This window comes from Cervus elaphus, chromosome X, assembly GCF_910594005.1.
Source record: "Cervus elaphus chromosome X, mCerEla1.1, whole genome shotgun sequence".
Classification (NCBI taxonomy): Eukaryota; Metazoa; Chordata; class Mammalia; order Artiodactyla; family Cervidae; genus Cervus; species Cervus elaphus.
Window position 1 is genome coordinate 130,203,233 of NC_057848.1, and position 144,179 is coordinate 130,347,411.

Genomic DNA, 144,179 nt, shown 5'->3' on the forward strand with positions numbered 1-144,179 from the left:
CAGTGGGGCACGTTGGGTGTTGAGGGGCGTGCGGGGGTGGAAGGATGGGGGATGTTCTGTGTGCAGTGGACCCTGTCCATCACCTTTTAAAGTCATACCACCTAGGTATCATGTAATCTCAAAAGAAGAGAAAAATCTCCAAGATCTTTTGAACAGGTTAAGATTCTGTGACTCTATGATTCTCAGTTGTAGCCGAGTCACATCTTGGAGTAGCAAATAGATTAAGTAAATTCTCAGATGCTTTCCAATTCCTGGATGATTCTACCCTGCTGTTGTCCTTCATGCATTCAGATGACTCTGCCTTTCATTCTTGAACACTCTACACTTGAACATTTTCTCTCTCCTGAGTATGGAAGATGGTGGGCTGACACCACCAGGAGTTAATGATTTCCTGGTGTACTGTTTTCTTAGGCTGCAGTCACAAAGTACCACAAACTGGATGGCTGAAATAACATAAGTTTATTGTGTGACATTACTGGAGGCCAAAAGTCCAAAATCAAGGTGCTGGCAGGCCCTCTATGGGAGGACCCTTTCTTGCCTCTTACAGCTTCTGGTGGTGGTTTAGTTGCTCAGCTGTGCCCAGCTCTTGTGACCCCAAGGACTGTAGCCCACCAGGCTCCTCTGTCTGTGGGATTTCCCAGGCAAGAATACTGGGGTGGGTTGCCATTTCATTCTCTAGGGGATCTTCCAGACCCAGCGATTGAATCTGTGTCTCCTGCATTGGCAGGCAGATTCTTTACCACTAAACCATCTGGGAAGCCCCTCCAGCTTCTGGTAGTCCCAGGCATCCTTTGTTTGTGGCAGCATGACTCTATCTCTACCTCCATCTTCACATGGTTGACTTCCCACTGTGATCATGTCTTTTCTTCTCCTCCTGCAAAAACACCAGCCATATTGGATTAAGGACCCACCCTACTCCAGTATGACTTCATCTTAACTTACATCTTAATTACATCTGTAAAACCCTATTTCCAAATAAGGTCACATTCACAGGCACTGTGGGTTAGGACTTCAACATATTTTGGGTGGACACAACTCCACGCACAACATCTGGTGACCAACAATGTTTTTCCATGTCTAGAAATAAGGTTTTGGTTGGCAGCCATGAAGCAAGCCAAAACAAAATGGTCCATGGGGGAGGAAACCATGATCTGACTAGTCTGACATGCTTGTCAGTTTGTGCTAACCGGTCCTACATGTATTCACCTTATCACACCGGCTGTACACTTTCTTTCTTTCCCCTTCCTTTCTTCCCTCCTGCCTCCCTCTTTCCTTCTGTCCCCCATTCCTCCTTCCTTTCTTTCTTTTATCATGGAATGAAATAGTTAAATATTTGGTGCTGGGAGATTTATGGAAAGATCTGAATCAGAAAAAAAGGTACTTTCCTGTGAGTAAGGTAAATATTGAGGTACTCATCAGTTTATCACATACCCTAAAACCATAAGAGAGAGCTTACCAAGTGTTTTGTAATGGAAGGATCCGTTGCAAGTATTCAGGTTTATATTTATCTTTGCATTATACACACACACATCCATATTCACACACACACACACATTTTTAAGTAACTTAGCTGACAGCACCAACATTTCATTCAGAGCATTCTGTGGGTGGTATTGTCTCCAGCACCACTGTCTTGTGAGATAACTGGTCACATATTTCCCTAGCACAAGGAGACCAATTAAAGTAATTGGCATTCTGCAAATTTGAACCAATGATTTGCTCACTAATCCCAATCAGCCAAGGTGAAGAAATTTAGTTCATGCTTCTCGTAGAGCCAGAAAAGGAAACTCTAGCAAAAAGAGCTGCCCCATCGTCTTCTCTTCCCCTCTTAATCACCTCCAGGTCTGCAATTCTCAGTTATCAAAAACCAACACACTAGGTTCAGGCTCCTAATAAATTATAACACAGCTCAAAGAGTAAGAGAACAAAAATCATTAAAATAATTATCAGGAGACACTTTCTCAAGAGCTTAATGTGTTATAAAACTCTTTATACTGGGGTAAGTCAGAATAGGGGCTTCCCAGGTGGCTCTAGTGGTTAAGAACCCTCCTGCCAATGCAGGAGACAGAAGAGACGCAAGTTGGATCCCTGGGTTGGGAAGATCCCCTGGAGAAGCAAACGGCAACCCACTCCAGTATTCACCTGAAAAATCCCATGGACAGAGGAGCCTGGGGTCGCAAAAAGTTGGACACAACTGAGCAACTTAGCACACACGCATGAGGATCAGAATGGGAGATGCCAACAGGATTAAGCTGTTAAATTTTTAGTTTTAACCTCACTGCTTTGCATTTGGACTGGTCATTGGAACTCCCTCTCCTTGACTCTACGTGGGAGGTACAGATCTGTTCTTATCAATGTCACAAAAATACTTTTGAAAACAAGTGGAGGGTGGCACAGGAATCTCTAGATGCACTTTCTTATTTAAAGATCTTATTTAAAGAAAAATTCTCAGTAGCTCTGGAACTAAAAGGGAAGCGTAATGGTGTTCGGTTAGTGGAGCAAGAGATTTGTAGCCGTGAGAGAAAATACAGATAAAGTTATTTAGAGTGTGCTTTTTATACATCTCTTAGCATAACTCAGGCTTAGAAAAGATCTCAATTGTGATTTTGTTGGTTTAGTTTAGACCTGAACAAAACGGATTTGCTGGTTTTGTTTCTTCTTTTTATTCAAATAGGACACACCCTCCTGGTTTTGAGAAATCTGATCGTTATCTCTGAGTTAGAACCAGGCCTGATGAAGTTCTTTTTCCAATTTTGGATGTTTGATCATGCTGGATTCCTACCAAAAGCCTCAAGGGAGACTTAACTTGAAGGACAAAGATGATTGTCAAGTGAGCTATGAAGTAGGGTCTGATTCTTTGGTAGACATTCAATGAAAATGGTTTAGGCAAAGGTAGATTCAATTAGGCAGACAAAAACGCTTTGGGGAATAAGCAAGGCAAAGTAAACACACAGCAACTCATTAAAGAAACAGCCAATGAGCAATTCATAACCAATATCTGATATATAATTTAAGACCCAAAGGTCACTTAATATCAACTCTATTGCAACACAAAAGCACAGAAAAATCTGGCTGGCAGTTGTTCTTCAGCTTGTCTTAGCTGCTTTTATTTCATGCAAGTGTTTCTCCAGAGGCACAAAAAAATGTAAGAGTAAAATCGGATTTATCGGAGGCATTTGTTTGGATTAATTACATAATAAAAGCATTTTCATATTGCTAATTTACTAAGCAATGTCACTGGAATGCTGAATTGCTTTACTTTTATTATGATGATCAAAAGAGATAAATGCAGGCCTGGCCACAAAACCAAAGCAGAGAGAAGAGAGGCAGCAGTCATTCTTCGCATAATTACTGGTATTTGTCATCCTTGTCTTGAAAAGGGGATCATCAGTTTTTCTAAAGACTGTTTTCTTTGCTTCAGAGCCTCTTCTTCAGCATGCTGTTTATCATCCATGTTGTCCTTATTTACCCAGCAACAAATACACAACGAATATGTTTTTCATTAGGCAATTTAATGAATTTAATTTTGCTTCAAAATGTTAATTTGAAAGTGTGCATTTCGTTCTTACAAGCATAAAACTGAAAAAATTCTTGGTTCTCAAGTGTTAGATTAAATTACTAAAAGTAGAATTGAAAACCAGGGTTAATCGGTATGAAATTTAGTGTTGTGAGCCTGAGGTTGATTTTTTATCAATTATAATTAATTTTCCTATCCCCTTAAGAAAACAAAGGCTCAAGAATCAAGGCTTCTATAGCTTTATTTACATTTAGGGAGAAATTTTTGAAGAAAACAAGTGTAAGAGGAAACAGAAAGGAAGTTTGCCTCAAGGAGAAAAACCCTAAAGAAAAAGCTGCTATCCATCACTAGAAAATGAATGAGAATTGTATTATTTCTTGGCTTTTAAAGAATCTGTCTTTTGCCAAATCTAACAATGTTGCCAACTTGGAAGAAAAAGGATCCATTTTTTTCCTACATAACCACATTTAATAATTTCCATGAAATTGACATTTTAAAACTATGGCAAAAAGCCAAATCAAAACTTTTGGGTTCTTAATCCCTAAATTCTGAACTCGTTTTCTTAAGGAATACCTATGATACACTTTAAAACGAATCCAATTAATATAATTACAGGAGGTTAAATAACACATACACGCTGGATCTGTCTCTGTCAAACATAGCTGTTCTGTTATTTATATTTGGTTATTTTTAAAAATTAGAGATGTGGCCATATATATAAAGTAACTTTAATAAAAAATAGAGTGAATCTGTTGTCTTCTGCATCATTAAATGTGAAAAAAGCCCCTACAACCAATTAGCTCGGAAATCTCATATTCATGCTTCTGAATATTGCTGCGGTGGTAACGAGGAAAGCAGTACATCCAGGTATTTAATGTGTAACCGAAACTAGGTACAGGCATCAACCTGTACCCCGCGGCAGTTGACATGCTAATTTCCTCGCCTTCCCTCTCGCGCGCGCACTCCACCTCGCTTCCCCAACCCTCTTCCCCCACAAGATAAGAGGCACCCTCTGGGCCGTGGAAGGTGCCTCGCGGCGAGTGAAGAGCCACCGGAAGAGCTAGGGCAGAGCTCGCGGAGCCCACGCCCTTGGCCGCAGGGTGAGTGCGGGCGGCCGCCGCGGGCCGGGGGAGAGGGGAGCCGGGTAGGAGCGCGGGATTGGGGATCTGCCGCACGAGGCGCGGGCCCCGCAGCCCTCCCGGGGTGTGTGGGGGGATGGGCGGGCCGGGGGCGGAGCGCTGCGCTTCGCGGGGCGGCGGGAAAGGGGCGGAGAGGACAGCTCTGACTCCGGCGGGCAGAGGGACGGTGGCAGAACCTGCGGGCTAGTTGGGAGGCTCACCCTCTGCGAGGAAGGGAAGCGGAGACCGCCGCTGCCGAGGAGCGAGGAGACGCCTGGAGGCCGAGGGTCAGGCCGCCGCTACCTCCTCCAGCAGCGGACACTGCAGAGATCGCGCAGCCGGCTGGCGCACCGGCCACCAACGGCGACCCTTCGCGCAGGTGGGCACCCCAGAGCGCTGCGCTCTGTCCCCTCCTGGGCCACCGTGGGCCCGATGCCCTCCCTTCCGGGCCACTGAGCTCGGGGACGAAGGCTGGGCAGGTCCGGGGACAGGAGGAAGGTGCTCGGCCCCTTGGTGTGCACGCTTGTGCGCGCGCGCTGTGCTAGATGGGGAAGAGGTGCGGAAAAGCTGCCTCTCTCGGGGCTCACTGTCCCTATCCCTACCCCCCACCCCGGACGAGCTGATCCCCCGATCGGCTTTGGAGGACTGCGACCCCCTTCCCCCGCCCACAGTCTCGGTGGTGCGTGCAATTCGCTCTCCTCTTCCCAATGCACACCCAGCATCCATCAGGACGCCCCTTGGAGAGAAGAGTGGTGGCAGGACCAGGTGGGGCGTGAGCGGGGAAGGCGAGAGTTGCTTGAGTATTGTCTGTCGGGGCGAGTGCCTGAGCCCGCGCGCTCCCTCCCGCTTTAGGGGCCAGGGGTGGAGGTGGAGGTGGTGGAGGAGGCAGCAGGGAGGAGGGAGTGGGTTTGACGAACTTCTCTCGGAAGGCTGACTGTGTGCATGCACTTGGCGCCTCGTGCACGTTTGGGTGAGGGTTTAATGGAGACACGTGGGAGCAACATTGGTTGCTGGCGGGCCCTCCAAAGAGCCTCTTGGGGTAGCCCAGCGCGCTTTTGGGGTTGGGAAGGATGAGTTGGTGTTAGTGTAAATGTCAGTCTTAGGGAGGAGGAGGAGAGCGGCTTCAGGAGACTTGATTTTCGTAGATTTGCTGCCATTCCTTAAACCAAGCCAGGCTTTCCAGGCGTTAAAGTAAATTACCAGTAAGTGGGGACCGATCCCTGATGAGGCTGAAAAAAGGCCCCCGGGTTTGCTGGGGAGCGAGCTCGGCGGGCCTGCTGCCTGGGTGGCTTCTGGTGCTGTCTCGCCTGGGGTGGGAGTGGGGGGTAGGGAATGGTGCTTGTCCCTTTAGCTTAATGTGCTGGAGCTGGAACACTTCTTCCGGATATACTTTAGGACCAAGAGGAGGCAAAAATTCTCAACTCTGGAATCCCAACCTCTGTCTCTCTGTCCTCTCTTTCCCTTTCTCTCTCCCTCTTCTTCTCCATTGCCCTCTCTCAGGCACACACACCACACACCACCACACCACACCACACCCTGGGGTAGTCTGCTTGTCTGTGTGTCTCTGTCACAAACATCCACACCATACATACACCCTGGTTGGGTCTTTTATTCTAGATTAACTCCAGCATCTGTGTGTGTGTGTGTCACACACACACACCCACACACACACCCCTCTCATCTCATGGCTGCTTTGACTCACTGATACACAGTTGCTCATAGATTTTTATTCATTGCTTGTTCTGCTCATAGATTTCTATTCTTTTTTTTTTTTTTTTTTTAAGAAAAAAGACCTGCCTATATTAAAATCTGGAGTGTCAGAAAGGCCTTTCAGCACTCATTCACATTCAAATCAAGAATAGGGCCTTATGATGAAAACACCCCACATAGCTGTTTTAGATTGGGCACAGCTCTAGTTTGTGTTAGAATTAATATTATTATTTCAAATAGACATTTTACAACTCTGTGACAGAGCAATCTTTTCCTGGATCTCTCCCTTTTTTCTTTGTGGTAATTTACAGAATTCTTAATTACCTAGTTAACAAAAGTTGTCTTCTAATATTAAAAGACCGGTCTTGAAACAGTTGCAAGGTTGCCATGAGAATAGATTCTGGGACTCCTATCTCTTTAATGAACTGATCAGAGTGGTGTTAATCTGAGACTTATGTATGGGCAAATTTCTAAATAATTTATCAAACTATTGAGGGTGAGGGACTCCTTACAAATTTTACACACAGAAAAGAAAGAACACTTATTTTTTAGAGCAGATATTTTGCCACTTTCCCTCCAATTGTCTCTGTTAGATGCCTAGAAAATATGCATGGTGAATGAATAATACATGGCTTATTTCTCTTTTTCGTCTACAGGTGGCAGTGTAGAAGCCAAGACGGGAGCTTCCAGAAGTACTTTCAGAAAAATAAGAGTGAACCTCAGTACGCAAACACAGGGATCTGAAAAACCACAGGTATGTAGAACAATTAATCCATCTATCTGGCTTTATAATTATTGCATTCCACTATCCTGACATTTATATCGACTTTTATGAAGTGAAATGTATTTTGAGGTCTTCTCAAAGGAGAAAGCAAGTGTATTCTATTGCAGACCATGTATTTAAATAAAAATACTGCACATCATTATACTGTGTTACTTTTTACTGCTCTAAAAAAGAGGCATTGTTTCCATTGTGACCATGTGGCTTTGCATTCAACCAGTTGTCGCTTGATGTTTGCTTTTAAAAGCACTTTTCCTGAAGCTGTATGAAACTGCCAATTGTTCTGAAAAATTTATTTTGGGACACGGTTACCAAAGCCACCCTGTTGAACCAACATAATAATACCCACTTTTTTTTTTTTTTTTAATAATACCCACTTTTTATAAAAATCTGTGTCTCACTTGACATCTCACTTATCAGAATACATACAGGCTGCTGCTTTTTTTTTTCTTGGCCACTTGGGGCAGCATGTGGGATCTTCGTTCCCTACCAGGGATCAAATGAATACCTCCAGGGAACTCTCTGTGCTGCTACTTTAAAAAAAAATTTAGCCACATGCTCAGCAGTGACAGTGCAGAATCCTAACCACTGAACTGCCAGGGAATTCCCTAGGCTGCTTCTTGTAAACCAGCCCTTGTCGTTTTTCTCCTACCTTGCTGGCTTTTCCAAGCCCAACATATAAGAAGTACCTTCATAATTCACCTACTTGACTCAACTAATGACAACTTTAATATGGGAACAAAGACAGTCAAGTTCTCAGGTTCAGAAAGTTTATCATTGTGACCCAATTCAAAAGAGTTTGCCTCTGGTCATCATTAAAATATAAGATTTTGCATATTAAGGCCCTTTTTCAACTGAGTAAGTTATGAATGGTAGAGGAAGTGGGGGTGGGGGGAGTTCACCTTGGTGGCTTTTTGTTTTCTTTCCTTAAATTTGTGGGCCATAGCTAATGATGCTTTCACAGGGAAGCTATATTTATGATCATGTTGGTTGTATAAGGAGCTGGCATCAAAATGGCTGTTAAAGGGGATGAAGCTTTGTCTTTCCCCGGGGGATGTATGCATTCATCCAATGCCAGAATGTGGAGATATCTTGTGATTTTTTTACTTTCTGCCTTTACAGTTGAAGAGGGATTTGTTTAACCCCTGCCCATGAGGGTGTAAGACAAAGTCAGATGCTGTTCTTGAAGAGAATAATATCAAATTGGACATTTGCCAGTAGAAAGCAAATTGGGACTTCTGACTTGAAAAGTATAAATTGAAAACTGAAAGATTGTTTGCTGGAAAGATCCCAAGGGTGTGGAGTGGCTTGACGACAGCTCTCAGACACTTAGGAACACATAAATTTGCACTGTGTGGGACTTAGATTCATTATCTGACTCTGTAAACTGGGAAGTAACTAATCATTGCTCAGTTTGGCTAAGAAGAATGGGGTCTAATCTTCTAAGTCACAAAGGAAAGGAGCAAAGATGAGATTTTACTCCTTTCTGGAATTATGGCATTCTCAATATAGAGACATCAGGTGCTTTAAAGATGTGCCCAGAAAGAGCACTGCTTTGAAAATACTGTATTTTATTTTTGAGGTATAACATGGGGCTTCCCAGGTGGCGTTAGTGGTAAAGAATCCACCTGCCAATGCAGGAGACACAAGGGATGTGGGTTTGATCTTGGGGTCAGGAAGATTCCCTGGAGTAGGGAAGATTCCCTGAAGTAGGAAATGGCAGCGTACTCCGGTATTCTTGCCTGGAAGATTCTATGGACAGAGGAGCCTGGCAGGCTATAGTCCATGGGGCCCCAAAGAGTCACACAACTGAGCGACTGAATACATACATACAATAAAGTGTGTACAATGCATTAATCTGAAGTGTATTGCTCTATGAACTTTTATATGTGTATATGCTCATGGGACTACCACCCAGGTCAAGAATACAACTTTTCCAGTACCCCAAAAGATTTCCTCTTCTCTCCCCTTCTGGTCAGTTGTTATCCTATTTCTAATCTGAAGATAACTACATTATGATTTTGTTTCCACACTGTAGTATTTTTTAAACTCCATCCATTCCTTCTGTTGGTTGTTAAGCTCCATGTAAATAGAGTCATATAGAAGGGACTTGTGTGTCTGTCTGCTTTCACATAACATAATGTCTTTGTGGGGGCTTCCCCATTAGCTCAGTGGTAAAGAATCCACCTGCAACGCAGGAGATTCAGGAGATGCAGATTTGACCCCTGGGTTGGGAAGATCCCCTGGAGGAGGGCATGGCAACCCACTCCAGTATTCTTGCCTGGAGAATCCCATGGACAGAGGAGCCTGGCGGGCTACAGTCCAGAGGGTCGAAAAGACTCGGACATGACTGAGCGACTGAGCACACATGCACAGTGTCTTTGTGATTTATCCATGTTGCTGTGTTAGTAGTTCATTCTAATCGGCTGAGTAGTAATTTCTGTTGTATGGATATACCACAGTTTGTTTATCCATTCTCCTGTTGGGTCTTTGGATTGTTTCTACTGTATGACTAATATGAATAAAGCAGCTGTGAATATTCTGGCTTATGATTTTTGGTGCACATGCTCACTCATTATTTTTGAGCATAAATGGAGGAGTGGAACTGTTAAGGTCACAGGGTAGGCTTGTATTTAGTTTCAGTGAAAGTAAAAGTCACTCAGTCACGTCCGACGCTTTGCGACCCCATCGACTATACAGTCCATATAATTCTCCAGGCCAGAATACAATGAGTGGGTTGCCATTCCCTTCTCCAGGGGATCTCCCCAACCCAGGTATTGAACCCAGGTCTCCTGCATTGCAAGCGGATTCTTTACCAGCTGAGCCACAAGGGAAGCCAAAGAACACTGGAGTGGGTAGCCTATCCCTTCTCCAGCGGATCTTCCTGACCCAGAAATCAAACTGGGGTCTTCTATATTGCAGGCAGATTCTTTACCAACTGAGCTATCAGGGAACCCCATCCATTAACTTCAGTAGATATTGCCAAATGGTTTTCCAAGATGACTTTACCAATTTACACTTGACCAGGAGTTCCAGTTGCTCCACATTTTCACCAACACTTGGTTTTGTTGGTCTTTTTTAGTTTAGCTGTTTTTGTAGGAGAGTAGCGATATGTCCTTGTGGGTTTTAAAATTTTTTTTTAATTTAAAAAATTTTGGCCAAATGTACATAACATTTACCATTGTAACCACTTAAAAATTTTGGTGGTATTAAGTACATTTACTTTGTGGTTTAAGCATCACCACTATTCATCTCCAGAACTCTTTTCATCTTTGTGAAACTGAAGCTATATCCATTGAACAATAACTCCCCATTTTCTCTTCCTCTAGTACCTGGCAAACACCATTCTACTTTCTATCTCTATAAATTTGACTACTTTAAGTACCTCATATGGGTTGAAGTCTGGAATATTTGTTCTTTTGTAACCGACTTATTTCACTTAGCATAATGTCCTTAAGATTCATTCATGTTGTAGAATGTGTTGGCATTTCCTTTCTTTTTATAGCTAAGTAATGTTCCACTGTATGAATGTCCACCACATTTTATTTATCCATTTGTCTGTTGGTGGGCACTCGGGTTGCTGCTGCCTTTTGGCTATTGTGAATAATGCTGCTAAGAATATGGAAATATAAATATTTCTTTGAGATCCTGCTTTTATTTTTTGGGGTGCATACCTACAAGTGGAATTGCTGCATTGTATGGTGATTCTGCTTTAATTTTTTGAGGAACCACCACATTGTTTTCCATAGACATTGCACCATTTTACATTCCCAACAGTGTACAAAGGTTTCAGTTTTTCCACACCCTAGCCAGCTCTTGTTATTTATTTATTTATTTTTGATAGTAGCCATCCTAATGGGTGTGAGGTGGTCCTTATGGTCTTAATTTATGTTTCCTGATAAGTAATGTTGTTAAATGCCATTTCACATGCTTATGGGCATTTGGATATCTTTTTGTGAAATTCCTATTAAAATTTTTTTCCCAGTTTTGAATTGGGTTCTTTGTATTTTTCTTATTTTTTTGTCATTTCTTTTTATTCTGCACATGGATCCTTTGTTAGATATATGTATTACATTTTCTCCCAGTCTGGGTTGCCTTTTCATTGTCTTCACAGTATTTTTTGATGATTTTTAATGAATCTAATTACCATTTTTTTTTATTCTTGGGTATTGCTTTTTGCATTCTATTTATGAAGTTTTTCCTACTTTGGGGATATTTTTAAAAGCTTTCCTTCTAGTTACTGAAAATATATGAAGGCAATCTGTTTGGAAGATGCAATAAATTAACCAGAAGCAGATTTCAAAAAAGTATCCTAAGAATGAAAGTTGATGATGTTCTTTGCTGCAGCAGGTGCCACCAAGGGCTTGAAAAAAAGTTTTTTTCAATCAAATATATGGACACTGATGCTCTTCCTCAAGCTGCTCCTGTTGCTGTCTCCCCCTACCGCCACTGACTGTGACTTCGGGGCCCCTCTAAAGTGGGAAGAACCCTAGGGAAAACTCCCAGGGATGGCTTGGCCAGAGGAAAGAATGTGACAAAAGGGCTGGTTTTCTATTTTTCCTTAATTTGTAACCCGTACTTTCAGAATGATCCTTCCCCTCCCCTCTTCCATCCCCAAGGAAGGTTGCTGCTCTTTGGCGATACTTCTTTCCTTTGCCTCTGAAATATTTATGTCCCTCAGGATCATGCCATCCCTCTGCTCCTCTCTGTCTCCATCTTTTCCCCGAAGGCCCCACATTCACTTTCCAGTCTTGAGCCGGCCATCTGTCCCTGCTCTGTGTTCTAAAGAGACCCCAGGTCTTTATCTCCTATTTCCACTACCCATCCCTCAGCATAAGGTCCAGATCTGTATTGTTCTCTGCCTCCTGGACATCTCTTACTGGGTATCCCATAGGTGCCTTTCTAAAAACCCTGTTTTGTTCCTCTCCAGTCCGCTCTTCTGCTCTTGATGCCTTAACTGATACATTTGCTATTAATCTAGGCTCCCAAATTAGAAATCTTGGCACTGTCTCTGATCCTCCCACACAACTTATATATCACCCTCAAAGCCCACCTATAGTTGATTGTCAAGGCTGTTAGGTCCTGCTCCCGTCTCTGAAACTCCTTTCAAAGACTTTCTCTTCCTTAATATTTACTACCTTGTGATTCAGGTCCCCTTGAGGATGGTAATAATAGTCTCCAAATTCATCTCCCTGATTCTTAACTCTTGCCTCTAATCCCCTACTTCTCATCAGCTTTTGTTTCCTAAAACAGATTTAATCACGTCATTTCCCACTTTAAAAATGATGTGTAGCTCTCCACGCCTGCAAGAGGGATTCCAATCCTGTAGCTTGATTTACAGTATGACACTCTTCATTATTTGCCTTCAACCTGCTTTTCATGCTCTGTCATCTGCCACTTCCTCCCCACACTCCATCTGTCTTACACTGTTTTCCATTCCTAGAACATTCCTTGAGCTCCTTCTGTGCTTTTGCTAGTGCTGTTTCTTCTGCTTCTGATGTCTGTTCCTGTCCACTGGTGATTTACTGGTCTTTCCTTAAAAACCAGCTCAAATGTGACCTCTTTGACTGAACCTTCTTATCCTCTAAGTAGACTTTGTTGTTCATACTTTTTTTTACTGTTGTTAGAGGAATGACTTCCTAATTGCAGACACTATCACATACTAATCTTCATACCCTTAAATCACCACTTCAAATATAGAAGACATTTAACAAATGTTCATTGAATGAATAATTCATGACAAAGCATTCCTTACTATATCAGTTAGCTTTGGCTCCTCAACAAACCACCACAGTATTGGTTTGGTTAGTGGTTTAAAACAACCAGCATTTAGTGAGCCCTTGATTCTGTGGGTTGGCAATTTGGGCCAGATTCAGCTGGGTGGTTCTTTGGATCTGGGCAGATTTTTCACTGAGCGGGTTACGGTCTCGCTCTTCCAGGATGTCCTCAGCTCCTCTCCACAAGGTTTCTAATCTTTAACCAGGCCAGCATGGGCTTGTTAACACTGTGGGTGGCAGGGTTCTAAGAGAGGGGGCAGAGGCATGCAAGACCTCTTGAGGATTAGGCTTGCAACTGGCACAAAGTGACTTCCTCTGAATTCTATTATCCAAAACAAATCACAAAGCCAGCCCTGACTCAGTAGGTGGGGAAAGAGAGTCCTTCTCTTGAAGGGAGGAGCTGCAGTCATGTTGTAAGGAGCCCAGAGAGAAGAGAATAATTGCAGACATTTTTACACTTACCTAGCAACAGGAATGGGCTTCCCCAGTGGCTCAGGGGTAAAGAATCTGCCTGCAATGCAGGAGACACAAGAAACTCAGGTTTGGTACCTGGGTCGGGAAGATCCCCTGGAGGAGGAAATGGCAGCCCACTCCAGTATTATTGCCTGGAGAATCTCCATGGACAGAGGAGCTTGGCAGGTTACAGTCCATAGGGTCACAAAGAATCAGACACTACTGAAGTGACTTAGCATGCATGCACGCAGGAGCAGGAATGTGAGTAGAGCAGGCTTGGTCCAGAGAGCTGATTCCATTTAGGTCCGCATCAGGGAGAACAGTTTTGACCCTGAAAGATTGAATCTGTTTGAATCTAAGATGAGCCTACCAATAGATTACCAGGGTTCCTAGCATCCTCCTTTGGGCCTCCCCTCAAGTTCTCTCTCTTTATCCTTTTATCCAAAGTATATAAAACATCCCTGGTTTCCTCTTGGCATTTATGAGATATTGATACCATTGATGCTGTGGAATGGGGAAGCTGCTCTTCAGTCCTGGAAAACGAGTTATGTCTCTCCTCCTCCTTCCTTCTGAAAGCTGTTATAGATACGCCTGGGTATTGGGGAAGCTTCTCATCATGGAGGACCGTTGAGTATCTCACATTGATTTGTTTCTAGCATCTGATTTAAGAGGCGTTTTTGGAAGAGGAGGATATCAGGCAGTGAAAAGAGATATAATTGATTGGGGCTGTTCATCTGTGTTCTCCCTCACTATGTGTGAACATTGAAGCTATCCTTCTACTGGGAAACAATAGTGGTAGTTTATCCAATGTTAATGTTTATGTGCTTTTCCAGCTATTACAAACTACTCAGAGTGGAAACATGAATTCAATGTTTCTGATTTGCTACCTATTAAAGAATCTTTTCTTAAAAGGCTAGAATGCATTAGGAGGAAGTATCATTCTAATATACAGGTAGGAGCTTAGTTCAAATATACATGAAGAGTGTGTTAGTAAGTATGCTTAGTAAAATGTACAAAAAGTGACCCCAATTTTCCAAAGATGGTAACCATGGTTAGGTTTAAGTTTTTCCACAGCTTGGTTTTAGTACACATCTATATGTTTTAAGAGAGCTGTTTGAAGTATTTAAAGAAAACATATACATTATGCCTCATTCAAACTTTTAGCCAAAAAGCCTGAAAGAATAGGAGGCCATTAAATGGCTTTAAGACCCTTCTGGCCCCTTTCTTGTCTCTCATGTGTTTTCCTCCTGCCTTATGCCACTCTTGGATTGGCCATTGGCACAATTAGAGGCATGAAAAAGCCACAACTCTTGAGTAATCCCCTGTCAAAATGACAGATGTGCTAATATTTATGGGTGAAAATAGAATTTGCACTTATGTTTAAAAATGTCTTCTAGAAGTTTTTTCTTATGGCATGCTTTTCCTTTTATTTTTCAGAGAACAAAAGTTTTACATCTTTGAGTTCACATCTCACTTATCTATAGATCAGTTTCTTACTGAATCTCTGTATTGCCTTTGCTACTTATTTAAAATGACAACATCAATTCAGGTGGCCACAATTAAGTATTTTTAGAAGACAATGACAATTTCAAGTTAGAAAAATCAATATTTTTATTTGTTAATTTATCAAATCAAGGAATTTTAACAGCTTGCAATAGGGTACTAGTTGAGATAGCATTTCCACGTTACTCATGTTTTTGTTTTCTAAAAGAGCTATTTTGATATTACAGTCAATAGTCTAAAATATTTTATATATTATATCCCCAATATGTTGCATAGTGTGTGTTTTCCTTCCTAAGGTATATCTGTTGTTGTTTATTTTTATTTATTTATTTTTTTTCTGTTGTTGTTTAGTTGCAAAGTTGTATCTAATTCTTTTGCAACCCCGTTAAATGTAGCCAGCCAGACTCCTCTGACCATGGAATTCCCCAGGCATGAGTACTGGAGTGGGTTGCCATTTCCTACTCCAGCAGATCTTCCTGACCAAGGGATCGAATCCACATCTCCTGCATTAGCAGGTGGATTCTTTACCACTGAGCCACCAGGGAATCCCATAGTCTCTATGTACTATATTATGTAGAGAGAGAAATACTGTTGTTCTGGTTCCCAGTAGGTTTCTAAATAGCTCTGGGGCTGGGCATATCATCCTCATTGTTCTGGGCTTCAGTTTTGTCATCTCTTAACATAAGGGTTGAACTATATATTTTAAAAGTCCCATCTTATTCTGACATCCCATCAGTCTTAATACTATGGTTGTGTTTTCCCCCCTGATTTTAGTAAGCTTTACCAAAAACTCTTATTGGGATTAAGTTTTCTATTGTATAAAATGTAGAATTACATTATTACAAGGTTAAAGAAATGAGATCAGTGGCTAGGTAGAAACCAGGAGTCAAGGATCCATCATTGTAGTATATTCAAATTGATGTCATTGTGCAGTTTTTCTGTGTTTGGTCAAGAGCAGAATGACTACAATCCTACTAAAGAACAGAAACTTTATTGTTGAGTAGGGTGCGTATCCCCAAACTATCCTCTTTATCATAATCACTTCAAGAATGGTACTAAATTTGAGGGCAGCTACATGACTTGCCAGGTTTTTGTACCAAGCATTTGACATTCACAAATCCAGGTGTGGTTTTCCTTATATTCATCCTGCTTCGGTTTGCTGACTTTCTTGAATTTGAGGGTTGATGTCTTTCATCAGTATTGGAAAATCCTCAGCCATTGTCTCTTTAAATATTGCTTCTATCTTCACTTCTCTCTGGCTGTCCAGTTACATACATGGTCAGGATACCGTGTTTCTTACCTTCTTCTTTTCTTTTTTTTTCTTTCTTCTTTTCTATTTGAGTTTTAATGTGAGTTTTCCATTAAACTTTACCTTTAAGTTTACTAATCCTATCTTCTGCTTTGTCTGTGAAGTGAAAGTTGCTCAGTTGTGTCCACCTCTTTGTGACTCCATGGACTATACAAACCATGGAATTCTCTAGGCCAGAATACTGGAGTGGGTAGCTGTTCCCTTCTCCAGGGGATCTTCCCAACCCAGGGATTGAACCCAGGTCTCCCACACTGCAGGCAGAGTTTTTACCAGCTGAGCCACCAGGGAAACCCAAGAATACTGAAGTGGGTAGCCTATCCCTTCTCCAGTGGATCTTCCTGAACCAGAAATCAAACCAGGGTCTTCTGCATTGTAGGTGGGTTCTTTACCATCTGAGCTACCAGGGAAGCCTTTTACGTAAGCATTTAAAAATATAAAGTGACGCTATGAAGCAGTGTGACAGGTTTCCTGCTTTGTCTAGTGTGGTATTAAACCCATCCACTGAGACACTGCATTTTCTTAATTTCAGATTCTTAATTTCAGATACTTAATTTTTCTAGGATGTTCATTTGATTTTTTATATGGATTCTAGTTCTCTTTTGAAATTCTCCATCTTTTCATCCATTTCCTTTTTCCCTTATTTTTTAACCAATTAATCAGTTTAATGGTATTACTTACTGAATCCAATAATGCAAATCATCTGTGAGCCTACATCTATTTGTCTTTTTTCTATTGAATATTGGTTGCATTTACATGCAGCTTTTCTCATGTCTAATAATTTTCTTTTTTTTTTTTCATTTTGCCCCTGTTTATTGCTACCAACCCATCTTCTTCCCTGAGAAGGCAATGGCAACCCACTCCAGTACTCTTGCCTGGAGAATCCCAGTGACGGGGGAGCCTGGTGGGTTGCTGTCTATGGGGTCGCACAGAGTCAGACACAACTGAAGTGACTTAGCAGCAGCAGCATCTTCCTCCACCCTGCTCATGCATACGTGCTGTCGGCTGACCCCAGGAACTGCAGCCCGCCAGGCTCTTCTCTCCATGGAATTTTCCAGGCAAGAATACTGGAGTGGGTTGACATTTCCTCCTTCATCATGTCTAATAATTTTTTATTTTGTACCCAGACATAGTGTGTGAAAGAGTCTTGCTAGTTCTAGATTACATCTTCTAGAAAGGATTTCCTTCTTGTCTTCTGTTAGAGGAGCTGATCACCTTCAGATATTGAGCTAGATTAAGGCCAGGTTGCAGTTTTAGGAAGACTCAATGTAGTTATGGTTGTCCACTCTCCTCAGGCCTGGCTTTCCTGGGCTTTTGATTGAAACCTTAGAGTATTTATGTCTTCTTAACCCAGAAAAAATGAGGGAGATTAAATTTTCACCCTTTGGCAGTCTTGGACTTACTCGTCTCCTATCTTCGTAGTTTCAAATTCTTGCAACTGTCTTGAGGAGAAACCTGGTTATGTATTTGAGGCTGAACATCCACTTTAGTAAAAACTTCATCTCCGAAACACTATGAAACACTGGAGAGTTCACTCTGAAAAGAACCTTCAGCCTGCTGTCCCAGCCTCCCTCTTACAGCTCCAGAACTGAACACACAGGCGTATTTTCCATCTTTCATATTAGCCTTTGCATGTTCATTACAAGCTTTGCTGATTTCTTTTCCGCAGTAGAAATCCTTTCTCTTGGTCTCATCAGTATGAACCCAAAGGTCCCAGGTGCCCTGAGGGAAGTGATCAGCGATTATCTGCTCACCTCAGAACGGCTCCCTTCATTTGATGTTCTTGTACTTGAGTCCTTTATAGTCTAATGAAAGCCTCAGACTTTTTTTTTACTGCATAAAACATAAAATGGGATCTGAAACTTCATAATCATATTTACATCCTCATCTATTCTTCGAGTGGAGTCTTCTGTTTAAACATTGCTAGGCTGCTTCAGTCATGTCCGACTCTTTGTGATTCCATGGACTGTCACCTGCCAGGCTCTTCTGTCCATGGGATTCTCCAGGCAAGAATACTGGAGTGGGTTGCCATGCCCTGCTCCAAAGGATCTTTCTGGCCCAGGAATCCAACCTGTGTCTCTTTCATCTCCTGCATTGGCAAGCAGGTTCTTTACCACTAGCGCCACGTGGTGTTTAAACAGTAAACATTTTTCAACTTTGTGATAAAAGTAATTTTGGTTAGAAGCACTTCAGTTCAGTTCAGTTCAGTCACGCAGTCATGTCCAACTCTTTGCGACCCCATAGACTGCAGCACACCAGGCCTCCCTGTCCATTATCAGTTCCCAGAGCTTGCTCAAACTCATGTCCATTGAGTCGGAGATGCCATCCAACCATCTCATCCTCTGTCGTCCCCTTCTCCTCCCACCTTCAATCTTTCCCAGCATCGGGGTCTTTTCCAGTGAGTCAGTTCTTTGCATCAGGTGGCCAAAGTATTTGAGTTTCAGCTTCAACATCAGTCCTTCCAATGAATATTCAGGACTGATTTCCTTTAGGATGGACTGGTTGGATCTCCTTGCTGTCCAAGGGACTCTCAAGAGTCTTCTCCAACACCACAGTTCAAAATCATCAATTCTTTGGTGCTCAGCTTTCTATTATATAGTCCAACTCTTGAATGCATACATGACTACTGGAAAAACCATAGCTTTGACTAGATGGACCTTTGTTGGCAAAGTAATGTCTCTGCTTTTTAATAAGCTGTCTAGGTTGGTCATAACTTTTCTTCCAAAGAGCAAGCGTCTTTTAATTTCATAGCTTCAGTCAATATCTGCAGTGAGTTTGGAGTCCAAAGAAATAAAGTCTGTCACTGTTTCCACTGTTTTTCCACCTATTTTCCATGAAGTGATGGGACTGGATACCATGATCTAAGTTTTCTGAATGTTGAATTTTAAGCCAACTTTTTCACTCTCCTCTTTCACTTTCATCAAGAGGCTCTTTAGTTCTTCACTTTCTGCCATAAGGGTGGTGTCATCTGCATATCTGAGGTTATTGATATTTCTCCCAGCAACCTTGATTCCAGCTTGTGCTTCCTCCAGTCCAGCATTTCTCATGATGTACTCTGCATATACGTTAAATAAGCAGGGTGACAATAGACAGCCTTGATGTACTCCTTTTCCTATTTGGAACCAGTCTGTTGTCCCATGTCCAGTTCTAACTGTTGCTTCTTGACCTGCATACAGATTTCTCAGGAGGCAGGTCAGGTGGTCTCAGATTCCCATCTCTTGAAGTATCTTCCACAGTTTGTTGTGATCCACACAGTCAAAGGCTTTGGCATAGTCAATAATGCAGAAGTAAATGTTTTTCTGGAACTCGCTTGCTTTTTCAATGATCTGAGGGATGCTGGCAATTTGATCTCTGGTTCCTCTGCCTTTTCTAAAACCAGCTTAAACATCTGGAAGTTCAGGGTTCATGTACTGTTGAAGCCTGGCTTGGAGGATTTGGGGCATTACTTTGCTAGAATGTGAAATGAGTGCAATTGTGTGGTAGTTTGAGCCTTCTTTGGTATTGCCTTTCTTTGGGATTGGAATGAAAAGTGACCTTTTCCAATCCTGAGGACACTGCCAAGTTTTCCGAATTTGCTGGCATATTGAGTGCAGCATTTTCACAGCATCATCTTTTAGGATTTGAAGTAGCTCAACTGGAATTCCATCACCTCCAATAGCTTTGTTCGTAGTGATGCTTCCTAAGGCCCACTTGACTTCACATTCCAGGATGTCTGGCTCTAGGTCAGTGATCACACCATTGTGATTATTTGGGTCATGAAGATCTTTTTTGTATAGTTCTGTGTATTCTTGCCACCTCTTCTTAATATCTTCTGTTTCTGTTAGGTCCCTACCATTTCTGTCCTTTATTGTGCTCATATTTGCATGAAATGGTCCCTTGATATCTCTAATTTTCTTGAAGCACCTGCTGACTCATTATTTCCCAAGGAGGAGAATGGGAATAGTTTGACAGTATGGTCTTGTTCAAAATATTTTCATTGCATTTTTTCAGTTTTTCCATTGTAAATTGTCTAGAAAACATTTTGTAGGTAGAGGATGGGAATGAAGGCAGTTTCAGTTGGTTTAAAACTCTCAGATGGATTCCTTAGTAGATCCATTTTACTTCTATTTTGTACTAAAAGAAGACATAATTGTCATTACCACTCCTCCCATTTGTGAAAAGAATTTGCTCCAAAGAATTCTAATACCATTAATAGGCAGCATCCATATGGTTCGCAGATGGAAAAAGGAGAGAAGGAGCCCCTCAGATTCTTTAAATTGGAATCATTTCATTGTTAAGAAGCAGTTCGGTTGTTAATTTTTCTCCGAAGCTGTGTAGACCTGGCCAGTGTTGAGAGCCCTGGGGCTGGTGGGAGCCCTGAGTTCTGTGTCAGTTCTGCTTCCCAAAAGTCATGTGTCCCAGGGGAGTCCTGTTTTCTCATCTCGAGAATGAGGACATTCAAATAGTTGAATCCTAGTCCTCTCCTTCTCTGTCCTTTGGATTCCAGTCATTCATCACTTGAAAATTAAGATTGTACTTGCATTTCAATAAAGTGTACTGCCAGAATCAATTGAAAGAATCAATCTATGCAAATTTCTTTTGACTCATGAATTTTCTGTGTTTGTGACACCAAATGCTGTGCAATACTCTATGTGCAATACATCACTATGAAAAAAATCTGAGTCCTGAGTACCTGGATTCAAGTCCCAGTTTTGTCATTTGTCTTCTTTGAGGCCTTGGACACATCATCGACTTCTGTAAGCCTCAGTTTCCTCAACTGGAAAATGGATAGAAGAGCAGCCTTACCTGTTTCAGAGCTATTGTGAAGATGGACTAAAATGTTTCATGTGTGAAGGCTCTTCATGAACAGTAAAGTGCTGTAAAAACATTAATTACCATTAGGACTGTAATGACACAGACCTTGTCAGCAGTAACCATCTGTTTGTTGTGGCTGTCACTATCAAAAATGAGATGTGAAAACAGCCCAAGGGTATTTAAATTACCTACACCTTGACTTTGGTTCCCATTTCCCTTCTGGGGGGGAAACGTGGTGTAGGTAAGCTGACGCTGTTCAAGGTATAAGCTCTTTCTTTGAAGCCATTAAAGTGTAGAGCTGGATGGGTTGGTGTGATTATTTTAGCAAATCTCCCTCTTTTAAAGATGCAGTTTAGGAAGTTTGACTTGCTTAAGGTAACAGAGCTCCTTCAAGGTAAAACCACAGCTAAGACCCGGTAAGTGTTCTCTGTCTAAACCCTGATCTGTGCAATTACTTCTACAGTTTTGGTCAAGGACCAAAATAAAACAGATTGCTTTTGGTTTCAAACCTTGGGATTTTCCATTTCCCTTCTCCTTTGCCTCCTGACATCTTTCTTTCACTTCTCTCCTACTTCACAGCCCCCACTCCCATTCTGATGGTGGTACCTCTCCCCACCTCAGAGAAGAGGGTTTTTCCTCCAGTTATCACCCAAAGCTGCCCCCACCATGTGATTTTGATTCTGATCCCATTTGCCTTCTCTGGGATTTATTCTGTTACCCTTATCTGTGTCTTATATTGTCTTTCTTTCCCTTTCTGTTGGTTCAATGATGGTATCCAAGCTCATTGTACTTTTTTTTTTCTTTACTTCACCATACACACTACTTCTTTTCAATACTTGGCTACTGGAAAAAGAAATTGGTAAGCAGTCACTGCTCTCTCACTATTCATTTATTCCTTTTCTTTTTCTTCATTTTCTTTATTGTGGTGAAGCACACAGAACATACAACTGGCTATCCTAACCATTTTTACATACACAGCTCCGTTGTATTAAATACATTCATAATGTTATGCAACCACCATCCATCTCCAGATGCTTTTTCATTTTTCAAAACTGGAACACTGTCCCCACTAAACAATAACTCCCCGTGGCCCCCAAGCCCTTGGCAAGCACCCACCCTGTTACTTTCTACGTGATTTTTCTGTGTATTTCTTATGCAGTAATGTACAAGCTCAGTGACTAGTGCTTCCTGGTTGCCCAGAAAAGCTACCTTGCTGCCTCTCTTCCTTCTGTCTCCTTCCTGTGCCTCTTGCCCATCTGTTTATTTTTTCTCACTCTCTGCCTTCTCTTGCCCCCTGCTCTGCCCTCTCCCCTCCCATTTGTTGCCATCTTCTGGCCTCTCTTCGGGACAGCTTGCCACCCAGCTTCTGGACACTTTATCTCCTTGTTTGGCTTCTTTAATTCCTTCTTCTCAGGATCTAGGCTGACTTCCTTCCCCACTTCTATTTTTTAATTTTTTTAAAAAAATTTATATTGGAGTATAGTTGTTTTGGGCTTCCCAAGTGGCTCAGTGGTAAAGAATCTGCGTGCAATGTGAGAGACTTGGGTTTGATTCCTGGGTTGGGAAGATCCCCTGGAGAAGGGAATGGCTACCCACTCCAGTATTCTTGCTTGGAGAATTCCGTGGACAGAGGAGCCTGGCAGGCTGCAGTCCATGGGATCCCAAAGAGTCAGATATAACTGAGCACAGCACAGCAGCAGCATAGTTTATTTATTTATTTATTTATTATTTTTTTTAGCATAGTTTATTTATAATGTTGTATTAATTTCTGATGTACAGCAAAATGATTCAGTTTATACATACACATGTATCTATTCTATTTCAAATTCTTTTCCCATTTTGGTTTGTTACATAATATTGAGTAGAGTTCCCTGTGCTATATAGTAGATCCTTGTTGATTTTCTACTTTATATATAGTAGTGTGTACATGTCAATCCCAGACTCCCAATCTATCTCCCTCATCTTTCCCATTTGGTAACTATAAGTTTGTTTTCCATGTCTGTGAGTCTGTTTCTGTTTTCTAAATAAGTTCATTTGTATCATTTTTTTTAGATTCCACATGTAAGTGATATCATAGGATATTTGTCTTTGTTTGTCTTCACTTAGTATAATAATTTCTTTTTTTTTCTCATTTATTTTTATTAGTTGGAGGCTAATTACTTTACAATATTGTAGTGGGTTTTGTCATACATTGACATGAATCAGCCATGGATTTACATGTATTCCCCATCCCGATCCCCCCTCCCACCTCCCTCTCTACCCGATCCCTCTGGATCTTCCCAGTACACCAGGCCCGAGCACTTGTCTCATGCATCCAACCTGGGTTGGTGATCTGTTTCACTATAGATAATATACATGTTTCTATGCTGTTCTCTCGAAACATCCCACCCTCGCCTTCTCCCACAGAGTACAAAAGTCTGTTCTGTACATCTGTGTCTCTTTTTCTGTTTTGCATATAGGGTTATCATTACCATCTTTCTAAATCCCATATATATGTGTTAGTATGCTGTAATGTTCTTTATCTTTCTGGCTTACTTCACTCTGTATAATGGGCTCCAGTTTCATCCATCTCATTAGAACTGATTCAAATGAATTCTTTTTAATGGCTGAGTAATATTCCATGGTGTATATGTACCACAGCTTCCTTATCCATTCATCTGCTGATGGGCATCTAGGTTGCTTCCATGTCCTGGCTATTATAAACAGTGCTGCGATGAACATTGGGGTGCACGTGTCTCTTTCAGATCTGGTTTCCTCGGTGTGTATGCCCAGCAGTGGGATTGCTGGGTCATATGGCAGGTCTATTTCCAGTTTTTTAAGGAATCTCCACACTGTTCTCCATGGCGGCTGTACTAGTTTGCATTCCCACCAACAGTGTAAGAGGGTTCCCTTTTCTCCACACCCTCTCCAGCATTTATTGCTTGTAGACTTTTGGATAGCAGCCATCCTGACTGGCGTGTAATGGTACCTCATTGTGGTTTTGATTTGCATTTCTCTGATAATGAGTGATGTTGAGCAACTTTTCATATGTTAGCCACAGCAGGATCCTCTATGACCCACCTCCCAGAATATTGGAAATAAAAGCAAAAATAAACCAGTAGGACCTAATGAAACTTAAAAGCTTTTGCACAACAAAGGAAACTATAAGCGAGGTGAAAAGACAGCCCTCAGATTGGGAGAAAATAATAGCAAATGAAGCAACAGACAAAGGATTAATCTCAAAAATATACAAGCAACTCCTGCAGCTCAATTCCAGAAAAATAAATGACCCAATCAAAAAATGGGCCAAAGAACTAAACAGACATTTCTCCAAAGTATAGTAATTTCTGACGTTCTTCTGCAGTGGAATTCAGCAACAACACAGTCCCCTACCCACTCTTCCTCCACCTAGACTCACCAGCCAGCAGGGACTGTTTCCTCACACCTTTGACCACACCATGCTGAGCCTTCATGCCTTCAGCCCCTTGCTTCTCTTTTCTTCCATAAACATTTAGCCAAAATGCCTTCCTCAGTGAATTCTTCACCAGCAACCTCAGCTGCACCTCCACAGAACTTTGGGAGTCCTTATAGCAGCTCCAGTTTCAGTGTTGGTGGGATCCATCTTGTCCCCCTGCCCACTTCGAGTCAGTGAGTGCTTCCTGGACTGGAGTTGTGGGTGATTCTTTATCAGACTTGGCCCTTAGCGCTGAATCAGTGAAGGAGAGCGTTCATTCACTTCTACAGATAAGTGCTTTTCTGATTGAAGAGGCTGAATGTTGATCACCCATGGGGAACGTTAAAGTATGAAATCAGGAGAGAGGTTCACATTGTACTTTATTGTGGTCATCTATGACATTAGCTAGTTTTTTGAGCATTGAGTTATTTTACATGAAGTACCACAGTATGCCGGGTAGACTGATGGCCCTCCAAAGATGTCCATACCCTAAACCCTGGAACCTGTGACCATGTTAAATGGCAAAGGGGAATTAAGGTTACAGATGGAATTTAAGATTGCTCACCTGACTTCAAAATAGGTTATCCTAGATTATTTGGCTGAACCTAGAGTAATCAAAAGCATCTTTAAAAGTGGTATGTACCATAAAATGTCCTTATAGCTGAGTTCATGGACTACTGAAAGTCTCAAACTGCCTTGAATATTATCTTTGGTTAATGCTTCACTGAAAAATTCCTTTCTATAACAGATATAATTCTATCAGTTTTCTGTGATATTAGCTGTAGTGAATGCTTTTATTGAATGCTTATATGAGTCAGGTGCTTTATATCTATTACCATATTGAATGTGCTAAATAACCCAAGAAGTAGATATTATTAAGTCCTTTTATGGATGAGGAAACTGCAGAGTGATTAACTTAAACAAGGTCACACTGCTAGTAACCAGTGACCCTGAGGTGTAATTGCACATATAAAGAATTCTGAGGATTCTGAGGTGTCACATTTTCCCTTTTGCAAGGCATGCTCATGGTTTATACTAATGTTATATTTTTTAAAAGTCTTGCCTTACAATTTGAAAGTTGAAGATTAATTTGGACTTTGTCAAAGCAATATGACACCACTGTAGCCAATATAGAAAATAGAGGACAAAAACTAACCTGTAGTCCAAAAAATCTTTTAAAAACTCTTTAATTTTATATTGGAGCACAGTTGATTAACAATGTTATGTTAGTTTTAGGTGTACAGCAAAGTGACTCAGTTATACATACACATGTATCTCTTCTTTTTCAAATTCCTTTCTGAAAAAATTCTTGATTATATTTTGGTATATTTCCTTTCAGTCCTTTTGTTCCTGTGCATATGTATGTTGCAGTTTGCCACAGCTATCATCATGGTCATCTTAGACCTTGCTTATTTTACATTGTGTATTTTTCATATCACATGTCATTATCTTTAATAGACAATAGGTGGTTGCCAATTTTGATTAAAAATGATGCTTTAAGAACAGTTACCATCTAAGACACGCTGTTCTCTTGGCAGAGAGCAGGAACATAATCCAAATCACACAACACAGTTAAAACCTGCTTGGAGGTGGCTGGTGTCATATATGCTCACATTTCTGTTGGGCAAAGTATGTCACGGAGCCAAACTCAAAGTCAACGAAGTGGCACATATACTTCTCCCCATGACGACCCACAGGATGAACAATCCTATCATAGAGAGGGAGAAGTCATAGGGAATAATGGTCCTACTTACCACCAGGAAGGGATGAGATGATTAGAAGTAGAACATAAAAATAGAAATAAATAAAAGTAAGAGAGACAGGTTGGTGGATTTTGAACCCAGACTGTGACCTTGAGCAGAGGCTTTGTCTTCAGGTGCCTCTAATGTGAAATGGAAGGGTTAAAAAAAATGATGTATTGAAAGCATGTTGCACTTTGCCTGACACGTAATAGGCGGACAGTCAGGGTTAGTTTCCTTCAAAGATGTCATTTTGCCAGGGTACTGAATGTGCTGTTTTAGGGCCCCTGTTTCGATGGCACTCAACTTTTTTGGGTTTTAACTCTAAATATATAATGTTGTGGATTTTTTAGTCATTAAAGAAAAGTGAAAGTCGCTCAGTTGTGTCCAATTCTTTGCGACCCCATGGACTATACAGTCCATGGAATTCTCCAGGCTAGAATACTGGAGTGGGTAGCCGTTCCCTTCTCCGGGGGATCTTCCCAACCCAGGTATCGAACCCCGGTCTCCCACATTGCAGACGGATTCTTTCCCAACTGAGCTATCAGGGAAGATTGGCCTAATTTGTGGATTATTTTCCTTCAATCCCTTTGAAAAGTGCATAATCACTGGGGAGCTAATTTTAAATTCCTGGCCTCCAGGAATTCCCAAGGGGCTTCCCAGGTGGCCCTAGTGGTAAAGAATCCGCCTGCCAATGCAAGAAACATAAGAGATGTGGAAAGAAATGCCAACCCACTCTGGTATTCTTGCCTGGAGAATCCCATGGACAGAGGAACCTGGTGGGCTACAGCTCACAGGGTTGCAAAGAGTCGGACACGACCTAGCATGCAAACACGCAGGAATTCCCAAGTGGCAGGAATCACCATTTCTCAGGGGATTATGTATTCTTAGTTGCTTAAAGGGTGGTTCATGGGCCCTGAGCATCCCCATCATGTGCGGGCTTGTTAGAAATGCAGCATCTTGGGTTCCCATCTCAGACCTATTGAGTCAGATTCTGCATTTCAACAACATCCTTAGGGGATTCGTATGTATATTAAAATCTGAATAGCACTCTTATACCTGGTCCTTAGAAATGCTGTTTTAAAACAAACATTTTCTTTTTGAATTATTCTTTGCCTTTCAATTTGACCCTAAAGAATAAATCAATAACGATTAGGTTGAAAGAATTGGTGTATACAATATTTAAAATAGGCATAGTTAGAACAGTAATTCTTTAGAATTATTTTTTCTTTTTCAACTTCTATGGGAAAAAAAACATTATTTTATCTATAATGTTTAATCTTGATTACAAGCGTTTTGAGCCAGAACAGTTTGTTTGGCTTATTTGAATTTTAGAAGTCTTGGTTTTATGGACTCAAACTCAAACAATATTAAAAGTAATCTAACATGTAACATTTTGAGTCTTTGGGACAAAGTGATAATCATTTGTGCTGCTTGTTCCTGTTCTTTGATAGTAATCTTGTTCTTGAATTTCCTTATGTGTAGATTCTGTGTCTGAGGACATAAGTCACTGGAGGGAGAGTGTGGACACTGAATGAAGTAAAGTTTAAAAATTCTTTACAAACTCAGATGCACAACCAGTTTAATGTGTTTGCCTGGTTTTAGGGCAAATCTGCACCTGTGTTTATTGATAAAGTTTTATTGGAACACAGTCCATTTTTTAACTTAATTGTCTATGTCTGATTTCATGATACAATGGCAGCAGAATGACAGAGACCACTGTGTGGCCTGTCAGCTTCAACTGTTTACTGTCTGGCCATTTATGGAAGAAATTTGTCAACCTCTGGTAGCAGTAGTGAAAGATAGCCTTTGGCATGTGTGTGAAATTCTTGAGAAAGGTGTCTGAAGAATCTTGATTTAAAAAAATAAAAAAGGAGTCAGTCTAACATTTAATAAGGTTTCATTTTTCTTCTTCCAAATTATATTAGGGCCCTGAACTTTGCCACTTTTTGGACCTCTTTTTTAAGTCTTTTGACTGATCCTTTTCAAAGTACTCAAGATGACCCTATGATCAGATACTGACTGTACTACACCAATTCAGTAGTTAATCAATGAATGGTGTGTATTTTTATATATTTCTTGGGTGCATGCTACTTCCTTCCTGCAGCTCAATTAACATTTTCCCCTCCAAACCTACCAGTCCTAGCCTCTTCTTTACCTGGGGTGCCGCCTTGTGGTGGGCTGTGGACCCCTCAGTGATGAACTCCTGCCTGGCTTAGTCATCGAGGGAAGTGAATCAGCCATGGGGTGACTCATTGCAAACCCCACTCAGAATCAGAAGCCCCATCATATACCTTAGAGATCATGAATCATTAGACTGGGACTACATTCTGGTGGCTACAGTTTAGAAAAAAATCCCCTGTTATGATTCTTAACCCTTTTCCTCCTGCTGTAAATGGGCTTAGAGTAAATGTTCAAAAAAAATAAATTAGTCATGAGTCTTTTTTGAGGATTTAACCTTGATTTACATTTTAGTTAATTTAGTATCCTTTACATTTTGATCTTTACCGTTATATGTATAGATATATTTTAAAAATGTACATATATACACTTATGTGTATATCCATGTATTTGTTTGTGCATTCAAGTATATAACTAATTCTCATTTCTAGTAAGCCTTGTTACTGAGTTTGAGAGGAGAAGAGACTACAGTTATACACTTAACAAGCTCTTTCTGTTTCTGGACCCCTGCCTATCTGTGATGAATTGTCCTCAGGTAGGTGTTAATCCATCACTTATTCAGTAATCAACAAACAGAACCTTTATGCAAAGAATCACATCCATTGTCTTACTTTCCACTTATTTCTGGGTAAAATATGGTGACAAAGCACATCAGTCCACCAGTAATTCCTTGATTCAATAGTAACTGCTAAAGTCTTACCTAAAGACCAGAATATCCTCAAAATCCCAGATAAAGATTATACCACTTATTTACGACTATGTCAGAAGAGAAAAATGCATATAGACTAAATAATCAGTTGCTTAGCTGCACATGTTGGACATCATGTCATTAGTTTCAAGATACAGTAATAACGAGCAAAATTATCAACCAGATTATTCTGCTGTAACTTTGACTGTCCATCTGGATGAAGATAAAGAGAAAAATGGTATTCATGAGAATGGACAGATCTGGGATAGATTGAGCATAAACAGCTCTTTAGAGACGTTTGAAACTATAGTTTTCAGCTAAATGTCCACATAGTTTAAAGATGTATTCATTCCTGGAGGTTGCCAAGCATCCAAGTGCCATGAGTAGCTTGCAACAGCAGTTTGTGTGGTTGCTATGTTCATAATCCTAGAATAAGCAACTGGGAAATACTATCAGAGTGGGTAAGTATTACTGTAGTTACAACTTATTTTCTATAGGAGAAATTTGGAAAATAAAGTCACGATCCCTGGAACTTGGGTAGAAATGTATTTTGCACAAAATGGAGAATAGATAAGAAGAAAAGTCATGCTTCTGATCCCACTTTTCATTAAAAATGCTTTTCTTTATGAAATGGAATAACTTAAAATGTCACATTGCGAGTGACTTTCTAATGCCCTGTTTGGTTTAGATAAAATCAAGAGAAGGTGCAAAGCCCTGAGAGAAATGTCGTTCCATTTTCCATTTTTTTTTTTTTAGCATCAGTTGAGTTCAGTTACTCAGTGTGTCCAACACTTTGTGACCCCATGAATCACAGCATGCCAGGCTTCCCTGTCCATTACCAACTCCCAGAGCTTACTCAAACTCATGTCCATCTAGTCAGTGATGCCATGCAATCATCTTATCTTCTGTCGTCCCCTTCTCATCCCACCATCAATCTTTCCCAGCATCAGGGTCTTTTCCAATGAGTCACTTCTTCGAATTAGGTGGCCAAAAGTATTGGAGCTTCAGCTACAGCATCAGTTCTTCCAATGAATATTCAGGACTGATTTCCTTTAGAATTGACCGGTTTGAACTCCTTGCAGTCCAGGGGACTCTCAAGAGTCTTCTCCAACACCACAGTTGAAAAGCATCAATTTTTCAGTGCTCAGCTTTCTTCACAGTCCAACTCTCCCATCCATATGTGACCACTGGAAAAACCATAGCCTTGACTATATGAACCTTTGTTGGCAAAGTAATGTCTCTGCTTTTTAATATGCTATCTAGGTTGGTCATAACTTTCCTTCCAAGGAGTAAGTGTCTTTTATTTCATGGCTGCAATCACCACCTGCAGTGATTTTGGAGCCCAAAAAAATAAAGTCTGACACTGCTTCCACTGTCTCCCCATCTATTTGCCATGAAGTGATGAGACCGGATTACATGATCTTAGTTTTCTGAATGTTAAGCTTTAAGCCAACTTTTTCACTCTCCTCTTTCACTTTCATCAAGAGGCTCTTTAGTTCTTCTTCACTTTCTGCCATCAGGGTGGTGTCATCTGCATATCTGAGGTTACTGATCTTTCTCCCGGAAATCTTGATTCCAGCTTGTGCTTCTTCCGGCCCAGCATTTCTCATGATGTACTCTGCATAGAAGTTAAATAAGCAGTGTGACAATATACAGCCTTGACGTACTCCTTTTCCTATTTGGAACCAGTCTGTTGTTCCATGTCCAGTTCTAACTGTTGCTTACTGACCTGCATACAGGTTTCTCAAGAGGCAGGTCAGGTGGTCTGGTATTCCCATCTCTTTCAGAAATTTCCACAGTTTATTGTGATCCATATAGTCAAAGGCTTTGGCATAGTCAATAAAGCAGAAATAGATGTTTTTCTGGAACTCTCTTGCATTTTGAGTGATCCAGCGGAAGTTGGCAATTTGATCTCTGGTTCCTCTGCCTTTTCTAAAACCAGCTTGAACATCTGGAAGTTCACAGTGTACACATTGCTGAAGCCTAGCTTGGAGAATTTACCTTTTTAAATTCTTTTAAATCGAATAACTCTCTTGACCATGAAATTCTTTTTTTTTTTCCTTGACCCATGAAGTTCTTTAAATATAGTCTGGATCTCCTGAGTTTCCTTTTGCTTGGATAGGATAGAAAAATGCCCACATAATTATTAAAGCCACTTTTTTGATAACAAAGTGCTGACAGCTTCTGTGTCATCTATTCAACTACTGTCCTGGTCTCATCCTTAGTTTCACATTAGATTCATCTGGAGAAGATTGTACAAAATATAGGAGCCTGTGCTTCACCTCAAATTTCTGATTCAGTTGATTTGAGATGGTTCATGGGTGTGTGCATGTGTGTTAAACTGCCTGTGAGATTGTAATATGCAGCCAGGCTGGAAAATTACTGTTCTAGGTCCTCAACAAATCCTTGACAGTTAACCAGATCTATTAACTGATGATGATCTGTAAAATGATGTAAACAACTGTAAGTTTAGGAAGATGCAGCAAATTATGGTGGTCTCAAAGTTCCCTCCAGCTCTGAGTTTCTGGGATTCAAATCCAGGTACTGCAGGGGATGTCTGATTAATGACTGTATTGGCCAACTTGTTCGAAACACTTAGCAAGGAAACACCTCTGTGAGGAAGTAGGCTTGATCTGACGGGGTGGGATAGGTGACTTAGAGGCAGCTTCACTCAGCAGAATGATGGTCCCACTCTTTTGCATTAAAGGGTTTCCATAAAACAATCCCATGAGATTGATTTTATTCTATTTGGACAACTCGGGACACTGAGGCTTAAAGAGAGGATACCTAATTAGGAGGTGGCAGAGCCAGCTTTTGCAAGCAGATCTGTTTGTCTCTTAGCTACATTCTTTTTCCACCTTCTTACACTGTTTCTCAAACATTGAAGGGATTTTCAGTGGCCTTAGTTGCTGTGCTATGAGTGTTCAGGAACAAGGTTACCTGTGAGGACAAAAGAGCTCAGGAGCTGCTCATGCTGTCACAGTAATGCCATGTGTGTTTGAACACGTTTGGACTAATGTGGATGAATGATCATCATTGATGGGTGACATACATATCCTTAATGTTTTCAGGCTGTGAAGGCTCTATTATTTTTATATAAATGTTATATTGCAGTCATTTAACATGTACATGAAAAGGGGGTTCTTGGAATTCTTTTCAGAAAAAGAACTATTAGAGTAACCTACTAAAGTCTTTATTTATTGAATGTGTTAAATGTAATTTATTGAGAGTCCTGTTAAACTTGTCATCTACTAATAATTTCAAGTGAAGCAGTTCCTTGTGGTCAATTTTTATTAACTGAATCACTGGTAATGCCTTTGCTCAGAAGTTTACATGTCAGTTTAAGAATTAAACTTAGTAATACAAATGGGAAGGTACACACCTTTTAGTTATAGCAACAACAATTACAAAAGCAATTTCCATTTAGTGACTTACTATTATGTGACAAGACACTGTAGATATAGTCTCTCTAATCCTGATGAGTTAAGTGGAATTCTCATTTTGCAGTAGGGAATATTTTGTTTGTTAGTCACTCAGTCATATTCGACTCTTTGTGAGACCATGGACTGTAGCTTGCCAGGCACTTCTGTCCATGGAATTCTCCAGGCTAGAATACTGGAGTGGGTTGCCATTCCCTTCTTCAGGGAATCTTCCCAACCCAGGGATCAAATCCAGGTCTCCTGCGTTGCAGGCAGACCTGGTTAAAAACCTTTCCGACTCTAAAACTAGCTATCTTACAAGGGAGACTGTTTTTCTGCTAGTACTCTGTTTTTTTAAGAAAATAAAAAATAATGACATTTCACTAAATTTCTTCAGTGATTGTTCCAAATTGGTCACCCTTATGTCATAAAGTTTCTCTTACCATATGGATTTCACTTCCACCCTCCCCACCCCTCTGTTTTGTAGCTGCTTCTTTGAGGATTTTTAAAAACCATTTATGCATGTATGCACACATATGAAATTAAATATACACACAGAAATGTGGTTTTAACAGTATGTAGCTGAAAGGAGACAGAGGAGGAAATGGCAACCCACTCCAGTATTCTTGCCTGGAGAATCCCATGGACAGAGGAGCCTGGTGGGCTGCCATCTATGGGGTCGCACAGAGTCGGACACAACTGAAGCGACTTAGCAGCAGCTGAAAGAAATAGTGTAAATGAGCACCCATTTAACCACTGCCAAGGCCAAGAATGAAATGGTTCCAGGACCTCAGAAACCCTCTCCCCTTCCTTTTCTCCCAGAAGTATCCTGACTTGATGCAAACCACTTCCTTATTTTGTTCTTCAATTTTCCTACCTAAATTTGTATCCCTAAAGTATGTAATTTTGCTGATTTTGGAGCTTCATGTAAATGTACATACTCTGGTGCCTGGCTTTATTTCAACATATTAGTAATGTCATTTTCTCCATAGTAATCTTACACATATAATTCCCATGTGCTTGTTATATTTTGGTGGTATCAAAATGGCATGTTTTCAAAATTTTAATTTCTAACAATTGCTGATATATAAAAAATTTATTTTTGAACTTTGATGTTATATTCAGCAATTTTGCTAAAAGCCCATCAAAATTTTAATAATAGTGATTCCTTTTCTATGAATACAATCTTTTTATCTGTAAATAATACCATTTTTTCTTTCTTTGAAATCTTTCAGTCTTTTTCTTGCCTTATTTCCATAGCCAAGACCTCTAGTCTTCCCAGGTAGCTTCCACTGGGGCTTCCTTGGTAGCTCATCTGGTAAAGAATCTGCCAGCAATGTGGGAGACCTGGGTTTGATCCCTGGGTTTGGAAGATACCCTGGAGAAGGGAAAGGCTACCCACTCGAGTAGTCTGGCCTGGAGAATAGTTCATGGGGTTGTAGAGTCACACGACTGAGTGACTCTCACTTTCACTTTCTAAGATCTCTAGTGCAGTGTTGAGAAGAAGAGATGATCATGGACATCCTGTCTCATTCCATTTTCTAAAAGGAAGTGCTTTTGATGTTTGCCATTAAATATTATGTTTATTATAGGCTTTTGTTATGTATCTTTTTTAGAATAGGAATTTTACTTCTAAGTTCATTTTAAAAATCATCAATCAAAAAAAATAAAAATCATCAATAGATGTCAGTTTTTCTTGTCTATTGAGATGAAAATATGATTTTTCTCCTTTAATATATTAATGTGGTTAATTATATTGACTTACTTAAATTTTTTTAAAAAAATTTGGTGGGGATTCCAGATTTACTTTGATCAAGATACATTATTCTTTTAAAATGATATGGTTTTGGTGTGCTAATGTTTTCTTTTAAGATTTTTGCATCTTGAGATCGTGAATGAGATTTGGTTTATAGTTTTTAGTTATAATTCTAGTTGTCTTTTTGTATTTGGCTTGGTCTAAACTCCAAGCTTTGGAAAATGTCCTTTGCTCTTGTTCTATGGCAAGATTTGTATAATTTTTCCTTAAAACTTTGTATTAAGTCTTATTGGTTTCTTAATTTTGGTAGAACTTGCTGGTTAAGCCATCCAGGCATGCAGTTTATTTTTTATTGTGGGAAGGTTTTTAATTACTGATTTAACTAAATCAGTGCAACTACCAGTTGCACTGGTAGGATTTATATTTCTTGTGATCATTTGCGTGCTAAGTCACTGCAGTCGTGTCCTACTCTTTGTGATCCCTGTGAGCCTGTGATCCCAGGCTCCTCTATCCATGGGATTCTCCAGGGAAGAATACTGGAGTGGGTTGCCATGATCTTCCTGACCTTTGGGCTGAACCTTCATCTCTTTTGTCTCCTGCATTGGCAGGCAGGTTCTTTATCACTAGTGCCACCTGGGAAGCCCATGTGACTATTTAGATAGTTATATTTTTTGAGAATTTTTCCCACTTGTCCAAAATTTTAAACTTTTTGAAATAAAGTTGATTGAAATTAAAAAATTATCTTTAATGTCTGCATTTATGTCTTTCTGTTTTATTCATCAGTCTTTGTCAAAGGTTAGACATGTTTATTAATCTGCTCAAACGACCAACTTATGTCTTTGTCATCACTATTTTATGCTTTTTTTCTACTTCATTTCTGCTCTTATTAATATTTCCTTCCTTGTGCTTTCTTTAGGTTTATTTTGCCCTTAATGTCTTGTGATACATACTTAGCTTTGTAATTTTCAGGTATTATTTTCTAATGTATATATTTCTCTTTTTTTCATTTATTTTTATTAGTTGGAGGCTAATTACTTTACAGTATTATAGTGGTTTTTGCCATACATTGACATGAATCAGCCATGGATTTACATGTGTTCCCCATCCCGATCCCCCCTCTCGCCTCCCTCTCCATCCCATCCCTCTGGGTCTTCCCAGTGCACCAGCCCAGAGCACTTGTCTCATGCATCTAACCTGGGCTGGTGATCTGTTTCACCCTTGATAGTATATTGTTTCAATGCTATTCTCTCAGAACATCCCATCCTCGCCTTCTCCCACAGAGTCCCAATGTCTGTTCTGTACATCTGTGTCTCTTTTTCTGTTTTGCATATAGGGTTATCATTACCATCCTTTTAAATTCCATATATATGCGTTAGTATACTGTATTGGTGTTTATCTTTCTGGCTTACTTCACTCTGTATAATGGGCTCCAGTTTCATCCATCTCATTAGAACTGATTCAAATGAATTCTTTTTAATGGCTGAGTAATATTCCATTGTGTATATTTCTTATTCTAAGTAGCTTTGGTTCCATCCCACAAGTTTAATATTTAGTAAATTTGTCATTCAGTTTAAAATATTTTCTAAGTTTTATTGTTTTTTTCTCTGACCCGTGGATTACTTAGATATGTTATTTAATTTTTTTAACACATTGGGGTGTTAGTTCTGTTGGACAAAACATCATTTCTATTTCATTTAGTGAAGTTCTGCTAGTGATAGCTTTTTTTCAGTTTTTGTTAGTTTGAAAGTGTCTTTCTCACTTTCCATCTTGATAGACATTTTCACTGGTTATAGATTTCTAGGTTGGAACTTTTCTATTCATATTGTTTCTTTCAGCATTTTGAAGTGCAGGTATTCCACAGACTTCAGATTTTTGTCATTCGGGAATAGGAGTGGGGAAGGTTGTCAGTTCAGTTCAGCTCAGTCGCTCAGTCATGTCTGACTCTGTGCGACCCCATGAACCACAGCACGCCAGGCCTTCCTGTCCATCACCAACTCCCAGAGTCCACCCAAACCCATGTCCATCAAGTCAGTGATGCCATCCAAACATCTCATCCTCTGTCGTCCCCTTCTCCTCCTGCTCTCAATCTTTCCCAGCATCAGGGTGTTTTCCACTGAGTCAGCTCTTCACATCAGGTGGCCAAAGTATTGGAGTTTCAGCTTCAACATCAGTTCTTTCAAAGAACACCCAGGACTGATCTCCTTTAGGATGGACTGGTTGGATCTCCTTGCAGTCCAAGGGACTCTCAAGAGTCTTCTCCAACATCACAGTTCAAAAGCATCAATTCTTCGGCACTCAGCTTTCTTCACAGTCCAACTCTCACATCCATACATGACCACAGAAAAAACCATAGCCTTGACTAGATGGACCTTTGTTGGCAAAGTAATGTCTCTGCTTTTTAATATGCTGTCTAGGTTGGTCATAACTTTCCTTCCAAGGAGTATGCGTCTTTTAATTTCATGGCTGCAATCACCATCTGCAGTGATTTTTTGGAGCCCAGAAAAATAAAGTCAGCCACTGTTTCCACTGTTTCCCCATCTATTTGCCATGAAGTGATGGGACCGGATTACATGATCTTAGTTTTCTGAATGTTAAGCTTTAAGCCAACTTTTTCACTCTCCTCTGTCACTTTCATCAAGAGGCTCTTTAGTTCTTCTGCACTTTCTGCCATAAGGGTGGTGTCATCTGCATATCTGAGGTTACTGATATTTCTCCCAGCAATCTTGATTCCAGCTTGTGCTTCTTCCGGCCCAGCATTTCTCATGATGTACTCTGCATATACGTTAAATAAGCAGAGTGAGAATATGCAGCCTTGACATACTCCTTTTCCTATTTGGAACCAGTCTGTTGTTCCATGTCCAGTTCTAACTGTTGCTTCCTGACCTACATACAGATTTCTCAAGAGGCAGGCCAGGTTGTCTGGGATTCCCATCTGTTTCAGAATTTTCCACAGTTTATTGTGATCCACACAGTCAAAGGCTTTGGCATAGTCAATAAAGCAGAAATAGGTGTTTTTCTGGAACTCTCTTGCTTTTTTGATGATCCAGCGGAAGTTGGCAATTTGATCTCTGGTTCCTCTGCCTTTTCTAAAACCAGCTTGAACATCTGGAAGTTCATGGTTCACATATTGCTGAAGCCTGGCTTGGAGAATTTTAAGCATCACTTTACTAGCGTGTGAGATGAGTGCAATTGTGTGGTAGTTTGAGCATTCTTTGGCATTGCCTTTCTTTGGGATTGGAATGAAAACTGACCTTTTCCAGTCCTGTGGCCACTGCTGAGTTTCCCAAATTTGCTGGCATATTGAATGCAGCACTTTCACAACATCATCTTTCAGGATTTGAAATAGCTCAACTGGAATTCTGTCACCTCCACTAGCTTTGTTCATAGTGATGCTTCCTAAGGCCCACTTGACTTCACATTGCAGGATGTCTGGCTCTCGGTGTGTGATCACACCATCGTGATTATCTGGGTCATGAAATTCTTTTTTGTACAGTTCTTCTGTGTTTGATTGCCACCTCTTCTTAATATCTTCTGCTTCTGTTAGGTCCCTATCATTTCTGTCCTTTATTGAGCCCATGTTTGCATGAACTGTTCCCTTGGTATCTCTAATTTTCTTGAAGAGATCTCTAGTCTTTCCCATTCTATTATTGTTTTCCTCTATTTCTTTGCGTTGATCGCTGAGGAAGGCTTTCTTATCTCTCCTTGCTATTCTTTGGAACTCTGCATTCAAATGGGTATATCTTTTTTTTCTCCTTTGCTTTTCACTTCCCTTCTTTTCACAGCTATTTGTAAGGCCTCCTCAGACAGCCATTTTGCTTTTTTGCATTTCTTTTTCTTGGGTATGGTCTTGATTCCTGTCTCCTGTACAATGTCACGAACCTCCATCCATAGTTCATCAAGCACTCTGTCTATCAAATCTAGTCCCTTAAATCTATTTCTCACTTCCACTGTATAGTCATAAGGCATTTGATTTAGATCATATTTGAATGGTCTAGTGGTTTTCTCTACTTTCTTCATTTTCAGTCTGAATTTCACAATAAGGAGTTCATGATCTGAGCCACAGTTAGCTCCTGGTCTTGTTTTTGCTGACTGTATAGAGCTTCTCCATCTTTGGCTGCAAAGAATATAATCAATCTGATTTTGGTGTTGACCATCTGGTGATGTCCATGTGTAGAGTCTTCTCTTGTGTTGTTGGAAGAGGGTGTTTGCATATTCCATTAAAACTTTTTTTTTCCATTTATTTTTATTAGTTGGAGGCTAATTACTTTACAATATTATAGTGGTTTTTGTCTTTAAAACTTTTAATTAGCCTCAGACAGAGGGTAGTTGTCATGAGGACTGATAGACATAGTAAAAGTCAAATTCATGTGTGATGGAGAAGTTGGTTTAAAGTTACAAAGCACTGTTCCACATGGAAGAATATGAGAAGGGGCAGATAGTACCATGGAGTTTGCCATGAAAGAATCCAGCTCTTCTGTTTGGGGGCACACGAGAAGGCCTCTTGTACAGCCATTATTTTAATTCCCTATGCTTCACGTAGTCCCTGCCATGGGGGACATTTTCCTTTTCTCTTTTTTCCTTTTTGTCTTATTTATCTCCCTATGTCCTTCTCTTTAAAATACTTGTACCGTCATCATGTACATGTATAGAAAAGTCATCAGTTTTCATGTATAGAAAGGACTCTTTATCAGTAGCTCCAGTGACTAGATTTGGGGAAGATGGATGATGAGGGATAATGGACGAACAGGGCCAGGCCTTGCATACTTCATAGTTGAAGTCTCTGTCCAATAGTGTGAATTGGGAGACTTTGGGTAGTTTGCTGATTTCAGCTTGGAGTAACCGGTTATTGCTTGAACCATGACCTTTTACACTACTCAGTCTCCCCTCTCCTTTATTCCTCTGACCCTTACCAAAATGTGCTTGGGTATGTACCTCCTTTAGCCTTTCTTAGACCAGTGTATCCCACTGAGGGCTCACTCGGAATTAAGCCTCACAAGTTTGCTTCTCTCTGGTTTTTTATCTCCATTACCTCTGGTGCAATGCTCCATGTTGTTGACAGTGGCACCTGGTACAAATGAATTGAGATGGGGCAGAAGTAACAGAAAAACACGGCATGCCTAAATGGGTTTCTGAAACTAGCTGTTACTTCTTAATAGATTGCAGTTTGTGGTGGAGCATGAAAATCACATCAAAACTATGCAGATTATTTCCTAGCTTGTTACTGATTTCACATACCTGAATAAGCCTCTGGTGAAATTCAAAGGAGACTGTTCTTCTGAACCACAGATCCCAAAAGCCAAGGAATCACGAGCTATTGGGAAATTCATTTATATAGTACCTGTTTTTTCACTGCATTCCTCTTTCAGGGAAGTAATCTTGGACAGTTTAATCCATTCCCTTATGTAATCGTTCTTACCGTGGAAAGTTGAAAACACAAACTTTAGAAAATGTGTAGTTTCCCTTGAGTTTAGCCTTCTCTGAAAGGAAGGCTGGGTGAATAAGGGTTTGCCCTACCTTTTTGCTCTGTCAACTTAAGAGTTCTTGTTCTTAGAAATGTCTCAGAGTAACTTTTATATTTCAGAGGAATGGATGATGGGTCTATGTTTAGAGTAATAGGAGAATAATAAGATAGATTTGTTAGAGGGAGGGCCACTGTGGGAACTGTTCATGTGGTCACGGTTGCTCATGACACTTGTACACTCTGTCTACATATGAATTATTCATTTTGCTGCCTTTGTTATAATAGCCACAGTGTTTGGTCTCTAAGACTGTCTTGTGATATATACTTCTTTTGCTAAAATGCTACATATCAGCAGCCTCATTTGATTTAAAAGCCAATTCAGCATACCACGCATACCACTCGAGAAGAATGTCAGGATCCTTCCTGCTCTGAAAATGTCATGCATGCTTAAAATGACAAAGTTTGTCACAAACAGTGGTTGCAAGTGCTTTTTATTCATTCTTGAATCTTTAAAGCCCTTTAATTTGAAGGTTTTATCTTCAATCAGAAAAAAAAATCACTCAAATATTTGTTTAGGCTTTTAATATCAGAATGTTGAATTGGAGATTTAGAGTATATCCAAAACATAGAGTGGAGGCAGTATGTATTTTTTAAATACTGTGGTTAAGAAAAAAAAAACCTAACAGGAAATTTACCGCTTTAACGACTTTCCTGATTAGAGTTAAGACCTACAGCTTTTATTTACAAAGATAAATTTAAGGAAAAATAATTTTGAGAAAATCCAGAATAAAAAGAAATAAGAATGGCTGTAGGAATTTTTGAAGTTAAATTAAGAAAGGATCAATTACCCTAAGAAAAATTTGACTTTCTCTTTTGCCTCTTTATTTCTGTTTGAACATTGTTCATTCTAATCCACTTTAACCATTTTTAAATGTACAGTGTACAGCAGTGTTAACTACATGCACATTGTTGTGCAACAGATCTTTAGAACTTTTTCATCCTGCAAAACTGAAAGTCTGTACTCATTAAAGAGCCCCCATCCCCAGCCCCTGGCAGCCACTATTTCACTTTCTGTTTCTACGAGTTTGACTGCTTAGATGCCTTGTATAAATGGAATTATGCAATAGTTGTCTTATTGTGAGTGGCTCATCTCACTTAGCATTATGTCCTCAAGGTTCAACCGTGTTGCAGCATATGATGGGGATTTCTTCTTTCTAAAGGCTGAATAATAGCCCATTGCATGTATATACCACATTTTCTTTGTCTGTGTTTCTGTGGAAGTACTGTGTCTTTGTAAAATGTTCTTATGAAAGCTTTGCTTGGGACTTACAGCAACCCAACCACAGAGGACGTAGAAAAATCAAATACGAGTCACACATGGTAAGAAATAGAATTTTCGTTTGTAATATTTAATGTGCGACTTTCATTTCCCCGCACTGACTAAGGCGTGTGTTCAAGTGCTTGCTGGAGAGTGTGATAAACAGTGGCATTTTTCTCCTCAAGTTGTCTGTGTTTCACTCGAATGTCTAGAGGGAAGAGATAAGGCAAAAGGGGCAGGGCAGGAAGGGAGCTGATGGAGCCAGGAAAGGATGGATGACCTATGAGATCATTAGGGCTGGGAATGGGCTTTCTCATTGGACTGTGTGGGCCTTTCTCACAGATGAGCTTCTGTGGGGATTCCAGCCCCTCACTCAGTGTTGAAGCAGCTGTAGCTCAAGCAAAACCACAGAAGCAGTGCACTCCATGGCCTGGATTTAGTCTAATAAGTGTTGCCAGAGAACTAGGGGACAGAGTATGACACAAAAGAACACAGGATTTGGGAGACAATCCTGTGGTGCTGTTTTCACTCTTTCTTGCCTTTGGTTCTTCCTGGGAGCAACGTGATGAAGCAGATTGGGAGGCCAGGTTTGGATGGTGGCTGGGGAGTCCCTGTCCTCACGGCTGCTATAGTGTCATTAGCTTTCCTGTCTTTGGCAAGTACAAGCTGTGAGAAGGAGCCTTTTCCCCTCCCTGACCCTTTTATTATGCTTGGATAAGGGTGAGGAGCGAGCCACAGAGGGTGCGCCTTCTTTGATTTCCTCCTAGGAAAGCCAGGCAGGGTGCTGCCAGGCGGGTGAGGGGAGAAGAAAAGCTGAGGGAAATGCCCAGCATCTTACGGAGAAACCTGAGTGTCTGGGGGAACGCTTGTGTGCTTGGACTCTGGCTTCCCAGAGACCCCCAGACCCTCTGGCTCTTCAGCAATGGAGTCAGGATGTGGGGAAAGGAGGGGACCTAAGCCCAGGTGCGTGGTTGGTTCTGCAGCAGTGCCAGCCGGTTCTGTCTTGCCTCCCACGACAGCCTGCCCACGAGGAGGTGCACACCCCAGCCCTGCCAAGTGGCAGGGCAGTCAGCTGATTCTTAGGCCTGAGTCAGGTGAGGGCCCTGACAGACCTGGCCCCTGCGGCCAGGGCTCTGCTTTATGAGGCAGATGGAAGCCAAGGACTTTCTGCTTTGTGACTGCCAATTTGGAAGCAAGAATAAATAATTTTAAAAGATCTTTACCGAGTCATTTGTGTGTTGTGTGTGGTGGTGGTGGGGTGTGTGTGTGTGTGGCTTCAAAACATAAGTTTACGTTGTTAATTTTGTCCCCTAACCCTTTTGATGAATATCCCCAAGTCTGCAGCAAAGTTGAAAGGATTTTACGGTGAACATATAACACTAGATGACCTGTATCTTATGAGACTTGCTTTATCAAATAGCTAACCATCTATCATCCATTAACCCGTCTTGTTTTATGATGCATTAAAAGAAACACTTGCCTGTAAATGCTCCTGCATTGTAAATTCAGTGTTTCTTTCTCAGTGGTCTTTTTTTTTCCTTTGAATTTGCATATGATGAAATGTACACATCTAAGTGTAAAGTGCTATACTTCCCATCATTTTGTCAGCATACTTTTTTCCCCTTTTTTACAAAATCAAACTTCTGGCTAATTACAGAATTGTCATAAATTAAGAAGTAAGGTTTTGAAAGTAGCTGGGAACAATAGCATATGACGAGCATATTAGAAAGATTATGTTCATTGTAACACGAAATTTGTTCTTTTGCTAAACACCCTGGCCCTTCTCTTGGTTCTCTTCCTCTCCATTCCCTTCTCCATATACACAGGAGAGAGAAAAAAGTAAAGCAATTGATTAGTGGAGTTTTTTTTTTTTTTAGGCTCCCCCAGAGTGAAGGACTAGCTAAAAAGTGACCTCTACTTCCAGCTTTTGCCATTTGCGTTTTGGCAACCACTTTCTTCTTCTACTTTTCCTTTTGTTATGAAATTCAAGGAGAAACAGTCTATCTAGTCCCTATATTTCATAACAAAAACCCTTCCTCAATTCAGTGTAGCTATTCTAGAAAGTCCAAATAGACAATTCATAATGTTGTGCTTCCACGTGGAATTAAAGGAACCTGCCTGCCAGTGCAGGAAACATAATGAGATGTGGGCTCAGTCCCTGGGTCAGGAAGATCCTCTAGAGGAGGGCATGGCAACCCACTCCAGTATTCTTACCTGGAGGATCCCATGAACAGAGGAGCCTGGCAGGCTGCAGTCCATAGGGTTGCAAAGAGTCAGACATGACTGAAGTGACTTGGCATGCATGCATGCATGAAGTAACAGATTACTTGAATACTATGAAGGGCACATTTGTCATGCTTATTAGGAAAATGGGGAGATGCAAATGTTGATTTCTATTTATTACTGGTTCACTGGGGAATCCTTGCACTGTTTGTTTTAATTGTCTGTATACAATGGCCATGTCAAGCTGCTTGAATGATGGAAGAGAAAACCCAAACTCAGGTAGGACAAGAATTTGATCTGGGTCTGTGTGATGTCTTGTCTTTAGAAAGGGGAAAATGGAAAAGATTGGCTTTGTAAATATTTGGTGTGTATGTTCAAATGCCTGGTGCTGTAGGTTAAAGAGAGACCCCAAAGGATAGATTCTCTAGAATAAGCATACTGTTCGCTTAGGAAGAGAGGAGGTAGGTATGTGATAAGTAGGATCAGGATAATAAGTTTATAGCATAAGTTCAAAGAGCAGGCAATGCCTGGCAGCTCTGGTGGTTGGGGAAGGTTTCTGTGGGGAGCATCTGCTTTGAGGTGATTGGATGTGGATGGAGAGAGGAAGGGAAGAGGGCTTTCAAGGTCTCTCAGTTGGCTCACAGCAGAGATGCTTATTCACTTCAATGCAGTATGAATCAATGAAAGATTTGGGGAGGTCTTAACAGATAAAGTTGAAAAGATAAGTTGGAATAAATATGTCAGGTTTTAATTGACAGGTTATTTTGTTTATTTATTTTTAATCTTACTGAAGTATAGTTGATTTACTATGTTTTATTTCTTCTGTACAGCAATGACTCAGTTATATATATATGTATATATATATTATTTTTCATTATGATTTGTCATAGAATATTGAATATAATTCCCTGTGCTATGCATTATGACCTTGTTGTTTATCCATTCTAGATATAAGTTTGCCCAAACTCCCATTCCTTCCCTCCTCTACCCAGAACCCTTGGCAACCACACGTCTGTTCTCTATGGCTGTGAATCTGTTTCTTTCTTTCTTTGTTTTTGTAGCTATGTTAATTTGTGTTGTATTTTAGATTCCACATATGAGTGATATCACATGGTATTTGTCTTCTCTTTCTGATTTTGCTTAGTATGATAATCTCAGCAAATGGCATTATTGCATTCTTTTTGGTGGCTGAGTAATATTCCATTACTATTTTAAAATCACATCTTATTTATCAACTCATCTTTGACAAATAATTTTAAAAGGCCAATACAACCCTTAGTTCCCTGAATTATTTTCCATTCTCCACCTGTGGTTAACAGAAATCACACTAGACCAGGGTCTTTTTATCAAAAGAAAGAATAGTATCCATTCACCGATTTATTGTTTGAATAAATAATTTGTGTGAGCTAATTTTTAAAAAGTTTATGAGAAGTGATGATTAACCAATATATGCGAAATAAAATTTTAATCCTAAGGTTTAAACGGAAGTGTCACCTTTTCATGAGAAAAAATGTGACTATGTACTCCTTTTATTAATGGGGACATGGTCACTGTTTAAACCAAAAACAATGTAAAAAAATGCCCAACAGCATTTCTTGTGTATAGTTACTCATCTTTTAAATGTTGCAAAATGCTGAAGGGATCAGAGAACCAGAAAGGGCGGGGGAAGTTGGTGGTTTAAAAAATATAGTGACTAACTGACTTGTGCTGACTAACGCCAGTGAACTCATAATGAGTAACAATAGTGAATTTAGAAGGGATATAAATACAAGGAGAACTATTTTAAGATTCCTATAATACAAAAGGCAGCTGAATTGGTCACAAGTAAGGGTTCCCTCTGGGAAATTTAGAAGTAGTTCAGTTCACCCCTACAAAGTCTTGTTTCTCCTCTTCTTAGGGGAGTTAGATGGAGTTCTTTCAAATATGGCTCCTTTTCCACTGGCTTCCTGGGGGTGGTTCTTGGTAGATGAGCTTGCTTGTGGTTTTGCATCGAAAAAAATGCCGTAAGTGTCCAGTGGTAAGCAAAAACAAAAAGGTCAGTGGTGGTGTCTGCAAACTGGAAACATAAAAGGTTTATTTGAGTTTATTTTCTTAGTTTTTGTTTCCAATCATGGGATAAAAGTATAAGGACTGACAAACCATCCTTTTCATAAACATAGATGCTATCTTTTTTAAAAATGAAAGATTATAGGTTATAGATAGAGCAAAAATATAACTGATCAGAATGTGCAAAGACAGAAAGTCTGTTGTGGAATTTCCAATTATTTGAGTGTTAATCAGAAAATGTTTTGTTTTTGTTCTTGTTGAAAATATTTTTAAATGTTAATTTATTTTCCTTGAAACTCATTTTCCCAACAGTATTTGACCTGAGACCATATAACAAATTTGCTGTCTTTTTCTCTCATAACATCTGCCTTATTTTTGTTGACACTGATTATTGAGTGGCTTCCCCAGTGGATCAGTGGCAAAGAATCTGCCTGCAATACAGGAGCTGCAGGAGACACAGGTTTGATCCGTGGTTGGGAAGATCCTCTGAAGGAGGGCAGGGCAACCCACTGCAGTATTCTTGCCTGCAGAATCCCATGGACAGAGGAGCCTGGCGCACTACACTCCATAGGGTTGCAAAGAGTCAGACACCATTGAAGCGACTTGTCCCATGAGTGGTCTCTTGCCTCATTAGACTTAAATTCCCTAAAGATAAGGGACACCACATGGGTTATCACTGTAATACCAGCACCCATCTAATCCAGTGTCTAATGTATAGCAGGTACTTATTTGATCAAAGAAATAAGAAGATCATGAATCATACTTTAAAGGTGGATTTCTCTAACAGTGTCTTGGAAATTAATTTTTTCTGGAAGAAGATAACAGACTCATCTACACCTAGGGCATGATGGGATTTCAGTTTTTAGCTAAAATCTTTAAATGAACTTATTTTCCCATTGTCTTTTCTGTTAAGCTTTGTTTTCTCTCATAATTCGGGATTTCCAGGGACATGGGTCACTTTTAATATATTCTACATATATACGGAAGGCAATCATTAGTTCTGTTCATTTGGGTGAGGCCTTGGATAAATAAATAATGTCCCCCATTTAGTATGATAAGTAAGAGAAAATTGTCTCAAGTGCATGAATTTGAATGGCATGGATAGGAAAGAGAAAGCTTCAGGTTTCCTTGGTGAGAATATTATCTGAGGGTCTTTGAACGGTTAATTAAATGGAATATTTATTTAAATAAATGAGTGTCTGTAGGCAAATTGACGAGCAGTTTTGCTTTTTCTAAAGAAGTCTAGTGTTTTAGAAATAATGAATTGAAAGTTTTAGTAGAAAATATATTATGAAGTCCCCTCAGTGTAATTTCAACATGAAAGGGTATACTGCTGCATTTAACATTGAAGATAATTTCAGTATTTTGTCTTAAATTTAGGAGACCCATTTTTCAGACTTGGAGATGCTGAGAGCAGACTCACATAATACCATTCCTTCAAAACTGGTGATAAATTTCAGTTAGGTTTAGCGCACCAGAAAAGCTATACTGTAGAGTTTTGTGTTATATTTAGGGAAGATTTCATCTAAAATGTTTGCATTCACAATTGCAGCAAATTATGTTTAAAAGGGAATAGCTTTTAAGGTGCAATTTGATTATTGAAATGTATCCTTTATAGATTTTGCTGGTTTACAAGAATGAGAAATGAAGGGAGAGAAAGGATTTATATGGACAATGGATTCAAGAATTGCCTCAGGCATTTGCATGGCCCCTTAATCTCAATTGAGGGTGTCTTCTGTCTTTTATGTCTTCTAGTTTTGGCTAGGGACAGGCATTTTAAATATTGTCCCTCAGGTAGAATCACAGTTTCCAATTCATTCTGAAGTACTATAAATGCATATTCTATAAAATTCAGAGATTAACTATTTTCCAATCTCATCTAGGTTTAGAGCTTTGAAAATCGATTAGTAAATAGCATGATTCAGTTTTCATTTTGACACATAAGCACCCCTCCATGAGTTTAATTCTTTTTTAAAAAATTCACATTAGTGATGTTTGAAATAGCTTTCCTAAAATGAAACTTCAGAAGGGAATGGAACTTGGTGTCTTGGGATTTTTTGAGCTTCTCAGCAGAGAGCAATGGAAAGCCCAAGAACATAGATGGCAGGAGTGCTTCACAAGGAGACTATTGAATGGGCCTGGAAATGCTGCAGATAAATGCAATTGGAGAGCAGAAGCCAAACCATGCTGGAGCCGGTAGACTCTTAGCAATTTGGTTTTAACTTAAAAGGAAACCTAGGTTTTTAAACTTTGACATTAAAAAAAGGAATCTAGACCACCCTTTCCATTGAGCAGCCTCAGAGTCAGGAAAACAAAGTAGAATGCATTTGTTCACTCCTTCAAAGTTGTTCTCTGGATCTGACGCACTTTTCAAGTCTGCAGGAGGATGCGAAGTCTTCAATGTTAGTCACCACTAAAGAGAATGGGTGGCCTCAGACTATTTAGATGATGTGGCCCAAAGTAAGAGCTTGAGTATTATGTTGAATGACTGAATTCATAAACCTTATCTTAAAATTCTGGTATGACAACAAAGCTTGTATCCTGGAAGAAGACATTTCAAGAAAGGAAAGCAAACATTGCTTTATGCAAGAAGTCAAATCATAGTATCTGCTATACAAAGAGATGGTGCCCATTATAGCTATAAAAGAAGCTCAAGAAACATTTATATTGGGTGATGGATGATAGATACGTGAAGAGAGATATCTCTGATCATGGAAGAAAATAGGGTGGAATCAATTCACTAGTGGAAGCAAATCATATGTATTTTACTAAACACTATTTAGAAGATGTAGGTTCTTCTTTTATTTCCAATTATATAACTTAAAAAAAGCATTGAAGTATAGTTGATTTACACTGTTGTGTTAGTTTCAGGTATGCCGCAGAGTGATTCAGATAGACATACATGCACACACACACACACACACACACATATTCAAGTTATTTTCCATTATAGGGTATTACAAGTTCTTGAATATTATTCCCTACATTATATGGTAAATCCTTGTTGCTGAGGTTCTTAATAAAACATTTATCAATGGTTTTTCTGTCTCAAAGAGTGTTTTTTAAAACTTTTTATTTAGAACTAATATTACATTTGCAGAATACTGGCAAAAACAGTACAGAGAGGTCCCATAGCCCCATCACCCAGCTTCCTCAATCTTCCACGAACTGTTATCAAGACCAGGAAATGGGCATTGGTACAAAACTTGTAACTAAACTCCAGGCTTCTCTTCACATTTCAACCGGTTTTTCCATGTACGTCCTCCTTCTGTTCCAGGATCTCATCCAGGATCCCACAGTGCTTTTTAGTCATCTTGTCTCCTTTATAGTCTCCAATCTGAGACAGTTCCTCAGTTCAAAGAATATTTATGAAAAATATTTCTCTAGGGTTGCAGAAAGTGAAGAAGAACTAAAGAGCCTCTTGATGAAAGTGAAAGAGGAGAGTGAAAAAGTTGGCTTAAAGCTCAACATTCAGAAAACTAAGATGATGGTATCCAGTCCCATCACTTCATGGCAATTAGATGGGGAAACAGTGGCTGACTTTATTTTTCTGGGCTCCAAAATCACTGTAGATGGTGACTGCAGCCATGAAAGTAAAAGATGCATACTCCTTGGAAGGAAAGTTATGACCAACCTAGACAGCATATTGAAAAACAGAGACATTACTCTGCTAACAAAGGTCCATCTAGTCAAGGCTATGGTTTTTCCAGTAGTCATGTATGGATGTGAGAGTTGGACTATAAAGAAAGCTGAGTGCTGAAGAATTGATGCTTTTGAACTGTGGTGTTGGAGAAGACTCTTGAGAGTCCTTTGGACAGCAACGAGATCCAACCAGTCCATCCTAAAGGAAATCAGTCTTGAATATTCATTGAAAGGACTGAAGCTGAAACTCCAATACCTGATACGAAGAGCTGACTCATTTGAAAAGACCCTGACGCTGGCAATGATTGAAGATGGGGAGGAGAAGGGGACGACAGAGGATGAGATGGTTGGATGGCATCACCAACTCAATGGACATGAGTTTGAGTGAGCTCTGGGAGTTGATGATGGACAGGGAGGCTTGGTGTGCTACAGTCCATGAGGTCGCTAAGAGTTGGACACAACTGAGCGACTGAACTGAACTAAACTGAAACAGTAGCTCAGCTGGTAAAGAATCTGCCTGTAATGAGGGAGACCTGGGTTCAGTCCCTGGGTTGGGAAGATCCCCTGGAAAAGGGAATGGCACCCCACTCCTGTATTCTGGCCTGGAGAATTCCATGGACTGTATATAGTCCATGGGGTCACAAAGAGTGGACACAACTGCGTGACTTTCACCTTCACTTTCAAAAAATTACAAGGTAGTTCTAAAAGAATTTTCATCTAGAAGTATTTATCCTGATTATACATTTCATCCCCCCTCCAGTCTTTTAAAATATATTTTTTATATATATTTGCAAAATGCTTTACAAGTTTTACTTGTTCTGAAAATTAGTGAGAAGCAGGGAGTAATTTTTGACAATTTTCTCGTTTTATTTAAAAGGAAATCGAGCCATAGGGGAGTTTGTATTGTATTTGAAAGCTGAGAATAACAAATTGAGGAGACACAGTTCGGACCTTATTTCATTTGTTTATGGCTTGTTAGCCAGAATACTGCCTTTTGCACTGTCTGAGCATCCTCTTGAATGTGGTGACTGGCATGAATTCAGGTTGACCTCAAAGCAACAAAAAGACCCAGAATTTCCATAGAAGCTATATCAGTTTCCTTTACTGTTTCATATTCACCTTTCCCAAATCAACTCCCAGTTTGGTGTTGTATAAAATGAAACTGCCTTCTAAACAAAGGGGAAATGATGCGTTGGGGGGGCCTCCTTTGGCCAACAGAATCACCTTACTCAGAAAACTCATCATTGAGTTAACACGGGAATAAGGGAAGAATGGATGTGCTATGGTTCCAAGATGCAAAAAGGTCTTTGGAACCGAGGTCCACCCCTAAAGTAGCCAAGCTGCAGAGGCTTGTGGGGCTTTGGGAAGCCGGGATGTCTGCTTTCCCAGAATGCTTCACTTGACAGAGAGATGCAAATGTATTGCTTTTCCATGAACTGTGTAAGTGAATGCTCCATATATTTTTTTGCTTTGTACATGTTAATTTCTGCCTTTATCTGTGTGCTTTGGTAAAGTTATTTGAGAGTTCAATGAAACACAAAATAGAATTGCCAGCCTTTAAAGCAAACCAGGGAAGTAGATAAATCAGTCTTTCAAGTTCCTCACCCAGTATTATGAACCCTCTGCCTTTTTCTCCTTTGATTTCCTAGACCCCAGGCAATCCAGCTGGGCCACTGAGGAGGGGAGCAGGGAGTGGAGAGGCCCTTTAAATTTCCTTTCATCTGGTGTCCTCTTTGCTGACAGAAATAAATTAGCATGTCATATATTAATATACTAGTGACTGTTAGCTACATTATTCCTTTCTGGTAAAATCAGTGCAGTTCAGTTCAGTCACTCAGTCTTGTCCGACTCTTTGCGATCCCATGAACTGCAGCATGCCAGGCCTCCCTGTCCATCACCAACTCCCGGAGTTTACTCAAACTCATGTCCATTGACAATGTCGGTGATGCCGTCCAACCATCTCATCCTCTGTCGTCCCCTACTCCTCCTGCCTGCAATCTTTCCCAGAATGAGGGTTTTTTCCAGTGAGTCAGTTCTTCACATCAGGTGGCCAAAGTAGTGGAGTTTCAGCTTCAGCATCAGTCCTTCAGTGAATATTTAGAACTGACTTCCTTTAGAATGGACTGGTTGGATCTCCTTGCAGTCCACAGGACTCTCAAGAGTCTTCTCCAATACCACAGTTCAAAAGCATCAATTCTTCAGCGCTCAGCTTTCTTTATAGTCCAACTCTCACATCCATACATGACTACTGGAAAAACCGTGTCTTTGACTAGATGGACCTTTGCTGGCAAAGGAATGTCTCTGTTTTTTAATATGCTGTCTAAAACCTAACCAAAGCCTCAGGGACATAAACACTGAAGGCCAAGGACTTACCAGTACAGGCTTGTGAACATTTTAGTAAGTGAGGATTTTGCCCCTGTTCAGTTGCTACCCCGTGCTGGTTAGCCCTGTCAATGTCGTAGTCACATGAAAAGCATGCAAAGTAAATCTTAGAAAAACTACTAATTATAAATATGTTCTCCTGGAACACAGGAAGCAAGCATTTTTAAGCCTGTGAATGAAAGGAGACTTTCCAAATGAATCCATTTATACAGTGGAGTAAACCATATTATGCCTTGTGAATTAAGAACTATGTGAACATATTCTGAAAAATATGAGAGAAATAAAGAATTTATTTGCCCAGCTATCTCTGTCAAGAAGGTTTTATTTCTATATGTTCATTTGAGACTGGACCCTTAACAAATAGTTTTTACATTAAAAATAATTTTTACGCTAGTATTTAGCAAAGTTGCGATTATTTTCCATGAGCCTCCATATTTTATTTTGACAACATGAGTTTAGCATCAGGAATTTTAAGTAATATTTTGGTTTCCTTTGTATATTTCTTCTCTTAAAATAAGTGGGAGAAAATCTTACCACTTCTTCTTTCTTTTGTAATTAAAAATTTCTTTGTGCTTTTAGGAGAATGCTTTCAAAATGGTCGGAGTTAGACATTTTATGCGTGGTGTTAAGGTCCAAAGAAAGGAGATGGAGTGAAAAAAGAGGACTTCATGTTCCCCTTAGAAATATCGAGTTGATGTTTTGCTTCACAGACATTGTACAAATCTACTTCTTCCTAAATGGATTTTCTTTTAGTGACTCTCAACATAGGTGCTTGTTGACCTTTGGCTACAGTAATAGTTCTCCAGTTTTAAGAAATGGACTTGTATGATTACAAACCAAGAACACTTTAAGTGGTTATAGTACAGGGCCATTGTAATGAGTAAAACTGTTCAACTGTTCCCTAGCTTGGTCATTATTATGTGCTTTAGAAATCTTTATTCTGTGAGTGAGTGCTCTCTGCTTTTTCAGTCTGTACAGTTATTAGTGTTTGATAAATATCAAATTTTCTATACCTACATTGGGCTCCTAGAGTGTGCAGTATTATCAAATTTAAGGTCTATGGAAGATTTTTTACAGTATTTAATGAATATTAAGGTATTCTCTATATTGGAACTTATGAAAAATACATTTTTCTTCATATACTCTAAATAGCCCATGCTTTTAAACCAGGCTGGTTTTGTCTATACCTTGTTTTTATGACTTGTCCTCCGTTACTGAGAATGGTACAAAATAAGACCTTTGCTGGTATGTTAACTTGATTATAATTTGTATGTATAACAAAAAATCTCACATGACAGAGGATGAGATGGTTGGATGGCATCACCGACTCAATGAACATGAGTCTGAGTACGGACAGGGAAGCCTGGCATACTGCAGTCCATGGGGTCACAAAGAGTCGGACACAACTGAGTGACTGAACTGAACTGATCACAAAAAATGGATGTGTTTCTTCCATCATCAGTACTAAATGAGAGCCCTCTTTCAAGATTTTTTTTTTTTTGGTCAGCATCTTGCATTCCTTGTTGTTCAATCTCTCAGTCATGTCTGACTTTTTGCCACACCATGGACTACAGCACTCCAGGCCTCCCTGTCCTTCACCATCTCCCGGAGCTTGCTCAAACTCATGTCCATTGAGTCCGTGATGCATCCAACCATCTCGTTCTGTGTCATTCCATTATCCTCCTGCCTTCAGTCATTCCCAGCATCAGGGTCTTTTACAGTGAGTCAGATCTTCACATCAGGTGGCCAAAGTTTTGGAGCTTCAGCTTCAGCATTACTCCTTCTAATGAATAAACAGAATTGATTTCCTTTAGGATTGACTGGTTTGATCTCCTTGCTATCCAAGGGACTCTCAAGAGTCTTCTCCAACACCACAGTTCAAAAGCATCAATTCTTTGGCATTCAGCCTTCTTTATGGACCAACTCTTACATCCATACATGACTACTGGAAAAAACCATAGCTTTGACTGACTTGCACTCCTAGCTATGGGCTAAGCAAGGATATTGAGATTAGTATGCTGCACTGGGTCCTCAATAAGCTATTGATTCAATACTGTGCTCATCTTTTGTGTTCTGACAATCACATACTTAGCAAGAGTGTTCCCAGCTTATAAGTGGATTTATTTTATCTTAAGATGGGCCTTAGCTAATAGTGGCTCAGCCTGTAAAGAATGTGTCTGCAATGCGGGAGACCTGGGTTTGATCAGGAAGATTCTCTGGAGGAGGGAATGGCAACCCACTCCAGTATTCTTGCCTAGAGAACTCCATGGACAGAGAAGCCTGGCAGAACATTTTCACGTTCACACACACTACCTAATGTGAGAGATGTTTCTGACATTTGGGACATGGGTTTATGGAAATTAGATTAAAGGAAAAAGGAGATGATGTAGTCTATCTTGTTTTAGGATAAACAGAGTGTCTCTGAAGTTTTCCTTTAAGCCTGTGTTAACTCACTGTGTTCTTTTTTAAACTCTAGTCCCTCCTTGGTAACCACATCTTAAAAGGTAAGCATATTTAGTAATAAAATTCCTGGCCTAGAGGGAAGTACCAATGATTGCTGTTTTCAGAATAGAAGCATAGTGTTCTGGAATGAGCTAGATCCATCCTTCCCTGCTTTTTTGTTTTGAACAGATGGAGAAACTGAGTCCTAAAAGGTTGCAACATCCTTGAAGTTATGCAAAGAACTAAAATAGCATATGGCTTATCTAGGAGATAAAGATGGGAATCGCTTCTGCTTGATTGGCGCCCTCTTGAAGAGAAATACTTTTGCTCAGCTTGGTGAGTATTGACCTTCTGATTACATCACTTACAATTTTTTTTTTAATGTGAAACCTGTATTGAAAAAATATATATCTTGCTTTTAAAATGGAAGCTCTCGGCAGCATTTAGATCAATCTGTATGTTACGGTTTAGGCCAAATTAACCAGCCAATTTCAGAGCTGTTTTTTGGAAAGCTTCAGTATACATTCATTAGAACTTTCTGTCAAATCACAGCTTGTAGAAGTTATTTCCAAATGTCCTTTTACTTGCTGATTAAATGAAGGCTGCTTCTCTGAGGAAGCGGTCATATGCTCCTTATTGGGGCCAGCCATCCTTCCCTGGTGCTCCTTATGCTTGTCTACCTGTCACCTGCTCTCAAGCATCATGCTCCCTGTGTACTTACTGATGGCATACTTTCCAGTGCCCCTCTGTTCCCAAGCACCTTCACTCCTTCCTTGAGGGCACAAGACCTGAGGGTTCAGGGCCAGGTGGAGAATCCCACTGGTCACCTTTGTCCTCCCATCTACCACTAAAGAGCTACAGTGAGCAGATCACCTGACTGGAAAGCTTTCCTGGGGTTCCACTTGCAAACTCAGAAAGAGACACGGATGATACATACCTCTACTCGGGTTCTGTGTTTGAGGTCAAAGAAGACTGTGAGAAACTTTCTTATACTCTCTCATAGGTCTTCATTTGTTAAAACAGCTGTTATGTGCTAGGCTCTGAAATAATATGGACAGATTTAATCTTTACTGTGATACTGTGAGGGAGAGATTATTGGCCTTATTTTAAATATGAGGCCATAGATATTGGTGCTTCCCACGTGGCGCTAGTGGTAAAGAACCCGCCTGTCAATTCAGGGGACATAAGAGATGTGAGTTCAATCCCTGGGTCGGGAAAATCCCCTGGAGGAGGGCATGACAATCTACTCCAATATTCTTGCCTCCTGGACAGAGGAGCTGGCTGGCTACAGTCCATAGGGTCACAAAGAGTCAGATACAACTGAAGTGACTTAGCACGCACGTACACATAGATACTTAAGAGCGGCATTCAAATCATTTGCGTCAAATCACATACATAGTAAACAATAAAAGGTATCCTCACTTGTTTGATTTCACCAAATCATACCAAGAAAAAAATAACAAAATGGATGTTTGGTTTGCTATTTCCTCCCTTCCTTGTATATCACTCTGAATAACAAAATAGTGACTTTTCAGTTTTTTTAGTTTGACAGAATTTGTGTCTAATATTAAGACTTCTCTTTATTCCAAAAAGCATGTTTTTTGCTGTCCCACTATATGTCAGACTCTGTACTAGGTGCTCTGGATACATCAGTGAGCATATATCAAAATAAGGGGTATTTTTTGTCAAGAGATTAAAAACTGGAAGCTTTGTGTGTGTTTCATCTTGTCCTTTCTTCTATCAAGGCATTGAAACATAGAGCCCAAGATTAGTCGTCATCATTTTTCCATTGATTCACAGAATCACTGAACTAACAAGGTACTCCTGAGGTTACTACACCAGCTCCTGAGGTGTGAGGGAAATGTGAACTAAACCATTCTATTATTAATAACTGTCAAGGGGGAGATTCCATTAAGCTTTTGTGGTAGTTCCCGCTTTAGACTTTTACAGCCTGTTGTGATGATGATAAATTATTTCTGCCCCATAAGAGTTGGCAGGTGTGAATCTGAGTTTTTAAGGTGAATACATTAAGGAATTTTAAAAAATCTTAAATTCTATACCTTTAACCAAAATAAACACCTTTAGATATTTTGGGATGATGAGCAGAGAGCCCAGATGCATGGTCACATACCTGTTTTTCTATAGCTGTGGCCTGAATCCTATGCATTCTGAGATAAAGCGAGAAGCTTTGTGACTATCTGACAGTTCCTCCTGCTTTTCTGTCAGAAACTATGTGTTCTGTTTACCCCACTTCTCAATCTGGTATAGATGCTTCTGGAAACATCTCTTTTAGTAATTATCTTTGCCACTTCATAGGTAAGTTGACCTTTTTTGTTTCTTACGGAAGGCTCTATGCTTCATGTAGAATTGTATACCTATTTCAATCCTTATCATTATGGTTAAAAGACCTCCTGATACAATAGAATTCTCAGTTCATGGACTCTAGCCTTGAGTCTGTTTTATTAAACTCTTTCCTGTGGTAATTTTTTTTTTTTTTAGTTCTCCCACTTTATTGCTACCGACCCGTCTCCCTCCACCCTCGTGCACACATATGCTCAGTCATGTAATCCCATGGACTGCAGCCCGCCAGGCTCCTCTGTCCATGGACTTTTCCAGGCAAGAATACTGGAGTGGGTTGCCATTTCCTTTTCCTCATGTGGTAATTTACCATGTGCAAAGCTTCAGTGATGGCCACTTTTCACCTCAAGTCTCATATTCCATGATTTTGTTTATCCCTTGAAACTACGAGGGAAAAAAAAAAAAAAGAAAGTACGAGGGAAAACTAGAGACCCTTTAAATACTTCCATCATGAGAGCACCAGTTGTAGGGGAAACATCTCCCAATAGTGTAACTTATTAAACTTTCATAAAAGTTTCCCATTTAAAATGTCACATTGATCAGATTCTGAGATAAAACTAGAAGCTTTATCTGTGCATGTTTCATCTTGTTCTTTCTTCATCAGCAAGCTGTTGGAATAGATTCCTACAGGCATTCATTCTCTACCTTGCAGAACTATCCAGTTTACTGAGTAGAGGGCTCCTGCTCTCTGGAGTATGTCATGCTGGTGCATGTTTCAGGGCCTTGGTGGCTGTGGTGCTACCTCCTTGCAGTATCTGGGCCATGCTTGACTTGAATTACCTTACAGTGGCTCTTTCATCTTGGTCCAAGAAAGGACTCATGGCAAGAACTGTTATTCCTTTCAATGTCCAGCTTTTTGGCTAGTTCCTTAGTATACTAAATGTAACATTCTTCTCCATGTACCTGTCTAAGATTGTGCTTCACATTAGGGACAAAAGTAGTCTGGGTTGCAGACTTGAACAACATGCAGTTTCACTCAATCAGTGAAAGATCACATTTGCTCAGTCACTTCAGCCGTGTCCAACTCTGCGACCCTATGGACTGTAGCCCCCTAGGCTCCTGTCCATGGGATTCTCCAGGTGAGTATACTGGAGTGAGTTGCCATGCCCTCCTCCAGGGGATCTTCCCAACCCAGAAATCAAACCCTCGTCTTTTATGTCTCCTACATTGGCAAGTGGGTTCTTTACCACTAGCGCCACCTGGGAAGCCCTCACATTTGATAATTCCCCAGTTTTTCAAAGTGAAACTTTCCCACTGAGATCACTATGACAGTTGTGCTGATGGTGGTGGGTTTGTATTTTGGGAAAACTTTAAGTTAATATATTTATATTCATTATGTTGTTTCTTATTTAATACTCATTTTCATTTAAGTTACAATTTAGTTACAATTACCTGTGTAATTATTGAATATCCAGACTCCCCACTGAAGTTCAAATTCCATGATGACAGGAACTGTTGTCACATTGCCTTATATATATATATATAATAGCTGGACAGCCAATTCTCGTTTTTATGTGTAGGGTAAAGAACACTGGTGGGAACCTGGAATTTGGGCCCCAATCCCATTTTTGCCTCAACAGCATAGGCGACCTTGGGCCAGCTACTTCCCATAACTGGACTGCAGTCTCTTCATCTGTGAAATAAGGCCACATAGGAAGGGGGATTCAAGCAGTCACTTTCAGCTTTATGAGTCTCAGTGTGTGAGTCTGACTAAATGGAGGAAGAATTGCAGCCAGTCCGTTGAATGCCACGACTTTCTTTCCAAACCCCGGCTGACTCCATTGAAGTGCCCTGCCCTGGGCTGGGAAGGGCTGGCCCAGGGCCTTCCTCAGGAGGCCAGGCCAGAACCCGTCACCTCCTTTGGGACATCTGGGAGCAGTGTTTTCCACACTTTTCCTGTTGCAGCCCCGTTCTCCTCAAAATAATAAAAGAATTAAAAAGCCTTCTGCTTCTTTGTGGGCAGAAGCCTTGTCAACCTTAACCTATGCCTGGCTGTTTGCTGCAGGTAAGATGGAGGAATCCCAGGAGGTGGTTCAGTGGGCAGTTGCTCTGGTGGGAGAGGAGGGTGGAGACATTGGCCTTCCCCTGCTGATTGGACTTAGAATTGACCTCAGCCTCCACTCCCATGTCCCACCCCCTGCCCCCGCTCCAGCACCACAGTTTCTAGCCACCTCATAACACTTCAGATCCTCTGCCTGGCCAGGTAATAGGGATTTAGATGACTGTAGTAAGTACAGTGGTATGTGACAGACCAGTCTCAGAAGCTAGGAGCCTGAAATTTACCATATCAAAGCCCCTGCCCTGAACCCCCTATATATTCCCCCTTCCCCTCCCCCTATCTGATTTACTGCCAAGAAGATTGGAGCCCTCTCTGTGACAATCTGGAAAATCCCGGATCCAATTGTCTCTTCTCTAATGCAAGGGGAATCAAATTTGAGAATTCAACAAGAAATTATACCAATTCCTGGAGGGAAAAAAAAAAACTATAGGCTACCAAATCTCATCTGAGATGAAATCAATAACCTAAGTAGTTCTGTAATCATTAATAAAACTGGATTCATAGTTTAAAACATTCTGAAAAAGAAATCTCTAGGCTCAGGTGGTTCTGCTGGTAAATTCTAACAAATATTTGAGGAAGAAATAGCACCAATTTTAGACAATCTCTTTCAGAAAAGGGAAAAGTTCCCAGTTTGTTTTATGAGGCCAGCATCACTCTGATACCAAAAATGGTAAAAAGAACAAAACAAAGACAAAACCACAGACCCATACACCTCAAGAACATAGATTAAAAAAAACCATAAAAAATATTAGCAATATTAGTTATCAAATGTATATGTTTAGAGTTGTTTGTAATATTTCCTTTTATCCTTTTAATGTCAATGAGAATGATGTGATATTCCCTCTTTCATTCCTGATGTTAGTAAGTTGTTTTTTTTTTTCCTTTGTCAGTCTTGCTAGAGGCTTAGTGATTTTATTGATATTTTCAAATAACCAGTGTATGTTTTCATTGATTTTTCTTTCTTTCCTTTCTTTGCCTTTTTTTCCCTTTCAATTTCATTTATTTCATCTCTTTGTCGTTTTCTTGCTTTGGGTGAATTTTGCTCTTTGCTTTCTTGTTTCTGCATGTGGAAGCTTAGATTATTGATTAGAGACCTCTCATTTTTCTAATATAGCTATTTGTTATAAATTTCCCCACAAGTAGCATTTTAACTACATCACACATATTTTGATATCTTGTATTTTTTAATTTTTTTGGTCTCACCATGCAGCATACAGAATCTTAGTTCCCTGACTAGGGATCGAACCCATGTCCCCTGCAGTGGAGGCATGGATTCTTAACCACTGGACTGCCAGGAGGTCCCATGATAAGCCTATATTTTTATTTTGTTCAGTTAAATTTTTTTTCACTTGAGACTTTCCCTTTGACCCATACATTACTTTAGAAGTAACATTGTTGATTTCTAGTTTAATTTCATTATGATCAGAAGACATATTTTGCATTATTTCAATTCTTTGAAATTTGTTGAGGTTTAATACTTTAGAGTTTGGTCTATCTTGGTGAATATTTTATGTGTACTTGAAAAGAATGCATATTCTGCTTTTGTGGGTTAGAATGTTTTATAAATATGAGATTCAGTTGGTTGGTGGTATTTTCTGTCTACTATTTCTACTATATATTACTAAGAGAGAAGTAGGAGTTTTGAAGCTTCCAACTATAACTTTAGATCTAGCTGTTTCTTGTTTGAGTTATGTCAGTTTTTGCTTAATGTATTTTGAAGGTCTGTTGTTAGATACAAATGCATTTCAGATTGTCACATCTTTTTTTGGCAAATTGACCCTTTTATGTAGTGTGCTTCTTTGTCTCTGGCAATTGTCTTTGTTTTGAAGTCTGTTTTGTCTGATGTAAAGCCACTCCAGCTTTCTTCTGAAGTGTTTTCATAGTATACCTTTTTCTTTCCTTTTACTTTTAACCCATCTACTGATAGTATTATATTTCAAGTGAGGTTTTTGTTAGCATATGGCTCATATTTTTTATTCATTCTCATAGTCTTTGTCTTTTCATCTGTTTAGACCATTTGAGTTTAACATAATTATTGATATTGGATTTAAGCCTATCATTTCATTATTGTTTTCTGTTTGTTCCTTCTATTTTCAAGTATTTGTTTCCTGTATCCTGCCTTCTTTATTTCTTAGTGTTTTATTTTACTTGATCTTTTGTGTTTCTGTTTGTATCTTTTTATTCAGTACCTCCTGTAGAAATTGTGACCATAATAAAGGTCCCTTTATCCTCCCTTCTGTTGTTACTTTCATCTGATCTGTTATATTGGCATACTTTGAAAACCCCATAGGCAATGTTATAATTTTTGCTTTCAACAAAGAGCTCAAGAGGAAAAGTATCATGTTTTATTTTTAACCAGATATCTACCAGTTCTCTTGCTCTTTCTTCAGTCTTCATGTTCCTTGTGTTATCACTTCCCTCTTAATTTTCTTTATCTTAGAGGAAGTCAGCCGCCAATAAATGATCTTACTTTTCCTTCAATTGAGGATATCAGTATTTCATTCCTGAAGGATAGCTTTTTGAATGTATAGATTTATGTCTCTTGGGACTTCCCTGGTGGTCCAGTGGCTAAGACTCTGTGCTCCCAATGCTGGGGGCCTGGGTTTGATCCCTGGTCAGGGAACTAGATCACATGCACCACAACTAAAGATGCAGCATGCCACAACTTAAGACCTGGCATAGCCAAATGAATCAATCAATCAATAAATATTTAGATTTATGTTTCCTGAGAAGTTTAGGAAGTTTTCAGCTATTATGTTGTTAGATTTTCTTCCTGCACTGCGTTCTTTCTCTTTTTTCTGGGACTCCCATGACACAAATGACAGACCTTCTGTTATTGTCCCCCAAATCCCTGAGGCACTGTGGTTTTGCTCTTAAATCTTTTTTTTTTTCCTCTGTGTTGTTCAGATTGGCTAATTTCTATGGTTTTGTCTTCAAGTTCACTGACTCATCTCCACACAGCACTGAGCCCATCTAGTGAGTTTTTATTTCAGTTATTTTATTTTCCATTCTAAAATTTCCAGCAGTTCTTCTTTATATATTTTCTGTCTTTGTTCACATTTTGGCTCAGATGGTAAAGCATCTGCCTACAATGCGGGAGACCTGGGTTCAATCCCTGGGTAGGGAAGATCTCCTGGAGAAGGAAATGACAACCCACTCCAGTATTCTTGTCTGGAAAATCCCATGGACGGAGAAACCTGGTAGGCTACAGTCCATGGGGTCAAAAAGGGTCAGACACGACTGAGCGACTTCACTTTCACTTATAGGTTCCAAGATTGCACATGATTGGTTACTGGAGCATTTTTATAATAACTATTTTAAATTCTTTGTCAGGTAGTTCAAGCCTCTCTGTTATCTCGACATTGGCATCTGTTGATAGTCTTTTCCCATGCTGGGTAATTTTGGAGTTTATCCAGCACATTTTGAGTATTATGAGACTCTGTATCTTGTTGAAAGCCCATGGAGAATGTTGCTATTTTTGTTTTAGCAGACAGTCTACTTGGTTAGGTTCATAGAGCAAGTTCTAACCCACCTTCTGCTGGTCCCAGTGACAGTTCAAGTTTCCAAGCCTTGACAGTGGTACTTGGATGCGTCTGATATATATGCTCCCCAGTGACATGTCTGGGACTTAGGCAGTTCAGTTCTCAGAGTTTTCAGTAGGCTGTTTAGGATGAAATCCATGCAGGTAAAGCTTACAGGTGAGTCTAAGAGTTAAGAAACCATTTATGGGGCCTCTTCCCAAGTTCCTTCCTCTGTGATCTCAACAGTACTTTTTAAAAAATTTTTATTTGATTCAAGTATAGTTGATTTATAATGTGTTTATTTCTGCTGTAGAGCAAAGTAATTCAGTTATACATATATATGTGTTTGAGTGTGTGTGTATATATATATATATATATATATATATATATATATGTGCATGCATGCTAAGTCACTTCAGTCATGTCCAACTCTTTGCGACCCCATGGTCTGTAGTCCGCTAGGCTCCTCTGGCCTTGGGATTCTCCAGGCAAGAATACTGGAGTGGGTTGCCATGCCTTCCTTCAGGGGATCTTCCCAACCGAGGGATTGAACCCTCATCTTTCATGTCTCCTGCATTTTCTGCATTGGCAAGCCGAATCTTTACCACTAGCGCCACCTGAGACGCTATATGTATATATACATATATATGCACTCTTTTTTTCTATTCTTCCATTATGGTTGATCAAAGGATATTGAATATAGTTCCTTGTGCTATACAGTAAGACATTGTTGTCTTCCAGTAGTTTCTAATTCCACCAGACTTTCCCTTTTTTAACCAAAAAATTGGATTTCATTATTCTGTTCCACCATGAACTTCCACATCTGTGCCCACATCCCCAGTTCAAGCAATAGAGAAAAACAGAGAGAAACACCAGAGAGAGGAAAAAATATCGTGAGCTTTGGTCCCATCCTCTTGGAACCACTGTTCTGCTGAACCCAGAGGAATGTTCTCCCCCTCCAGAGTTCTGGTCCTGCAGGCTCCTGTTGCCCCAGGCTGCTCTTGGGGGCTGTGGCCTGAGAGAACAGAGAGGAGGAAAAAAATGAGGGACTTCCCCCACTCTCTGAATGTCAGGAGTTTTCTTTCCTGCTCCCTGAGCCAGAGCTACAGGGCATCTCCTGGCTCTCTGTCTGTGCCTGGTGCCTGCTGGCAATGTGTTGAGTTCAGTCTTGGGGCATACTAGAGGAAAAAGTCATGGTAAGCTCACTGGCACTTCGGTGGTATTTGAATTCTGGTCTTCCTTAATCTGCCTGCTACTATTTACTCCTCAGTCCTCAAAGAGCTGCTCCAGGCAGTCCTTCCAGGTTTTACAGTTTGTGTTCCCTGGGAAAGACAGGGTGGAGTGGGCTGTCAACATCTTAAGCAGACCCAGAAGCTCTCTGTCTGTTTTCAAATATTTAGAATAGCATGAATTTAAACAATGGATACGTGAACTGTCTCCTTGGTGTTACTCTACCCAGCTTTAACATCTTTGCTTGAAAAACCATCCTTGGATCTAGATGTGCATTTTAGAAGGAAGGTGGGATTAATACTGCCAATCAGTAGTGTTATTTCCATCATTCAATGAAATTAAAGTTGCTTCTTTCTCGACACTACCACTAAAATTAAATGGGGAGCGTTTTTTCTTTTCTCATTGACCTATTTATACAATGAAAGTTCTTTTTCAAGCACAAGAGTTATACATACAAGTCAGGGCTTTCTGAAATCCTTTTATCCAACTAGAAAAAGACCAGGGAGACAGTGCTTCTATAAATCTGAATCCAGCAAGCACCCTATTGAGGCAATGAAATACTTCTTGAACCAAGAGAGCTTCGTTGTGCAGATTTTTCAGTGCTCTGTTTTAGATTCTGAATGTTAGCTGGGCTTATAATTCCTGAAGAAGTGATTATTATGCTAATAGTTAAAATAGTTGAGTTAAAAATCTGAGAACAAGCATCTGTGAGGATTGGAAGTGAAGTTGTAAATGTCTCCCTCCATAGCTAAATGGTTAAAGGTATTACCAGGGTGGTGAATGATTTTCAAAGACCTGTTGTTCAGGAGGGGTGGGGAGCAGGAAACTCTGTTGGTATTAGAGGAGAATGGAATGTTTTAGGCAGTGGGGGTTTGTCATTTCCAGGAGCAGGGCTGGCAGTGCGGTGGGAAGGTCTGGCTCCAGCTTGAGCCCACTCACAGGATGTTAGGGGGAAGTGTGACTAAGGTCACGGCCACGCCACATGGTGGGCCAGCTGGAGCCAGAGCAGGGGCCGCTGTGGCCACCCATCCTGAGTTTCCATAGTCTAATGCAGTGGGTTTGAAAGAAAGGGTGGATGCAGGATGCTGGCTAGGCGTGCAGAGAGCGTGGGCTGCTATGTCTTTAAGTGACAGTGGGTGGAGATTACAGCATTTCTTCTGCTTTTCCTTTGACACCTTTTAAAGATACAACCCACGGTTTGCAAGGGTTTCTGCCTATGTCTGCTAGAGGGATCTGAAACCCTGCAGCACTCCTAGGAGCACAAGGAAAAATTTTTTGAGTACCATTGACAACGAATATGGAAATTTTAAATTAAGCTGGAAATTTGAAATGCTCTTCATATTCAGCAGTTTAATAGGGGACTATTTTGAAATCCTTCTTAGGGAATTTTGAGACGTTTTCACATCTGAAAAGGATACATACTTGCTTGTAACTTTTCTTTGGAAAAGGGCTATTCAGGATGTTTAGCAGGTTGGGTTTCAGAATTTCAGCAGCTTTATGGCATTGTCATCCAGTTTGACAGATTGAATGTGCACTTAGAGGAAATGGAATGTATTTTTAATTGCTGGAATGTATTATACCTAAGGAACATGGGAGAGTATATATCAGGTTTCAGCTGTGATTAATATTTTGCTGATGATTTTTTAGCTACATGGCAAGTTTAAACTCGGCCTCTACTTAAACAATGTCTAGTATTTCTTGATTGTCAAAAAGAAAATGGGTCTTAGAAAACTGGTCTAGAATTCTTATCCTTAGCCCATTAGGAATCCAGGAGGTCTCACTTGAAAATTAATGTCTTAATTTAGGAAAAAACCAATTGTATTAAAAAGTATAAAGTATAAATCTTTTCCCTCCCTCAACAAGTTATTTTAAAACTCCTTTGAGGAATGAGGCAAGGGGTTTTCTTTAGATTACTTGGCAGTTTGAATTCAAACCCTTTGCCTTCAAGCATCACCATAGAAACTTGGGTAGGAGGCTGTAAGTACTGTGGGCTGTTATCCTTAGGCATCATGGTGAAGATTCTGTGTTTTTAAGATCGTGTCTCCTGGCAAGGATTCATTGAAGTGAAAATGAGTTTCCTTTAAAGTGCTAAGTATTTACTTAGTCCTGGTGTTCTTCCTAAAAATTAAGACTTGGTTCCTCCTACAGAGAGAAAGGTAGAAGAAGCAGAAGAAGTCATCATCTTGAGTTAGGTTATTTTGATTGTAATGCCATATTCAAAATATGTGATCTTACCTTCGAAATAAGGGGCCTGAAAGGGACAGTTGTCTGCTTTAGAAGCTACAAATTCTTTTAACAGAAAGGGAGAGTGGAAATCAGCAGTTTTTGAGTGGTCACCCATTCCTTTTATGGCTTTTTTTTTTTAAAATTTTCACAGGTGTTCATTGACGTAAATTTATAGACTTGAAAAAAAGTGAATGAACAGGATGGTGAGTTTGGCCTTTGTTGGATAGGGGATGATAAGAAGGAGGAGAGGCTAAACAGACAGGTGTGTTTGGGGACTTAAAACAGCTGAGAATGACTTTGCCCCTTCGGGACATTTGGCAATGTCTGGAGTAGGTTTTTTTGGTTGTTCCAACTGGGGAGTGGAGATGCTATTGACCTCTAGTGGATTGACACTAGGGATATTGTTAAACATCCTACAGTGCACAGGACAGCCCTCCTAGCCTCAACACCGATGAATGGTCTGGCCCCAAATGTCAACAGTACTGGTCTTGAGCAACCATAACTTGAAATGAAATAGAAAAGAAATTAAATTAAATATTCTTCCTGCCTCACTGAAATGTGTTGAAGAAATGTTAGCCTGAGTCACCCACCTTAGCAAAGAGTTATATCTAAATATTTTTTCTAAATATCTCAAGGAGTAGAAACTATAGCTTACTAACAAAAAGGATTTATATGTGATCTCTGGGATCCATTATTTTAATCATTTTTAAAATGTATAGTTCATTTTTAATGTTGTGATAGTTTCAGGTATACAGCAAAGTCATTCAGTTGTGTATATATGTGTGTGTGTGTGTGTGTGTATACACACATATATGTTTAGTCACTAAGTCATGTCCAATTCTTTTGTGACCCCATGAACTGTAGCCTGCCAGGTTCTTCTGTCCATGGAATTCTCCAGGCAAGAATACTGGAGTGGGTAGCCCTTCTCTTCTCCAGCCATTCTCTTCTCCAGAGGATCTTCCCAACCTAGGGATCAAACCCAGGGCTCCTGGGTTTATATATTCTTATATATATATATAAATATAATTTTCACATTCTTTCCCCATAGAGCTGGGACAAGAGAGCTGGAAAGCCGAGAAAGGTAAGGTTTGCAGACAATGGGAAGAGTGTCAAATAAACCAATAGTGGTTCATTCTGCAACATCTGAAATATTTTTGAGCACCTAGAAAATGTGAGTTTTTTAGGCACTGGTGGTGCAGTCTGGAGAGAGAGAAGGGTTGGGATTTAGCTAGAACTGAAAGGGCTGATGGAAGGAACAGCAAATATGACAATCTAGACTGCTGGTTTTATAAAATAAAATAAAACATTTTCTCATAGTCCTAGGAGAAGACCAGATGTCTGCTTCTCAGTTTTAATTAGGAAGTGTGCTTTAGTTACCTGAAAAGGATTACCTTTGCCCTCTTAAAATCATATTTCACAAAGATGCTACCACTAACTCTACCCCCAAAAAAAAGAGCAGGCTATATGGGTATAAATAACACACAAATGGAGCTATCTTCTCAATGACAGACATTGAATTGCAATTTAAGAAAATAAATATTTTCCCCATATTACCTTTTTAAAAAATGTTCAACAATGGACATGCAGATTTTTGTTGTTGTGGTTCACTGAGCATTATCCTTTCATCTGCTAAAAGTTTAAACTCCACAGAAAAATAGAAAGCAACCTAACCATTTTAAGTCATATTTTAAAAATACATCTCTTGGCCTGAAAAAAGTGTATATATTATATTGCTTACTTATCTTACAACTGATCTTTTAATTTGCCAAGGTCAGAGGATCTACTGACAAGGGTGGAAAGTGACTTTCACTCAGGCTGGGTTTATCTTTTATGTTTTGTTCTTCCTCAGTTTTAATCTCTCAAAAGAACTTTTTATAATTTTTTTAAAAATTTGGCCTGAGCTATAATTTTATATCTTCTTTTTATAGGGCACTTTGAGTGAGGCACTCGTTCTCTAATATCAATTTTATTAACTTTTAAAACAAGGGGGTAAAAACAATGGTGGGTGGGGATGGATGAAACAAGCTTGGCAAAAATAACCTTTGCAGTCAATTAGAGTCATTATACTATTCTCTGTACTTTGGGAGATGCTTTTAAGAGTTCTCCAATAAAAATATTTTTAAAGGAGGCAACAGAAATAGATGATACTAAATCTTGTTCCAGAACTATCATTGGTGCTCTTAAAAGGTCTGGGGGAGATCTGAACATACCCAGAGGCCAAGTTCAAAGGCAGGCATGTGTGGTATGGGATCAGCTCAGGACTGTCTGGGATCAGTAGAAGATGAAGGGAGTAGATGTGAGTGATGAGGGGTATAGATTGAAATTTCTTAGCTGTGATGAGTGAATCCTGACCTGGCTCTTAAAAACTGTCCAGTTATGAAGTCTGTCCTCTGCTCATCCCCTTCAGCCCCATTTCCCTCCTCCTTTCCTCTATAAATTGGCCCAAATGTCCCATTGCCCTGAACAATGTTATATGTTCATAAATACAGAAATACAGTACCATCTTGAGTCTTGCATGCCCTCAGCAAGATGATCAAGAGTTTCTTCTGTCTCAACACTTCTGGGAGCTGTGCGTTTGTTTCTGGGACACTTTAGTCTTTGTCCTGAAGTTCTGATTAAGTGCCTCACTTCAGTGGTTGGGTTTCTGAAGCCATCTCCTTATTGCCTTGCAAGAGTTGTTTTATTTATTCTGATGCACAAGACACACATTAGGTAGAACTTTTACCCTGTCCATCTTGGAACTCACTGATCCTCAAATCTTACACTTGACTTTCTGTTGAATCCCAACAAGAGCTACTGAGAACAGATACTTTGTTGTTGTAGTTCAGTCGCTCAGTCATGTCCAACTCTTTGTGACCCCATGGACTGCAGCACACCAGGCTTCCCTGTCCTTCACTGTCTCCCAGAGTTTGCTCAAACTCATGTCCATTTAGTCAGTGATGCCATACAACCACCTCATCCCTTCTCCTTCCCTCAATTTCTCCCAGCATCAGGGTCTTTTCCACTGAGTTGGCTCTACCCATCAGGAGGCCAAAGTATTGGAGCTTCAGCATGGGTCCTTGCAATGAATATTCAGAGTTGATTTCCTTTTAGAATTGACTGGTTTGATCTTGCTGTCCAAGGGACTCTCAAGAGTCTTCTCCAACACCACAATTCAGAAGCATCAATTCTTTGGTGCTCAGCCTTTTTTATGGTTCAACTCTTACATACATACATACATATATACATAGATTCATGAGTACTGGAAAAACCATAGCTTTGACTATACAGACTTGGGATGTCTCAAAAACCCTGGAAATACATTTTAATATAAGAGCTCCAGAGACATTCCTGACAACCCCATGACTACATACGCATCGATTCTAGTTTTCTGGCAAGGACCAGTGTGCTGAAGAGCAGAGATTCAGAGGTCTCCCACCTCAGAGGTCTTAACTATCTTCTGAAGCTGGAGATAGATGTGGCGCCACCTGCCACCCTCATATGGAAGTGCACATACACTCCCCATTTTCTTGGTGATTTGATTTTTTTTTTTCTTCCTAAAACCCTGAGTGAAATCTTACAAAAAAGAAGGGAAAAGAGGAAGGAAAGAACTAGATTGAGATTGAGGTAATCATAACATCACAACAAAAAACTTTGAAGAACTGAGGTGTGGAGGGCAAATCCAGTGACACTGGCTCTGTTAATAGTGACCTTTGAGTAATTTATCCATAGATTTCCCTTTACGTAGAACCTGTTACCCCATATACTTCCCCTAAGCTGTGGTGTTTCTCTAATGGAGGAGAGACAAAAGAAGTTGGGTTACAAACTGCTGCCTAATCTAATACTTGTTTCTCATGTACTCAACAGATATATATTGAACACATATGTACATAAACACAGCTGGGCAAGATGCTGGCTGGGGCTAATGCAGTAGGCAAGATAGATTCAGACTCCTCTTCTAATGTAAGAATGCACCATGGCCTATAGGTATATTCTCTTTGGCTTACACAGTGTTATAAACACTGCAGTGTTTCTTTCTTTTGAAAAAACTGGGAGATTTGGCCTCTTGGACCTATATCTCCAAGTGGTAAAAGTCAGGGAAGTTGGGGAGGGGTAGTGTGAAAAAAGGCCTGCCATGGTAAGCAGAGGCACAGATTTCCACAACTTGTCCTGGCCTCGGCCTCTCATTTGTTTTTGGTACTTCAGCCCCGGGGACATCTTGGTTGGGATCTCCTGTGGTCATGTTCCTCGTTTTCACAGGGATCACGCTGTGGGATGGGGAGGCTTGGGTGAGAGCTGGAATGAGAAGCCAGGTTGGGATGGGAAGCGTAGCTCCTACTGCTCTCCCTGCCATTTGGGCGATGGATGGAGTTACGCCCTCCATCCAAGCTTTCCCAAGCCACCGCTGCACAGCTTATTTTTAAATAGCTACACGGTTGCTGTGCACTCTTCAGGATTAGAATTTGAAGTCAGAAATGGGAAATCGTGGCTCCAGCTTTTTCTAACCCTCCTATCCACGAAGCCTCCATTCCTGACCATTGGGTTCTTTATTTTTTGTTCCCTAAATACACTGTGGTATTGTTTTCACCTCCACACCTGTGTCTCTGCAATTCTTCTTACCTAGCCAGCCCTTTTCCTATCTGCTCACTGGTGCTGCTCACCTTTGAAAGCATACCCTGCCTCGCTTTGTCTAGGGCTCTGAAGGCTGGGCACTAGTGAGGTTCAGGCAGCAGGGAATAGAGCCGCCTATTGGGGCCCTTGTGGCTTCTGCCAGATCACTTACTTTGATCTGTTTTACATACTGGGCTTTCTTGTTAATTTCCTTTGAAGAAAGCATTCCAGAGCTTCAGATATTTTTCATTTGTTTAGAGTCTATCAGTTACTTCATAGTATTCATTATCGTTCCTAACCGCATACCTGGATTCTACAATTGCATCTTAAATCCTAGAGGACAGGAGTCCTGTCCAATTCACTTCTACTGTTCCAGAGCCCAGCCTGGGACTGCACATAGCCAAAAATAGATAGTTGTTGCACAAGCAGATGATTTCATTTACTGATTGTCAGAGCACAGTTTATAGATTATCTGAATTTAAATATTAATACCCTGAGACCCCTCTCCTTCTGAAGGCATACCCATTCGTTGCTCCTCTTAAAATGTATAGTTTCGAAAATGGAATGCATCTATACCACCGTCACTTTATTTCCCTTATCTGTTAGGTTCTGTCTCTTTAAGTCTGAGGCTAAAAGTAAGGGACAGGTGGTGACAAGCCTGATTGGAACAGACCTTAGAGCCTCAAACCACCTGATGTGGGGAAGGTAGGGAGGGATGGGCACTTTGACAGCATTCAGGGTGGAGACCACAGTCTTTTCAGAAATGCCCCGGGGATTCCCGGACTCTTCTTCAAGAAACACTGTACCTACAGCATGGCATCTCTCATTGGGCAAATAGGTACCCTATAGGGGAGACTCCACATTCCAGGCCATGGTGGAAGGATGGCTGAACTGGCTGTTGGGGGCCCTGATTTATTTGTTAACTTTACCACTTGCTATTTTTTTAACCTTTAGCAGTCACTGAACTTTTTCCACCCCCACCCCTCAGTGAACTTTTCCAGGTCTGTTTTGTCTAGTGTTAGAGATTAAATGGGCTTCCCAGGTGGCGCTAGTGGTAAAGAACTTGCCTGACAGTGCAGGAGATGTAAGAGATGTGAGTTTGATTCCTGGGTTGGGAAGATCCCCTGGGGGAGGGCATGGCAACCCACTCCAGCATTCCCCTTAAGTTTCAGAAGAGAATACTAAAAGACCATGGAGGATGAAAAGTCCTGAGGCGAGCAGACATATAGTTTATTGATTAAGTCTCTGCCTTATCCTAAAATGTCAAGGTTGTATTTCAGTCTTCACTAGATGTCTATGTTTCCAAATTAAAACAATTTAAAAATTATTTTTGCTGAGTTACATTATTTATTGTCCTCAAATTTTGGAGTACAGCTGATGTCTCTGGTTTTGCAAATTCCCAAGAGGGTCCTCATATTACTTCTAATTTTTTTTGTTCAGTTTTAAATTCCAAGATAGAGATGATGACTTTATAGTAAACATTGCACATAGCAATTCACTTTACCCTCCCAGTAACCCTATGAAATAGGTACTGTTGGTTCCCTTCATTTTAAAGACAAGAAAGCAGACATGGTCAGTGAATTGCCCAAAGTTACCCAGTCTGTAAATGGTGGAGCTGAGACTTGGCCCTGGGCAGTCTGGCTCCGAAGTCTGTGGTCTTAACCTCACTCTGCTGTCTGTCTCTAAAGTCAGTTAATTCAGGTAAACCAATTGATTTTTTGTTGTTGATAATGGAATTGATAATGGAATTTTGGTGCTGCTTTTCACAGCCACTACCTGACTCACAGCTTTTTTTGCAATAAACTTTAATGTCATTTGCAGATAACTAATTTTTCTAGAGCTCCAGAAGTTCAATGGTTGGGCTTAATGTCTTCTGTTACCAAGAACTTGGTCAGCTTCAGTTCATGGCCACAGAGAGACTCTACCTGATGACTACCAACTTGTCAGCTTCTGAGAAAGGCTACACAGCTAGTACCTCTAATTGGGGTGATCAGTGTTGCTGAGCACACAACTGAGCACACACGCACACATCCCCTTCCAGCCACTGTGCCATTTCTCTTTGCAAGTGTTGTCTTTATTTACTGCTGCAAATACCTCTCTTTCTATGCTCCATTGTCTCCACTCCAGTTACACTTTGTGTCCCCACCCACTGTACCCCCGAAATGGCCCCCATCAAGCATTCCCAGACCTCTGCATTTCAAATTCACTGATGAGTCCCCAGTCCTTATCTTATTCAGCCTGCCAGCAGGATTTGACCCAGCTGCTCCTGCCATCTTCCTTGAAATCATTTCCTTCCCTTGGCTTCCTTGAGGCCACACTTGGTGCTCTGCCTTCCCAGAGGGTGCTCCTTGCCAGTCTTCTTTGCTGAATCCTCCTGGCGTCGCTCCAACCTCTTCTTATTCAAGTGCCTCAGTTCTCCTACCACTTCTCTATCTGTCCTCACTCCCAAAGTCAAATTAATCTCTTGGCTTTCAATACCACTTAAAAGCTAATGATTTCATCTCGGAACGCTTCACTCAATTTCAGATTCATTTCTGCTTGGATGTCTACTTGGCATCTCAAACCTAGTATATCTAAAACCCAACTCTTCATCCCTCTCTACACACCTCCCTAGCCCCAGCCATACCCAGCCTGCCTCTTTTTGGGAAATAGCAGTTTTGTTCTTTCAGTTATCTAAGCCAGAAACCCTGGAGTAGTCAGTGACTCCTCTCTTTAGCTTATATCCCTCATCAGTGGGCTTCCCTGGTGGCTCAGAAAGTAAAGAATCCTCCCACAATGTGAGAGACCTGGATTCAATCCCTGGATCGGGAAGACCCTCTGGAGAAGGGCATGGCAACCCACTCCAGCATTCTTGGAGAATCCCACGGACAGAGGAACCTGGCGGGCTACAGTCCATAGGGTTGCAAAGAGTCAGACATGACTGAAGTGACTTAGCATACACGCCCCCATCAGCAAATCTTGTCTGCTCTTCCTTTAAAATGTATCCAGAATCTGACCAGTCACCTTTATTTCCCACCAATATCACTTAGGCCAGGCTACTGGCATCTCTTCTGGGTTAATCAACTAAACACTCTGTTCCATCCTTGCCTCAGGTGGTACCTCTTCGATCATTCCACTCTTCCCGACCAAAAGCCTCCTAGGTGTTTATTTTTCTCAGAGTAAAGATCATAGTCCTTGAAAGATAATGGCCTAGAAAGCTCTATGTCATCTGCTCCCCTTATTCCTGCTCAACTGACTCAGTGTCATCTCCTTCTTTCTCCCTTGCCTATTCTGTTGTAGTGCCACGGCCTCTTTGCTATCCCTTAACTGACCAGGTATAATCCTATATCAGTGACCTTGTACAAGTTCTCTCCTCTGCCTTGCCCTTTCGTTTGTTGCCTAGGTCTCCATGGAACCCACTTCCTCCCTTTCCTCAGAACTTTGTTCAAATGCCTGCTTGATCTGAGAAGACTTTTATTCACTGATCACCCTAAACAAAATAAGAGTCAACCACACATTCCCACCCCCACCTGCACCCCTGGATTGTTGGTCCTCTGTATCCTACCAGAGATCTCATCACCTGCTGGCATATTTTGCATTTATTTGATTGTCTGTCCTTCTCCTCTGAACTGGAAACTCCACAAGGTCAGAGACTTTGTCTTATGTTAATTGCTGTCCTTGAACCTAGCCCAGTACCTGGAAGTTGAGTACTCAATAAGTTTTTTTTTTTAAATGAGCAAGTAAATTAATCATCTGAACAAGGAGGTCAGAAACAGGCGATGGGAAATGAGGATTTTCCCAGGCTGGAAGGAGACCTACAGCATCTACGAAATTTTATGTGTTCCAAGAGACCTCCTCTACCTATTCTTCATATTTGACTGTTTCTAAAACTGGGATACTTATTAGAATGGACAGTCTGTCCCAAGTGCCATCTGCCATGCAGTTGCTGTTGCCCACGCATTTACAAAGTTGGCCATAGCTTTTCACATGGCCAACAACTTAGTTGAGTTGTCTTGTATATTATTGGCTCTGTATATGGCTGAGGGTACCTATCATTTGATGCACTTTCAATAAGAGTGCACTTATTGTCCTTCAGATGAATGGATAAAGATGTACAATGGAATGTTACTCAGTCATAAAAAAGAATGAGATAGTGCCATCTGTAGCAATATGGATGGACCTAGAGATTATCAAACTAAGAGAAGTAAGTCAGGAAAACAAATGCTGTTTGTTATCACACACAGTGATATATGTGGAATCTAAAAAATACAACAAACTAGTGAGTATAACAAAAGGAAATAGACTCACCAATATAGAGAACAACTAGTAGTGTTTACTAGTGGGGAGAAGGACAGGGGAGAGGGGCAACATAGAGGTAGAGAATTAGGAGGTACAAACTACTTGTATAAAGTAAATAAGCTACAGGGATACATTGTACAGCAAGGGGAATATGGCCAGTATTTTAAAATAACTATAAATGGAGTATAACCTTTAAATATTGTGAATCACTGTGCTGTACACCAGAAACTTATACATCAGCCATGCCTCAAAAAGGAGGTACACTTAATAAAATAAAATGTTATTGGCACTGAAACAAAATGTTATTGTGTACCCAGAAAGAAAGGCATGAGAACAGCAGGGAGTAAATTTGATATTAGTGAAGCAAATGTTCATTGTTGGATAAATGACTGAAATCCCACATTTTCTTTCAAAGCAACAACTAGGAAAATACAAGTAGTTGAAGCTGTGTTATTTGTTGCCGAGATACATGCAGGAGGACTGCCAGTTACACGCCAAGCTGTGTAACTGAAGGCAGGAGTAATCGCCAAACCTCACAGAACAAAGCAATGAAAAGCTAGTTTGACTGTCACTCAGGACTATGTTTAAGGGATTGTGTCATAGTTAATTGACAAAGTTCGTTTCTTACCTAATGATGCATAGAAGAATTGAGTGTCTTACAATCAACGACATGTCAGGTTGGATGAAATAGAGTGGGTCTCTTTTCTAGATCTTAAATTTACAAAACCAATTTCTCTTTCTTTTGTCATTTATAGTTATTAGTTTACATTTTAGATTTTATGATTCCAAATTTACTCTTCCATATACATTAAACAAAAAGGGAGAAGTTTGGCTAGAAACTTGTGTTTTGGTTTCTTGGTTTTCCCCCTGAATGTTTTTTCTCCAGCATTAAGTAGAGAGCTAGCATCATTGGGAACAATTATCCAGAAGTGAAATTTGACTTTGGTTGGTTATGATTGGTTTGAAGATAAATTTTTTCAGACAGTTGCATGTTTCTGGTTTTCAACTTTTTCATTTGAATTAATTACAAGCTCCCAAGAAGACAGAAAAATAATAGAGGGTTCTGAGTGTCTATCACCCAACTTCCCACCATGGTGACATCTCAGTTATCATAACTATAGCACAGCTACAGTTTAAAAAATTTGTTTTTATTTTATATTGGAGTATAGTTGATTAACAGTGTTGCATTATTTTCAAGTGTATAGCAAAGTGATTCAGTTATACATATATATGTACCCGTTCTTCTTCAAATTCTTTTCCCATTTAGATTATTACAGAATACTGAGTAGAGTTCCCTGTGCTATACAGTAGGTTCTCATTGGTTATTTATTTTAAGTATATCTGTGTATACACATCAGTCCCAAACTCCCAATCTGTTTCTTCCTCTTAACCTTCCCCCCAGCCCCAAAACCATAAGTTCATTCTTTAAGTCTGTGAGTCTGTTTCTGTTTTGTAAATAAATTCATTTGTGTCATTGTTTTAGATTCTGCATATAAGTGAGATCATGTGATATTTGTCTTTCTCTGTCTGACTTACTTCATTTACTATGAGAATCTCCAGGTGCATCAATGTTGCTGTAAATGGCATTATTTCAATTCTTTTTAATGCACAGCCACAGTTTGTAATGGATCATCTTGCACTCTTCCAATGACCTGCTGCGGAAGGAAAAGAGAGGAAAAGTAGCTTTGTTATACTGTACAACCACTTAAGGAGTGTTCCTGGTCACAGGAGGTGAGACCGGAGGAGCAATGTTCTAGAGAGAGTCATACATTGATGGTTACCTTGTAGAGGAAGTCATCAGGTTAAATTAATTTGTGAGCTAAAACTCTCCAACAGAGAAGGTCATCATCGATTTGTTTTATTTTCAGTGCAAGGTTTCTTTTAAGGAAATTGTTTTAAAGCAATTTAAAATGCTCTGTAAAACTCTTGAAAAAGCAACTTGGAGTTCTAGAATCAGTTGGAAGGAACTTCTGGTCAACCACTGGTTAAGTAAGGTGACTTCCCCTTTACCATCCCTGACAGGTTCCTAGTCCAGCTCTTCTGAAGGCCTCTCTCTGCTTAGGGCCTCCTTCCAGTTTCCATATGGTAGGGTTTTTTTTTTTGTTTTTTGTTTTTTTTTTCCGGACACATCACACCACAGACAGTTACTTCAGTGCTTTCTCTCCTTCCTTCCGCTTAATCAGCCTCAATCCTTTAATACTGGAGTAGTTTAAGCAGTTTCCCTCACTACCCTGCTTACAGCTCCTTCACAGGCTGCAGTTTTTTGAGAGCTTGGCCATATCCTGGAGAGAGGATGATGATGGATCAGATAAATTAGCGAGAGCCAAGAGATACATTTTTGGAAAAATAATGACAAAGAGGACTTAGTGCTAGATTGGAAACAAAAGCTCACTATTAAAATCATGCTTTTCACATGAAACGGTGTCCTCTTTTTCTTGTTTCTCTTTCCCATGTCTATTATTTGTTCCTCTTTCACAAGCTAGGGGGTGGTCTGCATTTTGAGGGGTCCCAACACCCCCTTCTCCCCAGCCTGAGCCTCCTACTCACTTCCTGTTTTCTGCCTCACTGACTCCATGACCTTATCACCTCCCAGCCAAGACCACCACCAGCACCTTCACCTCCACCTCCACCCCTGACCTTGCCTGGATGCCTGACTTCCAAGTTTATTTCAGTGCTCTTTTTCGTTTTTCTTCCCTATTGTTAGATGAGAACCAGGTCACCTCAGTATAGTTGGTGATTGATTTACAAAGTCTTAAGTTCACTTACACTTAGCATCAATTATGCCTTTGAAAATTCTGTTTCTTTCCATGGAAAACATCAGAATGGTAACCACCCCACTCTCAGTCTCACCCCAAACATTTTGGTATATTAAGGAGCAGAAAAAACCCATGTAGAGTACTCCAAGGACTCTTCTTTTCGGAGGACTGAAACTCTGAGGATTAATAAGATCGATTTTTCAGTGTCTTCTGCAATTACCGTGTGTGTTCAGTTGCTCAGTCATGTCTGACTTTTTGTGACCCCATGGATTATAGCCTGCCAGGCTCCTCTGTCCATGGGATTCTCCAGGCAAGAATACTGGAGTGGGTTACCGTTTCCTCCTCTAGGGGATCTTCCTGACTCAGGGATCAAACCTGTGTCTCACGTGTCTCCTGCATTGCAGGCGGATTCTTTACCACTTGAGCCATCAGGGAAGCCCTGATCAGTTACTATTTCGATCATTTAAAGAGAGAGGACTAAAATCTGAATTGGCAGTTTATGGACACTTTTTCCCTTGCAATAGACACAGGTCAGGGTGTGAGAAAACTAGATTTGGGAATATTATTTCTACTACATAAGAAACTAAAGATTTTAATTAGGAAGAGTATTGACTTGAAAGTCAAATACTGTGACATAGTGAGCTTGACTGGAGTCAGGTGGCAGGGAACTTGAAGGCCTGGGAGTAGAAAGCCAAGTCACCAAGTCTGAAAACCAATCTAGCTCAGTTTATATGGACCCAGTGTTGATATATTTTTGTAGATATGTAAATAGACCTTGAATAAAATCTCTAAAATGTTCCTTTATATAAGCAGATTTGGAGATATGTAAAACTGGGCATACCAACTGTCATCCCTAAAGAGCTTGTCATTACAGATGAAAATTTCCAAATTGAGAAACACATAGACATGGAAAAGTTATTAATAAAAGCTTTTGCCTATTCAGAGTGGTCCTGAAAGAATTTATTTGGTGACCTTATGAAAGGTTGTGCTAGAACAAAAACACTGTCCCATAAATAGAAATGAACTTTGGAAAACTTGACAGTGTGATAAAGACACTGCTCTCCTTGAGCTCCTGTGTGTGGAATATTCTGTAAAAGTGTTAAATCCATTGGGAGCATTTGCCTATCTATAGAATGTCCATACCTATGCTTAAAAGGGGAAAAAAAAAACCCCACCATGGATAGATAACCCAAAGGGACAATGCATTTTAGCTCATTGGTGTAGGAATATATGTAAATTTGTCAGTAAAGTTCAAAATACGCCCTCTTGATTTCCTAAAGCATAGATCTGCCCTGGAATAGGAAATATTCGATCACTGGAGCCTTTTTTTTTAGGTAGGCAATTTTCCCCATGGTAATATTTATACTCCACAAATTACTAAACAGATTGGGTTAAAAATATGGCAGAAAAGGAAGTGCCTTTCCTGTAAGTCTGGTTAGATATGCATCCTGACTGTAAATAGCTGAGCTATGGCCTTACTCTCCATGTAAATTAAAAAAAAAAAGCAACCTGATTTCATATGTTTCCATCCGCCTTCTTCTCCATATCACTCCTAATAAATTCTTACAAGGATGAGGATCCACTTATTCCAGCATAGGACAGTTCGGAAGTTTCATATGACAACTCTTTTCTCACCAAAAACTAGTATTATGAAAGGAATGCCCACTTTGCCCCGCAGGTTTGTTGTTGCTTACAGCCTTCCCATCGGTGTGCTTTTGAAAGGTTGAACTCACGTCTGAGTGATTGTTTTCATAAACTCAGAATTTTGCTTCCAGCCCTCATGGCTTGATAGTGTATAACCTGGTCTCTACCCAGTATTAGCCACATTGTTTTCACACTTATCTCTAAGGGCCAAAGATTATCTCACAGAAGCTCCGAAATAATTCCTGTGTCTGCAATGTATGTGTAAAAGGAAATTTTTCAAAAGAAGAGGGAGAAAATCAAGTTCAAACTCTTGAGAAATTTCGTAAAGGATTATATTGATTAGCAAAAGCTCTCCGGCATCTTCTGGCAGACATGTGAGAGAAAACAGTGATTGTAATTAATTTTTAGTGAGTGCCGCATATTTGATAATTGCTCTGATTCACGCTATTATATTCCTCTTCCTTCACCCACAGCAAAACAAGCTTAATTTGATTCATACCCTTAGGAAGAGGAAAAAAAAAGCCTGAGATTACTCACATGGCTGTGATTCAGCTCTTGGCTCTTACCCCCACCTCCCCCTCCTCCTCCCCCCTTTCTCCCACCCTACCCACTCCCATATTCACTCCCACCCAGTGGCGTTGCCATCAAAAACTGAGTCAGTTCATTCTTTAAAATGGGTGGGGAAAAAAGACAACTAATGAAAACTTTTCTGAGCAAAGTGTACTGCTTAGATCTGAAATCATTGCAGGAAGACGGGCAGAGTGGCTGCTTATATAATAGGAAAAGCATGGAACAAAGGGCAACTCTCATAAAGAGATGTTAAGAGTGTCTTATATAATTCTAGACATAGTTCACGTGCATGTTGGTAGAGGTAGACACATAGCCACATAGGCAGGCATCTATGAACATTTTCTTATTTGGGGAATTTTATATACACTGGATATAAAACTGATCTTCTCATCTCAAAGTATATCACTTTGCTATAATCAAAAAGTGAATCTAGCCATTATCCAAAGATTTTTCTAAATTGAAGTATAATTGATTTACAAGGTTGTATTAATTTCTGCTGTAAAGTGATTCAGTTATACATGTATATATACATTCTTTTTTTATATTCTTTTCCATTATGGCTTATCACAGGATATAGAATATATAATTCCCTGTGCTAGGTAGGTCCTTGTTATTTATCCCAAAGATTTATTTTTAATTTCTTATTATTTTTAATTGAAGGATAATTGCTTTATAGTACTGTGTTGGTTTCTGCCAGATATCAATCAACATGAATCTAAAGATGTTTGATCATTGTAAAACATAAGTGAGAAAGTCATTTTGTCAGCCTTCAAATGAACAGTGTGACTTAGAAGCCTAAGACTGTTGAATTCCCTCCCATCCCGGAGGAGTTGGAAGATTGGTACTGGGGGTGATAACCTCCCCTTTAGTGAGCTGATGATTGTGGCACATATTATGGATGCAGTGATTTCTGTTCCTTCCTCATATTTTCTCAGTTATTCCCATTCTCCAGATGAAACCAAAGCTGTGAGAAAAATGAAGTCACTTTCCTAAGTCCCCACAGGTTATAGTCCCAGAGCCAGTATTAGAACTCAAGCTGTCTGACTGCATCCTGACCTGTAGTTCCGATTTGTGGGAATCTGACACAGTTGGATCATTTGGTGTTCTAGAGATTGCCTGGAGACAGGAGTGGTGACCAAGAGGAAGCTCTGTGCCCGAGCTCCAAACCTGGCTTTAACTAAATTGTTGAATCAGATCTCTGTGTGTCTTCCTGCATGGAGGGGAATGGAATCAAGCCTTCCTTCAAACACTCATTTGTAATCCTAATCACCTTCTCTCCATTTTTGCTGGCTTTCCCCCCATTCTGTTACCATCTGTCTCAGAAACACTGCCTGGATAAAGACAAGTCTAAGCAGTTGCTCGCCCTCCAACAAAACATAGAATTATTTCTCTTTTCCCCCAGAGCAGTGCCGAGCACCATATTTGAGGAGTTCCATATTTATAAAACTTGCCTGCATCTCAGCGATGTCTGGTTGCTGTCCATTTTATCATTCTTCAAATATGTTCTATGTTGGCTGGAAACGATTAGCTTTGTTACTGGAGGGTTTGTGGGATGCTTGAATTTCTTCACAGAGTTTTCAGATGGAAATCCATGTAGTTTTCTCCTTTAAGAAATGAAATTCCTTAATAAAAGACAGCATGGGAGAGAGTGCATGCTGAGGTTTCTTTTTGAACCCCCCACACACCCTCACTCCTTGGTTTTCCCTGAGGGTAACTATGGTGGAGTCTTATGTCATGACCCTGCGGAGAGAATAAACAGTGAATCTCTTTTTCCTGGGTCTGAAACCACTTCCTCATGCCTCTGTTTGGGGGCCCCTTTTTGATGTCAAGGGTGGTGCTCCACACCCACAGGACTGTAGTATTTCCCCCAGTCTTTGACCCATTCACCTCCTTTCCTGGCCGATGAGTTTCCATGTCTTGACCCATCTGGGCTGACTGGAATGGAAATTCTTCTTGAATGTCCTCCCCACCAGGTCCCAGCCTGATTCTGCACTGGCTTTTGGAAACTCCAAGAAGTCTGGACAGAAAGGCCCCAGCAGATGTCAAATGTAAAACCAGACAAGTATTAAAAATCACTGAAACTTTGGGAGGAAAATATGGATTGACTAGGTGTTTGTCAAGTGATTTCTTTTAAGAAAAGTTATGGAATTGCATTTTTCTCATGCAGAAATGTTAAAATGACTATGTATTACTCTAAAATGATGGTGCGTAGAGGGCTGTTAAAGCGTAGAGATTGGATGACAATGATAACAAAACAGCCAATCCTTACACAGTACATATTATCTGTCAGGCACTATCCTTCACTTGTACATGTATTTTTAACCCAGGTATCACAGCTACGTATGGCAGAGCCAGGATTCAAACCTCAGCAAGTCTGGCTCTAGACTTTAAAAATATGTTACGGATTCTTTTAGATGCCCAGATTTTAGGTGTTCAAATTTATTAATATGCTGTTTTCATAGTCTGTGTTTATTTCCATTGAAAACCATGTAATTATAGATTTTATGGTCTTTATATATTGTAGGAAGATAACTGGTTCTTTAAACCAATAAAATTTTACTCAAAAAAAAGTCAGTGGCTAGATTAATACATCCCTATGGAAATATAAGTTTTAAGAACCAAATGAGAAATATGTGCACATAGTTAAAATAGAAAGGTTTCAAAAGTACAATTTGGAAATGCACTTCTAAATTGTTTTGTGTGGATTTAGCTTCAGAAAGTCAGTTCTATCTATAAATTTAGTGTGGGATTTATTCCAGTAAAAAGAGTACAGGGACTCTTTCTGTAATGTGAATAGTCAGCTCCTGAACCAACTGGATTTACAAGGTATAAACCTTTTCTCTGCCTTCCTCTACCAATTTGAAAATTAGATATTTGAACATTTTGATATATTATAGAAATAGAGTATTTTTTTATATTAAAACAAAATTAGTTCTCCATCAAGGCATAATCAGCAATGCATGTCAAGCCTTGGTCAGAGCAGTTGCTAACTCTGTCAGGGTTAAAGGAAGTATGCTGAAAGGAGATAACTGAAGTTAAACTGCTCAGACCGAGGCTTCCAGATTTTTTGTGTGGGGACTTGCACTCCTTATTACTGCATTCTTCCTGTCTGTGTAATACCTGGGAACAATTTATTCCATGTAATCCCACCCCCATCTTGGTAGTAAACTTTTTTTTTTTTTGCTGAAGAGGAAGACTTTCAGGCATGCCAATGTATTTAATCAGAATTTTCTCAGATGACATTGAAAGATTTTCAGGTTTTTATTTCGCAGCTTGTAGGCAGGTTGGGATTTAAGAACAGTACAGAGGCTTGTGTGTGTGTGAGAGAGAGAGATGTGGTTATATTGCATATGTGCTTGTGTGTGAGTGGCTCAGATTAGAATGTGAATTGTAGTAAATGCAAAAGTGAAAGTTGCAACATGGCTCCCATGCCCCTGATCACTTCCGAAAGAACATGCCACGTGGGCTGCAGACTTACAGACTTAAACTTGGGTCCACAGGATACAAAGAGTCCTAGTCCTCCATGATAAAAGCCTCCAGTAGATCTAAAATTATAAAACCTGTTTACTGCTGTTCGCGTGAACTCAAACGTTCAGTTGCCTCAGTTGCAAAATTTTCAACAAATAATTAGGATGGTTTAAATATTTGGGACTAGAACCAGAGCCTCACCATACCATCAAAATACTCTTGCAACTTTCTCCTTTACATGATCCAGTTCTTTGAAACCATTTAGAATCTGCCTTGTGGTCCTGAAATGTACAAGTTATAAAAGAAAAAAATGTGAGCTTGTCAGATTAACTACAATCACCAGTCTAATAAAACTGAGTCACATCCAAATGGGCTGCACTTACGCTACCCTCCCATTCTAGGGAAAACGTGGCTGGGGGAGGCAGTCTGAGTCATCACCTGGTTTGTTTGACATACGCTTCCTTCCATAAATTGGGAATGGCAAGCAGCACAGTGTTCCCGGCTTGCCTCGGAGAAGGAGCTCTTGCAGCCTTGCACGATCAAAATAGGGCCTTTTAGATTTGAAGGTTGAAGCTATGTCCATATTTTGGCTTCAAATGTCCAGGGGAGAGGGAGAAACCCGGACAGACCCAAACAAAGAACAAATGTAAGTACCATTTTGGGTGGGGGATAATGAAATGGTAGGGTGTTCACAGTTGAATGTTTCCTAGGATATAAAAAATAATTGAGAACTACATTGGGGGTGTTAGATAAATTAGTAGCTGGCTCACTAAGCGGGGGGCTCATTTACTTAACGAGAATGTTCTCAATGTGAACAGTCCAAAATGATTACATGAGAGAGAGTGGGAGAAAGAAAGGGGTGAGGGGAAACTGATGATTTGGTCGTTACGGTGCAAATTGGTCCTGACTGTGTTTAATTTTGTCTGAACTGTGCAACCATTTTGAGATAAATGTATTTCGTTTAAGAAACTTTTTCACAGCAGACTTTGAATCTCCTTTAGTGGTATTTGGAGGGGCTGAAAAGAGCGGGGGCTCTTGTGTCTCACCCATTTTTTCCTCCAGCCGCTGTGCGGAGGCTCACCAGAGAGCTTTTTAGAATAAAGAAGTTAAGAATGCAAAATTGTTGGGGAGACTGAAGAGGAAGGGGAAGGAGGAGTAGATTTATAGCTGAAGTGGGTTTGTAAACTCAGCCTCGGCTTGGGGATTATTTTTTAATATGTGCCAGGCACTCCTCTGATTTCCATCCTGGCTTGGTGGTGGCTTTTTGTCTGTCTGTGTGAGGCTCGGGTGTTCCCTATTTTAAAGCCGGAGTTGTCACAGCCTGGGCGTTTTCTGTTTCGGCTTATGGCTTTTTTTTCCCCCCCTCTTTTCCTGAATGAGTGTCCTTTGTGTAACCCCAGTAATTCAGAAATCCTGCAGTCATAGGGACTGCCCTGTCACGTGACTTAGGTACTAGGTGCTGCCTGCGATTGGTCAGCAGCTAATTGGCGGGTCCCTATAAGAAGTCCCGCTTTGGGCGACCAGTCACTCTCCTGCCTGAGCTGCTGCTCAACAGGGGCCGGGGGTGGGAGGGGAGGAGGGGGGGTGGCGATGGGTGTCCAGTGATTCAGCCACATGTGATAGATGACCAAGGGACCACTTCCTTGGGGTCTGCACATCAGTGGAAGACACCCAAATTGGTTGTGGCTGCCTTGATCAAACTCTGGCTCCCTGAACTGGTAACTGTCACTTTAATGTAGCTTACTGATTAAACTCAGAAAAATGCAGCTAAAAATCTTTGCCAGGAACTTGTGTGGACTTACTCCCTGTTCCCCCCCCCCCCACCCCCTTGTTCTTATTCGTTTTGTCACAGGAATGAAATGCAGATAACTCTTTAGAAAACTTTCATAGGAAAAAAGCGCCTCGTGTGATCTGGAACAAAGACATTTTCTAATCAGATTTATCAAGCTGTGAAGAGGGAGTTTTAGCGAACGGAAGCAGCAGCATTCTGTCACCAGGAAATACTGCTTTATCCAGAATTGGTAAGTGAAAAGTGGCATTGCTCCCTAATAGATATCATATGCTGTGTGTGGGAATTGTAAAATTGTTCACAGACCCCTAACAACTGTGTTGAGCTAAAGAACATATAAACATAGTGAGGAATTCTAAAAAGGAATAGCTCAAGAATATAGCATAAAGGCTGAGAAGAAGCCAGGTAATTAACAAAGATGAGCTGAGCATTACCAGTTTAGCCAAATATGAGGGAAAAGAAAAGAAAAATGAGTTTTTTGGTAGAATTGTGGCATTAGCATTCCATGGATATAGATTTCCATTTAGTCTGAACCGTATATGTGATAGATACTTGAAGAGATGCTTTCAGAATTAGTCAACTTGCCCTCCTTTTCCTCCTTCTACCCCAGGATGTCCAGAATTTAGTTAGAATTCTATAACATGAAAGTTTAAGTAATGCATTCAAAAAATTTCCTACCGATTATGAAAGGCAGATGGTAATAGATTTTTTATTTTACATTTGTGACATGAATTTTAAGACTGTCCCATTTGATTACATTAATACAATGAAAAGGTAGTTATTTCTATATGGTTTATTTTTGAGAGACATTTTGAGAAATCATGATTAGCAGTTCTTACTGGTGTGCCTGTGTCTCCCTCTGAAACCTCAAATTCACTTTTCTAATTTTAAACCTGAGTGGCCCTTATGTTTAAATTTCCAGAGAAATACAATAATGCTTTGAATAACTGTATTATATACAACAGTTTCTTGTTCATGAACCATAAGGAAACACAATTTTACATTAAGCATGCGTGTCTGGTTTCTTGATTTGGCTTCTTAAGGATGACTGTGTTGGAAAAGTTGAATAAAATAAGAAAATAAATCCAGAATGGATGGTGGCTCTCTGATTTTACCAGTTTCTTATTGGTCAATAGAAGTAATCATGTGATGTCCACTTATAGAATCAGATGAAAAATATTTTGTCCTTTAACTGCCAGTAAACATGTAGGTTATTTTGATGATCTCCCTTTATGAATGTGAATATGTATAATAAAACTATTAGTGACAGAATTGTAAGTTTGGGGTTACAGAGAATACAATATTATTAATTTACTTCTCAAAAATACCTTATTTCAAAATGAAAATTAAATCTGCATTTCTGACTTTGGGTTTTCACTTTCAAAATCTTGAAATCCTTAACTCAAAAGGGGAAAATGTATAGTAAAAAGCAGGATAGCAGTTCTACAGTTTCTCTTGTTGGCACTAGAGTGAGGTGAGAGTGGAAGGGAGAAAGATGAATCTAGTGGGATCTGTTAATTGGTCTTTTTTTCCAGCTTATACTTGAAGAGTTTTTAAGATCATTTTTCTCAGACTAGTAGCTCTCAAGACTTCTGTAGAAGTATTTATTTTCAAAGAAATAGATAAAAAGCAAGGTAAGCGTGGTCATTAAGGGTAGGCCTTCCAATAAATCAGACTGGTGATCCAAACTTGTTAATATTACAGCTTATTTGACTTAATTAAAGTGTGGTTGAGGATATGGAAAAATGCTATTCTTTTTCTTGAAGTACATGGATTTGTAGGTTTCAAAGTCTTAGAGACAGAGAAGTGGTGACAAGACATTAAGATATTTACAGGTAATTTATATCCAACTGCTAGCTTGTGTTTAGTGATTCACAATTGTTTTCAGCTCTGTATTTCATGTAAATACTTGGGAGAAACATGATGATTTAATAATCTGTCTAAATACTGCTGTGCTTAATGCAAAGAAAGCCTCTATATAATTTTTAGGTTTTACTCATCCATTTAGAAGCCATTGTTTTGAATGACAAAAATATGACAGAAGCAGGTTGAAACAGTAAATGCTAGAAAGTGTATTCAGAAGCATTTCTCTAAATCTTCATGTTTTTAATTCTGTGTGCTCTTCTCTGTTAGCATTTATTAATTTTAAAAAATACATGTAAAATAAATAACAGAGCACTGCCCTGAATTCTCTGCTGGGATTATGGAGAGTATTAAATTTTTTGTATATCTTGTTAAAAGATATTAATGGTACATACATGTCTCTATGTGGGTATATAAAGTTGTAAACTGAAGGGACTCAGGTCAAGGGACAGACTTCAAAATAGTTTCTCTCAAATAGTATTGATATTTGCAAATCCAGGAATATAAACTCTTTCCCTTTGGGCTTGTATTTTACATTTTTGGTGTGGTATACAGTTCTACCCAACTAAATGTTTGGAGGTATGGATATGTATGTGTGTATATATTTGATTGGAAGGGGGAACTTTAATCACTAGCAGAACAAGTGACTGTTTGTCAGAACCTAGATAAGCCTCCTAGTGTTGTTCCTATGACAACTGAGGGGCTGAGTGTTGAAATGTAACTTTAAGTTCTCGGTTTGCAAATGTCATTCAGACCTCCCACTACAGTCTCACTGAGTAGGAGGATAATGAGAAGGGGAAAAAACCATGAAGCAACATAAGTATCTCCGTTCGTTCCATGTCTTCCTGACTTGCCTTTGTGTACCGATCGCCATGGGAGTGGTAAACAGAAGTCTTGAACAAAGCAATACTTGAGTATAAAATAAGTAGAAAGGGGTCAGAGAAGTTGGGGAGGGTAAATAACAACATATGGGGGTAACAAAGAGGCAAGAGAAGCCAGTTTCCATGCATTTGTGCAAGTCCTTTATCCAGTGCTGACCAGCAGTGCGAACATCTTGAACCAGTTATTGTATAGCTCTTCAAGAGCTGCAAATATTTCTTTAAATGCAATGTGGAGAAAATTCCTTTGGTAGCAGGATAGTTTACCTCTTTGGTGTAACATTTATTCATTTCCCCTAGACTAACTACAGAGCATCCTGTATTCTTTGAAGGTCTATGTTTTTAAGTCAGTTTTTAAAATCATTTAATAACTTGTCTTTTTTCCATAGGAAAGATAGGATTGTATTATTAAAATAGCGGTAAAATTTAAGTATATGAACCTAAACCCAAGACCTGCCATTTGCGGAAATAAATTGGTTGACAGAGAAGCTTATGGCACACTTTGTTGGAGGGGTGAAGGATTGTTTCGATATTTCAGTTCAGTTCAGTTCAGTCGTTCAGTCGTGTCCGACTCTTTGCAACCCCATGGACTGCAGCATGCCAGACCTCCCTGTCCATCACCAACTCCCGGACTCCACTCAAACTCAGGACCATTGAGTCAGTGATGCCATCCAACTATCTCATCCTCTGTCATTCCCTTCTTCTCTTGCCTTTAATCTTTCCCAGCATCAGGGTCTTTTCAGATGAGTCAGTTCTTTGCATCAGGTGGCCAAAGTATTGTAGTTTCAGCTTCAGCATCAGTCCTTCCAATGAATATTCTAGACTGATTTCCTGAATTATATTTAGCATAGATTAATTGTGCAGTTGTGGATTTCCCATGCCTGAAGGGCTTCCTATTTTCTGCTCCTAAATGGTTTTGACTATTTATTCAGTCATTAGCATGTCCAGACCTGGGTTCGATCCTTGGGTTGGGAAGATCCCCTGGAGAAGGGAATGGCAACCCACTCCAGTATTCTTGCATGGAGAATCCCAGGGACAGAGGAGCCTGGTGGGCTACAGTCCATGGGATCACAAAGAGTCGGTCACAACTGAATGACTAATCACAGCACAGCCCATGCAAACACATACGGCCCAGCTTTATCCACTGAGAGAACACAGAAGCAGTGACACCTTGGTAGCAATGAGTATACCTAGTTCCCAGGTCTTTGTTTCTAAATGGACAGAGGAGCCTGGTGAGCTACAGTCCATAGGGTTACACAGTGTCAGACATGACTGAACAACTAACACTTTCACACACAGCATGTCCAGAAGTTAGAAAGGAAAAGCAGATTTCAATGGGTTTTGCCCCTTATATAGGTCCACCATTGCTTCTGAAATTAAAACATCTGACAAGCAACAGGTTTGAATGTAAAAATTTTGGTAGCAAATCCTGACCTAAACCGGCATGAAGCTATTTATAGTCTTTATTTATCCTACTTAGTATAATGTTTGTGTGTTTTACTGTAGAAATTATTAACCTGTTTGGTCATGAAGTACTGGGGTTTAAATTCACCATCATCATAATCAATCTGAGAGTCAGATAAGGGTTTGTAGACTTCTCACTACTGGTATACATTGAGCTCACATTATATACCAGGCACTGGCATCTAGAACAGTGTCTGGCACATGGCAGATGCTCAGTAGATGTGTTTTGATGTAAAATGCTTTCACCTATTAACTAATGTAATTCTCACAAAAACTGAAGAGAGTGGATAGGGCTGTTATTCCCACTTTACATGGAGAAACAAGGTGAAGCAACTTACCCAACGTGTCCCAGGCAGGAAGTGATTAGAGCCAAGATCGGAAAGCAAGCAGTCTAGCTGCAGTCCGCTCTTAATGAATCCACTTCAGGTATGTGGGAGGCTTAAAAGATATGGCACTGGACCTCTCCAGTGAGTTACAGGGGCGTTTCAGCTGTTTATTCCTGGTCACCCCGCGTCTGGTATCATTGGCAGCTGATGACATCACCATCATGGTCATTACCAAGGGCTTGCTGTGGAATGGTTTTCCTGGGTGGGAGGGTGGGCATTCCAGGGCTCTGAGAGGCTCTTCATTTCATTACAGGCTTCCCAATAGGCGCTCCATCAGCAGTCAGCCTAACTTCTTTATCTTGAAAAAATGGAGATGCACAGAATAACTTTCCTCCACCCACAAGGAAATGATCTTGAATAGTGGGGAAAGTCTTTTGGGGACATTTCTTGGGCCTTTAATCCAGCAGGAGGTCTGGGCTCTGAGAAGGGCATGGATCACCTCAGAGGGAATGAGCTCCTTGGCATGGGAGCCACGTTGGACATAGCACAGGTCCCTGTGGACCTTGAGCTGCAAGACCCTGTATCCACAAAAGAATGCTTTTAACAATACTTCTCAAGTGTTATAAGGTATCTTTCCAATACCTCTGTGTTTCTAGTGTTAAAATTCATTCCAAGGTGATAGCAACCTCCCCCTTTACTTCCCAACTTCCCTATCCTACTGTCTTGCTTAATTTCCCTTTGAGCACTTACCTCTGACATGCTATATTTGTGCTTATTTATTGGTTTGGCCTTTCAGTCAAGCACTAGCAGCTATGTTTTCTTGGAACAAATCTAAGGGTCTTAGATTTATTTCTCTTTGATGTCCTTACTCAAACTCACTCTTCCTATCAGTCTCAGACTGTTAGAAATAGTGGGAATTTTTTTCTGCTCATTGGATTTTTCTTACTGTTACCATTTTTATATTCGCAACCATGACAATTTCTTTTTCTTAAACTGTTTTGATTGTGCAATCAAAATTTGGAGAACCCGTGTCTTCATTTAGGAGAGGAAACTTAGCCAAATTTGAATATAATCATTGAGTATTTTAAAAATCATGACAATTTTAAATTACTAAGGAGAAGTAATTACTTTACTTTTATATTTTATGAACTACTTTCAATTTAGATAAGGAACTGGAGAACTGTACAGTGAAAACATCTTAAACTTGCCTACTTGCTGTTCTTTGAAAAAAAAATTTTAATTAATATAGAATAATCATTCTACATATTAAAGGATGTAAATGATTTAATTTTGGACACTTCCTGCCTCAAGTTCTTAAATTCTCAACTGTGTAACCTATTGTCTTTCAATCTTATATTTATTCTAGTTTATACATGCCAAAGTGTTTAGGATAGTCTAAAATATAAAATTAAAAAATACATAGATATTATTAACTTTAAATAATGTTGTCATATATATACCTAATGTGACCATTAGAGCTCTCATGGAGTTGATTTTCTTAATTTTTTTTTTAAGATTTTTAACATACATTTTTATTGAGGTATAATTGAGATATAACAAACTGCAGTTTAAAAAGCATACAACTTGATAAGTTTTGAGAGATTTATACACCTGTGAAATCATCACTACAGTCAAGATAATGAATATAAATTCTTAAAGGGACAGATGTGTATAAAAGTTGAATATAAAATATTCTTTTAAGTCAATATAATTAAGACCTTTTGTTTTTCTTAGCTATATTTTAATTGCAAAATAGTTTCTAGTTGCTTTCTTTTAAATGGTCAATCTACCAAAGTAATAACTTGCTTAAAAGCAAAATATAACTGATTAAGGTGTAGAAGATGGAGTCATTGATTAAGGAAAGCAAGCTAAGGTTTTATTTTAAATCATCTTCCCTTTCTGTCTTTCTGTCTTTAGCACCTGTTCTACTGAAAGCCCATGACTGGTGGTAGTATTGGAAGAAAGCTTAGTTTTCCCACCTTTCTTAAAGCAGATGGACACAGAACTTTTCAAATGAGAACCCATTGACTTCTCTCAATTAGGATTTGTGTGAGAGATATAAAGCAAGATTAGAGTTCATAACAATGAGAGAAACTCAGTGATTTTGTACAGGCCCAGTGAAATGTTATAAGATTCTTTCAAAGTTCTGATTACCTGAAAAAAATCTCCACACATCCATACACTTTCCAGTGGATATCAAGTATGTGACAGTGGTTCCCATAACCCCAAGAAGGTGCCTGTTCACAGCAGCCATTGATGTGTTTGCTTCCTAAGCGACCCAGGTTTTGGAAGCAAATAGACTTATGCTTTAAGCTTACTTGGCCCTTTACTGGCTGAGTGAGGAACCAGATTCCCATTTCTGTCCCTAAGCCCCAGAGAATGGATTTAGCTCCGAGGACTGTGACATAAGAGAACACACATAAAGCACATGGGGTGGTTCCTGGAATGATGGTACTTCACACACTTGAGTTCTTTCCCAGATCCTTTTAGGACCAGACTTCAGTTTAGTCTCAAAGCCTATGGATCCATTCTAAGTGATACGTTTTTCTTCACATCAGATGAAGTGAAACAGTGATGATAATGGTGGCTGCCATTTCTGGCACACTTCCAATGGTTGGGGTAGGCACAGTTATGAGGACTCTGCCCACATTGACCTGTTTAGTTCTCTTGACCATCCATTGGTGCAATTCTTATGCCCATTTCATAGATGAGGACACTAAGGCACAGAGAGGTAAAGGAATGTGCTTAAGACCACTCAGATGATAAGCTGTGGGACCAAAATCTATATCCAAATGGTGTCACTAGTATAGATGGTAAGTACTTCAGACAGAAAGCAGAATAAAAGTTGACTGAACCTGAAAGTCTCAGAAATGGTCTTCTCATCTCTATTCTGCAAAGTGTCACATCTTCCAGGCCTGGCCCTCTCAATATTGAAATACAAAATTGACTTTTTTGCTGCTTATTTTGCAAATCGATGGGAGCAGTTTTAGTCATTTGTGTTTTATGAGTTTTAATTAGGCCACTGAAGTCCAAGAGGGGAATTCCTTGTTTTCAGTTGATCTCATGCACTAACACACTTACTCATGTAACTTCCCCTATTTTTTTCTCTAATGTTTTCACTTGAAAGTGGGGGGTGGAAGGGAGAAGTGTGTGAGCATTTGGGTCCTCAGGATGCACTTTCGTCAACCTTTCTGGAGACTCTTTTATCTGGAATAGCATTCACCCATAGAAAATAAAATGAGTAAGAATCAGTAATTACTAGTATTTTCTCTTTTATCTTCATCTCATTCTGGGAACGATCTAGAGGGGCAAAATTTCTAAGTAAAGATTTATAAGAAGCCATCTATGTGCATAAAACCCCATGTTTGGATGAGGAGTTAATTTTCAGAATATGGGAAAGGAGTTTCACCTTGAGAATTTCCTCCTTCTTCAAATATAGGTTGAGAATTAGGTTTAGAAGGCAAGGGCAGGCTGCCCTACCCTGTGGATTCAGCATGCTTAGAAATTTCTTTAAAAATTATCCTGGCCTTTGTTTGAGCCTGCCTGTAAGAGGATATATTAAAGCATACCTATCTTTATTCTTTCATTTGTTCACTCATTCATTCATTTGTCTGTATTCTCATCTAACTCATTCAGTCCCTACCTGCAGACAGATGAAAGAAAGGACAGAGTGAGGTCCATTAGGAGAAGGAAGAGGAGTAACTACAAACTCACTCTTTATTTCTTTCACCTCAATGACTACATCTTTTATTTGATACTTTGCCATCTTGGAGACAAGGCACATTTCACAGACTGACATTCATCAAAATCTAAGCATCTTGCTTTGGCAGCTGGACTTCTTTTTTAAAGTAAGGGGAAGAAGGGGCTCCTGACAGGAAAATAATTCAGAGAAATGATTTTTCTTTCCTTCTTTAATGGTGGTGGGAAAAGGGCTCATAATAGGAAATCCATCAGTAAATCCAGTATATGAATTCCCCTGAGTTTTTGACTCATTTCTCTGAAGAAAATTATGAGACAACAAAGGATTCCACAATGGTGTCTTGGAAAATAATTTAAAAATAGAATTTAAATCAATTTTGATGTCAGAAGTCCTGTCCTGCCCTCAATTAAATATATTAGGAGTTTTTGAAAATATCTGTAAATGAAGGTGGGAAAAATGAGGGATACTCTCTCTCTCTGGGGGAGATGAGGATAGAGAAGAGGGCTTAAACTACCAACATTTAAAGAAGTGTTACTTGTCACTGTGCTACAGTTAGGAATACTCTTTCTCAAGACAGTCATTATGTTTACTTGTGCTTTAAACCTGAGTGTTATTTTCCATAGTTTTCAAAACACACATAACTAACCATTCAAATTATTTGTAATGGCGCAAACTTTGTTTTCTGATACAGGTGTGACTATAGCAAGAAAGGCAATGAAATTGCTTTATATCTTTCAGCATGACATGCAAAGTCTACATCAACAGCAGGTATATATGGCCCAATGGAAGGAAATGTTTAATGTAAATTTAAAAGCAAAATCATTCAGCCTCTAAAAGGATGGCTCATGATCTCAGGGCTCTTCTCTCTGAGCTAGATCAACTAAGGACTGTTTGGGACAAGTTAAGTTGGTAAAAATAGTAAATTTCTACCTTTTCCTCCATCCTGTTTGGCAATGATACTCGAAAAGATTTTCACGTATCTTCTACCTTTGGATAGCAGGGAGACCATAAAGAAACTGTTATTTCTCCCACAACCTCTGCACAATTTCTCTTCAGCCTGGGAAAAAAAAAACTTTCCTATAGCTCCTATCCACCTGGCCCTTGAAGTATGGGGTATTTGGTAAGATGTTAACAAAAATTGTTCCAGGTGCCAACCAGACCCTGTAAGGCTTATAGCAGAACAGTTGACAAAGCTGTCAGGTGGGAAACGTTCATTTTACCAAAATGTATTGCACATCTACTATATATCAGATGATGTTCCTGGTCTGGGAATATAGCAGTGAACAAGCTCCAGGATTGCATGGACGGGGCAGACTGACAGTGATTGAACAAATAAGTAGATGCCGGGCGTTAAAAGGTGCTAGAGAGAAAAAACAAAGCCTGTTTCAACAGAGAGGGAGTACCCAGGGGTCTGAGGAAGAGCTACTTATCCAGAACTGACAGGAAAGTTCTTTCTGATGTTGCAATATTTGTGCAGACTTATCTGTTTAAGTGAGGAGAGAGCCATGCGTGAATGTGGGAGAAGAGGATTCTAGGCAGAGAAAACAAAACCATTGTATTGGAGGAGGGAACAAGCATGGTGTGTTCAAGGAACAATAAAGAGGTCAGTGTGGAGCAGCAAGCAAGGGGGAAAGTAGTAGCTGAGGAGTGGGATGTAGTAAGTTGCAGATCACGTAAGGCCCTATTGGCCATAGTAAGAAGCTGCAAGAAAGTTGTTCTTGTTGTTTAGTTGCTGAGTCGTGTCTGACTCTGCGACCCCATGAACCGTAGCCCATCAGGCTCCTCTGTCCATGAGATTTCCCAGGCAAGAATACTGGAGTGGATTGCCATTCCCTTCTCCAGGGGATCTTCCTGACCCAGGAATTGAACCCACATCTCCTGCTTGGCAGGTGGATTCTTTACCACTGAGCCACTTGGGAAACTACAACATAGGAAATGGTAACTGAAGAGAAGGAAGATGGTGTTCCAAAGGGACAGGTGACTTTCTGTAGAGATCCTAGAGAGTCTAGTCCATTGTGCCTCATAACCAGAGTGTGTAGAAGTTGTGTAGGGCACTCTTTTGGGAAATGCTACTTTTGTCATTTAAATTATGATGATATGAAAACCTTGGTAAAGAAAGATAAAGTTGAGCTATCAATTCCTTATCAGCTGAAGATCCATAAGTGGGTAATTTTTCCTGTCACATCTATTCCGAGGCATGGAGTACTCAGTTTTCTAGCAGTGAACCATTTCAATTCCATTTATACTTAACCCAAACTCACTTTTCCAAGAGACCTATCTTTGCTGATTTTACACTCAGTGATAAATAGTTTAGACTTTTGAACTGTGTGGTTTTTAATTAATTCTATGTTCGAAGTGATTTATATAGCTCCTAGTTTTCAGTTCAACCAATTGATAGTTTACCTCTTAGAAATCTGTATGAAAATTTACTGTTTGACATAGGTTAAGAAGTCGTGTCATACATGTTCATTTTACAATTGGAGGAGAACAGGATTGTGGGAAAGTCATACCAGTTGATCAGTTGAGAAGAAGGGGGTTCTGTCTACATTTTTTTTCTTTAAATTTGTCTTAAAAACAATTGTAGTTTCTTAAAAATAGCGTTGACTGCTGTAAATGAGTTGCATCCCCTTGTCATTCTTTTATTTTCATCATCTGATACTAAAGTTCTACCTTTTGCATAAGGTAGACACAATTTCTGTTTTCTGGGACTGTATATGTTAAGAGGCGTGAAGTGAGATGAGACATAAAGTATGTATAGAGGTCGCCTTATCAAACATTGGACCATGTAACCAGGGCTTAGCAGATGCACTTGGTAGCTATTTGGAGGTATTGTCCAGGTTTATCTTATTTTACACCACGTGAGATTTCACATCTAAATTTTATCCCCTAGCCTGTCTAGTTAGTTATGCATCTAGGTTATCATTCGTATTCTTGTAGCCACAGACCCACCTGCAGGAAAGAGTTACTGCTTTTGTCATTTATAGTTTAGTTCAACTGGACCGGATTTCCTTACTGCCTCTGGCTTAAACTGACTGAGAGAATGGCAGTTTCCCTTGTGGGGAGGAGAAATCAGTAATTTGGGAACATAGAGTGTTTTGTGGAGGAGGGCCTAGTGTGCTGCTTTTCATCCTGCCCCTTAAGTAGGAACTGCACTGAGAGAGGGAGTAAGAATTAGCAGATCACGAGGAAGCTGACCCAGTTGGATGGACCACATTGGGAACTGAGAGAGAAAGAAGTAGAAGTAAATAACAAAGGATGAAGGGGAACCTTAGAGTACCAGCAAATCTCTGGTCCTAAATGCTGGTGTCCTTGGGCCCTGGCCTGACTTCTTTCTGGCATCCTTGCTGGGATTCCATTCCTGCTCATCTCCTTGGAGACAAGGGGCAGGCTCCTAACCTCCTGAGCAAGGAATTCCAGAATGGGCATTCAAGACTATCTTCCTGCAGATTCTCCCGCACACATCTCTCTCAACTGAATCTACTTTCTAGGTGCACTATAGAGAGCTAGACATTCAGGTCCTTATTTCACCAGCCTCTGACTTTAAGCTTTGAGGGTAACACCTATATTGCCCATGAAGTCATGTGTTCTGTTTGGTCTTTCCCCTCAGACTAGTCACGTCTTGATGGTCTCCGAGGGCTTGAGCCATTTCATCCCATGTGCCCTGGGATTTCCCCCTCTCTCCCCCCATGTAAAGAGACAATTTGTTGCCTGTGTTCTGAGACCTCGCTATTTCTGCTTTTGACTGGAGTCTATTCTGGTACGATTGTGTGGTAGCTGGGCACTGCAAAATGAGTCAGTTCCTGCAGTTTGGTTACAAGTTCTCAAAAAGTATTTCAGAATGTGGATGTGGTCAGCAGAGTCATTTTCCAGGCATCTAAAAGGAAACCCACATCAACTGTAACAATTGAGCTGCGAACCGATGCCCTGCACAGCAGAACTGGGCTTGCTTTTCCTCAAAGGAAAGCCCGTAGCAGCCCTCACGTCTAGCCTACTCTACAGACCTGAAAGGAGAATTCATCTTCATGCTTGCAAATCACATTTTAGCTATGGCTGCTGGCATAGTGTGACAGAGGTTTTAGCCTTTGTCACTTTGTGAATGTAGGCACACATTTGACATAAAAACATTATTTCTGAAAAGTAGAATCTTATGATAATAGAACATAATTAGTACAAAGTATGAAATTCGGCTTCAAGACAAAATTTGGTGATTTTCAGCTAATGTACGAAGGAAGAACTAAGATGGTTTGGGTACTAGTAGAGTACATGGAAATGCAATTTTTTTTTACTAAGTTGAACCTGTGTAGACTTAGCAGCAATACTGATAAAAAGAATAATTAAGTTCTTTTCAAGCTTAAGAAGAATTTCAAGTTTGCCCTAACATTTAGAGAATGTTTTACTTCAGCATAGGCTTTAGGAAGTAATCATTGTCAAGTTTTTACCCTCATGGGTACCCATGAATTATGTAAAATTTTGATTGAATTCTTAGTTACCAGTCTTGTACCAACTGTTAAAAAAAACTTGGAGTTTTTAATAATAAGGAAAAAAACAACATAGAAAAATGGGCAAATGGCTTGAACAAACACTTCATTAAAGAAGAGACAAAAATGACAAATAACACATGAAAAGACGTTCAGCATCATTAGTCATTGTGCTGTGCTTAGTCACTCTGTCTTGTCTGACTCTTTGCAACCCCATGGACTGTAGTCCGCCAGACTCCTCTGTCCATGGGGATTCTCCAGGCAAGAACACGGGAGTGGGTTGCCATGCCCTCCTCCAGGGGATCTTCCCAATCCAGAGAATGAACCCTGGTCTCCCACATTGAAGGCAGATTCTTTACCATCTGAGCCACAAGGGAAGCCCCAAAAAAATAACCTCTGAAGAGACTGGAGCCTAAATCCAGCACTTTAATGCTACCTGCGTGCATTAGTCATTCAGTTCAATTGCTCAGTCGTGTTCGACTCTTTGTGGCCCCATGAACCACAGCATGCCAGGCCTCCTTGTCCACCACCAACTCCGGGAGTTTACCCAAATTCATGTCCATTGAGTCGGTGATGCCATCCAACAATCTCATCCTCTGTCATCCCCTTCTCCCACCCTCAATCTTTCCCAGCATCAGGGTCTTTTCAAATGAGTCAGCTCTTTGCATCAGGTGCAAAGTATTGCAAAGTATTGGAGTTTCAGCTTTAGCACCAGTCCTTCCAATGAACACCCAGGACTGATCTCCTTTAGGTTGGACTGGTTGGATCTCCTTGCAGTCCAAGGGACTCTCAAGAGTCTTCTCCGACACCACAGTTCAAAAGCATCAGTTCTTTGGTGCTCAGCTTTCTTTATAGTCCAACTCTCACATCCATATATGACTACTGGAAAAACCATAGCCTTGACCAGATGGACCTTTGTTGACAAAGTAATGTCTCTGCTTTTTAATATGCTGTCTAGGTTGGTCATAACTTTCCTTCCAAGGAATAAGCGTCTTTTATTTTAATTTCATGGCTGCAATCACCATCTGCAGTGATTTTGGAGCCCAGAAAAATCAAGTCAGCCTCTGTTTCCACTGTTTCCCCATCTATTTGCCATGAAGTGATGGGACCGGATGCCATGATCTTAGTTTTCTGAATGTTGAGCTTCAAGACAACTTTTTCACTCTCCTCTTTCACTTTCATCAAGAGGCTCTTTAGTTCTTCACTTTCTGCCATAAGGGTGGTGTGATCTGCATATCTGAGGTTCCTGATATTTCTCCCAGCAATCTTGATTCCAGCTTGTGCTTCTTCCAGCCCAGCATTTTTCATGAGGTATTCTGCATAGAAGTTAAATAAGCAGGGTGACAATATACAGCCTTGACATACTCCTTTTCCTACTTGGAACCAGTCTGTTGTTCCATGTCCAGTTCTAACTGTTGCTTCCTAACCTGCATACAGGTTTCTCAAGAGGCAAGTCAGGTGGTCTGGGATTCCCATCTCTTTCAGAATTTTCCACAGTTTATTGTGATCCACACAGTCAAAGGCTTTGGCATAGTCAATAAAGCAGAAAAAGGTGTTTTTCTGGAACTCTCTTGCTTTTTTGATGATCCAATGGATGTTGGCAATTTGACCTCTGGTTCCTCTGCCTTTTCTAAAACCAGCTTGAACATCTGGAAGTTCACAATTCATGTATTGCTAAAGCCTGGCTTGGAGAATTTTGAGCATTACTTGACTAGTATGTGAGATGAGTGCAATTGTGTGGTAGTTTGAGCATTCTTTGGCATTGCCTTTCTTTGGGATTGGAATGAAAACCGAACTTTTCCAGTCCTGTGACCACTGCTGAGTTTTCCAAATATGCTGGCATATTGAGTGCAGCACTTTCACAGCGTCATTGTTTAGGATTTGAAATGGCTCAACTGGAATTCCATCATCTCCATCAGCTTTGTTTGTAGTGATGCTTCCTAAGGCCCACTTGACTTCACATTCCAGGATGTCTGGCTCTAGGTGAGTGATCACACCATTGTGGTTATCTGGGTCGTGAAGATCTTTTTTGTACAGTTCTCCTGTGTATTCTTGCCACCTCTTCTTAATATCTTCTGCTTCTGTTAGGTCCATACCATTTCTGTCCTTTATCGAGCCCATCTTTGCATGAAATGTTCAGTAGTAATTAGTCATTGCGTGAAATGTTGCATTAGTCATTCAGTTCAGTTCAGTCGCTCAGTCATGTCCAACTGCAACCCCATGAACCACAGCACGCCAGGCCTCTCTGTCCATCACCAACTCTGGGAGTTTACCCAAACTCATGTCCATTGAGTCGGTGATGCCATCCAACCATCTCATCCTCTGTTGTCCCCTTCTCCTCCCACCCTCAATCTTTCCCAGCATCGGGGTCTTTTCAAATGAGTCAGCTCTTTGCATCAGGTGGCCAAAGTATTGGAGTTTCAGCATTAGTCATTAGGAACTTGCAAATGAAGAAGAAAATGAGATACTACACACCTGTTTGAATGACTGCAGTTGAAAAGGCTGATCATACCATGTGTTGGCAAGGTTTTGGAGAATCTAGAATCCTTATAATACATGTAAGTCAAAATGTGAAAATGCACAAAAGTCTTAGAAGACAGTTTGATAGTTTCTTAAAAGGATAAACATACATCTACCATTCCATCCAGATATTCCACTCCTAGAGAAAATAAAGAATATGTCTCTATGAAGACTTGTACATGAATGTTTACAGCAGTTTTATAAATAATGGCTAAAAACTGGAAACAACCTTAACATCCACCAGCAGATGAATGGATCAACCAACTGTGGTGTATCCATATGGTGGATTATCCTCAATAATGAAAAGAAGTGAGCTATTAATATAGTGAACAACATAGATTACCTCACATGAGAAAAGTAGAATGAGAAATGAGAAAAGCAGAGCCCCCAAGGAAGTACATACTGCATAATTCCATTTATATAAAGTTCTAGAACGTGCAAAGCAATCTCTAATGACAAAGCAGATCAGTGGTTGCTTGGAGTGGGGGAGTTGGTGGGGCAAGTGGGAGTGATTACAAAAGAACACAAGGAAGCTTTGAGGCTGGTGGATAATTTCAGTCTCTTGATGGTGGAGATTGTTTCATGAGTGCAGACATATGCCAAAACTTATCAAATTGCATGCTTTAAATATGTGCAGTTTATTGTGTGTTAATTCTTTCTCAATTAAAAAAAAGGAGCAATCTTTATGGAGGGATTTAAAGATGCCCCTTACTTGGTAAAATAAAAACTTGGCATCTTTTAGGAGGAAAAAAAACTGATGAAAGTTTAATGATTTGGGTATAGAAATATAACCTTGTAGTATAGATGAGAAACCAAGTTAAACTGTGAACATAATAGTTGCCATCACTTTAGTTCCTCCTGTTTATAAGATATTGAAACAAGTGGTTCAGAAGATATCTGGTCCAGCCCTGTGGGGACAGCTGCCTGTTTGGTTTATTAGCATTTGGACTTAAACACAAGTACTGTAGCACTCACTTTATGATGAGGGCTAAAGCATCGGAAGCAGGGTTCAGATTGCGAAGACAGGAAGGTGCTACCTTTGTATTCTACCTTTGTGAGAGACATAAAATCTCTTCTGTCTGCATCATGCATGAAAATCGGCACAGTACTTTCATAAATTTCATTTTTGGGGTCATCTCAATGATCCCATTATAGGTAGGATAAATATTACCCCCATTTGGTTGGGAGACATACTGAGACCCAATGAAGCCAAGCTGTTTACCTGGATCACAGAGCCCCCATCTTCTTGGGCAGAGGTCACCATTCTCCCTCTGGCACCTTGCTACTTCCCCAAACTCATGTCTGAGTATTTGGCCAGGAGTTTTCGCTCATCAATTTGTCAGGCAGTTAGTTGAGTCCCATCTATTTGTATATGAGGTGTTCATGGCTGTGATCCCATCTAATCCTGTTTCCCTATCTATAAATAGATAATAAACACAACCACTGGCCTCACAAGGTTGTTATAAGAATCAAAGACTCAGATGTGAAAGAGCTGTGATAGTCAGACAGTACTGTACACACAGCGGGTGTTGACGTTTACTACGTGATTGCCTTCATCTGGCCTGATTACTGAGGGCACAGTACTGAGCAAGTGGCTTTGTAAAACTATCAGGGGAACACAAGAGCTTAATTCCTTTATTTGCACTGTGCCATCCATCCATGCCATGTTTCATAATAAATGAAATCTGGTACACTGGATTACTTTAATTTTAAATTCTTCTTTCCAAGGTCTCAGAAAGCATTCTTTTTGTCCCAGCCACAGAAACTGGTAGCTGGGAAAGGAGACAATACAGAGCTAAAGGCAGGCAGGCTACAGTCCATGGGGTCGCAGAGAGTTGGACATGACTGGGCGACTAAGCACAGCACATGAGGGTTTACGTAGCCAAGAAGATTGGCCCTTGCCTGGCACCCCCTTTCTCCTTGTTTGTGTTGACTGACATCTCTCCTTGCTCTCTGTCACTTTCAGTGGCCCTCTCTCTTCAGTATCTCTCTTCCTTTTCATATTCCTGGTTTGCGAGCAGCTGCCTTGGCACAATTCTTGACAGACTTCTCCCCAGAGTAAGTGATAAACTGCGTGCGTGCATGCTCAGTCGCTTCAGTTGTGTCTGACTCTTTGCGACCCCATGGACTGTAGCCCACTAGGTTCTCTGCCCATGGGATTTCTCAGGCAAGAATACTGAGGTGGGTTGCCATACCCTCCTCCAGGGAATCTTTCCAACCCAAGGATTGAACCCACATCTCCTGCATTGTAGACAGATTCTTAACTGCTGAGCCTCTGGGGAAGCCTGTGATAAACTGTGAGGCAACCAATATAGGCTTTAGTACTGTCTTGGATGGCATTTCACAAAACAGATTTTCAGGAGATCGGGAAAAAAATTCTGTGGTCCAATAAGTTCGGGAAAACTGGGTTGAACAGCATTAAATAGGTTCCTTTCCTGTAGGACTTTTCAGAACCTTTCATGTTTGTATCGAAACTTCAAGAAGGGGCATATGGTACATCAACATTTCCCAAATCTGATTCCAAGAACTGTGGGGGTTTTTGTGAATCATCTCTTGGTTTAATACTCCAAAGAATACACTTTGAGTAATGCTGTTTTGTAACCTGTTATTTGATATATTGGTAAAATGGCAATTTTCTTAAGAGTTTTCTGTCTGTCCCTACTGGCATATCTAAAACAAAACATGACATGTTTTCTTGACTGAGTCTTGAGAATTCCGGCTTCTCAATTTTCTATTCATGATTTTAAAATTCATTGAGGTTCCTTTAACCTTAGAAAAGCTGGAGATATAAGAGCACACAAAGACTGTAAGATTTCGTCTAATAATGAAACTCAATCTAGGAAATACTTTTTTGTTTTAATTTTTTTCACCAAATCCTCTAGATTCTGCCCTTTTAAGTCCCTTCATTTTTTCCGTCCCTGATTCCGTGGCCCATCCTGGCTTCCATAGGAGCAGGCATGAAAGAAAAGTGATGATGTATGTACCTAACAACTCTCTTCTATATCAGCATAGGGTTTGCATTAACTTTTAGTGTTCCCAGTAGTAGGATGAGTTTAATTATCAGCATGAAAAGGATTACCGTGGTATGGATGTGTTCTTTTACAGTTTGTTCCTCAGACTATAGAAAGTTCAATAATCAGGCTAGGACTTAAAAGAGAGTGTCAGAATAAATAGTAATTGTCAGTGAGAAATTTGAATGAGTTCAATGCCATCGCCTACCAGCAAGGAATGGGAGGCAGGGGAACGAACATGGGGCTAGGGACATGGAGTCAGGAGAGGGAACAGGTAAATGGGGTTCATTTCTGGCTTGTAATATGTATGTGGTGCTTCTTAGGTGGCTAAGTGGTAAAGAATCTGCCTGCAATGCAGGAGATGAGGGTTCGATCCCTGGGTCAGGAAAATCCCCTGGAGAAGGGAATGGCAACCCACTCCAGTATACTTGCCTGGAGAATCCCACAGACAGAGGAACCTGACGGGCTACAGTCCATGGGGTCGCAAAATAGTTGGACACAATTTAGTGACTAAACAACAACAACAACATGTCCATAGGATATATAGCCACAGGCTAGATACTCCAGGAAAGCTTGGGCTTGTGGTTTGGATTGCTCATCGGACTCTGAGGTTGACCACTCTTTTAGAATTGCCATGTTCTAGTGTGTTCTCATTAGACCTCAAGGGTTGCCCGTCATTTCTGAGCTCCTTTTACCCCGCCTCTTCTCTAAATGAGAGGCCTTTGCTATTCCTTTTTGACTGAAAATGACTTCTATAGCACGTCGCCACCTATACTCACCCAATTACCATGTCCCCCATACCCCACAACATACACACATTCTCTTGTCCTCTTTGAGCCAGTCTTTTCAAGGCTATACTATCCTTCAGTGCTAAGTACCTTTCCTGGTCTCTTCCTTCACTCATAGAAAAAGGAACCAGATTTCCCCTGCGTTACTTACCATCAATATAAACAGTAGTTTTGTTTCTGTTATTTCCCCTTTCAACCTAGCGATAAAGTTTGCCACTGTTGCTCTCTCCACCCGACACAGGAAGAAAGACTTCCTTCCTTCATTGCTTGACTTTGCCCAGGCCTATGAATAATCTTCCCTTTCTCTTGGACTCCAGGTGCTCACTTTTTCTTTTTTTAAAAAAAGAAAAACACCCGAGAGTCACTCCTGAATCCTTCCGGTTTTCTCCATCTGATAAACTTCCTCTTCTACCTAGTTCATCAAGGACGCCTATGAAGCTGTTGTCCCATTGATTGATGTCTCAGTGTTGTAGGTCAGTGTTGGGCTTCTCCTTTACCCATCTTTTAGCTGTATTGACCTATATCTTTCCTCTGTGTCACTTCTCAGTGGCCCTCCTTCTTTGGTATCCCTTTGCCTTCTTCCACTCCAGACTATTTCTGTGACCATCTCAAAAATCCATCTTCAATTGTAATCTGAGAGCTTGATCTGTTGATATTTTCTTCTGTTATTTTTTTGATGTGACTTTTAATTAGATCGACAGTGTTTCTCTGAACACCCTCATTTGCTCTACAATACTGTCAAAGGCCCTGACAAAAACCCTTCTTGGTGAGCATCAACTGATAAGAAGAGAAGAATGGGGGAGAAAAAATGTTGTCAGCAAGACTTTTATAGGCCCTTTGTTTGTACTGAGTTATTACCATTGAAGCACTTTTGGTTTCCTTACCACCAGTTGGAGAAACTGGTCACACATCCCCTGGGTGGTGACCACTCTGAGCAAATACTTGATGTGTAGGTTTGGACTTTGTACAGCTGTCTTTCTTCCCTTCTCTAGAAGTTTGAAAATAGCCAATTACCCCCTTTTTCCTTTATTTAACACATATCAGAGCAGTCTACAAATCTCCACATTCCTATTTTCTCTTGGTTGCACAAGTAGCATTCACATTTTCATCCTGTTCTTTTTTGCTGAATGTCTCCTGGGTGTTGTAGCTGCTTGGTCATTAGATAGTGTCAGTATGATATATGCTACATTTAGCCTTCCACTATTTTCTTTCTTTCTTTCTTTCTTTTTTTGGTCAACACATTAGATTAAAAAAAATCTTTTTTAATTTATTTTTTCTAGTTGAAGTATAACTGATTTATAATGTTGTGTTAATTTCTGCTGTACAGCAAAGTGACTCAGTTATGCATATATACATTCTTTTTAATACTCCTTTCCATTGTGGTTTATCTCAGGATATCGAGTATAGTTCCCTGTGCTACACAGTAGGACCTTGTTGTTTATGCATTCTATGTATAATAGTTTGCATCTGCTAATCCCAAACTCCCAGTCCATTGGTTCCCCTCTCCCCCTGTTCTCTATGTCTGTGAGTCTGTTTCTGTTTCATAGATAGGTTCATTTGTGTCATATTTTAGATTCCACATATAAATGATATCATATAGTTTTTAACTTTTTCTGACTGACTTCACTCAGCATGATAATCTCTAGTTGCACTCCACCATTTTCTAATCATTTGTATTAGTCCTTCCACGTCTTCATACTTATCTAATAGTCTCCCCTTCTCTTCCTTTGTGGTATGAACCATTTTTACAAACCACATAATTTTAAAAATCAGCGTGCTACCATACACCTCATAATAATTAAAGCTCAGTGTTAGCTGCTGATAGACATGTATGATTTTTGAAAGAGGCTTCATTTGCTCACAGTATACTTCGTTTCATAGCCATCACAGCAAAAGGAATTGCAACCTCTGGGTGTTCCCTTTGTTCTTCCCTCTATCCTCTTCTCCCATCCTCTGCCATTACCTATTCAATTGTCTCAATTTTTCCATTTCATCAGAGTTTGCTTGTCCTATGGAATGAAGACAGAATAGCATTCCTGAGCCCCAAGGACTCTTCTGTGCTACAAGGTTATTCTCCTTGTGCTACAAGGGATTGTGGCTTCTCTGGTGGCTCAGATAGTAAAGAATCTGGCTGCAAAGGGGAAGATCCCCTGGAGAAGGGAATGGCAACCCACTCCAGTATTCTTGCCTGGAGAATTCCATGGACAGAGGACCCTGTCCAGGGTTACAAGAGTCAGACCTGACTGAGCAACTAACACAAGCACAAGGGATTGTATAGAAATGTGCACCTTGAGGCACACCCTTCACTAGTTCACACTTCTCTCCAGAAAATATTCTCCTTTACAAAGAGCTCGATCCTATAGGCACCCACAAATATTATAGAAAAGTACCATAAAACTAAGCTAGGAAGTGAATGATGTTTAAAGGATAAAGAAATAGAAGAATTTTCCTGAAATGGAGATGGTCTCCCTTTGTTTTTTGAAGTGCATCAGTACAGGTGCCAGACATTTCACTTGGATCTCTTTATTTGACGAATATTTATTAAAAGATGACTATGATCTGGTGCATCTGCTAATACTTCAGAATCTCAAAGGTATTACCCTCATAGAACTCATATTCTAATGAGGAGACATATTTCTAAATAAGGAACCATTTGGCTTGTGTTTCTGCCTGAGACACAGACGGAGTGATGAGGGACCTGGCCCTGAGTAACATGTCGCTAACTTTGCAGAGGACTCCAGGAAAGCCTTTTAGAATTCTTCTAGACTCTTCGAGAATCTCTTTGAGCTGGGCCCAGCAGAAGGAGAAGAGGAGCTGGGCAAGCAGTATGCAGAGGTCAATGATTTGCTTCTTACTCCATCTGAACTGAGTGAAACTTTATGGGAAGAGTCAAGGAAGACCAAATGAAGAATTTTGTGCCATGAGAACTTTCGTGACAAAAGGAGTTCTGTATAATGGTGAAAGCAGAGGCTTGGTGGAGATTTGATTATAAATGAAGTATTAGGTATATGTGATGTTGATGCCTTTATAAAATAGCACAAGGCTTAGAAATGAGGGCAACTTTAGGAAGACTCCAGTAATGGTATAGAATAGTGGGGAGTTAATTGTGATTAAAAGTCTATGTCAGGGATTCTGAAAAATGAGAGAGCTTTTCTCTACTATTTATAGGTTCAGAAAACAGTCACCTTACTTCGATACTGTTTTTTTAAGTTACCATTGATAGGGTGCAAATTATTTAACTTCTTTTTTTTTTCAGTGATAAGAATTCCTCACCATTACTGCACCCCACGAACAATTGTATGAAGAGAATTTAGAAGTTTCTTTCAAACTTCTAAAGTGAGAGTGACAAAGAGAGAGATATTTGCACATGGATTTAGAGCAATTAATTTCTGGAACTTGTCCTTAAAAAGGCAGTTACTTTGGTGAAAACCATTCTTTTCCTCTGAGTGCTTCTAATGAGTAAAATGATTCATGTTTTCATCGAATGGTTGTTTAAAAGAATTTGGTTTTCGTTGAGAAGGATTAAAGGCATGTGCCTAATTGCTAAATATTATTTTTAAAAAACTCGTCTGAGTCTGTCTTTATGGGCTGTGAGTGGTTTCGTCTTTAGAAGCTTGTTTTAGGATCTCGTGCCAAAACAGGCCTGTTCAGACTAGAATTATCTGGCAAGGATTTTTTTTATGTCTTGAGCAGGAACATCAGAAAATGTTCACTGCAATCTCCAAGTTGACTTGCTTGCTGAGCAATTTACTAAATAAGAGATAGGAAAATCAAGTGACCATCAGCTGGTCTAAATGTTTTTGGTCAGTGTAGTCACAAGACCTCAGGTATGTAAGACTTGGACAGGCTGCAACCATGTGCTGGTTATGGTGAGACCCTGGCTTCAATCCTCAAATGTAACACAAAAGGAATCCAAGTTCACAAGAACTTACTTTAATTAGACACCTGTATTTAAAAGGTTGGGATTTTCCTCAGGCGTAGTTTCACCCTGTGCCTTTCTTTCCTGGGCTACAGTTAGAGTTAATTCGACTTTTTGTTCTTAACCACGTGGGAGGCAGTTTCTTTGTTTTTTGTAAACAGCTTCATTGATATACAGAGAACCACACATATGTAATGCATGCAGCTTGATGAGTTTACCTATGCAAACACCCATTACCATCACCACAATCCAGGTAATAGACGTATCTAAAACCTAACATAGCTTCCTTCTGTCTTTTTTAAATATATGTGTGGTAAGAACCCTTACCATGGGATCTACTCCATGGGAGGCAATTTTTGTTTACTTTTGAAGTAAACTCTGTTCAAGTAACATACTGGTGTGTGCTTTGTCAAATCCATAAATATGCTGCAGTAATCGACTATCTTCCTACTTAGTTCCAGAAAGCTGTTAGTGCATGTGCTAAAATATGTGAAAAATCATGGATGAGGATTGGCCCCTGCCAAATTTAGAGCCAAACTTTACAGTTTTTGACTTGGTAAAGCTAATGTTCTAGCAGTGCTATGAAATTGTTCATCCCTCTTCACTTACTACCTGTACATATAGTGCTTGGGGTCAAAATTTCTTTCCCCAAATTATAATTTGTAAACTTAGGGATACTTTGGGAAGGCAAAGTAGAATCATCCAGATAATCCCTCAAAAAACCAGGAAGTCTACTCTTCTTTTCATTGAATAAACCTTGAAGCAGCATTTCGTTCATTTCCAGGGAAACTTGGCGTTAAACATCAGTGGGTGTCTTGACCTCTTGGTTGGATTTATAGGTTGCCCCTGGTCTCAAATCCTAGGTTAACATTTCAAGAAACGGTCTTTATCCCTGTTCCAGGCAGGCTTTTCAACAGCAGGTGGCAGGCTTAACTTTTAATAAGTCTTTTCCTCCCTTTTAACTCTCTTTCCCATTGTGTATACCCCAAATAAATGGTCTTCATCCAGGATAGATAGGTTGTTGTTTATGACTGTCTTTGTTTTATTTTTTTGCACTGTGAATAGGACTTGAACAGTGACTAACTTGGTTATAGTTTAGTTACTCATCCCTGGGGTTTAGTTGTCTTCTTAATTGTTAGATAATAGAATTGTATAATTTGCCATTATTAGTTTGACTTATTTATAAACTTATAAAATGTATTATTGGTTGATAGTCTATGCTACAGCATATTCCTTATATATTCTAGTCCCAGTATTTTAATAATCTTTAAAATGTGTATTATTGGTTAGTGGTTGACACTAATCCATAGAGCTTCTCTGGTGGCTCAGACAGTAAAGAGTCTGCCTGCAGTGTGGGAGATCCGGGTTCGATCCCTGGGTTGGGAAGATCCCCTGGAGAAGGAAATGGCAACCCTTTTGAGTATTCTTGCCTGGAAAATCCCATGGACAGAGGAGCCTGGCAGGCTGCAGTCCATGGGGTTGCAAACTGAGTGACTTCACTTCACTTTATTTCTAATCTATAGAGTAGCCTTCCATTAAATTTTATCTACAGTTTTTCCTTTTTGTATTACCTAGATAAACTTAAAAGTTGGGGGAAAAGACCATCTTAACTTTATAGTTCTTTAGATTTAGGAAGATTTGGAGAATAGTGTGAGCTTTGAGAATTAAAAGTACCATTCTTCTAATCTAAATATACACCAAAATTTATAAAAGATAATCCTTTGAATTTTGGTGCTAAAACTAACCAAACTAAACCCTTGCCTCACTTTGTTAGTCTTCTTATTCATAAAGATAGTTATGAACATTTAGTTTTAGTGGTTTATGAAATGTAAGTTTGTGTGTTCTATAAATGCTTGATTTTATATTGAAGGTAAGATTCAGCCAAACTTGTACAAGCAATTTGTTTTTCTTACTTCGGTATGTATTCCCTGACTTTTTAGGTAATGACAAAATATACTTCATAGATGGAGTTGTTTTTAATTTATTTAAAAAGAAAACAAAACAATCAAAACAAAAGCCTACTTCACTTTATAAATTCCATCCTTCTTTCCTAAGAGCTAACCACCTGGCGAAACACTATCATTATAACTTGGCAAGTAGGTTTGCTCTTAAAATTAGACATCTGTGATTATATAGTTAAATCATTCCCTTGAAACTTACATATTTAGAGCTCTCAGAAAACCAGTCATCTTATACCTAACACATTTTTTATTTTTTAATTTTTATTTTATATTGGAGTAGAGTTGATTTACAATGTTGCCTAACATTTTTAAAGCTACCTTTTTTAGGCAATAAATATTTGCATCCATGAGACAAGTGCTCCGGCCTGGTGCACTGGGAAGACCCAGAGGAATCGGGTGGAGAGGGAGATAGGAGGGGGGATCGGGATGGGGAATAAGTGTAAATCTATGGCTGATTCATATCAATGTATGACAAAACCCACTGAAATGTTGTGAAGCAATTAGCCTCCAACTAATAAAAAAATTAAAAAAAAAAAAAAAAATAAATAAATATTTGCATCCGGCTGCATGTCCACTCAAATTGTACCAATGTAAAGTTCTAAGTATATCCTTTCTTCCAGTTGATGATAACTTTCCTAAATCTTTTCCAAGTGATAGCCAAAGCGTTTTAAATTCATAAGAAGGTCAGATTCTAAAACGTGTACTTGGACCAAAGCTGCATAGTCATTTACTTTCTACAAAAATCCAAAAGTTGGAAACAATAATTGGCTACAGTGGTCATGTGCTGATATAAGAACACCTTCTCCAAGACATCAGGCTTCTTCCCACTTTAAGGCCTTTGTTCTGAAGCTTTCCTCTCTCTCTGATGTTATCTCACTGCAGGTGTGTACACAGTTCTCCTTCAAGAATCTGCTCAAATGTCATACCTGCAATGAGGTTTTCTGTGACTACCTTCTGAACATTCCTCTTCACTCTGTTGCTTTACTTTATGGAAATGATCATCCATACCTGTTGAGTTTCTTTTTTGTCTTTCCCGACCCTAAATATTCAGCTCTCAGTTCTATGAGTGCATGGTCTTGGTTCAGTGTCACATCCTCAGTGCCTGGAAGAAATTAATAAGAAAGCAGTCGGTAGGCATTTCTGGGGTGAATGTATCAATGAATCAATCAATCAATGAGGAGGACACCTATCCTCTAACTGTTTATACCTACATGGTATTATTTGAGGAGGGGCTTCCCTGGTGGCTCAGACGGTTAAGAATCTGCCTGCAATGCAGGAGACCTGGGTTCAATCCCTGGGTTGGGAAGATTCCTTGGAGAAGGGGATGGCTACCCACTCCAGGATTCTTGCCTGGGAAATCCCATGGATAGAGGAGCCTGGCTACAGTCCATGGGGTCGCAAAGAGTTGGACACGAATGAGTGACTAACACTTTCGTTATGGGAGGAAAGCTGGGAACTGACATACTAGTGAGCTGCTCCTTTGAATACTTTGTAACATATCTTCTTTGCAGTTTTCATTGGTGTTTTAGGTGTTTGGTGGAAATAACTATCATCCTATATAGAGGAAGTGATATGATTTTTCCTGCAATTTACTGTACATATATGCATCATTGCTAAATTAAAGTGGTATAAGGCAAGTGAAAATTCTCCAAGGCCACAATGAAATGGTGGATTGCGTTTTTGTTTATTAGTTCATTTGTTTTTCATATATGCATATATATTTTTCCAATTTATGTATGTAAAATTTTGCATTTATTCACACACACATACATTTTACTGCAAAACTGTGCCACATAATCAAGTGTAGATTTTTCTCACAAGCAATCATGCATGCTCTAGAAGGGCAGGGAGTTTCATCTTTTATTTTGTTTGTTGCTGACTCTCTAACACCTGAGAGACTATCTGGCACTTACCTCAATATCACTCAATATATGTTGAGTAAGTAAATAAAACCTAGAGACTGTTAAATTGCATGTGTGGAATTAGTGTCAGTCAGACTGCCAATAAAGAAAATATGCAATTGAAACCTCCTGATACCATTTCCACTTAAGTTTCCAGGACTGATGTCTTTTCTTTCCTTCCACAGAGCCCCACCCTGAAGGCTGCATATCATCTAGCTGCTGGAATGTGTAGGTACCCTCAATGGCTCAGTAGCCAGTGTAGATCCTGTCTTTTGTAATCAGTAGCTACATCTGGCTACTGGGTCTCTGATGGCATCTTCTATCTTCAGTTACTGTGTCCTGAGTGAGATTATTGAGAAGTCCTCAATAATAGAGCTTTACCTTGATTTATACATAAGTATACACACAGAGTTAAGTTCTGGGGTGACTGGTAAGTCTTCCCTTATTAGCTGGAGTGTGGAAACCATCAAGCTTTCATGAATGATAAGGTCTATTGAATCTCAGCACCACGAAGGGGAGGAATCTGGATGGTTTATCCATAGATTGTTTATATATCTTTTTTTCTCTCTCTCCCATGTGCTTCCATCATTTGTTCACTATCTATCAAGCATTTGTTCAGTATCTATCAAGCATTTGTTCACTATCTATCAAGCATTTGGTTATAAATCAGTCTATCTATCTATCATCCATCTACCTACTACCTATCTTACCTGTCCATCTATCTTATCCATCCATCCATCCATTTCACCTCTTGACTTTTAAATGACATTCTCAAAATAACATGGTAATTTTATTTTAAGGAAGTTCCACCTGTAGTAGATACATCCCAGCAGTGCATTTCTGACTTGTGGTTGTCTTTTCCCTTTGTTAGAGAAGAAAAATGCCAGAAATCTTAAATGCAGCAGGCAATTCTATTGAAATCATACGTGGGAAGTCTTACAGGCCCAACATCCAGGTCTAGGGCATGAACCTGGCATACAATGTAGATTTCTGTGTTTGTTGAGCAACAGCTACATTGTCTGCTGGGTTTCAGGCTACCTGGAAACACGTTCTTCATGGCTGTTTTCATCAATGCTTCACCTATACTGTTTTGGAATAACTTTTGCAGGCAGCGTAAACCATTGGGCTTAATCATTGGACAGAGTGCAGTGAAAGGACCCCATGAAAGCTGATCGTTTTAGCAAAACGTGATTTTGTTATGATTTCACCAAGATGGTCACACATCAGCCTGGGAAGCTCAGTGAACCAGGGACCAGGTATAATGCTTCCCTTCTTCTCTCTGCCTCAGCTCTCAAGGATTGGTCACCTGCATGTTATTAGTATTATTATTTGATTTCTATTCCTATTTACTATCAGAAGGCATAGCCTCTATGGGCTTCATCACTCTGCCCTGCTACATCACCATTCCTCCTCATTTTGGCTTCTTGGCCACCTGCAGGAGCCCAGTTTCTTTTTGTTCTTTTTCCACAGCCCCGTAATTTTTTTCATTGACTTTCAATCTCAGAAGAATCTATATCTCTCTGCCCCAACATCCCATCCCATCCCATCATTTGCTCCCTGATGTGAAGTGTAAAGTGGGTTTTTTGTTTTTGTTTGTTTGCCACTATTCACCATCTCTTATGAAACCAGAAGAAGAACAGCTTTTTTATGGAATGAAAAAGAACTTGAAAAGATAAACCACCAGTTTTCAAGAGAAAAAGAAGAAAAGAATGTTGGAAATAGCTTCTGGAAAACTTTTTTCCATTATGTTCTGTTTGTCTGTTCCTGGTAAATAAATTTAAATCTCTCAGTGTTAAAAAAAAAAAAAAAGATCAATCTAAACCATTAAATTCTCAATAATAAAAGAATATAAGTTTTAAAGGAGATATTATAAACCCTTGGTTAGATGAACTGGAGACTTTCAGTAAGAAAATATGAATTTTAAATGAATACAAGTTAACAGATTTAAAGCAGAAAATGAATATAAGGAACATGAAGATATATGTCTGTATGTAATAGTTGATTGTAATGATATAATGTATTTTTTTCACCCTGTGCTGGATCAGTAAAAATAAAATCAATGACTTGAAGCTTTTAAAATACAGTGTATGTTTGTGTATCTTTTAACTTCCAATCCATTGTCTATTTTGTACCTAAGTCATTGGCCTTTGTGCCCTCTAAGAGAAAGTCATTCTACTTGAATTACTTGACAACCTTTAAAGAGTGAGAAAAGTCTCTAGGACACATGATTATGTTTATTAAATTATAATTGTCAAGGAGACAGTTTTCTTTCTCCTCTCTTCACTCTTATACTTGTGATGTTCTGAGTCCCTTTGACTATCCTTAAACAAGACAATGTTGACAGTGGAACCTATTGTGAAGAAGAACTCCCTAGTTACATGGTCAAGTTTTCATTTCCCTCTCAAGTTTGATGGACCAGCGTTGAATTGATCCCCAAAGCAAGAATAAAAGTGCAAATAACCAAGAACTTGTTTTCTCATTTTTTCTCAGCTTTTACTCTGGTACCCAAGAAAGGATGGAATTGGTATGTTGGCTTTTCCTAGAGAAGACATAGCACCCACTGTATGATTATTTTTTAACTTTCCATTTTGAAACAATTTCACACTGTAAGAAAGCCTAAAAAATGTAAAGATAGTGCTGGTGGGAGTTTAAAATGGTGCAGCTGTTTTGGAAAAGTTTCACAGTTCCTCAAAAAACTTAAAACAGTCACCATACATATGACCAAGCATGTCCACTCCTAGGTACATATGCAGAATTGAAGACAGATACTTACACAAATACATGTTGACGGCAGCACTATTCCTATTCATACTAGCCAAAAGATGGGAAAAACCCAAATGCCCATCAACTGACAAATGGATCAACAAAAAGTGGTCTATCCATACAATGGAATATTATTCAGCCATAAAAAGAAATGAAGTAACTGATAGCTGCTACAATATTGAATGAAACTTGAAAACATTACACTAAGTGGAAGAAGCAACCCCCCCCAAAAAAAAAAAACAAACAATATTGCATGAATCCATTGTATGAAATGTCTAGAATAGGCAAGTTTAGAGAGACAGACAGTAGGTGAATGGTTGCCAGGGGCTAGGGGAAGAAGGGCGTGGGGAGTGACTTCTAATGGGTAGAGGGTTTATCTTTGGAGTGATGAAAATGTTCTCAAATTCATGTCCAAGTAATGGTTGCACAACTTTGTAAATATACTGAAGACTACTGAATTGTATACTTTAAAAGGATGAGTTTTATGGTATGTAAATTAAATCTCAAAAATACAGACACTCACATACTCCTTTTCGATTTCCCAGGTGTTAATATCTCATGTAACTACAGTTATAAAAATCAGTAAAATAACATCAATATGATAAAATAATCAAAGACACCTTATTCAGCTTTCATAATTTGTCTCACCATTGTCCTATTTCTGGTTCAAGATCCAATCTAAGATGCCATGTCTCTGGTTGTCCTGTCTCTAGTTTCCTTTAACCCAGGACACTTGCTCAGCCTCCCCTTTGTCTTTCATGGCTTTGCCACTTTTGAAGAGTACAAGCCTGTTATTTTGTAGATGGTCCCTCAATTTGGATTTTTCTGGTCGTTCCTTCTGCTTAAATTTGAGTTCTGTGTTTTGGCAGGAATACTACACAAGTGACATTGTGTCCTTGGTCCACCATATCAGAAGGCACGTTATGTCAATTTGTCCCACTACTGGTGATGTTAACTTTGATAATTTGGTTAAGTTGGTGTCTGATCCTAGCTATTTGTATTCTTTCTTGCTTGCTTTTAAAAAATTTCCTTTTATCACCATCCTGTACTCCCATTTTCCTTCACTCCCCACCCAAGGTTAACTATGTTTAATACACATCGTTTAATTTGTATATATTCTTGAAAAATATATCTTTTTTTGGCATTCTGGTATTTTTAATTTACATGAGTGGTACTATATTATAGCTCATTCTGTTTCTTTTTTAAATTAAGCACTATGTTTTTAAGGTCAGTCCACTTTGCTGTCTAATTTGTTGCTTCTAATTCTGTATAACACTCTATGATATGATGTTGCAACTAACACATATCTGTACCATTTCCAGTAATGGACCCCAAATGGGAACCAATTTCTTGTCACCACAGATAACATTATAATAAACATTCTAATACATGTCTCCTTTTGGATCTGTGTAGGAAATTATTTGGAATATATAGTGAGTGGAGTTGTTCGATCATAATAGATACACAGACAGACACACACGTACATGTACATATAACATACCCCTCAGAATGACCTGATCAGTCTGCTCCCTACATCAATGAATGAGATGTCCTATGCATATCCCTGCCAAAAATTGATTCACTGGAGATATTTTGCCAGGCTGAAAGGTGTAAAGTGATGTTTCAGTTTGCATTTCTTTAGTTACTAATGATTATGAACATCTTTTCATATGCATTTGAGTTTTGGGAGTTTAATATAAATTTCCTGCTCATATCTTTTCCCATTTAAAAAAATTTTTAATTCTGAAGTACAGCATGCCTATGGGAAAATGCACATAAAATAAGTGAACAACTCATTGAACAGATTTGTGTAACCATCACCCAGGTCAAGAAATGGAATATTGCCAGTATCTCAGAAACACTATTCCAATATGTCCATCCCACTCATCATCCCTTCCCCTCCCAAAAGGAAACATATCCTAAAATCTAAAAGTATAGCTTAGTTTTGCTTGCTAATGAGGTTTCTATAAATGGAATTTTAAGCACATAATCTTTTGTGTTTGACTTATTTTTCTCAAAAAGTGTGAGATTTATCCATGCTTTATGTAGATGTAGTTTGTTCATCTTCATTGCTGCATTTTAATCCATGTTAGTAAACGTTTGGATATTTCCAATTGTACATCCAGTAACCTTGCTATGAATGTTCTTTTACTTACAGCCTGATGGCACCTGTACACTCATTCTATTGGAGAATACTTAGGAATAGAAGTGTTAGGTCATGGAGTTTGGATAAGTCAGCTTTAGTAGATAATGCCAGTGTTATGTGGTGATTGTTAGACTTTACATTTCAACCAACCATGTGCAGGAATTTCTATTGCTCCACATACTCATCAACACAGTATTGTAAATCTTAATTTTAACCACTCTGCTAGATATTTAGTGGTATTTATGGTGAATTTAACATTATGATTAATGAGATAGAGCAGATTTTTATATGTTCATTGGCCATTTATACCTCCATTTTGGTAAGGTTCAAGTTCAAATCTTCCCTATATGCAAAACAGAAAAAGAGACACAGATGTACAAATCTTGCGCTCATTTTTATGTTGGGTTGAGTTTCTTGTTGACTTGTAGGAGTTCTTCATATATCCTGGATGTGAGTTTTTTGTTATTTTATTACAAATATATTTTACTCTGGTTTCTCTTTCATTTTTTCAGTGGTTCAAACAAAAATATTTTATGTTATTCAATCTATAAATCTTTTCTTTCATAATAATTGCTGAGTTTTGTGTACCTGGTTAAAATCTTTTCCTTACCACATTGTCTTTTTCTTACTAAGCTATGTAAGTTTTGATATCACTAGAGTTGTTCTTTGATATTGCTTGGGATATTTGGTTTAGGCATTTCACATTTGCATTATACAATTTCAGAATCCATTGTAAATTTTGACAGTTTAGGATTTTAATTGAAATTGTAGTTAGTCAGTTTGGCAAGAAATGATATTTATACTTTACTGAATCTTCTGATACATGAATAATGGAATTTCTCCATTGGTTCGGGTCTTCTTTACTTTCTTAGAGTTTCCAACTATGTGAGCACCATTTGCTGAGAAGACTATTTTATCCCTATTTAATTACATTGTCCACATTTTAGACAATCAATTAACCATGCATGTGTGGGTTTATTTCTATGCTTTCTGTTCTTTTCTATTAAGTATATTTATCTTCATGTCAATACCACTGTGTCTTGAAAGTGGAAGCTTTATTGTAAGACTTGAAATCAGTAGTTTTTGTCCATCAACTTTATTCTTCTTCAAATCTTATTTGGTTATTTTAGATCCTTTGCATTTCCATACAACTTTTAGAATCATCTTTTTTGTTTTCTACAAAACAACCAAGTGGAATTTTGATTGAGATTTCATAAAATCTGTAGATATATTTGGGGAGAATTGTTATCTTAACAATTTGAGGTTTTTTTGATCCATGAACATGGTACAGATATTTCCTTTAGGGCTTTAAAATTTTTTCTCAGCAATGATTCACACTTTGCAAGAGTAGTGATCTTGTCCATATTTTGTTAAATTTATTTCAAATATTTTGTATTTTATCAGTGCTACTGCAACTGGTCTTTTTATAAAAATACCTGTTTTTATAATTTTTATTTATTATTTTTGGCTGCTCTGGGTCCTTGTTGTCTGCACAAGCTTTCCCTAGTTGTGGGGAACAGGTGCTATTTGTTTTGGTCTGCAGTCTTCTCACTGTGGTGGCCTCTCATTATGGAGCACAGACTCTACAGGCTCTTGGCACACAGGCTTCAGTAGTTGCAGCATGTGGGCTCTAGGGCATATGGGCTTCAGTAGTTGTGGCACACAGGCTCAGTAGTTGTGGCTTATGGGCTCGAGAGTGTAGGCTCAGCAGTTGTAGTGCATGAACCTAGTTGCTCCACAGCATGTGGAATCTTGCCGGACCAGGGATCAAACCCATGTCCCGTGCATTGACAGGCAAATTCTTAAACACTGTGCCACCAGGGAAGTCCTGAAATCAGTCTTTTTAATATTGGTTTCCAATTCTACTATCTAAATATATAAAATACAGTTTATTTTTGTATATTTACCTCATTTCCTATGACATTACTAAACTTACACATCTGTCCTAGTCTGTCTGGGCTGCTATAACAATACCATAGACTGTGTGGTTTATAAATAGAATAAATTTATTCCATATATATATATATAGTGTATGTATATTTAAATGTTATTGATATATAGTTGGTTTAATGTTATGTTAATTTCTGCTGTACAGCAAAGTGACTCAGCTATACATATGTAAGAAATTAATTTCTTACTTCTTACAGTTCTAGAGGCTGAGAAATCCAAGATCAAGGCATTGGCAGATTAGATGTCTGATGAAGGTCTGCTTCCTTGTTTGCTGTGTCCTCACATGGTGGAAGGGGATTAGGGAGCTTTCTAGGGTCTCTTTTATAAGTGCACTAATCTCCTTCCTCAAGGCTCTACACACATGACCTGACCACCTCCCAAAGGTCCCACATTCTAATACTATCACATTGGGGATTAAGATTTCAGTATGAATTTTGGTGTTGTGGGTAACACAAACATTCAGTTCAATGCAGTATTCTTGTAGCTTTTTGTAGATAATCTCAGGATTTTTTAAAATAACAAACATGACCATGTTATTAGCACATGATGATAGCTTTGCCTTTATATATATATCTTTATATATATATATATATATATATATATATATATATATATATATCTTTATTTCTTGACCTATTACCCTGGGTAAGACTTACAATGTTGAATACATGTTGTGAGAACAAGCATACTTTTTCTCTTTTTCCCCATGTATTAAGATGATTATATGGCCTATCATTTTTAGTCTGTAAGATGAATTATACTGAATGATTTTTCAAATATTACATCAACTTTGCATTCCTTCTATATGCACAACACATATATTATGCATTGGTCAAAATGCATAATCCTTGTTAGTATTTTGTTGACAATGTCTGCAGATATGTTCATGAGGGATATTGGTCTATAGTTTTATTTTTCTTTTCTGACTTTCACCTCAGGATTATGCTGACCTCATAAAATGAGTTGGGAAGTATTTCTTCTTCTTTTAATTTCTTTAATAGTTTGTATAAGATTAGTAGTATTTCTTTTTTAAATATTTGATAAAATTCATTACTGAAGTAATCTGAGACTGGAGTTTTCTTTATGGGAAGATTTTAAGTTAAGAATTTAATTTCTTTAGTAGATACCAGTCAAGATTTTCTGTGTTCTTGAGTCAGTTTTTATATTTGTATATTCCAAAGAATTTGTATCTTTTCACTTTTTTTCTTGATTTAGTTCCAACATTTTTCTTTCAGTAATTGATAGAATGAGAATACAAAACATTAATGAGGATATAGAAAACTTAGATAACACTATCAACCAACTTAACCTAATTGACGTTTGTAGAATATTCCATTCAACAACATAATACACATTCTTTCCAAATACACATGGAATATTCACCAAGATAGACCATATTCTGGGCCATAAAACATGTTTCCATATATTTTAAAGGGTTGAAAGCATATAGAGTGTGTTTTCTGGTATGACAAAATTACATTCAAAATAAATAAGAGATATTTGGAAAAACACCAAGTATTTGGAAATTAATACTCATCTACGTAATCCAGGTATTAAAAAGGAAATTAGAAAATATTTTGAGGTGAATAAAAATGAAAATATAGTGTATCAAATCTGTGGGAGGACTTCCCTGGTTAAGAATCTGCCTTCCAATGCAGGGGACCTGGGTTCAATCCCTGGTCAAGGAACTAAGATTCCACATGCCATGGGGCAACTAAGCCTGAGTGCCACAAATACTGAGCCTGCATGCTCTAGAGCCCACATGGTACAGCTGGAGAGAAACCTGCACAACACAATGAAAAATCCCATGTGCTGCATTGAAAGATCCCCCATGCTGCAATAAAAGATCATACACACTGCAAAAAAGATCCCATGTGCCACTATTAAGACTGGATGCAGCCAAATAAATATTTAAAAAGTGTGGGATACATTAAAAGCAATGTTGAGTTAGAAATGTATAGTTTTAAATATTTATATTAGAAAAGATGATGGTCCAATGTCAATTTATCTTAAAATTCTACATAAGAAGCTAGAAAAGGAAGAGCAAAGTAAATCCATAAGTAGATGGCTAGAAATAAAAAAAGAACAGAAGGTAATACAATAGAAAATGGACAAACAATGCAAAGAATCAAATTTCAGTGTAATACAATTACACCAAAATCTACCTTTTGAAAAGACCACTAAAATGGAAAAACCTCCAGCTAGACTGATCAAACAAAGACACCACCAGAAAATTACTAAAGCTAATCAATGAACATAGTAAAGTTGCAGTACAATGTTAATGCAGTACAAAATTAACACAGAGAAATCCCTTGCATTTCTATACACTAACAATGAGAAAACAGAAAGAGAAATTAAGGAAATAATTCCATTCTCCATTGCGATGAAAAGAATAAAATACTTAGGAATAAATCTACCTAAAGAAACAAAAGACCTAGATATAGAAAACTATAAAACACAGATGAAAGAAATCAAAGATGACACAAACAGATGGAGAAATATACCATGTTCACGGATTGGAAGAATCGATACTGTGAAAATTAGTATAATACCCAAAGCAATCATAGATTCAATACAATCCCTATCAAGCTACCAATGGTATTTTTCACAGAACTAGGACAAATAATTTCATAATTTGTATGGAAATACAAAAAACCTCGAATAGCAAAAGCAATCTTGAGAAAGAAGAATGGAACTGGAGGAATCAACCTGCCTGACTTCAGACTATACTACAAAGTCACAGTCATCAAGACAGTATGGTACTGGCACAAAGACAGAAATATAGATCAATGGAACAAAATCGAAAGCCCAGAGATAAATCCACAGACCTACAGACACCTTATCTTTGACAAAGGAGGCAAGAATATACAATGGAGAAAAGACAATCTCTTTAACAAGTGGCACTGGCAAAACTGGTCAACCACTTGTAAAAGAATGAAACTAGAATACTTTCTAACACCATACACAAAAATAAACTCAAAATGTCAATGTATGACAAAAACCACTACAATACTGTAATTAGCCTCCAACTAATAAAAATAAATGGAAAAAAATAAACTCAAAATGGATTAAAGATCTAAATGTAAGACCAGAAACTATAAAACTCCTAGAGAAAAACATAGGCAGAACTCTCTCTAACGTCAATCACAGCAGGATCCTCTATGACCCATCTCCCAGAGTAATGGAAATAAAAGCAAAAATAAACAAATGGGACCTAATTAAACTTGAAAGCCTTTGCACAACAAAGGAAACTATAAGCAAGATGAAAGACAGCCTTCAGAATGGGAGAAAATAATAGCAAATGAAGCAATGGACAAATAATTAATCTCAAAAATATACAAGCAACTCCTGCAGCTCAATTCCAGAAAAATAAACGACCCAATCAAAAAATGGGCCAAAGAACAAAACAGATATTTCTCCAAAGAAGACATACACACGGCTAACAAACACATGAAAAAATGCTCAACATCACTCGTTATCAGAGAAATGCAAATCAAAACCATAATGAGATACCATCTCACGCCAGTCAGAATGGCTGCTATCAAAAAGTCTACAAACAATAAATGCTGGAGAGGGTGTGGAGAAAAGGGAACCCTCTTACACTGTTGGTGGGAATGCAAACTAGTACAGCCACTATGGAGAACAGTGTGGAGATTCCTTAAAAAACTGGAAATAGAACTGCCATATGACCCAGCAATCCCACTGCTAGGCATACACACCAAGGAAACCGGAACTGAAAGAGACACGTATCCCCCAGTGTTCATTGCAACACTATTTACAATAGCTAGGACATGGAATCAATCTAGATGTCGATCAGCAGATGAGTGGATAAGAAAGCAGTGGTACATATACACAATGGAATTTTACTCAGCTATTAAAAAGAATGCATTTAGTCAGTTCTAATGAGGTGGATGAAACTGGAGCCTATTATACAGAGTGAAGTAAGTCAGAAAGAAAAACACCAATATAATATATTAATGCATATATATGGAATTTAGAAAGATGGTAATGATGACCCTATATGCGAGACAGCAAAAGAGACACAGATGTAAAGAACAGACTTTTGGACTCTGTGGGAGAGGGCGAGGGTGGGATGATTTGAGAGAATAGCCCTGAAACATGTATATTACCATATGTGAAATAGATCGCCAGTTCACGTTTCATGCATGAGACAGGGTGCTTAGGGCTGGTGCACTGGGATGATCCAGAGGGATGGGATGGGGAGGGAGGTGGGAAGGGGGTTCAGGATGGGGGACACATGTACACCTATGGCTGATTCATGGGAATATATGGCAGAAGCCTCTACAATATTGTAAAGTAATTAGCCTTCAATTAAAACAAATAAAGCCACAAATTATATGAAATATAAAAGGAGACATCACTGCAGATCATATAGATATTCAGTTCATAGTTTAGTTCAGTCACTTAGTCTTGTCCAACTCTTTGTGGCCCCATGGACTCCAGCACGCCAGGCTTTCCTGTCCATCACCAACTCGCAGAGCTTGCTCAAACTCATGTCCATTGAGTTAGCGATGTCATCCAACCATCTCATCCTCTGTCGTCCCCTTCTCCTGTCTTCAATCTTTCCCAGCATCACAGTCTTTTGCCGTGAGTCAGTTTTTCACATCTGGGGTCCAAAGTATTGGAGCTTCAGCTTCAGCATCAGTCCCTCCAATGAATATTCAGTACTGATTTCCTTTAGGATGGACTGGTTGGATCTCCTTGCAGTCCAAGGGACTCTCAAAAGTCTTCTCCAACACCACAGTTCAAAAGCATCAATTCTTCGGCTCTCCGCTTTCTTTATAAACCAACTCTCACATCTTTACATGACTACTGGAAAAACTATAGCCTTGACTAGATGGACGTTTGTTGGCAAAGTAATGTCTCTGCTTTTTAATATGCTGTCTAGGTTGGTCATAGCTCTTCTTCCAAGGAGCAAGCATCTTTTACGTTCATGGCTGCAGTCACCATCTGCAGTGATTTTGGAGTCCAAAAAAATAGTCTCTCACTGTTTCCATTGTTTTGCTGTTTATTTGCCATGAAGTGATGGAACAAAATACCATGTTCTTAGTTTTCTGAATTTTGAGTTTTAAGCCAACTTTTTCACTCTCCTCTTTCACTTTCATCAAGAGGCTCTTTAGTTCTTTTTCACTTTCTGCCATAAGAGTGGTGTCATCTGCATATCTGAGGTTATTGATATTCTCCTGGCAATCTTGATTCCAGCTTGTGCTTCATCCAGCCCAGCATGTCTCATGATGTACTTTGCATATAAGTTAAATAAGCTCGGTAACAATATACAGCCTTGATGTATTCCTTTCCCAATTTGGAACCAGTCTGTTGTTCCATGTCCAGTTCTAACTGTTGCTTCTTGACCTACATACAGATTTCTCAAGAGGCAAGTCAGGTGGTCTGGTATTCCCATCTCTTTCAGAATTTTCCACAGTTTATTGTGATTCACACAGTCAAAGGCTTTGGCGTAGTCAATAAAGCAGAAGTAGATGTTTTTCTGGAACTCTCTTGCTTTTTCGATGATCCAATGGATGTTGGCAATTTGACCTCTGGTTCTTCTGCCTTTTCTAAAACCAGCTTGAACATCTGGAAGTTCGTGGTTCATTTATTGTTGAAACTTGGCTTGGAGAATTTTGAGCTTTACTTTACTAGCGTGTGAGACGAGTGCAGTTGTGTGGTAGTTCGAGCATTCTTTGGCATTGCCTTTCTTAGGGATTGGAATGAAAACGGACCTTTTCCAGCCCTGTGGCCACTGCTGAATTTTCCAAATTTGCTGGCATGCTAAGTGCAGCACTTTCACAGCATCATCTTTCAGGATTTGAAATAGCTCAACTGGAATTCCATCACCTCCACTAGCTTTGTTCATAGTGATGCTTTCTAAGACCCACTTGACTTCACATTCCAGGATGTCTGGCTCTAGGTGAGTGATCACACCATCATGGTTTTCTGGGTCACGAAGATCTTTTTTGTATTGTTCTTCTGTGTATTGTTGCCACCTCTTCTTAATATCTTCTGCTTCTGTTAGGTCCATACCATTTCTGTCCTTTATTGTGCCCATCTTTGCATGAAATATTTCCTTGGTATCTCTGATTTTCTTAAAGAAATCTCTAGAGATGGCAGATTGTTTACCATTCATATATTAATAGAAATCTCACCTGAAATAAAATACAGTGTTGAATAATTATGGCTTTGTAATAAAAGCTAGTCACAGACAAGCCATGTGGTATATAAATGACTACTGTTTTTCTTACTGCATAACTTTTTGTTTTCCCTAGAATAAATAATTTTTCTCTTTCTTGTTTGTTTTGTTTTCTATGTACCTAGAAACACTTCACCCTCAGACTCTTCTCTATCCTTCCTCTCTATAAGTTTGAGTACATTAGCTCTTCTTTCAGTTTATTCTTTTTCCAGTGGAATCTCTCCCACGATCTGCTTAAATAGAGAAAGCTTGCTCCTTATATCTGCTGAAAACCATCATCCTAGAATCTCCCTTCATACCATCTTAGGTATGCTTTTTTGTCTTCTTGACTTGGTTCTCCTATTGCCTTTTCTTGTATCTTCATCTTTTGTATTTTATTGTTTTGTTTTGTTTTTTGATGAGCACATCCTCCAGTAGTTTACCAAGAAAGAGGGCATGAGAGATAAAACTTTTGAGACTATAGATGTTTTACTTTGCCTTCATACTTAATTCCTAGTTTCACTGAATGTAGAATTCTAGTTGGAAAATTATTTTTTCCTTCAAGCTTTGATGGCATTGTTCCATTGTTTTGTAGCTTCCAGCGTTGCTGTGGAAAAATAAAATGCCATAATGATTCATGATCCTTTATATGAAGGAGCTTTTTTTTCTTCTCTTTTTCTCTGGAGAGATGTTTTCTTTGTCTCAAGTGATTAAAACTGCCTTGATGTGGATCTAGTTTTCTCTGTTGTGATGAGCTCTTTTAAACTGGAAATTCAAGTCTTTCAATTTTGAGAAATGTTCTGGAATTATTATGTTGATGATGTCTTCTCGTCTGTTTTTCCTTGCCCTGTGTTTGTGGAAGACGGGAATGCAAAAGAGAGACTGTTCTTACTCTTCTCTGTAAGCCTTATAGAATTATTTGCCTCTTAAACTATGTACATTCCTCTGCAACTTTTACAAAATTAAGCTATAAGTAAGAAAAACAACTAAAACTTTTATTTTTATTTTTTTTTTTAATTTTTTTATTAGTTGGAGGCTAATTACTTCACAACATTTCAGTGGGTTTTGTCATACATTGATATGAATCAGCCATAGATTTACACTTATTCCCCATCCCAATCCCCCCTCCCACCTCCCTCTTCACCCGACTCCTCTGGGTCTTCCCAGTGCACCAGGCCGGAGCACTTGTCTCATGCATCCCACCTGGGCTGGTGATCTGTTTCACCATAGATAGTATACATGCTGTTCTTTTGAAATATCCCACCCTCACCTTCTCCCACAGAGTTCAAAAGTCTGTTCTGTATTTCTGTGTCTCTTTTTCTGTTTTGCATATAGGGTTATCGTTATCACCTTTCTAAATTCCATATATATGTGTTAGTATGCTGTAATGTTCTTTATCTTTCTGGCTTACTTCACTCTGTATAATGGGCTCCAGCTTCATCCATCTCATTAGGACTGATTCAAATGAATTCTTTTTAATGGCTGAGTAATATTCCATGGTGTATATGTACCACAGCTTCCTTATCCATTCATCTGCTGATGGGCATCTAGGTTGCTTCCATGTCCTGGCTATTATAAACAGTGCTGCGATGAACATTGGGGTGCACGTGTCTCTTTCAGATCTGGTTTCCTCAGTGTGTATGCCCAGAAGTGGGATTGCTGGGTCATATGGCAGTTCTATTTCCAGTTTTTTAAGAAATCTCCACACTGTTTTCCATAGCGGCTGTACTAGTTTGCATTCCCACCAACAGTGTAAGAGGGTTCCCTTTTCTCCACACCCTCTCCAGCATTTATTGCTTGTAGACTTTTGGATAGCAGCCATCCTGACTGGCGTGTAATGATACCTCATTGTGGTTTTGATTTGCATTTCTCTAATAATGAGTGATGTTGAGCATCTTTTCATGTGTTTGTTAGCCATCTGTATGTCTTCTTTGGAGAAATGTCTGTTTAGTTCTTTGGCCCATTTTTTGATTGGGTCATTTATTTTTCTGGAATTGAGCTTCAGGAGTTGCTTGTATATTTTTGAGATTAATTCTTTGTCTGTTTCTTCATTTGCTATTATTTTCTCCCAATCTGAGGGCTGTCTTTTCACCTTACTTATAGTTTCCTTTGTAGTGCAAAAGCTTTTAAGTTTCATTAGGTCCCATTTGTTTAGTTTTGCTTTTATTTCCAATATTCTGGGAGGTGGGTCATAGAGGATCTTGCTGTGATTTATGTCGGAGAGTGTTTTGCCTATGTTCTCCTCTAGGAGTTTTATAGTTTCTGGTCTTACATTTAGATCTTTAATCCATTTTGAGTTTATTTTTGTGTATGGTGTTAGAAAGTGTTCTAGTTTCATTCTTTTACAAGTGGTTGACCAGTTTCCCCAGCACCACTTGTTAAAGAGGTTGTCTTTTTTCCATTGTATATCCTTGCCTCCTTTGTCAAAGATAAGGTGTCCATAGGTTCATGGATTTATCTCTGGGCTTTCTATTCTGTTCCATTGGTCTATATTTCTGTCTTTGTGCCAGTACCATACTGTCTTGATGACTGTGGCTTTGTAGTAGAGTCTGAAGTCAGGCAGGTTGATTCCTCCAGTTCCATTCTTCTTTCTCAAGATTACTTTGGCTATTCGAGGTTTTTTGTATTTCCATACAAATTGTGAAATTCTTTGGTCTAGTTCTGTGAAAAATACCGTTGGTAGCTTGATAGGGATTGCATTGAATCTATAGATTGCTTTGGGTAGAATAGCCATTTTGACAATATTGATTCTTCCAATCCATGAACACGGTATGTTTCTCCATCTGTTTGTGTCCTCTTTGATTTCTTTCATCAGTGTTTTATAGTTTTCTATGTATAGGTCTTTTGTTTCTTTAGGTAGATATATTCCTAAGTATTTTATTCTTTTTGTTGCAATGGTGAATGGTATTGTTTCCTTAATTTCTCTTTCTGTTTTTTCATTGTTAGTATATAGGAATGCAAGGGATTTCTGTGTGTTAATTTTATATCCTGCAACTTTACTATATTCATTGATTAGCTCTAGTAATTTTCTGGTAGAGTCTTTAGGGTTTTCTATATAGAGGATCATGTCATCTGCAAACAGTGAGAGTTTTACTTCTTCTTTTCCTATCTGGGTTCCTTTTACTTCTTTTTCTGCTCTGATTGCTGTGGCCAGAACTTCCAACACTATGTTGAATAGTAGTGGTGAGAGTGGGCACCCTTGTCTTGTTCCTGATTTCAGGGGAAATGCCTTCAATTTTTCACCATTGAGGGTGATGCTTGCTGTGGGTTTGTCATATATAGCTTTTATTATGTTGAGGTATGTTCCTTCTATTCCTGCTTTTTGGAGAGTTTTAATCATAAATGAGTGTTGAATTTTGTCAAAGGCTTTCTCTGCATCTATTGAGATAATCATATGGTTTTTATCTTTCAATTTGTTAATGTGGTGTATTACATTGATTGATTTACGGATATTAAAGAATCCTTGCATTCCTGGGATAAAGCCCACTTGGTCATGGTGTATGATTTTTTTAATATGTTGTTGGATTCTGTTTGCTAGAATTTTGTTAAGGATTTTTGCATCTATATTCATCAGTGATATTGGCCTGTAGTTTTCTTTTTTTGTGGCATCTTTGTCTGGTTTTGGAATTAGGGTGATGGTGGCCTCATAGAATGAGTTTGGAAGCCTACCTTCATCTGCAATTTTCTGGAAGAGTTTGAGTAAGATAGGTGTTAGCTCTTCTCTAAATTTTTGGTAGAATTCAGCTGTGAAGCCATCTGGTCCTGGGCTTTTGTTTGCTGGAAGATTTTTGATTACAGTTTCGATTTCCTTGCTTGTGATGGGTCTGTTAAGATCTTCTATTTCTTCCTGGTTCAGTTTTGGAAAGTTATACTTTTCTAAGAATTTGTCCATTTCATCCAAGTTGTCCATTTTATTGGCATAGAGCTGCTGGTAGTAGTCTTTTGTGATCCTTTGTATTTCAGTGTTGTCTGTTGTGATCTCTCCATTTTCATTTCTAATTTTGTTGATTTGGTTCTTCTCTCTTTGTTTCTTAATGAGTCTTGCTAATGGTTTGTCAATTTTGTTTATTTTTTCAAAAAACCAGCTTTTAGCTTTGTTGATTTTTGCTATGGTCTCTTTAGTTTCTTTTGCATTTATTTCTGCCCTGATTTTTAAGATTTCTTTCCTTCTGCTAACTCTGGGGTTCTTCATTTCTTCCTTCTCTAATTGCTTTAGGTGTAGAGTTAGGTTATTTATTTGGTTTTTTTCTTGTTTCTTGATGTAAGCCTGTAATGCTATGAACCTTCCCCTTAGCACTGCTTTTACAGTGTCCCATAGGTTTTGGGTTGTTGTGTTTTCATTTTCATTCATTTCTATACATATTTTGATTTCTTTTTTGATTTCTTCTATGATTTGTTGGTTATTCAGAAGCGTGTTATTTAGCCTCCATATGTTTGAAGTTTTAACAATTTTTTTCCTGTAATTGAGATCTAATCTTACTGCACTGTGGTCAGAAAAGATGACTGGAATGATTTCAATTTTTTTGAATTTTCCAAGACTAGATTTATGGCCCAGGATGTGATCTATTCTGGAGAAGGTTCCGTGTGCACTTGAGAAAAAGGTGAAGTTGATTGTTTTGGGGTGAAATGTCCTATAGATATCAATTAGGTCTAGCTGGTCCATTGTGTCATTTAAGGTTTGTGTTTCCTTGTTAATTTTCTGTTTAGTTGATCTATCCATAGTTGTGAGTGGGGTATTAAAGTCTCCCACTATTATTGTGTTACTATTAATTTCCTCTTTCATACTCGTTAGTGTTTGCCGCACATATTGCGGTGCTCCTATGTTGGGTGCATATATATTTATAATTGTTATATTTTCTTCTTTGATTGATCCTTTGATCATTATGTAGTGTCCTTCTTTGTCTCTTTTCACATCCTTTATTTGAAAGTCTATTTTATCTGATATGAATATTGCGACTCCTGCTTTCTTTTGGTCTCCGTTTGCATGAAATATTTTTTTCCAGCCCTTCACTTTTAGTCTGTATGTGTCTCTTGTTTTGAGGTGGGTCTCTTGTAGACAGCATATATAGGGGTCTTGTTTTTGTATCCATTCAGTCAATCTTTGTCTTTTGGTTGGGGCATTCAACCCATTTACATTTAGGGTAATTATTGATAGGTGTGGTCCCGTTGCCATTTACTTTGTTGTTTTGGGTTCACGTTTATACAACCTTTCTGCATTTCCTGTCTAGAGAAGATCCTTTAGCATTTGTTGAAGAGCTGGTTTGGTGGTGCTGAATTCTCTCAGCTTTTGCTTGTCTGTAAAGCTTTTGAGTTCTCCTTCATATCTGAATGAGATCCTTGCTGGATACAGTAATCTAGGTTGTAGGTTATTCTCTTTCATTACTTTCAGTACGTCCTGCCATTCCCTTCTGGCCTGGAGGGTTTCTATTGATAGATCAGCTGTTATCCTTATGGGAATCCCTTTGTGTGTTATTTGTTGTTTTTCCCTTGCTGCTTTTAATATTTGTTCTTTGTGTTTGATCTTTGTTAATTTGATTAATATGTGTCTTGGGGTGTTTCGCCTTGGGTTTATCCTGTTTGGGACTCTCTGGGTTTCTTGGACTTGGGTGGCTATTTCCTTCCCCATTTTAGGGAAGTTTTCAGCTATTATCTCCTCGAGTATTTTCTCATGGCCTTTCTTTTTGTCTTCTTCTTCTGGAACTCCTATGATTCGAATGTTGGGGCATTTCACAGTGTCCCAGAGGTCCCTGAGGTTGTCCTCATTTCTTTTGATCCTTTTTTCTTTTTTCCTCTCTGCTTCATTTATTTCCACCATTTTATCTTCTACCTCACTTATCCTATCTTCTGCCTCCGTTATTCTACTCTTGGTTCCCTCCAAAGTCTTTTTGATCTCATTCATTGCATTATTCATTTTTAATTGACTCTTTTTTATTTCTTCTAGGTCTTTATTAAACAGTTCTTGAATCTTTTCAATCTTTGTTTCCAGGCTATTTATCTGTAACTCCATTTTGTTTTCAAGATTTTGGATCATTTTTATTATCATTATTCTAAATTCTTTTTCAGGTAGATTCCCTATCTCCTCCTCTTTTGTTTGACTTGGTGGGCATTTTTCATGTTCCTTTACCTGTTGGGTATTTCTTTGCCTTTTCATCTTGTTTAGATTGCTGTATCTGGAGTGGGCTTTCTGTATTCTGGAGGTCTGTGGTTCCTTTTTATTGTGGAGGATTTACCCAGTGGGTGGGGTTAGACGATTGGCTTGTCAAGATTTCCTGGTTAGGGAAGCGTGCGTCAGTGTTCTGGTGCGTGGAACTTGATTGCTTCTCTTTGGAGAGCAATGGAGTGCCCAGTAATGAGTTTTGAGATGGGTCTATGTGTTAGGTGTGACCTTGGGCAGCCTGTATGTTGACGTTCAGGGCTATGTTCCTGCGTTGCTGGAGAATTTGCGTGGTATGTCTTGCTCTAAAACTTATTGGCTCTTGGGTCGTGGTTGGTTTCAGTGTAGGTATGAAGGCTTTGGGACAGTCACTTATTACTTAAAGTTCCATGTAGTCAGGAGTTTTCTGGTGTTCTCAGGTTTTGGGCTTAAGTCTCCTGCCTCTGGATTTCAGTTTTATTCTTCCTGTAGTCTCAGGACTTCTCCAACTATACAGCCCTGATAAGAAAACTTCTAGGTTAATGGCTAAAAGATTCTCCCCCGTTAGGGACACCCAGAGAGGTTCACAGAGTTACATGAAGAAGAGGAGAGGGAGGAGGGAGATAGAGATGAGCAGGAGGAGAAAAAGGGGGACTCAAGAGGAGAGAGACAGATCTACGCAGCTATCTGTTCCCAGAGTGTTCTCCGTAGCCCAGTCACCTACAAAGATTCACAGAATTGGATTGGGAAGAGAAGGGGAAAGGAGGAAATAGAGGTGTTCTGAGGTAGAAAACAGAGAGTCAAGATTGGGAGAGAATAATCTTCGTTTTAAAAATAGGGCTTCTCTTCTTTTTTTTCTTTTTTTTTGTAAGGTTATAGTGTATTGAAAATGAAAATTAAGGAGTAGTAGAGGAGTACTAGAGGACTTTAAAAGAAATAAGAGAAAAAGAAAAATAGAAAATAGAAGAGAAAAAGGAAAGGAAAAAAAGAAGAAAAAAGAAAAAAAAGAAAAAAAAAAGAAAGAAAAAAAAAAAAGAAAGAAAAAAAAATTTTTTTTTCCCCCTAATTAAAAAATCGTAAAAGTCTATGGAGATGAAAGTTAAGGAGTAATGGGGGAGTAATAGGGGATTTTAAAGGAAAATAAAAGAGAAAAAATAAAAAAGAAAAAAAAGAAAAAAAAAAAAGAGAAAAAAGTAAAATTATATCTAGGAGTTTCTCTGGAGCTGTTGCGGTCAGTGTGGGTTCGGCTCAGTTTCAGATAGCTCCTCGTTCCAGCTTACGCTTCTCGATATCTACAGGCCCCTTCCGGTGTAGTCAATGTTTCCTAGAGGGATTTTAATCTGTTGCACCAGTCCCTTCTGAAGCGGTTCCCTTTGTTTATTTGGCTTCTGTTTGCCGGTCTCTTCAGAGCCTCATTTCCGCCCTGACACAGGCGGGCGGAGGTGGACTCTTACTCAGGTAGCTAGTTCGGTCGCGCTGCCGGGAGGGGCTGGCGCTATGGGGACGGGCTTGCGCCGCGGGGTCGGGCTGGCGCTGCCGGGAGGGGCTGACGCTGCTTTCTCCGTCTGCGCTGCTCAGGCTCCCGGCTGTTCTATGTGGAGCGCGCCCCGCGCTGCGTGAGGTTCCAGCCCTCGGGTGTTCCACAAAAGCGCGGAACGAAAAGCTGCGCCTGCTGTCTGTGCCTTCCCCGTCAGAGCGGTCCAGGCAGCCAGGGGCTCGGTGGGCGCACTCTCCCCAGGTGTGGCGCGCCCACTCCCTTCCTCGGACCCAGTTTCAGTTTCCTCTGGCGCGAGTCGGGTGCGCGCGCCTTCCGCCCTCCGCGTCCCCAGCCCCAGTCCCCGCCCGCGCCGGTCGGGTGCCTGCGCCCTGTGTCTCGCCGCGACCTTCCCCTCCCCCCTGCCTCCTGCCTCCGGCGGGGCTGGGCCGGTCGCAGCCTGCGAGCTCCTCTCTGGACCCTCTCGGTCTCTTTGTTCTGCGAGCGGCCGGCAGTGTGTTCGGGCCGGCTAATTTACTCTCTCTCTTTTGGTCTCCCACAGTTCAAGTTGGCAACTCACAGAAGCTCCCTCTGATTGTCCTCAGGGCACTCAGGCCCGGACCCTACCCCAAGCAATGCCACCTAAGAGTTCCCGGGACGGATCTCCGTCCTTAGCTCTTTTGTCTCACTTTTTATCTTTTATATTTTGTCCTACCTCCTTTCGAAGACAATGGGCTGCTTTTCTGGGCGCCTGATGACCTCAGCTAGCGATCAGAGTTTGTTTCGCGAAGTTTGCTCTGTGTTCAGTTATTCTTTTGATGAATTTGTAGGAGAGAAAGTGATCTCCCCGTCCTACTCCTCCGCCATCTTGGCTCCTCCCCCTGGTTTAGTTATAGAAGCTTTAAAGACTTATAAGGTGCTTAAGATCTTCATGTAGCCTTGTGGATGCTACAAAGACCATAGTGCTTGGTACAAGTCTGTTTGTAGAGAATACGTTTTTAGCCTCTAAATGTCAAACATAACTGAGTTCAAAAGACCAAAAACTGGAAACAGAGTCATAGTGTGTCATCAAGGTATAAATGACTAAATAACTTCATTTGTAAAATGTAGTTCAGTTCAGCTCAGTCGCTCAGTCGTGTCCGACTCTCTGTGACCCCATGAATTGCAGCACGCCAGGCCTCTCTGTCCACCACCAATTCCCAGAGTCAACCCAAACCCATGTCCATCAAGTCGGTGATGCCATCCAGCCATCTCATCCTCTGTCGTCCCCTGCTCCTCCCGCCCTCAATCCTTCCCAGCATCAGGGTCTTTTCCAATGAGTCAAACCTTTGCATGAGATGGCCAAAGTATTGGAGTTTCAGCTTCAACATCAGTCCTTCCAATGAACACCCAGGACTGATCTCCTTTACAATGGACTGGTTGGATCTCCTTGCAGTCCAAGGGACTCTCAAGAGTCTTCTCCAACACCACAGTTCAAAAGCATCAATTCTTCAGTGCTCAGCTTTCTTCACAGTCCAACTCTCACATCCATACATGACCACTGGAAGAACCATAGCCTTGACTAGACGGACCTTTGTTGGCAAAGTAATGTCTCCGCTTTTTAATATGCTATCTAGGTTGGTCACAACTTTTCTTCCAAGGAGTAAGCGTCTTTTAATTTCATGACTGCAATCACCATTTGCAGTGATTTTGGAGCCCCCCCAAAATAAAGTTTATCACTGTTTCCACTGTTTCCCCATCTATTTGCCATGAAGTGATGGGACCGGGTTCCATGATCTTAGTTTTCTGAATGTTGAGCTTTAAGTTAACTTTTTCACTCTCCTCCTTCACTTTAATCAAGAGGCTTTTTAGTTCCTCTTCACTTTCTGCGATAAGGGTGGTGTCATCTGCATATCTGAGGTTATTGATATTTCTCCCGGCAATCTTGATTCCGGCTTGTGCTTCCTCCAGCCCAACGTTCCTCATGATGTACTCTGAACGTAAGTTAAATAAGCAGGGTGACAATATACAGCCTTGATGTATTCCTTTTCCTATTTGGAACCAGTCTGTTGTTCCATGTCCAGTTCTAACTGTTGCTTCCTGACCTGCATGCAGGTTTCTCAAGAGGCAGGTCAGGTGGTCTGGTATTCCCATCTCTTTCAGAATTTTCCACAGTTTATTGTGATCCACACAGTCAAAGGCTTTGGCATAGTCAATAAAGCAGAAAAAGGTGTTTTTCTGGAACTCTCTTGCTTTTTTGATGATCCAATGGATGTTGGCAATTTGACCTCTGGTTCCTCTGCCTTTTCTAAAACCAGCTTGAACATCTGGAAGTTCACGGTTCACATATTGCTGAATCCTGGCTTGGAGAATTTTGAGCTTTACTTTACTAGCGTGTGAGATGAGTGCAATTGTGCGGTAGTTCGAGCATTCTTTGGCATTGCCTTTCTTAGGGATTGGAATGAAAACCAACCTTTTCCAGCCCTGTGGCCACTGCTGAGTTTTCCAAATTTGCTGGCATGCTAAGTGCAGCACTTTCACAGCAGCATCTTTCAGGATTTGAAATAGTTCAGCTGGAATTCCATTACCTCCACTAGCTTTGTTCGTAGTGATGCTTCCTAAGGCCCACTTGACTTCACATTCCAGGATGTCTGGCTCTACGTGAGTGATCACACCATCATGATTATCTGGGCCATGAAGATCTTTTTTGTACAGTTCTTCTGTGTATTGTTGCCACCTCTTCTTAATATTTTCTGCTTCTGTTAGGTCCATACCATTTCTGTCCTTTATTGTGCCCATCTTTGCATGAAATGTCCCCTTGGTATCTCTAATTTTCTTGAAGAGATCTCTAATCTTTCACATAAAATATAATATGTGGCCAAACAGAATAAGCTGAATATTCTCCATTTTTTAAGCTGCCACTCCAAATCGTTGTTTAAACAACGACTTTTGTGGGTACAGATGAAATCAACCCAGAAATTTTTACCCAGCAGACCTGGTGAGCTCTAGATATTATGATAGCTTCCATCAAAGAGGATTTTTACCCATAAGCCAAGGAAGGCTTAGCTCATATGCCCCAAATTTTACTCCTTGCCCTGAAAATGCCTTTAGCAAGTTTAAATGTCCTGCATTTTTGGCAGTTGAGTCGCAGTTAAAAAAAAAATCATCAGTTTTACAAGTTCTTCTTTGGTATTTAGTCCTTTTGGCAAAATGGATTTTTCTCATTTGAACTCAGCTCACATGCAAGGAGTCTGGTCTAAGTCTTTGTCCTCATATTAAGGAGTAAACAAAGTTCATTCCCATTTTGTCCTTTCCTACAGCATGGCTGTTATTTAGTTAATAGAATTCTTTAGTAATAGTATTATATATTTTAGGATTCTGGATCAGAAATGTAAGAAAATACCCTCAAATTCATTTTTTCAGACTTTTAAAAGATAACAAACACAGATTCAAATTTCAAGTTAACATTTTTTAACAAACTGTACAAGCTACACTTTCTGCTGTTTGGGAATGTAAGAGGATTTGTTTTGGAGGTGGGGGGGAATGTTTGTTATATGGCTTACATGGCCTCTGGTCAAAGTTACCATTTGGGCTTATGCTTGATCTCTTGTACAAATGTCCTTCTCTCTGCTTTCAATGACTGAATCTACATACAGCCCATGGTTCATTAGTATTCACATTTTAATCAGTCCCAAGACTAAACATAGAATTGAAGAAAATTTTTAACCTGTAATGTACATGTCTTAGTTGATGTTATGCATTTCTTAAGTTGTACATCACATTAAGAAAACACTTGAATGAAAGGGCAAATATGGAGTGTTTTAAAATCCAAATCCTAATGCCACTTGTGGAAAGAGTTATAGCTAAAAAAAAAAAATCCCTCTACGGGAATTTGACAATCAACTTGCCCTCTGTTCTGCATTATGCATGCTTAAGATATGTTTAAAGTCTTTGGGCTACTTTCCAATGTTACAAGGACCCAGTTTTGTTGGTTTCTCTGTTTATTTTAAGGTCCAATTTTCAAAACAACCTCTTAGCTGGGAAGAAACTAAAAAATTAGAAAATTACCTCTAAAGCGTATTTTGTAATTTCCTTTTTAAAAATACTACCTTTTCAAGCTACAGAGATGCCAGCAACTCACAGATAGAGAACATTGCCCTCATTTTACAGAGTACTGAGATCTAGCTATTAAGCCAAGATATGTATCTGCTTTTAGCAAAACAAATTTAAAGAATAGTGATAATAAACATGAGTGTTTCAAAATGATGTGAATATATGTCTCTAATTTTGAGTATGTTGTTAACACATAATAAATGTGGAGAAAATAAAAATATCATATATACTATATAATTATAATATATAACTTAGTCTGGAGCACCCGCTGGAAACGGGATAGGCTACCTACTCCAGTATTCTTGGGCTTCCCTTGTGGCTCAGCTGGTAAAGAATCCACCTGTAATATGGAAGACCTGGGGTCAATCCCTGGGTTGGGAAGATCCCCTGGAGAAGGGGAAGGCTACCCACTCCAGTATTCTGGCCTGGAGAATTCCATGGACTATACAGACCATGGGGTCGCAAAGAGTCAGACACAACTGAGTGACTTTTACTTTCACATAATTATAATTAGTATAATATATGTTATATATGATATAACAATTATATATAATTATATCTGTTATATATAATTCTAGTATATATATCAACTATATATTATATATAGTTGTATCTGCTATAATGTATACATGTGTGCATATATATGTGTGTGTGTATATATATATATATATATATATATATATGTATGTATGTATATAATCGAGAGAGAGGCTAATTTGACTATTTGGACTTTGAACATTCCTAGTCTTCATTCTTAAGAATAATACCAAGAAATCAGGACTTCTTTCACAGTTCAGTGGTTAAAATTCCACAATTCCACTGCAGGGGCTGCAGGGGCCATCCTTGGTCAGGGAACTAAGATCCCACATGCCATGCAGTGCAGCCAAAAAAAAAGAGAGAAGAGTACTAAAAAAATGAATATGAAGCTTGAGTGCTACATGAATTTTGTGAAGAACTAGCTTTGAGAATTTGATTCAGTAGACATTTATTGATATCTGCCATGTGCAAGGCAGTGTGCCAGACGTTAAGGAAGTATTGAATTTCCTTTATCAAACAATCTTCAAATTGCAGTAACTAAACACTTAAGTCACAGGCCTGTGTAGTCACCAAGTGTTGGCAGTATGATGGGGTGACCCAAGCTTTATCTTGTCTGTAGCTCCATGTGACAGACTGGCTGGATTCTCAAGAACCCAGCCTGAGTTGGAGATGGTAGAGTAAATTAGTCAGGGTAAGTTACGCACAGTGGCGTTCTGGAGTCAGTTCATTCAGGGTCACAAGAGCCGGTGGTTAACATCACTTCCCAACTCTACTTTCAGGGACATCATTTTGATAGCTGAAACTGGCTCGTGGTGGGAGTATTTATACTATGGAAATCAGCAAGCTTTACAAATCAGGTTATTTTTGTTTTATTTGTTTCATTTAGGGTTTTAGTTGCTAAACATTTACCAGCACAACTGGTTATATGATCTGCTTTTACAAATAATTCAGATATCTCAGTGAATTGACACAATCCATTTTTATTTCTTGCTCACATTGCCATATAATACCAGCTGATAAGGGACTCCACTCCAGGTAAAAACCAGAGATCTGACTCGTTTCATTGTGGGGCCCCACTAACTTCACATGGCTTCACCATTACTCTGGGACATCTGCTTTACAGACAGGTGGAGAGAACACAGAGAAGACCTACTACCTTTTAATTTTTGATGCCTCACCCAAAAGTGACCCTCCTGTGCACTTCCAGTAATGAGAACTAATCACAAGGCCCCACTTAGGAACAAGAGGGACAGCAAATGCTTGGCAGTGCAGGATAGCAGAGGAAGTGACATCTTAGAGTGACTGAATGGATGAACAAACTTTTTTTTTTATGGATTCAGGAAGACCTGGATTTAGGAAGTACTCATCACATTGGACAAGCCTCAGTCATGGATGTAAATTTTACCATTCTATCGATCAAAACATGTCATAGGATTAGCCCATATTCAAGGGGAGAGGAAAGAAATGTCACCTCTTGATGGGAAAAGCAGCAAAGTCACATTGCAAAGGAACATGTACATAGGAAGATAATAATCTACCACAACATGCTTCCAGCAGGATTTAAGCAACCTAGCCTGGCGTCTATTCTTGAAGCTATTTTGTGACTTTGGCTATCTGTGATGTTGGCCCTAGAGACTAATTTACAGTAATTTGCCTAATGCCTGCAAGACATGGGGAGAACCCCAAATTCTTGCCCAGTTTAAATCTTCCAACCCACTCCTAGGTTTCAATTTTTGGGGTATTTTGTTTTCCAGCCATTTGTCTATTGCTCATTTCCTCTTTAACAAGCTTCTGACTTGTAAAAATTGAGGTACTGTTGATGTACAATATTAAGTTTCAAGTATACAACATAGTCCCCTTCATGGATCACTGCTGTGTCGTGGCAAAGGGGCTTGTGTAACTCAATGAAATTATGAGCCACGCTACACAGGGCCACCCAAGATGGATGGGTCATAATGGAGAGTTCCTACAAAACGTGGTCTGCTGGAGTAGAGAATGGCAAACTATTCCAGTATACTTACTGCGAGAACCCCATGAACTATATAAAAAGGCAGAAAGATATGACACCGAAAGATGAGCTTCCTCTCAGGTCAGAAGGTGTCAACTATGCTACTGGGGAAGAGTAGAGGGCAATTACCAATAGCTCCAGAAAGAAAGAAGCAGCCAAAGTGGAAATGACACTCAGTTCTGGATGTGTCTGGTGATGAAAATAAAATCCGATGCTCTAAAGAAACAATATTGCATAGGAACCTGAAATGTTAGGTCCATGAATCAAGGTAAGTTGGATGTGGTAAAGCAGGAGATGGAAAGAGTAAATATTGACATCTTAGGAATCAGTGAACTAAAATGAACGGAATGGACAAATTTAATTCAGATGACCATTATATCTACTACTGTTCAGTTCAGTCACTCAGTCGTGTCCAACTCTTTGTGACCCCATGGACTACAGCACACCAGGCCTCCCTGTCCAGCACCAACTCCTGGAATTTACTCAAACTCTTGTCCATTGAGTCACTGATGCCATCCAACCATCTCATCCTCTGTCGTCCCCTTCTCCTCCTGCCTTCAATCTTCCCCAGCATCAAGGTCTTTTCAAATGAATCAGCTCTTCGCATCAGGTGGCAAAGTATTGGAGTTTCAGCTTCAGCATCAGGCCTTCCAATGAATATTCAGGACTGATTTCCTATAGGATGGAATGGTTGGATCTCCTTGCAGTCCAAGGGACTCTCAAGAGTCTTCTCCAACACCACAGTTTAAAAGCATCAGTTCTTCGGTGTTTAGCTTTCTTTATAGTCCAACTCTCACATCCATACGTGACTACTGGAAAAACCATAGCCTTGACTAGACGGACGTTTGTTGGCAAAGTAATGTCTCTGCTTTTTAATATGCTGTCTAGGTTGGTCATAGCTTTTCTTCCAAGGAGCAAGCGTCTTTTCATTTCATGGCTGCGGTCACCATCTGCAGTGATTTTGGAGCCCCCAAAAATAAAGTCTGACACTGTTTCCACTGTCTCCCCATCTATTTGCCATGAAGTGATGGGACTGGGTTCCATGATCTTGGTTTTCTGAATGTTGAACTTTAAGCCAACTTTTCCACTCTCCTCTTTCACTTTCATCAAGAGGCTTTTTAGTTCTTCTTCACTTTCTGCGATAAGGGTGGTGTCATCTGCATATCTGAGGTTATTGATATTTCTCCTGGCAATCTTGATCCCAGCTTGTGCTTCCTCCAGCCCAGCGTTTCTCATGATGTACTCTGCATATAAATTAAATAAGCAGGGTGACAATATACAGCCTTGATGTATTCCTTTTCCTATTTGGAACCAGTCTGTTGTTCCATGTCCAGTTCTAACTGTTGCTTCCTGACCTGCATACAGATTTCTCAAGTGGCAAGTCAGGTGGTCTGGTATTCCCATCTCTTTCAGAATTTTCCACAGTTTATTGTGATCCACACAGTCAAAGGCTTTGGCATAGTCAATAAAGCAGAAATAGATGTTTTTCTGGAGCTCTCTTGCTTTTTTGATGATCCAGCGGATGTTGGCAATTTGATCTCTGGTTCCTCTGCCTTTTCTAAAACCAGCTTGACCATCTGGAAGTTCATGGTTCCCGTTTTATTGAAGCCTGGTTTGAAGAATTTTGAGCGTGTGAGATGAGTGCAATTGTGTGGTAGTTTGAGCATTCTTTGACATTCCCTTTCTTAGGGATTGGAATAAAAACTGAACTTTTCCAGCCCTGTGGCCACTACTGAGTTTTCCAAATTTGCTGGCATATTGAGTGCAGCCCTTTCACAGCAGCATCCTTTAAGATTTGATATAGCTCAACTGGAATTCCATCACCTCCACTAGCTTTGCTCATAGTGATGCTTCCTAAGGCCCACTTGACTTCACATTGCAGGATGTCTGGCTCTAGGTGAGTGATCACATCATCGTGATTATCTGGGTCATGAAGATCTTTTTTGTATAGTTCTGTGTGTTCTTGCCACCTCTTCTTAATATCTTCTGTTTCTGTTAGGTCCATACAATTTCTGTCCTTTATTGAGCCCATCTTTGCATGAAATGTCCCCTTGGTATCTCTAATTTTCTTGAAGAGATCTCTAGTCTTTTCCATTCTATTGTTTTCCTCTATTTCTTTGCACTGATCACTGAGGAAGACTTTCTTATCTCTCCTTGCTATTCTTTGGAACTCTGCATTCAAATGGGAATATCTTTCCTTTTCTCCTTTGCTTTTTGCTTCTCTTCTTTTCACAGCTATTTGTAAGGCCTCCTCAGACAGCCATTTTGCTTTTTTTCATTTCTTCTTCTTGGGGCTGGTCTTGCTCCCTGTCTCCTGTACAGTATCACAAACCTCTGTCCATAGTTCATCGGGCGCTCTGTCTATCAGATCTACTCCCTTAAATCTATTTCTCACTTCCAATGTATAATCGTTAGGGATTTGATTTAGGTCATACCTGGATGTTCTAGTGGTTTTCCCTACTTTCTTCATTTTATGTCTGAATTTGGCAATAAGGAGTTCATGATCTGAGCCACAGTCAGCTCCTGGTCTTGTTTTTTTGACTGTGTAGATCTTCTTCATCGTTGGCTGCAACGAATATCTACTACAGTGGGCAAGAATACCATAGAAGAAATGGAGTAACCCTCATAGCCAACAAAAGAGTCCAAAATGCAGTATTTGGGTGTAACCTCAAAAATGACAGAATGATCTTGGTTCGTTTTCAAGGCAAACAATTCAACATCACAGTAATCCAAGTCTATGCCCCAACCACTGATGCCAAAGGAGCTGAAGTTGACCAGTTCTATGAAGATCTACAATTCAAAATTTTTAAAGGTTATATTCCATATAGTTATTATAAACTATTGTCTATATTCCCTGTGTTGTATCCTTGCAGCTTATTTATTTTAAATGTAGCATTTTGTTCCTGCTAACCTTGTATCCCTATCTTGCCCTTCCCCCATTCCCTCTCCCCATTGGTAACCAATAATTTGTTCTCTATATCTGTGAGTCTGTTTTTCTTTTTTGTTATGTTCATTAGTTTGTTTTATTTTTTAGATTCTACATATAAGTGATATCATACAGTATTTGTGTTTCTCTATCTGACTTATTTCACTTAGCATAATAACCTCCAGAGTGCATCCATGTGGTTGCAAATAGCAACATTTTATTCTTTTTTTATGGCTGAGTAGTATTCTACTATACATACACCATATCTTCTCTATCCATTAATCTGCTGATGGACACTTGGGTTGCTTCCATGCCTTGGCAATTTAAATAGTACCGTTGTGAATATAGAGGTGCATGAATCTTTGCAAATTAGTGTTTTTGTTTTCTTTGAATATATATACTCAGGAGTTGAATTGCTGGATCATATAGTAGTTCTATTTTTAGTTTTTTGAGAAACTCTATATTGTTTTCCACAGCTGCACCAATTTACGTTCCCATAAGCAGTGTACTGGGGTTCCCCTTTCTCCATATTCTTGCCAACGTTAATTATTTGCATTCTCTTTGATAATAGCTATTCTAACAAGGGTGAGGTGATATCTCATTGTTGTTTTAATTTGCATTCCTCTCATCAGGGATGAGAGATGCTAAGCATCTTTTTCATGTTCCTATTAGCTATCTGTTTCATCTTGTTTGGAAAAAGAATTCAGGTTTTCTGCCCCATTTTTTAATTGGGCTGTTTGTTTTTTTAATGTTGAGTTGTATGAATGGCTTATATATTTTAGACGTTAACTCCTTATTGGTCATATGATTTGCAAATATTTTCCCCCATTCAGTAAGTATTCATTTTGTGGATGATTTCCTTTGCTGTGCAAAAGCTTTTCTGATTAATTAGGTCCTGTTTGTTTATTTCTACTTTAGTTCCTTTGCTTTAGGGGATAGATACAAAAAAACATCACTACAATTTATGTAAAAGAGTGTTCTGCCTATGTTTTCTTCTAGAAGTTTTATGGTTTTTGGTCTTACCTTTTAATCTACTTTGAGTTTATTTTTGTATATAGTGTTAGAGAATGTTCTAATTTCATTCTTTTACATGTAGCTGTTCAATTTTCCCAGCACCTTATTTGAGAGACTGTCTTTTCTCCGCTATGTATTCTTGCATTTTTCATTGTAGTTTAATTGACCATAAGACCATGGATTTATTTCTGGGCTCTATAGTCTATTCCATTGAGCTATGTGTTTGTTTTTGTGCCAGTACTATACTGTTTTGATTACTGTAGCTTTGAAGTATAGTCTGAAACCAAGGAGTGTGGTACTGTCAACTCTGTTCTTTCTTAAGATAGTTTTGGCTATCTGAGGTCTTTTGTTTTTCCATACAAATTTTACAATTATTTGTTCTGGTTCTGTGAAAAATGCCCTGGGTATTTGAAAGAGATCACCTTGAATTTGTAGATTGCCTTGGGTAATATGGTCATTTTAACAGTATTAATTCTTCCAACTATGAAAATGATGTGTCTTTCCATCTGTTTGTATTGTCTTCAATTTCTTTCATCAATGTCTTTTTTTTTCTGGCCTCACTGCACAGCATGTGGGATCTTAGTTCCCCCACCAAGCACTGAACCCACACACAGTGCACAGAGTCTTAACCACTCAACCACCAGGGAAGTCCCCATCAGTGTCTTATAGTTTTCCTAGTACAGGCATTTTACCTCATTAGGTAGGTTTATTCCTAGGTGTTTTATTCTTTTTGATGTAATTATAAATGGGGTTGTTTTCTTATTTTCTTTCTCACCGTTTGTTGTTAGTATATAGAAATACAACAGATTCCCATATATCAATTTTGTATCCTGCAACTTCACCATACCAGACTCACTGATGAGCTCTAGTAGTTTTCTGGTGGCATCTTTAGGATTTTTTAGATATAATATTATGTTATCTGCAAACAGTGACAATTTAACTCCTTCCTTACCAATGTAGATTCCTTGTATTTCCTTTCCTTGTCTAATTGCTGTGACTAGGACTTCCAATACTACGTTGAATAAAAGTGACAAGAGTGAGCATTCTTGTTTTGTTCCTGATCTTAGAAGAAATGCTTTCAGGTCTTTACCATTGAGTATGATGTGAAACTATGGATTTGTCATATATGACCTTTATTATGTTGAAGTATGCTACCTCTATCCCCATTTTCTGGAGACTTTTTCTTATCATAAATGAATAAATAAATGAATGAATGTTGAATTTTGTCAAAAAGTTTTTCTGTATCTATTGAGATGACCATATGGATTTTATTCTTACATCGGTTAATGTGGAGTATCACATTGATTTGTGGATATTGAAAAATCCTTGCATCCCTGGGATAAACCTTACTTGATCATGGTATATGATTATTTTCATGCATTATTGAATTCGGTTTGCTAATATTCTATTGAGGATTTTTGTATCTATGTTCATCAGTGATATAAGCCTGTAATTTTCTTTTCTTGTGATTTTGTCTGATTTTGGTATCAGGGTGATTCTGGCCTTGTAGAATGATTTCAGAAGCATTCCTTGCTCTGAAATTTTTTGAATAGATTGAGAAGGGTGGGTATTAACTCTTCTCTAAATGTTTGTTAAAATTAACCACCTGCAAAGCCATCTGGTCCTGGACTTTTATTTGTTGGGAGTTTTTTAAAAGTCATTTGTTTCAATTTCATTACTAGGAATGTCTCTGTTCATATTTTCTACTTCTTCCTGGTTCAGTCTTGGGAGATTGTATATTTTTAGGAATTTGTCCATTTCTTCTGGGTTGTTTATTTCATTGGCATATAGTTGTTGATAGTAGTGTCTTATGATCTTTTGTATTTCTGTGATGTTGATTGTAACTTCTTTTTCATTTCTGATTTAATTGATTTGGGCCCTCTTTTTTTCTTCCTTCCTTTTTTTTTTTTTTTTTTTGATGCATCTAGCTAATGGTTTATCAATTTTGTTTGTCTTTTCAAA

General features: G+C 39.4%; 1 long non-coding RNA gene across 2 annotated transcripts; it reads left to right on the forward strand.

Moving 5' to 3' along the window:
* The first annotated feature begins 4,553 nt into the window (after nt 1-4,553).
* Nucleotides 4,554-113,066, forward strand: LOC122689661. 2 transcript variants are annotated; one of them, XR_006339879.1, is made up of 6 exons: nt 4,554-4,617; nt 7,002-7,099; nt 53,879-54,025; nt 84,242-84,410; nt 111,173-111,215; nt 112,096-113,066. It is a non-coding gene; the product is annotated as an uncharacterized LOC122689661 (long non-coding RNA). The 2 variants fall into 2 exon arrangements; XR_006339878.1 differs by lacking the exon at nt 4,554-4,617 and adding an exon at nt 4,880-5,014.
* Nucleotides 113,067-144,179: the final 31,113 nt, after the last annotated feature.